The sequence below is a fragment of the Anoplopoma fimbria genome, chromosome 8, assembly GCF_027596085.1.
Source record: "Anoplopoma fimbria isolate UVic2021 breed Golden Eagle Sablefish chromosome 8, Afim_UVic_2022, whole genome shotgun sequence".
NCBI lineage: Eukaryota > Metazoa > Chordata > Actinopteri > Perciformes > Anoplopomatidae > Anoplopoma > Anoplopoma fimbria.
This window is the reverse complement of record NC_072456.1, coordinates 1,581,472-1,706,672: the sequence shown is the minus strand read 5'-3', so window position 1 is coordinate 1,706,672 and position 125,201 is coordinate 1,581,472. Positions and strand designations below refer to the sequence as shown.

Genomic DNA, 125,201 nt, shown 5'->3' with positions numbered 1-125,201 from the left:
CACTGTATTCGTATCAGTTCGCTGCACTTATTGAATTCTCGACAGACCAGCCAGCAAGACAGTGCATAAGAAACAAAATGAAATAACAAGTGACAATCAAATAAACAAACGAACAAACAAAATAAATGAAATAATAATAGGAGCCATAATAACATAACAGCCCATAATAATAAAAAAGGTTATAAGAAGAAGGCTTAAGTTATTCTCCCAACTGTAATTAAATAACATAAGTCATATACGTTTCTTACTTTTTGGTAATTCCTGGCAGTATAGGATACCTGAGTTTTATAGTAAGCATCATAAAGCAAACTGTTTCTGAAGAACAACAACTGCCTGTGTAGGCCCCTTTTCCCAGCAGCCACTGCGACATGTCATTACAGGGTAATCTAATTAATAATTAGCAGTTATTTACGGCCCTCATCCATTAGTGTGAGCCAAGGCCCTGCATGGTCTTGTGCATGCTGGCTCACTGGAATGACCGTTACGCACTAATTAGAATGAACCATAATTAATTTGATCTTTTTTTTTTTTTTTTTTGCTTATGTTTACCCTGCAATGACGTTTCATAACGGCTGCTGTAAAAAAGCCCCATCTTAAATGTGCTTGTGGCCCAGCCTACTGTGGGAATCTGGGTGATTGGCGCAGCAGCACCATCCTTTGACATACTCACATAACCGAAGGTTAGTCAGGAGGTGATAAAAGATTTCATTAGAGAGCAACTGGAACTTGCTGCACGCACATGTTGTGGTGGACTCTCCTATTCACACAGGTATGTAAACCTACTGTCGCACTGTTTGCAATGAGCGCAGCATAAAGTAGATTTTGTGTGTGTGTGTGAGACATGATTTAGCCTTTAAGCTATTGTTTCATATTTCATGTTTTGATTGTTATTCTCCCTTCTGTATCGACAGCTTGATCTGTACGAGGCCGGGTCCGCAATAACACACTGCCTCCTTTGCGTGGTGGGACTGCACTCTCTGGCACTCTGTAATGGTGTGTATAATAAATCCAGACACTGCATGGTATATTAGTGTGGATATTTTGTGTATTGCATGCGTTTTATTGGTGTCAGGCCTGCTATCCCCCTTTTCTGTCTCCCGCAGTCTTCCAGCAGGGCGGTGTGCACAAGCAGACTTGACCTTCTTAACTAGAGGAGAATTAACTTGTATTTTCACCATCCAATCATTACATTGTTTTGCCTACTTACCTCGATGCTGCTGGTATTTTAAATTGCCATTTTATATTTTTATATTTGTAATAAAGCTCAACTTATTTTTATAAATATTCGCCTCGTGCAAATTATTCCTGTTCAGGGGAAGACTTGGTCACATAACACGTTGATATAGATTAAGGGTTCCTCCTGCCCCTTAGCGGGAGGTGGCGTTGTTGGATCTTGAGGGGTGTTTTCTGTACCAGGGGCACCACACTATATATGATTTTACAGCTGTTTTTGAATTGGTGTTTTCCCTCAAACACGAAACTTAGTCCACCTGGTCCTTGTGCTTAATTGTATGTTACAATTTCAATGTTATTGTAATTCCCATATGAAATAAATCTAATAATACTTGTTTAACTCATTTAACCTGATTGTCATGTGTTACTGTATAACAGATAATTTACGCTAATGCCCACTGACATGGTTGCACACAAATGCACATATTTCGATCAGGGAGATCTTTTTTTTTTCCCGGCGGGGGGCAAGTTCAGTTTTGGACCTTGGTAGAGTCAGAATCCTTGAAGGCTGAGGCAAGGCGGAGAGGCAGAACCCCTCTGGAGGGGGCGAACAGGAGGACAACCAAGGCGGACAGGGCCTCTCTTGGGGTCGGCCACGAGGCCGACGGGGCCTCCCTGGGGGTCGGCCACGAAGACGACCAGGCCGACGGGGCCTCCCTGGGGGTCGGCCACGAAGACGACCAGGCCGAAGGGGCCTCCCTGGGGGTCGGCCATGGAGACGACCAGGCCTCTCTGGAGGTCGGGCGAGGGTCTCTCGAGGCGGGCGGATCCTCTCTGGAGGTCGGGCGAGAGGCTCTGGAGACTGGGGCCGTTTCTCAATAAGTGAACTTCTCTGTACTTGTGTCCTCCTGAACTTGTGAAACGTCATCTAGCGGCCCAAGTACTGTTCCAATACACAAGTTCGCATTCAGCCAAGTACGGTCCAAATACCCGGAAGTGTCCTTGCTCCGCCCATTATATCGGGGATGCATCGGAGGAGACTTGTGTGGACTTTGGACAGCCAAGTATCCCAGAATGCATTTCACCAGCAAACAAGAGACGACAGTGTCAGTTATCATTGTCTAAATACTGCTGTTGTTGTGTAACGGAATTTAGTTTTAAGATGTTTTTAAGCGAGAATTTAGTTGTTAAGACTTAAAATATGCGGTCAATTTATCAAGATAGAGCCTGTTTGAAAACAGCGCCGACGTTTGTCGGAGATATGAGAGGACCAGAGAGAGAGATATATATATATAGAGAGAGATATGAGAGGTCCAGAGAGGAGATATATATAGATATAGATAGATATATATATATAGAGATATGAGAGGTCCAGAGAGGAGACCGGGCGGTGATGCTCATATATATATATATATAAACATAACACAAAACATATACATATTAATATTTTAATATTTTCTAAATGAAAACGAAAAAAAGGCAGGGTTGTGTTTTATATCATATTTCGTTTTATTGTCAATATATATGACTGAAGATAACCGGAGTAGGCGGGACCGACGAGCTGAGTTGGTGACGTCGTGACGTTGGTGACGTCATCAAGTTTGCTGCTGTTCCAATTGCAAAATGACGTAATGACGTACTGCGTCCTCCCGAGTCGAACTATCCAAGTCTGAACTTGCAAGTTTGCAAGTCCACACTTGACCATACTTGGTATTGAGAAACGGCCGGGGTCGGGGACAGAAGGCTGAGTCGTTGACCGGGGAACAGGCAAGGCAGGTAAGTCCAGACAGGTAGGCAGGGTCGGCAACGGGAAATCAGTCCGGGGAATAACGCTGGAAGGTCTGACATAAATGCAGAGATCTGGCCCTGAGTGAGTGGATGACCGGGGTTGATATACTGCAGAGTTGATGAGTAGATTGAAGGCAGGTGTGTGGCTTGGAGCAGGTGAGTATGCGTGGCAGTAATCAGGGAGCTGGAGACACAAGGGCAAGGGAAAACACATGAAACACAAGGAATAACCAGAGACATGGCCATGGCCATGACAGTACTCTTGTTTACAAGTATTTTGCAGCTGAGTTCCAATAATTAATTCAGATGCAAGTAGGTCATTTTGCTCTTAATGTAAACTTGCATGTTATGCCAATGATGTAATCTATGATTTTTGCAGTATCTCTATTGTTCACATGTGGGATCAACACTGTCCTCAAGCTGTGTAGCACAGTGTCACAAGCTTGAGGCTCAGGATTGAACCTAACAGGCCATTTGTTGGCATTTCTGAACACTTCCTCCACTCTGCGGCCATATCACCCCTGCCCACCTCTCTTGCTTGGTACTTCTATTCCTCGCCGTGCACGGCTGGATCTGAACTTCAGCCTGTCACACACACAGGATAAGTCAACAAATGCTTATCCTTTGAACCAGCAGGGAGGGGGTGGTTCCTCGAGGTCGCTGACTGGCCAAATTTGCATCTGTAGTGTAGAAGCAGAGTCTATTGTCCTCATTAACTCTCAGTGAAGACAGACATGGAGCTGGGATCAACGGTTGGTGCTGTGAGGAGTAAGAGGGTGCTGCTCGGTGACCAAGTCTGTCCTGCTGTGATCGTGATAAAGGATGGGAAGATCCATCAAATCATTTCCGATAGCGACTATTCTGGAGGTGAGGTAAGCCGGCTCTCATTGGTCTCAGTTTTTAGGATACTTCCCCCTGTACGTTTACAAGGTCATAAGCATTGATTTAACACTCCTAATGGTCTATTTGCACCCAAACAATGTTGTTTGTCCTGTGTGTAACCTAACTGTGATGGCAGGTGTTGGACGTCGGCGACAGCGTGGTGATGCCAGGTATCGTCGATTGCCATGTTCACGTGAACGAACCAGGCCGTGCCTCCTGGGAGGGCTTCTGGACCGCCACCAGGGCCGCCGCAGCTGGAGGGGTGACAACCATTGTGGACATGCCCCTGTAAGCACACTCCCAAAAATCAATCAGAACCTTACTGTCTGACATTACAAGGCCACTAGTGGAGGGTAAACAGATAGCGAGATAACTTCCTCCTCGGACAAGGATTAAACGGGTTGTAGCTCGAGTTATTAGGCCTGGTAATATCAGTGCATGTGAGAGTTACATTTGTGTTTTTTGGTGTAAAAAAATAAGAGATGAAAAAGGTGCCATCCTTCTCACCCACATTACCATTCATTGCCATGTGTCAACAGTTAGATTTGAGGTTGCCTGCTGTGAGTTTTTTCTTTTTTTTGGTTTAAATTACCATAGAAACAGCATCCCTCCAACTACCACGGCTGGAAATTTTCGTGAAAAGCTGCTTGAGGCAACAGGGAAGTGTTTCGTGGACACGGCCTTCTGGGGAGGCGTGATTCCTGGCAATCAGGTATGGTGGAGCAGCTTGGGTACAAATAAAAACGAAGACATACTCAGCCGGAATACGCTGATATTATGACCAAACAGCAAACGACGGGTTTCTCCTTTACAGCTGGAGCTTCGGCCTATGATCCAGGCGGGAGTGGCTGGCTTTAAGTGTTTCCTCATCCACAGCGGGGTGGAGGAGTTCCCCCACGTGACGGACCAGGATCTACACACAGCCATGGAGCAGCTGCAAGGCACAGGAAGTGTCCTGCTGGTAAATTACCACCCGCAGCACCTTCCATAACATGTCCAAATAAAGAACTGTGACGTCACTGAAACACTTTCTGCCTTGTCTCCCTTTAGTTTCATGCTGAGAGGGATGTTCAGCAGACAACACAGGAGAATGGAGGTAACTATAATTTGCTGGCACACAAATAGATCCTTTTATCTGTTGCAGTCGCCTTTAAGGATGTGACACAATGACAAACTTGTCAAGATTGGGATCTTTTTTAAATGCACTCAGCCGAAATAGTCTAACAACATCTGAAAATGCTATCACTTTGTTTTTTGGACCGATAAACAGCAACATTTGAGATCTAAGGTTCCCAGTATTGATATCATATCTAAACTCCATACCCCTGTCTACACCACTAGACCCTTGTCAGTACTCCACCTTTCTGCAGTCCAGACCTGATGTCATGGAGATAGAGGCAATTCGCATCGTCACAGAGCTCTGCCTCCAGTACCAGTAAGAACACCATGGCGGCAGATGATCATTATATCAAAGAGGATCCTTCTGGTTGGCATGTTTTTTTTCTATAATCATAGCATTTATGCCACACTGAGTTGACTCTCTCTGCTCCAGGGTGCGGTGCCATATCGTTCACTTATCCTCTGCTAAGCCACTGGAGCTGATCCAGGAGGCGCGGCAGGCTGGAGCCCCCCTGACGGTGGAGACCACCCACCACTACCTCAGCCTGTGTGCGGAGAACATACCTGCGGGGGCCACGCAATTCAAGTGCTGCCCCCCCATCAGAGGATCTGTTAACCAGGTAAACCACGTTCAGAGTGAGCCTTAATGTAAAACTGGGCTTTATTAATCTTTGATCTTTGATCTGAGGACTTTTTTCTGTCCTGGCCCCTCAGTGGTGGAATGAACTCCCCACTGACGTCAGGACAGCAGAGTCGCTGCCCATCTTTAGGCGCAGGCTGAAAACTCACCTCTTCATGAAGTACTACCCTGAGCCTTCCTCGTAGCACTTATTGCATTCATATTAGTTGTTGCACTTATTGTATTCGTATCAGTTCGCTGCACTTATTGTATTCGTATTCGCTTACTGCACTTATCCTATTCGTATTAGTTTGTAGCACCTATTGTTTTCGTAGTAATTTGCCTCTGCACTATACTTTTGCTCTGGTTTATGCTTTAAGATGCTTGTTTAAGAAAGGAGATGCACTTATGACCTCTGGTGACTAGTAGTTCTCTTGAATACACTTCCTGTAAGTCGCTTTGGATAAAAGCGTCTGCTAAATGACTGTAATGTAATGTAATGTAATGATTACTCGCAGATGATCAATTTTATCCCCACAGGAGCAGTTATGGTCCGCGCTGAAAGCCGGGCAGATCGACATGGTGGTGTCGGATCATTCCCCCTGCACCCCTGACCTGAAGAAGCTGGACAACGGAGACTTCACTGAGGCTTGGGGGGGAATTTCTTCTCTACAATTTGGTACGGACTAGTGACAACGATTACACACATTTATTTATCCCTCGAAACTAGCACGGCTGCTTATGCAAAGCCTCAAAAGTGAATCAATCCCCACATAGACCCCCATTTTAAAATACCCAACTTTACAGCAGAGATAAACATGTCTAAAGCTTGGCAGAAGAAACAGTTTCCATGTAGACCGGGAAATTGGCTTTAGAGACCAAAACTGTGTGTTTGCTATAAAAACATTATAAGACGATAATATGTCAGTGCTGTCTTTACAGCTTGTTTCCCCGCCAAAACTAATACCCTTGGGAGATATTAGTTTTAAGGTGACATCATTATGCTCTGTCTCAAAATTGTGTCAAAGGTCATCAACTCATCAGTGTCAAACACACACCAAATCGTTCATCAGAGAGCTGATTTAATTCACTGGGCAGTGATATGAGAGATGTTGTGTGTTACTTACATTCTCTACCGCTTACTGCACGGATTTCGATTGTTAATTTACATTCAAGTGAGTGTTTTGATATCTGAATACGAGGCTTTGAGCTGTGAATCGGATAACGCACCATGCATAAGTAAAGATTCCCTGTCAGTTCTTCTCACATTATTCCCTGTCTATGGAGCAGCTCCAGGATTTGTCACCACACAACAAATCCTCCCTGCTGTTGAAGCCTGAAAGAGACACTGGCTAAGATTTGCCAATCAAACCTGGCCTGTACAATATTACAGGGAAATAATATGCAAATTTTCCTCTTGAGTGGTTTAGCTGCTCCCTCCCTCAATGTCTCCTCCCACCCATGATCCATCTGACAATCACCCAAATCGGGCGAAGTTCAAAGGGAAGTAAACAAGAGCTGAGTGCTAGAGCAATCATTTACTGTTCATACACAGTGAATGTGGTCAAAGTCTAACACCAGGAAGAGTCCCATCCACAATGATTACTTTGAAATTATTCACAAATGCAACAGAAAAACCCAATAATATAATGGGTTGTCTACACAATTCACCCATGTTTTTAACCATTCTCAGGTTTGCCTCTGTTCTGGAGTTCAGCCAGTAAGAGAGGCTTTCAGCTGTCTGATGTGGTGAGACTCCTCAGCCGGCAAACAGCCCAGCTGAGTAGCCTTGACAACCAGAAGGGCAGCCTGGCCCCCGGCTATGATGCCGACTTGGTCGTATGGGACCCAGAGAGAGAATTTGAGGTCAGTATTAAATCTGCTTACATATTGAGGACGGAGAAGAGCTGTTTAATGAAATTGTATTCATTTTTTATTTTTTTGTCATGCTTCACAGATAAAAGAAGCAAGCATACATCATAAAAACAAGGTAAGCCACATTAATTGAACAAATGATGTAAGGAGCATGTTTTTAATGTGAATAAGCTTATGATTACGTGTGTATGTGTGCCACAGCTAACTCCTTACCTCGGCGTCACACTGCGAGGAGTGGTGTGTGCTACCATAGTCAGGGGGCAGCTGGTGTACAGAGAGGGCTCCTTCTGCCCCGAGCCTCTGGGGAAGCACCTCCTCATCCCTCAGAGGAAAAGTCAAGCCCAACTGTGAAGCACAATAACAACAAGCTGAAATAAACCTCAACATATCAGTAGACATTGTGTTGTCTGGATCTGTAAGAGCACACCATGTTGTTTCGTCATCTCTTTCATAACCTATACTTGCTTTTTGTCCCCCTATCCCTGTCTAAACATTTGGACATCACAATTTGCACAATCTGCATTTGTAATAAATAAAATTTAAAAAAAAAAAAATTAAACGTGCCTTATTTTTTAGGTCTATGAGACAAACTAAGCACACCCAAATTATTAAACAGAATTCCATTGTTTGATTACCCGAATATTCTGGGGATTTGTCACCACATTTTTTGAAACTAAATCTAAATTTTGACATCTTAAATCATCATAGTGTGTACAATACCAAAGAAAATAGGACTCACTCTCTACTTCATCCAAATCACACAGAGAACACAATTTGTTTTCTGAATCTGAATAAAAGCTTTTAGTGGAGTTCACAGTGCAACTCAAAATGTTCGTGCGTGTATACATTACATGCTCTTAATCCCATGGTGATCCATATGACATTCACATTGTCCTTGTACGTACAGTGCATGTGGATCAAACTAAGGCATTATACTGGCACTACTTATTTACTTAAATCCTCTTCTGAATACTTTTGCTTTGAATATTTTGCTGCTCAACTGATGACATTTGCCTTATTTCTTCTCCTTTTTTTCTATTATCAATAAAAGTGAGAATTCTGCCAATATGTTGTATCAAATTAACTATTGCAACTAGAAAAATGCCCTCAGTTCACTCCACAAAGCTTCAGGTTGACTGGTTAACGCTTCATCTGAAAAGAAACCGTCAGTACCGAGTATGTTTGGTTCTGTTAGCCGATAGCGCTGTTAGCTGTATTTGCCCCATTAGCTTTTAGCTCTGTCAGCCAAACACAATCAAGAGAGGAACGATTCCTTACCCGTAGTGAAAAACAAATCCAAAATCAAAGCAGCTGTTGATGACTTGCGGCCTTTATCAGATGGTTATGAATAGTAAGGAGTCTGCAATCAATGACAGTATAAAACAGTCAAAACATAAAAAAAGTGTGCATACAGTCATAAAAGAGCATAAAAAATATTAGGGTGAGGGGTAGTATTTGAGATTAGCTGCGGACAGACACTGAAATACCTACACACGCACACACTCAAGAGTAAATACATAATCTCCTGGTGAAGATGATAAAAATGGAATTCTGTTCATAACCTTAAATCTGTTTACTTTTACTAGACCTCTGCAGACCTTTCAACATTGTTCGAGCTTCAAATATTTATAAGTGAAATTTATGATTCTTACAAACTGTAAAGAACCTAAAATTAACTGATTTAAAATGAAGGCTAACAGGAGCACTTGTAAGTTTGTGGAAAAGAAGTCAGGCACATGCCATCCTGTTTACTAGGGCAAAAGCACTGCAGCGTAATAGTGAAGCCTGATGCTCTGGAGAGTCTGTGGCCAATGATTAACATTTGAGGACATGTTGGGTGACTTCCCTATCTTTAAAGTGTATCCAGCTACCTGAGCTCATTGTGCACAGAAGGCAACAAGTGTTGACAGAAGAAGCCAGAGATAAAAGCAGAGAATGTTCTGACAGACCTGTGACCCGAGGCCTAACTGGTCAGTTAGAGGGGTGTGTGATCAGCTCAGGCTTTACTTTTACCTCCTTCCGCAGCTTTTTGTGGTTTGCACCTGTCAAGCTTGCTGGGAAACATGTCGTCCCTCTCCATACCTCCACCAAAACGCCTGGAGAAACCTTTGGTGGTTCCTTATCGCCACATGTTTGGACCGGGACCTTCCAACGTCCCTCCGCGGATTTTGGAGGCCGGGGCCAATCCTGTCATTGGACACATGCATCCAGAGATATTCGAGGTAACTGGGGGGGTGGGTTTAACGTACATGATGCAGCCTAGAAAAATGTAGCATCTATCATACACTGGTGTGAAGTAACTAAGTGCCTTTTCTCATGGACAGTAGTTAAGTAAAGTCTTAATGTTACTGTACTTTACTTGAGTATTTCCATTTTATGCTTTATGCATTTATACTCTATATCTTTGTACATACAAAACAAATAATCAACCAATGAAATATGAGGCATTTATATATATTTTTTTATAGATTTATAGACTTTTATACTGTAATTACACTTTGCTGACAATACAAATCTTTGCTTAGGCATATTTTTAATGCAGGACTTTTACTTTTAGCAGAGTATTTCTACACTGTGCTATTGCTACTTTTACTCAAGTAAACCATTCAAGTAAGTCTCTCAACAATGGAAATTGTTTTACTGCAGCCAAGCTATCTCATTTTGATTAAAAGTCTTTCTTGAAAAAAAACAGTGCATGTGTGCATGCCATCTTTGTTAGGACCAATTTCAGTTTTACACCATCGTAGTGAGGACATTTGGCTGCTTTTCAAAGGTTAAGACTTTGATGATGATATATATTAGGTTAGGGTTAAGGACAGGGTTGGTGTCAGGCATTTAGTTGTGATAATAAAGGTTAAGGTTAGGTTATGCAAGCGATTGCATTATGTCAATAAGGGTTCCACAAGTATAGACACACGTGTGTGTGCGTGTGTGTGTGTGTGTGTGTGTGTGTGTGTGTGTGTGTGTGTGTGTGTGTGTGTGTGTGTGTGTGTGTGTGTGTGTGTGTGTGTGTGCGTGTGTCTGTGTGTGTGAGAGAGAGAAAGACACAGCTGCAGCTTATATATTTTTTTAATTTGGCAGTTTTCCAGTTTAATCGGTGTGGTCCATAAAAGAAAAAGAATAAGTGAAAAATGCCCACCAGAATGTCCAAAAGCTGGGGTTGACATGTCTAAGTGTTTTGTTTTGTCCCAGCATCAATTCAACACCAATATGTTTTCAGTTTATTATTATTATTACCAAGGAAACCAGCCAATAGTCACACTTGACTTTGTGGCAATTGTCATGCCTCTGTGTTAGGACCTCTCTCAGTCTGCCACTCATTGTAAGCAACAAGAAATAATTAAAGAGAAAATATATTTTCTATTCAAACTACCTTTTTCACCACTGTTTGTCCAATATATGCCACAGATAATGAGTGACATCAAAAGTGGGATCCAGTACTTGTTCCAGACTCAGAACAACATGACTTTAGCTGTGAGCGGCACTGGCCACACTGCTATGGAGTGTGCCATCTTCAACACGGTGGAGCCCGGGGAGAGCGTACTGGCTGCAGTCAACGGGATATGGGGAGAGCGAGCAGCAGACATGGCTGAGAGGATAGGTAAGGCTGCTGGTGATCTATATTTTTCTGTCAAGAAGTTCCATGCAAAAAACTAAAATGACATTGCATTAGCGTGCCTCTCTATATGTTCAGTCTTTCCTGTCCTGTTTTTTGGTTCAATCTGAAGATGTAAATCCTAAAAAACAGATCCCAAATACTTAGTTTAGTTTAAAAAAGGCCCAGCTATTTTCTACTTAAACAGCTGGCCACTGTTGTTTTCAGCAAACAGCACCTGAACAGGAGTAAACAGTGCATTTGTTGGGGACTATTTTCAGCAGTGGATTAATACACATTTAGCATCTAGGATTTACAGCAGGAGTATGATGTACTCTTTGTGGGATTGATAGAAAATAAACTACAGTGCCCATGTTCATCATAATGAAGGAACATGTTACCAAGTGCAATGGTGGAGCTCGTGGAGCTCAAGTGATTCCACCACATAATAACACGTGTGTTAACCCAACAGGTGCCAGAGTAAATACCATTGTGGCTGCCCCTGGTGGTTGCTTCACTAATGCTGAAATTGAGCAGGTATCATAACTTTGATTCTCCAGTTATCACTTTACTCAAATAAATTCAGCCTGTGTGATCATACTGTTATCTCATCACAGGCCTTATCAAAACACAGACCAACGCTGTTCTTCCTCGCACATGGAGAATCTTCTACAGGAGTCTTGCATCCTTTAGATGGCATTGGACAGCTGTGCCATAAGTAAGATGCAGCGCTCACGCCTCTGTCATCTTCACATCTGTAATGATAATGAGGGCAGATTATAGCCATGTTACGATTTGTGCCTACAGGTATAACTGCTTGTTTCTCGTCGACTCTGTGGCGTCAATTGGAGGGGCCCCTCTGCGCATGGACCAGCAAGGTTTAGTATTAAATCATTCTAGATGTTCCCAGTCTATTGGGAGTGGCTGATGAAACCCTTTACTGTGTTATTATCTATTTTAGTGACACGAATATAGATTTTTGTTATGGATGTTTGTATTTTCAGGGATAGACATCCTATACACAGGCTCCCAAAAGGTTTTGAATGCTCCTCCGGGTACAGCGCCCATCTCCTTCAGTGAAAGAGCATGGTGAGAAATGTACAAATGAGTAATAGTTTAAAGTATATGTAACGTGTATTTTAAGGTTTTATCTGTCCACAGCCAGAAGATATTCAACCGCAAGACAAAGCCTGTGTCGTTCTTCTTGGATTTGAGTTGGCTTGCAAACTACTGGGGATGTGATGGCAAGCCGTCAAGGGTGTAAGACGTCTTTTTTTTCCCCTGTTGAAATTGAAAATATTGTTGTCATACGTGCACATGCACAATTTCTGAAAATTGCTCTGTCTTTTCCATTTCCGCTCTATAGATATCACCACACGGGTCCAGTCACGGCTTTTTACTCCCTGAGGGAGAGTCTGGCTGTCCTTGTTGAAGAGGTGGGACATGTTAGAATTAAATATTTGGGTTTTTGTATCCGTCGGATCTTTCACAGTTCTTTACAGATAGCAACTGTGCAGGTTGTACAGTGACACAATTATACCTTTCCACATGTGCCAATTATAAATAGTCAGAACAGCTAGCTAGATGTTGCCTTGAAATGGAGTCTGTAAAAGCATAGCAAGAGCATGCCAAAATAAGGCGGTGAACATGGTAAACATTACATAATGTTAGCACGTTAGCATTAGCATTTAGCTCTAAGCCCTGCTGTGGCTAAGAAGAACAGCCTCGCAGAGATGCTAGCATGGCATTGTCTATTAAACCCTGAACATTAATGTGTATAAAACAAAAAAATATGAGTTATTAAAACGTTAGCTGTTCTATAATATTTTGTCTGTCTGTTTTTATGCCATGTTCTGTTATTCTAAGGGCTTGGAAAATTCATGTGAAAGACATCAAAAAGTGGCAGAGTATTTCCACGCCGGTTTAGAGAGCATGGGACTCAAACTCTTTGTCAAAGAAAAAGTGAGTTTCAAGTTTCAACTTCCATTTCATTTTATTATATAATCTACAAAGAATTATAAAAGGGAAAGAAATGTACTAATTCTGCCTTAAATGGTTGTAACAGAAAGCTAGGCTCCCCACGGTTACCACTATTGTTGCCCCTCATGGTTACGACTGGAAAGAGATCACAGCCTACATCATGAAAACACATAATTTAGAGATTTCCGGAGGGCTCGGACCATCAGTTGGCTTGGTAAGATAAAAATACATAAAAATACTTTTCCTAATGTTTTGTTTGTACTTTACTATGCCTTCCAAGTCACCTAAGCCCTGTGTAGATCAATCCCAGTTGTGTTTTTTTTGTCTTCTTAGGTGCTGCGTGTTGGACTGATGGGATGTAACAGCAGCAAACCCAATGTAGACATGGTGCTGGCAGCACTGAAGGATGCTCTGAAACACTGCCACAAGAGCAAAGTGTAACATGTTACTGTTGGATGCTGTAAAGATGATTAAGGAAGAGACTGTGTAATAAATAAACCATTATCCTCAGTAGTTGTCTTGTGTGGCTCAATCACTACTTGAATGAGAATAGGGGACTTGTCTGCAAAATGCCTTAGTACCTTTTGTTGGCGGCAGTCTGTGATCTCTATTGTTTTTGTCTTTCAGTCTAATACAAACTGGCGGTAACAAATAATTGGACATGATATTATTCAATTACTAAAGTTACATGGATAATAGACAGACCATAGTCTGCCCTCTTTCCTATCTATTTTACATGGGTTTCCTCATTGTGGGCGTCTTTCATCATTCTTACAGAAAACCATCTACATGCAAGTTCTCTGATTGATTCAAATTGTAAAACTTAAAGTGTTCCTATGCTTAGATGAAAACAGCAATGGAACATTTGGTGAGAGCATATTAACGCTCTGAAACTTGGATAAAGCCTGCTTTTGAGGAGCAACTTTTAAAATGACTAAACAGCATGTAACTTTGTTCGCCTTTACTTCTATCAAGTAAAGGCGGTTAATTTACCCTTTTTCAGATTCAGTGTGACAGCTGCTCCCGCTGGTTTCATATCCAGTGCCTACAGATGGACTCAGCCACGTTTGCAAAAGTAAAGAATACTGGATGGATTTGCTGTCTGTGTGAATAAGTATTCCACAAAAAGTATGTGCTATGTTGATATTTTTTTACATTTGTTCCTTTGCTAAACTTCCATCTTTGTCTGTGTGTACAAAGGGTTGGTTCTATTTTTATAGCACCTTAAATGTTCATAAATGTAACTAATTCACTGTTCAAATGTGTAATTTAACTTTCGAAAATCTTTAAACAATAGAAATGTTTGATTTTCAGTAAGTGTGTTCAGAGATGCTTTTTATCTTATTTGAGATAAATATACACACACACACACACACACATATATATATATATATATATATATATATATATATATAGGTGCACTAAAATGTAAGTGTCTGCTGAGTTGACCGCAGTCAATACCGGCTGGTCCTTTTTGTAAATTCAGCACCTTAATGCCTGTGCATTGTGGATTTATTAAATATCATATCAAAATAGTTCAACAATTAAAATGGAATTTGAGAACCAATCTTATAAAAGGTAACAATTTATATAAAAATTAGTGTAATTATTTTTCTTATTAGTAATTTTTTTCATAACATTCCCAACATACGTTCTTACCACAGACTGTATATAACAAGTTCTAACATTATCATTTTAAAGTTTCTATGTGCGTTAGTGTGTCTGTCATTCCTTTTTTCTTTTATTTCAATAAAGTTGTTTAAAAAACAACAAGTAGAACCGGAAGTGCGACGACGCACTTCCGGTTCTACTTCCTGACATTTTTCCTCAGTAAAACGCGGGTAAATGGTGACAAAGAAGATTGCTAAGCTTTTGCCAAGAAGCTCGTTCATCCACTGCAGCACCTCGCTGATAAACAGCCGGCAGTGATGGCCTGTAAGAGGGGAGCTCTCATTGTGCTGGAGGGAGTGGACAAGGCCGGGAAAACGACCCAGTGCAAGAGGCTGGTTCAGGCGCTGCAGCAGAGCGGCCGACCCGCAGAGATGATGAGGTTCCCCGGTGAGGCATGCTATTGTTTTAACGTAGGGCTTAATGTTCGCATCGTTCTGGGTTTCCTTTGCTGTGTGACGTTAATACAACGTGCCGTCGTGTGGGTTCTCGGGGTCAGACAGGACCACGACGATCGGACAGCTGATAAGCGCCTACCTGGAGAAGAAGAGTGATTTGGAGGACCACACGGTGCACCTGCTGTTCTCCGCAAACCGCTGGGAGCTGGTGTGAGTTCACCTTAACTTACCCTTTGATGACATTAATGAGGACTGCGGTCCATTTAGCTGAGGTCATGCGACACTGAAATAGCCAACTGCTGCTTTTACTGCTATGACTAGTCTGAACATGTTGGCTGTAAAAAGGTCTACAAAATATAGATAAAGAATGTGAAGAATGACACTTAGAGCTGTCCGCACAACTTTAAAGGGTCAGTTCACTAAAGTCAGTTTAGTTTTGTTAACTAAAGACTCTGTTTGTACAGGTTAATAGACTTTAGAGTACTAACAAAAGCATTGAAAGTGACCTGTCAAGCCCCTTGTCTTTATAGAAACACTGTCCTGAATGGCGGAATATTTGTAAGACCAACAAGTACTACTCCTTTTTTTCTTTTCTGGACAGACACTCTACAGTTTGTTTTTAGCAATGCCGTGAGCACCTTTACCAAACTCCATTCATGCCATATTGTATTGGGTAAAAAACTATAAACAAATCTACATATGGTGAGGGTTGATGGGTGAACTGACCCTTTTTAAATATTGTAGCCATATGTCACAGAATCATACTACTGCCTACTTTGGTATGAAAATACTAGTAAAAGGGGGGGGGGGGAAGTCTCACAAAATGTAAATACTCTAGTGCTAGTACATTGAATCAAACGTTTTGTTGCAAATAGTCAACAGGGTCGCAAGAAACGTGTCGAGGAAAAAAAGACACAAATTTACTGCCAGAGATTTGAGAAGAATCAAACGTGAAGCTACCAGGAACCCATTATCCTCCAGTGCTGTCATATTCCAGAACTGCAACCTACCTGGAGTGCCCAGAAGTACAAGGTGTTCAGTGCTGGTAAGGAAGGCTGAAACCCGACCACCACTGAACAAGACACATAAGTTGAAACGTCAAGACTGGGCTAAGAAATATCTGAAGACAGATTTTTCAAAGGTTTTATGGACTGATGAGATGAGTGACTCTTGACGGACCAGATGGATGGGCCCGTGGCTGGATCAGTAACGGGCACAGAGCTCCACTTCGACTCAGACGCCAGCAAGGTGGAGGTGGGGTACTGGTATTGGCTGGTATTATAAAAGATGAGCTAGTTGGACCTTTTCGGGTTGAAGTTGGACTCAAAATAAACTCCCAAACCTACTGCCAGTTTTTAGAAGACACTTTCTTCAAGCAGTGGTACAGGAAGAAGTCTGCATCTTTCAAGAAGACCATGATTTTTATGCAGGACAATGCTCCATCGCATGCATTGACGTACTCCACTGCGTGGCTAGCCAGTAAAGGCCTTAAAGATGAAAGAATAATGACATGGCCCCCTTCCTCACCTGACCTAAACCCAATTGAGAACTTGTGGGCCCTTCTTAAATGGGAGATTTACGGTGAAGGAAAACAGTACACCTCTCTGAACAGTGTCTGGGAGGCTGTGGTTGCTTTTAATTTGGTTGCATAATAATTGTGCACACTAATAGTTGCCCAATAATTGTGCACACATAGATATTCTCCTAAGAAAGCCAAAACCTCACTTTTACTTTATTAAATATTCAGGTTTGAGGTTTATTAACATTTTGGATTGACCGAGAGCACTGTAGTTGTTCAATAATAAAATGAGTCCTCAAAAATACAACTTGCCTAATAATTGTGCACACAGTGTATTGAGAGAAAGACTAACATTGTCCATTTCGGTCTTTTCATGAGATTTGTTTTGCGATTACAAAAATACAGCTAGCTTTATCCTTTTAAAAATGCATTGCTAATTCTTTTGTCATTAGTCTTAACAAGTGTCCTCTTGCCCGTGAACATTATAACTCGCATGCAGCACACTAAAACAATTGTGACCGCAGGCCTCAAATGAGGAAGAAGCTGGAGCAGGGCATCACTCTGGTTGTGGATCGGTACGCCTTCTCTGGAGTTGCTTTCACCAGTGCGAAGCAGGTGAGTCTTATCTCAGCCTTTTTTAATCTCGGCACCCATCAGACAGCAGGATTTGTGTGAGCACAGATAGTTTGAACACGTTCCCTCTCCTCCTTCAGGGTTTCTGTCTGGACTGGTGCATGAAACCCGACGTGGGACTGCCAAAGCCGGACCTTGTTATATTCCTGCAGCTCAGTCCGGCTGAGGCTGCTCTCAGGGGACAGTTTGGAGAGGAGAGATACGAGACCAGTGTTTTCCAAAGAGCTGTTCAACAGAGGTTTGAACAGCTGATGAAGGAGCCCTCTGTCAACTGGCAGGTATGAGGCTGATCAGATTACTCATTTAATCTGGGGTGTCGATTTTAAATCAATAGATATAAAGGTCTTGTGATCTAAATTGTTTGCTGCAGGTGATCGACGCCTCTCAGAGCATTGAGGATGTGCACAAGAACATCACCACCCACAGCCTCAACACTGTCAACGCAGCTGAGAACCTGCCACTCGGAGAGCTGTGGAAGCAAACCTGAAACTGCTGGTTTGAGATCAGGAAGGTCTGTTGGCGTATAAACTAAATAGTCACCCCTCTTTTATTTGAAAGCGGAAGAGAAATGCTAATACAACTTCTTTTTCCGTCTGGAAATTGAAGAGAGACGTACCACTTTCAAATACCAGATTCTGCCTTTATTTGTTTTTAATCATCTTACATGTGTATTGTTCTTTCACTTGTCTATATGCTGTGCTGATTAAATAAATAATCGTATGTTTTTTTTTTTTTTTTTTTTTTTTTTAAACTTGGCAAGGATTCTTTGCATGAACAATTAATGCAACTTTTTGCAGATTTGCCGTAATTTGGTTTCATTGCAGGCCGATCCAGACTTTAGTTGTTAGTGACAAAACTGCGTTTAAGCCATTGGGGTTTCTATACAACATAAAACTGTTATGGCAATTTTAACTTCTGGAGTCAGGGAAAGGCACCGTATCACTTCAGAATAAACATTTAAAGTGTTAAGACTCGAATGGAAACGCGCGTGATGTGACGATGTGCATACAGAATTTATCCTGAGCTCCTGCTACGGCTTCCACCAGGGGCGGTCTCCATGTTTGGATACAGAGAGCAGTCAAGAGGCTGTTGAGAAGAACGCTGTGTGACACGCACGCACGCACGCAAACACACACTGACTACGCCATTGGAGCTGGACTGGCTCAAGAGGTCTCCAGTTAATGTTCATCCCTTTCAGGCTTCTGATACAGAGAATCTCTCACTCCGACGGTCCACAATAGCAACTCATTGTTCGTGTGTTCCTCAGAGGGAAAGGATCTCGAACTCTTCGTCTTCTGAATCGAAGAACCGCTCCAGCCTGTCCGAGTCTGAGAAATCTGGGAAGTGAATATCAAAGCATAAAAGAAAAAAAACAAAAAAAAACAGAACATTAAAATCAATTTCCTTTAAAATAATATTTATTTAACAAAAAAGAATTTACCAGGTGTAAGGTTGAGGGCATCCACGCTGACCATGTGAGAGGGCTGACTGTCCACGAGTTCAAACATGGGCAGGCCCCCTCTGTTGCAGGACAGCTGGAAGAGAAGGAGCACCACATTATGACACACGAGTTTCCTCTAACAGTGACAGTATTTAAGCACAGCTGAGGGCTCAACAAGGGGAGCAGTGTTCATGGAAACGTACCCTTCTTATGCGCATACACCAGTCGTCAAACTCGTCCTCTGTTCCGCAGAAGAAACCCTGGTGGACACCAGAAGACAATAAGCTACAGACCACTGAGCTACTGTTATTAAAAAAAAAATGTAACAACGGTCTATAGTTCAAGATACAAAAGGCTCTGTCCTATTAAAAAAAAACCCAACTCCCTAGCATTCCTACCGCTGCGATGGATGGGTCCAGCTCACAGATGTGCATGCGGCAGGGCGGGTGCTGACAGTGGTACGTCTCGTCGGGGACCTGGCCGTCTTCGCATGGCTCCACCGCGGGCTGCGTGGTGTGTGGGTCTAAATAAATGAGTTCCTCTCCTGGGGAGGAAGAAGAAAAAAAGATTCATAATCAGATCGATCCTCTTGGTGTGAGTCAAATTGATATGGTGAGAGTGCGGTGCACAGCTGAGTGTTTATTTCACAAACACAGAGACCAGACATACCGACATAACCAATGAAGTAATGGGCACTGTTGGGTTTTCCCCCAATTACACCCAGGGACTGAGGCAGCATGAAGCATTGCTGTGAAAAGAGACGAGAGGGTTTATCTCACCCCAGCTGTAGCTGGCTTTGCCTCCGTGTAAGTCTTTTAGGTAAATTTAGAGCAAACAACATATAAATGACATTACGACTGTTTTCCAAAGCGTGCCGTTTGTTCAGTTTTTCAGATTATAAGTGGAAATTTAGTGCCAAGATGTGGACAAATCTACAGCAAGCACATCAGAAGGCCTCACACAAGGTCGACGCAGACCAGGTTCTTTTTGTAATACATTGAACAACCCTGAGTTCACTACAGAATCTTTGTTTTTAAAGGCTACACATATCCTCCCAGCATAAACTCCATTAAACCAGAGAATATTTTGAAGCTCCTTTTATCTTTTTCCCCATACATGAAAGGCAGATAAAGCAATATCCTGGGAAAAAGATTACTTGCATATTCACATGCCAACCACAGTTATTGAAGAGGTTGCAAGGAAGCATGCAGGGCCCATTCAAACTTCCTATACGTTGGTGATCCATCACAGCTAACACCTAATTTATTATACATTAAAATAACTTCACTATTGCGAGACTGCAGTTGACAGAAAGGACTGATTTAAAGTAGGAGTAATATATCTTTGACAACAATTAATGATAACACATAACATGTTTAAGGATATCTGACTTATAAAAATCTCAAACAGGAAGTCCAGTTGTCTCATTTTAAAAAGTTTTCAGTGACAACCGCCATTGAAAAAAAAACTTCTGACATGCAACGGGAACAAATACACCGGAGGTGCTTCACCTTGAGGGTTTCGATGTAGGCCTCATTTATGTCGCTCAGGCCCAGCCTGAGGGGGATAAGCAGGACCAGAGGCTTCCAGAGAGCCGTCTCCTCCTCGGCCAGGGCACACGCCCCCTCCAGGCAGCCGTTGAGCACCCCCGCTCCCTCCGGTTCGCAACAGGCCCCTGCCGCGTCCAGCCAAGGCATACAGAGGCGCTCTGTAGCAATAGAATATCACAAAATTACAACATATTTTGCAGAAAAAACAAAATATTGCGTTTGTGGCCTGTGTTAAGAAAAACAAAAGTTAATGTGGTAGATTCTAAGTCAGAAAATGATTTAAACAGACACACATTTGAAGCAAGCTTAATAAAGTCAGGAAAAACTTAAGTTGTATTCAAAGGGGCACACTAGGGCACCTTGTAAGGGAATTAAAAATATGTTTGTTGCAGCTAATGCCAAGACATTCTGAGATATACTGATTTCTAAACTTCCCATAATGCAGCTGGATATTGTTTTTTGTTGTACCTTGACCCTCCCTGCTTGGTAAAGGCTCAAATCTTTCAAATTTCACAATCCCATTTAGTAACCTGGCTTTCTGTTATGAATTCGTAGTCGTCAAGCACAGGCCAGAATAACCCTGAGGACATAACTATATCAGAGGATACATAGATGACAACATACATGATCTAGCAACTATATCACATATATCCATATCTAAACATGCATCTCCATTGTGCAATTAACTGGTAATAAAAGGAAAAGGATTTAAACAGACCTGCTTTACAGTAAAATACTGACCATGACTCAGCTACTTCCTATTTTAGTCAAATTAACAAAGCAATACACCTAACGGAAGCTTCACTTTAGAGGCCTTTTTTAAATTATCTGTCGACTTTGTATATGTGCACATGGAAAAGCACCATAATACTGTTGTTGGATGAACTTGTTTCTATCACTCCAACTCACATGTGTATTTGTTTTCACCCAGAAACGTTATCCTGTAAAATGCCATATTTAGCTGATGTACTACTTCTGTAAACAATCCCAGCAGTTGAACCCGGAGTCATATTTAACCCCCACTCACTTATCTCCTCGATGACCACGGTGTTGTCCATCGCCACGTGTACGACCAGTCTGCTCCACGTATCAAACACCGCCAGCTTCCTGAAAGCAAGACGGCACACTGTGACAGTCACACGTTTGTGTTTTACCAAATCAGGAAGACATTTTTCTTTAAATTGTTTTGAACCTCCTCAGTGTTCCGTATCTTTATTTTTTTTGCTAAACGTTTGACAGCGGGATGGATGATTACATAGTGAGATACTCATGTGATAATGTCAACGCACTGTTCATACTGATATGCTATTTCCAGTTTTCAAGCTATGACAGCAGTTGCAATATTTGAGAGAAAAATTTAACCAAAGGCCTAAAATGACAAAGAAATGCTGAAGTGATTACTCAACACCCTGTGCACCCCGTTTGACCACAAGTAGTGCTATAGAGCAGTAGCACTTAATGTAAACATTCCTTTTTGTTCATTAACAAGAAATATGTACAGAGCACCTTTACTCCTGAAGCTCTGAAGCAAATTACCCAGTTGTTCCAGCCATATTGATCAATTTTATATCCATGCAAGTAAAATATATTGGGGTTTAGATCTTTGAAATGGCAATTTGAAGACGTCACCTTGAGTTGGGGGAACTTTTTTGAAATTAATTGCAAAAATAATACAGAAAATGTTAACAAGAATCACAAGTTGCAGCACCAAAACATAAAATCCGCAAACAGCTGAAACTTAGCCGCTTAGCAACGTGTAGTTTCTCTACAGTACTTACTTTAGAACCTGGGCCACTGTGTTAGGTCCATACCACTGGCCTATAGGCTTCCCCTCTCCAACTCCCATTTGGGCTGCAGCATTTAGGAACAAAAAAAGAGACAAAACAATGTGACGCAAACTGTTTACTGCCTGAGTGAGTCCCTGACCAATTTATAATGGTCTGACACTCACTACTCACCGATTTGATGGATGGAATAATAGCTGTCTTTTTTGTCGATGAAGGCGTTGAGAATACTGATGTACTCTTCTCTTTGTTTCTGGCCTCTGGCCCATCTCCAGTCTGAGAACAACAAGCCAGTTATCAAGCCTGTAGTCTTCTCACTGGAGAAAAGAGCTGCTAGTGCCACACTGTGATAAAAGACGGGTTTCATCTACATGTCTCTGTATCCATCTAAAGTCAAGGGAGGTATCTTTTTTTAGATTTCATAGTTTTTTTTTTAAGTTGTCTTACCTCTGCCTACATGTCTACACACCAAGGCCTCCCCTAGGATCATCTGGCCGCACCGTAACATGCATCCCCATCCGGTATCTGATGTTGGCCCTGTCCCACCTGTCAAACATTCAAGAATCATGGACGAGAGCCCTTTAACATCCAAAGTATACTTTAGGAGGTCAATTAAAACACGTGTGTCATCACTTACCAATTGGTGGGAAGTTTCTTCTGTATGTGAGCCACAGTCGTGAAGTGACGTCTGATAAAATCTCATCTTTCTCTACACGAAGACCAGAAATCATCACATTACATTACAATACAACCTCAGGGGAATAGTGTATGTCTGCTAATATTATTCTTCAAACTTGAACTTAGAATACTTTTTTTCCTCTGTCCTACATACATGTTATATTTGACAGTCTTACCTGTGAGTGCATTGTATTCTTTCCCCAAGATCCACACAGGCTCTGAGGTCTCGGGAAAATCTTCAAACTCTCCAAAGCGAAGTGTGTCGTATGTCAAGGTTGCTGCAGGAGATGAGGTAAAGATGTGGCACCCTTTAGTTGCTTGAGAGATATTCCAGTCCCTCTAGGAAACTTAAGTTGTATTTAAAAAAATAGCAGCTGATGCCAAGATATTCTGAGTTATAATCAATAGTATTGATAAAGCTAAAAATAAAATTCCCATAATGCAGCTGGATATTGGCATTTGTTGTACCTTGACCCTCCCTGCTTGGTAAAGGCTCAAATCGTTCAAATTTCACAATCCCATTTAGTAATCTGGCTTTCTGTTATGAATTCGTAGTCGTCAAGCACAGGCCAGAATAACCCTGATGACATAACTATATCAGAGGATACATAGATGACATATACATATACAACATACATGACACTGAAAACAAATCTAGCCACTATATCACATATATCCATATCCAAACGTGCATCTCCATTGTGCAATAAACTGGTAATGAAAGAAGTGTGTGCTTTTAATAAAGTGTGATGGCAAAAAGCAATCACAGTAAGTAAGCCTGTATTTGCTGACTTTTTACTGCAGTTGAAAATGTTGGGCTCAAAGCCAGGCACATAACACTGGGCAAACAGAAAGGGTATAGCTGTGGCTGTGGCGTAGTGGAGAGCAAGGTAGTTCTCCAATCAGAGGGTCGGTGGTTCGATACCCGGCTTCAGCAGTCGATGTGTCCTTGGGCAAGACACTTAACCCCAAGTTGCTCCTGAAGGCTTGCCATCGGTGTGGACTGGATGATGAATGTTAGTTAGAGTCTGATGGTGGCACCTTGATGGTAGCCTGTCATCAGTGGGTGAATGATATGTAACATACTACTGACTGTAAGTCGCTTTGGAGAAAAGCGTCTGCTAAATGACTGTAATGTAATGTAATGTAAAGTATACATACCTCCAAGTTGTATGAGTATGATGGTTTAAAAAGATTTAAAGGTTGCATATGTTGATGTTTGTTAATGACATTTTAATCATGCTTTTGAGCAACAACATGATCTTGAAGTTTCAGATCTAGATGTATTAAAGTTTGCACTATATAAATATAAATATATATATACACACATGTAATGTAATGTATACTTCCTCCAAAGAGAAACATCTTTGTTTGGCTTGTTTGGTTTAAATGATTTCCAACACATTACGTTATTCACATAACTAACAACAGACCAACAATAGCTCACTGACGGTGTCAGTCCTTTAGGGAGCCTGGAAACAGAAAGCTGAGATTTACAGGTTCGTGTATTTGCAGCCACCAGAGACGGGAATGCAACAAGAAGTCTGCTGGCCTTCCCTGAGGGGTATTAAGTTATTAAACTACTGCATATCATAGAACATAACATCTATCCTAGCTCCTAGCAGCGTTAGCCTAACAACTGATGTGATGGTGAGTGACACTGCATTGATCTTGGGCGTAACATAGCGTTAGCATAAACAGGACGGAAGCTTATTATAAAGAGTCAAACTTAACTGTCATTAACACGGATGACAGGTGAAGCAATAACAAGAAGTTATACGACTGTACGTGGAGCTGTCACCGCGGGGAATCCAGCACGTTTAGCAATACGAGCAGGCTAACGTTGGTTAGCATGTAGCTTTAGTCATCATTTTACAGGCTAACGCCACCGAGGCTACACTAGGCTCTGTGCTGGGCTGGCAGCATGACAAAGCAGGAAATGTGTCACCAAGTATGATATGGTGTTGTTGTGATTCGTTCGTGGCCAAACTGGCTTGCTAAAGGAGAGAAAGAAATGTTATTTTACTATAAAAATCTCGTTTACCTGCATCCATCCCGACGGTCGTCACCCTATCTTGTTTGTTGTTCTCTGTGCTCCGACCCGGCGGACCAATGGGAGTAGTGGAATTCGGAGAGGAGGCGGGACATTTCTTGCGACAGCCAATGAGAAATGGGAGTGGTGTCATGTTGTACAAACCAATCAGCAGTGGCTGACGTAGCAGTCCCGTTGAAAACAGTTTAAGGTGCGTTCACGTTACACAGTTATTATTATGTTCCTTTATTGATCCCCATGGGGACAATAAATACACATACTATACAACTACACAGACAATAAATACACATACTATACAACTACACAGACAATAAATACACATACTATACAACTACACAGACAATAAATACACATACTATACAACTACACAGACAATAAATACACATACTATACAACTACACAGACAATAAATACAACTACACAGACAATAAATACACATACTATACAACTACACAGACAATAAATACACATACTATACAACTACACAGACAATAAATACACATACTATACAACTACACAGACAATAAATACACATACTATACAACTACACAGACAATAAATACACATACTATACAACTACACAGACAATAAATACACATACTATACAACTACACAGACAATAAATACACATACTATACAACTACACAGACAATAAATACACATACTATACAACTACACAGACAATAAATACACATACTATACAACTACACAGACAATAAATACACATACTATACAACTACACAGACAATAAATACACATACTATACAACTACACAGACAATAAATACACATACTATACAACTACACAGACAATAAAATAAATATACATACTATACAACTACACAGACAATAAATACACATACTATACAACTACACAGACACAGACAATAAATGATCAGCATGTTGACAGACTGTGGTCTCCGCTGTTGTTATACAGTCTGATGGCAGTGGGCACAAAGGTTAAGGAGGCACAAAGGTTAAGGAGGCTCGATATCCCTGACGCTCTCTTATCTGAACACGAGAGCAGTTACCACTTGTTTCCCTTCTCTCAGCAAATGACTAGAGCCTTTAGCTAGACAATGAACCAAAGCCTTCTTTGACGCGTCTGGAAACAATTATATGTAATCTTTTAAAGCTCCAGAATTGGGAGAAAAAAACAGGGCACTCCTGAGAAGGAAGTAAAAACGAATCTTTTGTGAATTAAAAAAATAATTAATTCATTATTTTATAGACACAAAAAGCAGGCTAATGTGTTAAGTAAGCGAAATGATTCATTTTCATTATTTGAGACTACAGACAGCTAGAAAACTAACTTTTTAACGTTTGTTGTTTGATTGATGAAGTGAAAAATGGTCTGGACACTTCACACACCAAGCTCACTCCACAAGTTCAATATGAAAATCAGTTCAGCCTAGTATTATACTTACTCATAAGGTGCTTTTAATGTAAGCTTACTAAGCCCTTTATTTCATCTGAAAGACCCCTCCAATGGACAACTTACCTTCTGGGGAAACAGCTGCAAAGCAAAATCTGCTTATAACAATGTATTATCATTTACCGTGCTGACTTGACGAGTTGTTGTAAGAACCATTTTATTATTGTTCATATTTACAGTTGCAGAGAACTCACAAACATTAGTTTTTTTTCTAGGACTCCAAGTGCTACGTGCCATATAAAAGTGAAATTATTCATGGAATAAATTATGCTCACAAAATGTTATCAAAGTGCTCTAGCTCTAGAAAATGTACTGTAACTTGCATTATTGCAATTACAGTACAGCAATGCATACACTGTCTCACAGTGAACAATGAAGAAAGAGAAAAAGTTGCAATAAGTTTACAATGCTGCCTGAAATACACATATGTAGTTATCATAGGCTCAATGCATCAGACTCATTAGGGACTGTACAAAACTTCTTAGGGCTGGGAGGGGGGCTGCATCTTATAGTTTCAAATATTATGAGAGTACTGAGTGGGCCCGACCTGTTTCACTGATAACTTGAGCAGGAAAAGCATATATCATTTAAGATGGTGTTCCACAATATAAACATGTATAAGTTAGTGGTACCTCGTTCAAAACGTTTCATTTCACCAAATTAGTAGAACAAGTTGGCAATGTGTATATATATATATGAACTTAAATTATTTGACAGGCCTTTATGGCACATTTAATTTGTTCTACCTTTGTGTTATGATTCAGAATATCATAAATGAACAACTGTTTGTAGAGATAACATTTACTCACTTTTTTTCCATACAGCCAATCGTAACTATTTGGTCCCTCTCTTTTTCATTATTCTGACAAGAGAGGGCTTAAACACAATATAAATCTTGAGGGAGGAGAAAAACAAAAACCCTCCTATACTCTTCCCCTCTTTTGAAATAATATAAATTAATAATTTTCGTACAGTCCCCAAATTATAGGAAAATATGTTGTATTTTGCTTTTATCTGGCGTGCAACTGGTCTGCTGAGCCATATATGCCACCCAGGTGAGAAGTGGAGGTTTTTGAACAACCAAGTACAGTAGTTACCATTTCATCCACTAGGGGCAGCCAAGCCTCTGCCAAACAGGAAGCTAAATGGGCAGTTCTGCTGATTGTGAAACAAATTCTAAGCTAAAAACATTACTGGTGGGTGATTTTATACATTTGTGTCACAAGTGTGCTAAAACCTCACCGTCTACAAGAAATAGCCAATCTAGCATAGGAAGCAGAGGAAGCACGGAGAGTCTGTTTTCTGTGAATGGATAGGCGTTCGTCCATAAAGGCTCAGTGCAAACGAGTGTAAACATAATCCAAAGCAGTGGAGTGCTGGTGGTGGTGGTGGTGGTGGTGTACGCTAAAAAAAAACAGTGTGTGACTTTGTCTTTCACGTGTCTCTGAGGAGGTACAACACGGTGGCCTTCAGATAGTGTCCGAAGGCACAGACGGCAGACACCAGCCAGTGAGAGCGGAAGCTGGGATCAGTGTTCACCACGCATTTCGTTACATCCACCTGTAACGGCAGAGAGGACACAGAGCTCACCAAATGATTTCAGACTGTGGAATGTAACAATATAAAAAACAAAACAATAAATCCCAACATGTGTTCTTGATTTGTCAATATGCTCAGAATCAGCAACGACATGTGCGATTCGCCCACAAATATGTTCTTTCAGAGCCAAAGCCCACACTGCAATCTCAGCTATGCTTCTTTGAGAAATCTACTTATGTAACTAGAGCCCTCTCATAGACGATGAGATTCCACAGGGAGCACAGTTTAAGTGTCAGTCCTGACACTAAACACTTCTCCCTCCTCAGATCCGTCACATCACAGAATGTTATTTAGGTTTTCCTACGCGCTGATCATCTCCCTGTGGAAATAATACAGTTTGAGCTCAGACTTGGGCAGGTCCATCGTTTGTGCTCACTAGGTCAGTTATACAATGCGTTGCTATTCATTTTGTCACACTCCACTTGTCTTCAAAACCCGACTTGGGTGCTGTGTCTCTGTGCATGGGCGCATTTGTTCACTTGTTGTGCCCTCTCCAGCAGAGCGGCACAGAGGCACATTGCCAGGCCTTGTTCCTTCTGGTGCGCTTTGTTGTCTCTGCAGGATTTTTATCAGACAGGATTTCCCCATAGAAAGGATTCTGCAGAATAGACATCTACTATTCTGTCTGAAGCTGTGGGATGGATGTGGTGTTCTATTCTCAATGCACAGCGTTTTAATCCTGTTATCATTCAGCCATCAACCTTTCTTTGACCATTAATCCTGTCCCAGGTAAATAAATTGTGATGATATTTATCTTTAATCAGTAATGCATTCGCACCTTATGACTTAATCCACATTCATCTTGTATCATATGGTAATGTATTTTCTGCTGTAGCTACTCAACAGGGAGATATTTCTACTCCCATACCAGCTGATGTATCAGTGAAATATTAAAAGGGGCCTGTATGTATCTGTACGTCATATCCAGATAATCTCCAGGTAACCGGGGGAGAGTGGGCCAAATTTTTCTTAGAGCTAAAAGGACCGAGATTTATCGATCAGTCGATTTATCGATCAGTCGATTTATCAATCAGTCGATTGACAGCAAATATTGATAATATATGAATAAAGAAAAAAATGTCCAACATTTCATAGTTTTGGTTTCTCAAATGTTAATATCTGCTGCTCTTCTATGTTTGATATCTTTACAAATTGAATATGTTTTGGGGTGGGACCATACACCGTAAATAAGAAGTCAACAAAGTCACTGTGACTTGGTTTGGGGACTGAAATTTAAAAGGCTTGAGCTCGGCTCAGCTATAGCTTGACGTCATCCAGTATGGCGCAAACGGTAGAAAACACACACACACACACACACACACACACACACACACACACACACACACACACACACACACACACACACACACACACACACACACACACCTTCAGTTTACCACTGTGAAAGTAGAGGCCTTCGAGTTATTTCATCAACAACACTCACACAAACAAGCTATAATGTAAAAATTAAAAATTTGCCCTTACCCAGCCCCCTCTCCTTTTTAACCAGGAGGTCAGGCTCTTCCTGACAAACTCCCCCATGCAGTCGACAATGGTATGGACCATAGCTGGGTGACCATGGCGAACACAGTCCACTGCCAGGGCTCCTGCCACGGCGTACAAAGACACCACCTTCCCCCATGTCACACCTGACAGGAGACACGCCGTTAGAAACAAAGTACACAACATCCGCACACAAGACTTCACGCCATTTATGTCCTGCAATGTGACGTATGAACACATTGGCAAATTTAGCAAACAAAGTATTGTTTGTTGATTTGAGTTTCAAATCAAAGCGGAGTGGCTATTTTTGAGGAGTTTTTAGTGCAGCAAAATTCTGTCAGCAGCTTTTATTCAAAGATGGATGAACAAGCTCTAAAACCTCAGCAGCAGCCAGACAAGAGGCCTACATGCCTGTCTGTCCCGCAGAGAAGAAAACCTTTGCCTGGCTAGATTAGTGAGCAGATCATTTTTCCAACTTAGTTCACTCGCTGAGTGCTGCTTTCTTGCTGTCGCACCATTTACAGTCAAAGCTTCAGTCTCTTTTCTCCGTGTTTACATGGCTAACGGATACAAAATGAGCCCCGACTCCATCCATCTTCTGTATCTGTCGTCCAATTCATTCCTAGGATCTCGTAAACGGAGGTCATGTTTCTCTTTAACTGTGAGATCTGGAATTTACAGAATGATACTCTACATTGTGTGCACTTGCAATGCTGCTGTCCAATTTATAATGAATGCAGGGATTATAAGTAAAGGCTTACCCTTTAAAAAGCTCTGAGAAGTCTGGCAGTTACATGCCAGCTATATCAACCTCTAATGACTCTGGATCCTACACAACATTTCCCCTAATGCAACTCAACTCTTGGGTTTCGGCCCTCCTGGCTGCTCAAAGCCTGCGTCTTTCAAACTCCACAGCCCCAGTTTGAAACACACATTTTCCTTTATAAGAACGGAAATCCCAAAGACCAAGTAGAGATAACCCTGATGACATCATAGAGTGGTAATTTCTCATACTTTTTAAAACTCCTTTTAAGCTATATACATCACACAGTCATTTTCACAAACTGAACAGTACTCTGTACTAGTATACTGGCTTTTGTATGTGAAATGTACAGCATAGTGGCCCTTTCAGTGCGGCCTAACATGGTGTTCCGCCCCAGGATTTAGCTGGCTGGTACTGTATACACAACAACATAATCCACCAGTTGTGCCAGTTAAAGGTTTGGTCGTCAAACTATGGCCACGTTTATTGGCCCGCTGTGAGTCTATGTCTGCCCATAGAAATAAAAAAGGAGTAGAATGGACATTCGTATTAAATTCAACGTACCAGGATGGTCAAATTGAAGCCATTTTTATTTTAACCATTGCCATTGCGACCGCTGTAGTTGGCTAACTTCAGTATAAACTACACCAATTTACAGCAAGTCGCACTTTTGACTAAAACATGAAGTTGAGTTGAGACATTACGTAGCAGAGAGAGCCAGAGTCAATTTTAACAACTTAATGCTTCAGACAGACACTCTTGTCATCATAGCTTATTTTCTGTAACAAGTCTGGCATTTCAGCATGGTGGAATTAACAAATTGGCTAGCTAGCTAGCTAACTAACTAGGGGACAGCTGTCTAGTTAGCTAGCTTGCTATGCTAGTTACAGAACATGAGCCAAATAGCGAGCATTGGCAGCGATTGATCTATCTTTCCCTCCCCTTAACTCCCCATTGCTCTGGAGAAGGACACGCTACCTAGCTAACTAGCCAGCCGTCCCTCTCTGGAGACGCGTCTTCTTGTTTTCCCAGCAACCTGCAACAACACTTTAATAACAGTTTCCATTTTCTTTGGTGCCAGTCAAATGATAACAAAAATGTCTGTTCATCTCCTATTTTATATCTTTGTGTCTGCCATTTGGCAGTAGACAGGAAGTTTACAGGAGGTTTATTAGAGCTTTTTCACTGAAAACTGCTGCCTTCACTTGAAAACAACACCGTTGAAAGTGATGAGACTGAACCAAAACAGTAACGTTGAGGGCCACTAAACCAAAACAGTAAGCTCAAAGACACTAACAGTTCTGTATACATAAGGGGACCAAGCGGTCGGGTGAAAATTCACTGGGGGTTTAAATTAGAAAGTTTCAAAAGTGTGCACTGGTGTAACATGTACGGTATAAGAAGATGTTTCAGCTGTAGATTATCCGTGCCTTGTGTAAAGCATCATGACGTTTGGGACCGATGTCATACACATTTGACACGTTTGTTGTCATTATCTACTGCTGCCCATGACTTCCTCTTCACAGTGACATGTCTAGACTGTCAGTTTTACTGTATTTGTAATCATTTAGGGATACATTTTCAACCCGTATGCTGAAACTAAAGCCTAACAGCAATGTATTTCTTCCCATGTAAATCCCAGAGCATATTTGGATCAAGGTAGATTTTGTTTCATTTTAATATGTCTGAAGTAGTCAGTGATATTTCGAAGTAACTGTGCCCTTTCTAAGGACCACACAAACCTAATTTACTTCAGTGTGCAGTCGATTCCGAATTACTTTTGCAGCAAATTGCTTTGTTACAGTCCTGAAGGTATAAACGAGCTGAGGCTCAACACTGAACTCCGTGGGTGGGGTCCAAACTGTCTGTAACAATCACTCGCTCTAGCAACATGTTAACCTAATATGGACTGAATTTTTTCCCGGCAGTTCCTTTCCTGTAAGGGGATAATGACTACAACGTAATGTCTCGGACTAACTGGAGAATTCTGCCGTCACCCTGCAAAAAGAGGTGTTTACATGAAAGAGTAGGCTGGAATGAGTTGATGTTTGAGGGGGAGTAAATTATGGTTCGCTCTAGTAATTTAATAGGAAAGCATTAATAGGAGCAGTAACATAGTTCTCCAGACTTTTGAATATATTTATTGTATTGGTCTCAAGTTAAGTTCCTCCTTCTCGATGACAACAAAAGAAGAACTTCCCTAAAACAGCAAAAACGCTCTGTAATCTTCCTTTGTTTCAAATGTTTGTGTACCTGATAACAAAAGCACTAGAGTTAGCTCCCATCATGCAGTCCTGCACTCATTGGCTTGATTTACAATACAACCAGGTAATAATGTGGACCCTACCTGTGGAGAAAATGTCTGCGGCCACAGCCAGGAAGGCATCAGACACAATGCTCTCTGACGCCACCGTGATGTTGAGCTGTCGCGCTACGTTGCGGTACACGTTAGGCCGAAGGTACTCCAACTCATCACCTGGCCAAAAACATAAGAGACTAAACTTAGTGAGAAATATTTCTATGGACTGTTTGTAGTGCCTCCGACTTGAAATGAATTTAAATGATATACACACAATTAATCCAAGACTTGAAATATGCAATAACTTCCTCCAACAAATCAAAAGTTAATTTGTAACAAAGTAACTCACCCTTGTTTGCTTCAATACCCTCAGTGGTTTAGCTGCTACAGATTTACTTGGTCTGGTGTGACACGTAGCTTTTAGTGGCTAATACTAGCTAATGTTTGCTTTAGGTGAATACTCTTCTCCACTTGTGCTATTGTAACAATAGCTAAAACAATAGTTCCGAATTTGTAGCCTCAATGGTTGCTCTCAAGCGAAAGCTAAATATTACATCCTGGATTTATCCACCAAAGACCCTTCTGTCGGCTTCTTTCTGAATCGCTTTTTCCCCTAAAATGTGATACCATTTATGCAGCGAGTGCAGTTAGTGACAGTGTGCGCTCCATGGTAACGTAGCTCTGACAGCTTGATGGAGGTGCAGCAGGCGGGTGTAGCTTAGCCCAGAGTCAATTATGAATCTCACCAAAACTATTAAGCCCCTGATGTTAGTCTTGTGCTATGCTAAGATACACATGTATTGTACAAACATGAGCGTGATATCCTAATTAATGCCTAAGTAACTAAGGTAAAGTCTCTGAAATCTGATTTCGCCTGATTTTTTTAACATAGATGCTTTGTGGTAGCCTGGAATGACATCATTTCAAGTAGACTTTAAGGGGACAAAGTCCAAAAGTCTTTAATCTAATCTCTCCAGTAGATTCTGGTCTCTGAGGACTGCCTACTATGTTTTGATCACAGTTTTTGTGGACACTCTCTGCTGGAAAGTGTTCCCAAACATGAAAAATCCCTGCTGTTGTTTTTTTGTTGAATAAACACAGTCTCTGTTGAGTTTCCAGTGGATTGCACAACAAAACTGGAGGTGGGGTGATAACCACAAAAGGATAAAGGGAAACCTCGAAACTCCTATCAGTTTTCATACTAGGCAAACATCACCTAAAATAAACTGTTATTGTAGATTCGTTTTTTATGGGAATCCCTTCAAGGTGTTTCGATGGAAATGAAAGCAATAGTCAAACAGGACCATAGCCAAGTTATTGAGGTCATAGACACACCTGAACATTTAGAAATATGTTCAATTGATTCACTTTTATGTGATTTAGTTAAGAAATTATAAATAAATTAAAAAAAAAAGTTAGGTTCAAGACAGATTTCTTTATGATTTCAATGGGTAATGCAGCAGATATTACTTAACTCTAAAGGTGAACAAGTCTCTATAAAAACTGACTGGTCCAACATATAGTTCATACATATAGTTCATACATATAGTTCATACATATAGTTCATACATATAGTTCATACATATAGTTCATACATATAGTATAGAGAAGATCAGGGCCTTAGACTCCCTCACCGCTTTTAAATCAAATCTTAAAACTCACCTGTTCCTCTCTGCCTTCCCCTAAGGTCTTGATAATTTAGATTGCTTGTGTTTGGGTGGTTGTTCAGTTTTAATAGATATTCTTAGATTTCATTATGATTAAATTAATTAATTAATTAAAATTTTTATTTTATTTTTTGTTTGTTTTTTAGTGTTTTATTATTATATTTGATTATTGTGATTGTTCTACCCTGTGCAGCACCTTGAGATTTCTTTGTATTTTAAAGTGTGCTATATAAATAAAAAAATAAATAAAATAAAATCCATTATTATAGTTCATACATATAGTTCATACATATACTTCATACATATACTTCATACATATACTTCATACATATACTTCATACACATACTTCATACACATACTTCATACATACTTCATACATACTTCATACACATACTTCATACACATACTTCATACACATACTTCATACATACTTCATACATATACTTCATACACTTCATACTTCATACACATACTTCATACACATACTTCATCATACACATACTTCATACATATACTTCATACATATACATACTTCATACACATACTTCATACATATACTTCATACACATACTTCATACACATACTTCATACATATACTTCATACACATACTTCATACATATACTTCATACATATACTTCATACATATACTTCATACACATACTTCATACATATACTTCATACTTCATACACATACTTCATACACATACTTCATACACATACTTCATACACATACTTCATACACATACTTCATACACATACTTCATACATATACTTCATACACATACATATACTTCATACACATACTTCATACATATACTTCATACACATACTTCATACACATACTTCATACATATACTTCATACACATACTTCATACACATACTTCATACTTCATACATATACTTCATACACATACTTCATACATATACTTCATACACATACTTCATACACATACTTCATACACATACTTCATTCACATACTTCATACATATACTTCATACACATACTTCATACACATACACATAGTTCATACATATACTTCATACATATACTTCATACACATACTTCATACACATACTTCATACACATACTTCATACACATACATATACTTCATACACATACTTCATACATATACTTCATACATATACTTCATACACATACTTCATACACATACTTCATACACATACTTCATACACATACATATACTTCATACACATACTTCATACACATACTTCATACACATACTTCATACACATACTTCATACACATACTTCATACACATACTTCATACACATACTTCATACACATACTTCATACACATACTTCATATACTTCATACACATACTTCATACTTCATACATACTTCATACACATACTTCATACATATACTTCATACACATACTTCATACACATACTTCATACACATACACATACTTCATACACATACATATACTTCATACACATACTTCATATACTTCATACTTCATACACATACTTCATACATATACTTCATACACATACTTCATACATATACTTCATACACATACTTCATACACATACATATACTTCATACATACATACTTCATACACATACTTCATACACATACTTCATACACATACTTCATACACATACACATACTTCATACACATACTTCATACACATACATATACTTCATACACATACTTCATACATATACTTCATACATATACATACACATACTTCATACATATACTTCATACACATACTTCATCATACATATACTTCATACATACTTCATACATACTTCATACACATACTTCATACACATACTTCATACACATACTTCATACATATACTTCATACACATACATATACTTCATACACATACACATACTTCATACACATACTTCATACACATACATATACTTCATACACATACTTCATACACATACTTCATACACATACTTCATACACATATACTTCATACACATACTTCATACACATACTTCATACACATACTTCATACACATACACATACTTCATACATATACTTCATACATATACTTCATACACACATACTTCATACACATACTTCATACACATACTTCATACATATACTTCATACACATACTTCATACACATACTTCATACTTCATACACATACTTCATACTTCATACACATACTTCATACACATACTTCATACACATACTTCATACACATACATATACTTCATACACATACATATACTTCATACACATACTTCATCATACACATACTTCATACACATACTTCATACATATACTTCATACACATACTTCATACACATACTTCATACACCATACATACATACATACACATACTTCATACATATACTTCATACACATACTTCATACATATACTTCATACACATACTTCATACTTCATACTTCATACACATACTTCATACACATACTTCATACACATACTTCATACACATACTTCATACACATACTTCATACATATACTTCATACACATACACATACTTCATACACATACTTCATACACATACTTCATACACATACTTCATACACATACTTCATACATATACTTCATACACATACTTCATACATACTTCATACACATACTTCATACACATAGTTCATACACATACTTCATACACATACTTCATACATATACATATACTTCATACACATACTTCATACACATATACTTCATACACATACTTCATACATACTTCATACACATACTTCATACATATACTTCATACACATACTTCATACACATACTCATACATACATATACTTCATACATATACTTCATACATACATACTTCATACACATACTTCATACACATACTCATCATATACATACACATACTTCATACATACATACATACTTCATACACATACATACATACTTCATACACATACTTCATACTTCATACACATACTTCATACACATACATATACTTCATACACATACTTCATACACATACTTCATACACATACTTCATACACATACTTCATACACATACACATACTTCATACACATACTTCATACACATACTTCATTCACATACTTCATACACATACTTCATACATATACTTCATACACATACTTCATACACATACTTCATACACATACATATACTTCATACACATACTTCATACACATACATATACTTCATACACATACACATACTTCATACACATACACATACTTCATACATATACTTCATACATATACTTCATACACATACTTCATACACATACATATACTTCATACACATACATATACTTCATACATATACTTCATACTTCATACATATACTTCATAAACTCACCCAGCCACAGCAGTACCGACGATATCTCCCCCAGCGCCCCGCCCGATGCAGCCCGTCCGTGTTCGGGCTTAGACCAGCCTATCCCGGCCCGGTTGAGCCTGGAGTGGATGTAGTCCCTGCACAGCGCTTTGGCCTGGGACACCAGCTCCTTGTCGTTGGACGAGCGGTCGAACACTTCGGCTGCGAACACAGAAGAGCGGCGCAACATCTCCATCACCCTCCGTCACCTCCGTCACCTCCGTCACTTCTGCCCGGGGACACCTCCTCCTCTCCTCGGTCCCTCTACAGTCTGCACTCGGAAGATTTATTTATGGAGATTATCCTAAATAAGAAAACATGCGGATTAGTTTGTAGGCTGGACATCTTCTGATTGGCTGTAGCTGCAGGTTATGTAAACACACGCACAGGTGAGCAGCACAGGTGAGACATTCCTGCAGAATAGGTGCATATCAATCCACAGTTACTGGCTTATAATGGAGGTCAAGTTAAACAACACTTACCAGTGGACATGTTATCCCGCATCCTAAACTTGTCACAGAGGAAGAAAGTTGTTTTTTTATTAATTTGAGAGATTAGCTGCCACTCAAATCTGCAAAAAACTGTCTCCTGTTGACAGTCTGACAGGCTCTCCTTCTAAGGGCACTTATTGTGAAGTCCAAAGGAGGAGATTACCAAGCCCCGCCCCTCCACCCCCATCCCAACTCATGAAACACACACACACACACACACACACACACACACACACACACACACACACACACACACACACACACACACACACACACACACACACACACACACACACTTTGAAAAAAGACTTAATGGATAATAAAGAGTTTTTGTTTTGGAATACCTCCCCACAATTCAGATAGTTATATCAAAAACAACAAAAAATTGTTTTCAAACAGATAAAATAGAGATTGAGCAGAGTCAACCTTTTTGATTCCCATCTAAGTCAATTAAACTCAATTATTAAGATAGCTTATGGCCATACATAAGTCCATAATTAGGAAAAGTGGCCCACACACACACACACACACAACAGTATACACACACACACACACACACACACACACACACACACACACACACACACACACATGACCCAGCAGTACTAACTGGATCAGTTAAAGTCACTAGGTTTGCAGCATTGCTCTGGCATCTATGTGATTATATTAGTGTGTGTTGTTTCATTATTCATTATTCAGCTGTCCTGTTACAAAACCAATAATAATATAATAATAATGTTGAAAAAATTAGGTACAACACCAAATCTCACATTAAACTAATTGAGATCTTCTCATTAACAGGACACCTACAAGAGGCTTGTCAAAATAAAACATTTATTTTTGTCTATAAAATCTTATAAAGTTGGGGGACTGTGAGAGCAAAATAAATAAAAATAAGAAAGGCCAAAATGAAAGTAGCAGAGGTAATCTAATACTGACTTTAAGTCCCAATTTATATTAAATCCTACGTTTCCCATAATGCAACCAATGACATATTTTCATTAGTGTCTTGTTGCCAGGGTAAGCGTACACCTCTTTTAAACTCCACATATTTAGTTTGCAACGCATTCTTCTCCGTTATGAATTTTAAAACCAAGCTAAAGTGACCCTGATGACATCACTATGACATCATCAGGGTTCTTCTCTCAGACTTTAAAAAGCTTCCTCCAGATCAACAAAACAACTTTACTCAACTTTTTACATTCTTATTGATTTGATCCATGCCACTCTTGTGTCTGTCCGTTAAATATGAAGATACCGCTGGCAGCTGTTAGCTTAGCATAAAGACTGGAGACTGGAGGGCAAACAGCTAGTCTGGATTAAACACACAAGTTATTATGTTTTCCCTCCAAGACACACTGATGGTGATAAGAGTTAACCCATAATAACAATTTGAAACTGATACAATGTGTTCTCTCAATTCTGTCACATGGAATGCCACATATTTTAGATCATGAGAATATTGGTCATCCTTTTTGACTACACCATGACGGTGCCAGGAAGCCGTAATGTCTTGAAAGCCAGACACTATGACAGAGGACACACCTTCTCCACTCCCTAACAGAAAATGGTTTGACTAGATTTCCTTGGCAGAGGAGCGATATTGTCATCTCTGGCCCGGGGGAAGCCACCCCACCCTCCGTTCCCTCTGTCTGGGCATGCCCGAGGAATGCCCTGCTTTGTTTATGATGGCTCGGCAGATTAGCAGAGGCTCGTTAAATAACAGTGGCAGGGAGGCAAACTCCTCAAACTATCACTGTCAGCAAAGTTTGCAAAATACTTTAGCCAAGTGTTAAAACGCATGTTCAGTCCTAAGAATACTTATCAGCACAGGTTTTAATGCTCATTACTAAGTGTGCATATCATTGCAGCATGTGTTGCAAGTATTTCTCCTTATTCAAAAACATTTCACAGGTCGGCAACAGTGCGACAAAACTGCTAGCTGCCAGTAGTCCATTGACATTAATTGTTTTGGGTTTTTTTAAGCAAAAAAAAAGCCAAATATGTCATGGTTCCTGCTTTTAAGATGTGAGGATTTGTCGCTTGTACTTTGAAAAATGATTTGGTTTGAAATAAACACTATGCATCACTTTGGGCTAATAATGATGGACACTTTCAGAATCAATCGATTAAAGGAGAAAGTAATCGGCAGATGAATTCACAATGAAAACAATCATTAGTTGCAGCCAAAATGAAACCTCTTTTATATCAATGCATGAGTAATAATGTCATGATATACTATACAATAGGACAACTGTCAAAGTGGACATCTTTCTGCATTGGGTACTTTTTCTTTTAATACTTTCTTTTCTGTAATAAAGCATTTTACTGTGTGGTATTAGTACTTTTATTTTTAAGTAGAGAATGTACATACTTCCTTTAACAAGGCTCGTCAGTCCCCACATTGATTCAAAAAGAATTAACCAATGTGTGAACCAGGACGGCCCCTCAGGTCCTCAGGCTCTAGTCCTTTGGTTGTTACAGAGTGAAGGACAATGACTTTGTTTTTATGTTTGCTTGTGGACCTGAGAGCAGCTGAAAGTTTTGATATCTTAATCTTCAGCTTTTAATTGTTATGTTTTACAGCCATTATTCATTTTATATAATAATTTATTTAATTAAATGAATGCCTTTTATTTGTCCATTTTTATTTTATTACATTTTGGGCCTAATTCACATTCAAAGTTTTCATGTTAATTAGGCACAAAATTGTTCTACCGTTTACATTCAGAACATCTTGTGAGTCATCTGTAAATCCCTTTGACTTGCACTAACCTGTGCTAAAGTTGCTTTGCAAATAATGTTTCATTTTCGATCATAATTAAATGGAGGTTGGCCCTTTTAAGAGAAGGTGCAAACTGGCAGCTTCAAATGATCTGAACATAATGTAACAACTGAAGCCTCTTACGACATAAAACACCTACGATTGAAAAGTCCATCAGTAGACATTTGGTAGATATCTACCAGCCAGATGTTCTCCGACAAAAATCTCCAAAACACAGATTGTGAAACGACTGATAATGATCAGCACAAAGCCACAGAGAGTGATTGCAACGATCTTTTATTCGTTAGGTTTTTTTCAATGGAATAACATGAAGACTACATGGGGGGGGCATGCGGGGGCATGCAGGAGCAAGGGCCCTGATGATGACGCACTAAACAATAAATAGGAGTAACATAAACCGTTTGTTAACCTGTGCAACAGTCAGTCTCACACACACATGCGCACACATGCACTCACACACGGGGAGGGGGGAGATTCCAGTCTTCTTACAAAAAAACATACCGATTAGTATCATGTGTGCATGTAACGCACCAAATAACTGACAATAAGCGTTGTTTGTGTCTCCCATAAGTCAGACAAGCAGCCCGACATTATCACAGAGTACAATTACTTCATAATATGTTCTTCTGGTTCCTCTAGAGGGGAAAACCTATGACTTATGCACACTAGTGTCACCACCTCATATTTTCCTCAAGTTGTTATCCCTATGCCAAAGACAAAAAACACGATGCATTGATTACATTTGATATTAAGGAGAGAAATGTAGCACCGAACTGGCCTTAACACTGCCCTTCTACAGATTAAAGCAGCTCCCTTTTAAAACATATGAAATATCCTCCCATTAACAGGAAAGCCTCGGGAATAAACGCTGCTCATACTAATACTTCATACAGCTTTGTCCTTAAAAAAATCTCACAAACGCTGCCAAATGTTTGCAACCGAAAATCACACAGATTTTCTCAAAACGTCCCGTGCTTCTCCAGACACGTAATGTCCTTCCTTCAACATCCTGTGAAACTTTCTGCTCGCCTCCGTCTCTCTCTTGCGCGCACACACAAACAAACACACATCTTCATTGTAGAGAGCACATACTTTCGTGCACCTTCATTTTTTCCCCCACATACTTTGTATCATCTGTGTCCCAACAAAAGCTTCAGTCACCTTGTGCTAAAGAGTAACAGTCTCCTTTGTGTTGGAGTTGGTCCCATATAACAGTATTTCCCATAAGTCCATCTATGTGACAGCCCAAGGGGGTGCAACACATGCTCTACAAAAAAAAAAAAGATCAAAATGTCTCCCTTTCATTATATCCTGTATACTGAAATAAACATCAGCATTTAATCAAGACAAACCGTTTTAAACCTGAAAAATGTTTTAAAAAAACACTTTTAACTGGCTGTATCTTTCAGTCTTCATCTGTTATTTTCCGAATCTTAGCTCCGCAAAAAACATTTAAAAGAAAAGATTGGATCGTCTGTCTGATGCCCCAGGAGGCCCAGCCTCCAGGTGCAGCGTCGCCGACGGCGGCGTCCTGTTCAGTTTCCGTTCATCTCCACGGGACCTCCTTTGGGTATGAGCAGGCTCATCCGGCCCGTGGTGCTGGCTGCGCTCTTGATCACCTCCATCCATCTGTGGAGATAAGCACACAGGGTTTTAAAACAAGTTACTGCCCGGCTGTGAGGGCCGACCCCAGTGGTGTGCGCCGAAACGAGTCGTATACCTCTCGAAGGTGTACTCGCTCTCCGCCCGGAAGAAGTAAACGTGGGACTTGAACTGCAGCTTGAAGACGTACTCCTTGTGGATGCCGTCAGACTCCTCGGGGGTGCTGACAGTGTAGCCGAGAAGAGGCAGGCTGGCCAGCGGGAAGTCGTCCTGCAAGAGAGAGACAGGGAAACGCTTTCTGATTACAGACCAAATGTCTAACGCTCTATCAGAAATAATGAATCTCAGGTTACATCTCGCTAACCTGGTGGGTCTTGTAGAAGAACAAGCAGAAGTTGGTGAACACCACCCAGAGTTTCTGCCAGCCGTTGCTGTTCTTGAACTTCCTCAGGAGGTAACCCGACAGCTGGTTCTACGCAGAAAACATGAAAAAGGATAGACGTATGATTGCAGCTGATGATTCGCCCTAAAAGTCTAAAAAAAGGACGGTGGATTGTGCTTGTGTGTGAGCACGTGGTTGTGACATGTTGCACTGATTACACAGAAACTGTTAGCCTGTAGAGGTCTTTATTTATTTGAATTATTATGAAATAATGTGGAGATGATAGGATGAGTTGCTATTGCGTATTCACATTCATCTCATTTTTTCAATACATTAAAAGGAAAATTACAGTTTTTCTCTTTTTCTCCTTCATCTCTGGCTATTGGTTGGTCATAGTAACTACAAATAATTTAATGGTCTCTTTTTTATATTTATCATATTTCAGTTATAAAGACTTGTAGATTTATCCAATTGTGAGGAGACAGACTGCTCCCCTGTGTTACATTAGCTGTCTCTCTATACCATTGTCCTCCTTTTGTTAGTTTAACCCTAACCCTATTTTTCAATAGCTTTTCTTTTTTCTGTCTTAAACCTGAGAGCTGGGGCTGCCTTGTATGTGTGTTCTTGTATTTTTCCTTTCTATTGTTGTTTGTAATCATCTTGTATTTGTTTTGTTGGGAAGGTTTGAGATGGATGTTTTCATTTGTGAGAGTGCTGCAATCTATTTTATGCTGTATGATCTTGTAGAAATTCAACATGAGAATAAAAACTTAACTAGCAGTTTTCACTTGGCTGTGCTTTCTACCGAGACTACAGGAGGAAGCTACTCTCGTGGGCCGTGTGGCTCCGGTACCTGGTTCATGCGAAGGTAATCAGTGAGAGAGAGGTTCTGGTTGCGGTACCAGCAAACGTGTGTGATGGTATTTGGTCTTTGGCCCTGACCGAGGAGATAGCGAGGAGGAAGCTCTGGTGAGACGGCCGGAGAGCCGTAGACTGAGAGGGTGTGGAGACAAAAAGGTGGAGAAAAAGGTGCAGATAACAGGGTTAGCATGTTAGCTTAGAGAGGAAGAAAAAAGGGGGAAAGTCCTCCAAGTCTGTGAAATAAGAAGGTTGGAAGAGAAATCATTCATTGCATGCACATTATTAATATCCTCACGATTGCAAAGAACCTTCGGGGACATGCTTCAGTCAAACGTTGAGACACAGGATATTAACAGACACCAGGAGGGAATGAAAAGAGGGAAACTGTTAGAGAGAGGAGCTGAAACGTGAAGATGACGGCAGCCGCTTTCCTCAAATCCGCGAGTTGAACTACTTGTTGTCTGTGTTTTTGTTCAGATGTGTAATCGTGTGTGTGTGTGTGTGTGTGTGTGTGTGTGTGTGTGTGTGTGTGTGTGTGTGTGTGTGTGTGTGTGTGTGTTAAACGCGGGCGGAGGAGGAGTACCTCCACAGCCTGGCTGTGATCGGACATAGACACGCTGGTGTTGCGGTGCCAGCACACGTGCATGGTGGTGTTGGAGCGGTGGTGCGTCTGCTTGTCCAGAGACGTGCGGGACGAGTTCATCTCGTCCTCCGACTCCTGCTCCAGAGAGACCTCATCGGACGATCCTGAGGGGGAGGAAGGGGGGGAAGGAGGAGGCGGGACAGGAAGTCGTTTGGAAGGGGAAGGAAGGGATTAACTGTACATTTGAACTCATTTCTGTATCCCAAGGGAAAAAAATATATTTTCTTATTCACTTGAGGAAAAGTATGAAAAAAAAAAAAAAAAAAAAAAAGAGAGAGCCTCCACTCAGTCAGAACAGCAGTCAGTGTACGTCTTCAGGAAACACTGAGGGAATAGAAGCTCTTACGGTTGGAGTGATCGCTGAGGCCAGTGTCAAGGAAGATGCTGGACTTCTCTTGGGACTTCTTGGCCAGGTCAATGGCCATGTTCAGATCCTCAATCCACTTCCCCATCTCCACTTTAGAGCTGGAACCACAGACAAAACAGACGGACTGGTCAAAAGTGCACCGCATTACACGATGTTAAATGTTGTCGCTATTTACAGCATAATAAGCATAGTACAAGATTATCTGAATACTATTAATCTAAAAAACACTACAGTGTAACTTGTGGTCCAATAATAAAACCTTGTTCTCTCTGGTTTCTCACCTGGCAGCCACGACAACGGTCCTCTGAGCAGAGTAGATGGTGAAGCAGTGAGGGACCGACCACTCGTTTTCACTCTCCTCCACCTAGGAACAAAAGAGAAACCCAGACAACGTCGGACCGACGCGGGAAGCATTCCATCAAAAAAAACACATTCGTTAACAATGAATGAGTTGAGCTTAGGGAGTAAAAAGGGGGAAAACACAGGCGGGCAGTCTGACTGGAGTCACAAACAGACCTCCAAAGGGCTTCTACCGGAGCATCTACACATGTCTGTGTGGAGGTTAACCGTGAGTTCATATGAGCCGCGTTTGGACTGCAGGAACTTTCCCCAGGGATTAGGAAGCTGTTTGGACTGCTGGTACCAGGGTCTACATTAAGCTTTTTACCCCCCCTAAAAAGGCCCTGGTCGGGGGGGGTTGTACTTTCTGAAAATACAGGAACTTTCCAGGTGTGGTCTACAAGGTTGACCGTCGTCGATTGGTGAAACACACCGTACAGGATTCATTCATTAATTGAAAAAGTTAGCACTCTATAATAGATTTACAACGATGGGAGAGTGTTTCTCTTTTGTTTGACTGCATCAAAACTAAAGTTCGGCTTGGCTGTCGTTTCCTGGCTAATTTTTTTAAAAGACAGAGAGAATAATAGATAGAGATCATGTGAGTAAGAGAAAGAGAAAGATTTTTTTTGATTGTTTAACGGCGATTTCAGAAACTCATCGGAAGAATAACTCTGCTGTTCATTTCCCCCCTCTGTATTTCATCGATTACAAGATGCATCAGTAAATACCGTGAAAACGCAGTCAAGAACGGGCTGCAGGAACCTTTTAGTTCCTTGAAAAGTAGTCCCTGGACTAAAATGACCAGGAACTCCTTGGATGGAAAAAGCTGCTTTCCTTTCCTATCGGTACCCACCCCAAGTCCAAAACACACTTAACCATTGTGGCAAAAAAGGAACATCTCTTATGTCCTTGCTTGTATTTCATCATTTGAGACTTCCCCGGGTTGATTGTGGCTCAACATACAGCCACAGACTATTGCACGGACTGACTAGATTCTGCATCTTGAGCGATATTTTGGTGATCCGTCTACCAGAGCGCGGGAGAAGAAGGGTAGGGCCGGCGGGGCTCAGAGGACTTACCGGTGTATCCAGCACTATGAGCTGCAGCCAGGAGTAAAAGCAGAGACATGCACAGTTAGGACACCCGGGGGCCCTTCCCTTCTCAACACACTGATCACATCATACACATCTCACCATCGGGCTTTGCTACTCTTCTCCTAGTGTACCTGGAGCTATGGGGGGAGGAAGGTTAACGGGGGGGGGGGGACGACAAAAGTTAGAAAAGGGTGAACTGGAGCGTAAACACTCACGATCATGCCGTGAAGGGGCAGCTGGCCGTGCACTTTGAACTGATTGGTCGCCGTGACTCCTTTGCTTGTGTAGAGGAGCATGTCTGAGAACTGAGAAGAAGCATTTAGAGTTACATTTTTAAGAGCATTGATTTGTTGAAATGAAAGTTTAAGTAAGTAGTGGTGGTGTACTGACCAGGAAAAACATCCTTTGCTGCAGTCCTTTCTTGGTGAGCTTGTACAGACACCCCTCTCGTATGAACTCCTATTAAAATAAATAAATAAATAAAGGTAAGGTTTGTCAGACGGTTTTCCCAGCACCCCCTAGCCTCCGCTCGCCGTCACTGCACTCACCCTGCCTGGCCCCGTCAGGTTCTCTATGCCGATCAGGTCTCTCTGCAGCTCCGTCAGCTTCTGGAAGTTCTCCAGCCGGATGAGGCTGCTCTGGAGCTGGGTGGCGATCTCGGCCACTTCCTTCAGAGCCTCTGCAAAGGGAACAAAAATAATGGGAATACAAAAAAAAGCAACTTCTAACCATCCCAACAGAGATAAGAGAACAGAGGTTTACTCAGTCAATTTTGAGAAACATAAATATGTTTCATCTTCCATTTGTAGATATTTTGTATTAAAAACATGTGTATCTCTAAGAATGGTAATTTGAGGTAAAACCTGAGTATAAGTTCTATAAAGGGGTGACCCATATTAATAGACGATTCAAAACGATTGCAGAAGTTGTGGATGGAATAGAACCACTTTGTTCTTGGTACCACTTAAAACCAGGCGATTTGGCCCAAATCTTCATTCTTGATATTGGTCATTTCATATCTCCAGGCAATATATTTCATGATATAGCATGTTTTTTTGGTCATTCAATCAGTAAATGTGAAATAACCACACGGTTAAAGCCTGAATTTGTATTTTACTGTGTGAATTTAAAACCTGACATACGAAAAGGAATTAGAATTTTCTCTTTAAATAAGAACAAAAATGTGTAAAATTAACATGAGCTTGTTTATTATCAAGATTATGTAAATGTGTATCACGATATCTCCCACATGTGATGCATAACGATGATTCCATTGAAAGATGATAAATTATTATATTGGATTATAGCCCAGCTCTATAGCTCAGCGTTGGTCGGGGTTTCAGGAGAGGTGAGCAAATACTGGAAGGCGGAGTTAAAACACTGTCGACCACTGATTGGTCAGAGAGAAAAAATACCATGTAGTCCGATCATGGCGTTATTAAACCAGTTGGTTACTTTTAGCTTGCTCTCTTTTAAAAATGTTTTCCTTATGATTATATATAAAGCACTTGGAGCTGAATTTTGTGTGTGAACAATGTTATGCAAAATAAGCTACTTATTTAGTTTGTATTATATTAACACCTATACTAAATGATGATGTACAGGCGTTATTATAATAAAGGTTGATGTACAGATGTTTTATCCTCAAAGTTGTCTCCATCATCTACCATCATCTTAACATTGTGCCTCTGTTCATCATGATACTGTTATATGTTATAAATAGTAAAAGTCATATTATTAATAATATACAAAAAGCAAGACTCACCCTTGCAGTCGTCGTGGTCCCGGTGGGCGGGAGAATAATGCTTGCACAGCCTCTCCAGGATGAGCTTGTAGTGCATGAGGCGCTGGATGGGCTTGAGCAGGAACGTGTTGAGGGGCAGGTAGCAGACCTTCTGCAGCTCGAACTCCTTGTAGACCGTCTCCAGCTTCTTCAGCCTCTTGCTGGCTTTCTCCAGCTCCGTCAGCACCTCGTCGTGTTTCCGCAGGAAGCCCGTGAACTCCTTCAGGGCGCACATGTTCTTCAGCATCACGTCGCCGATCCTCTGGTAGTCCCCCTTGGCGTGGGCGTTTGAGCGTCCCTCCCTGTGGATTTTTTTCGGTCTTTATTAGCATCTCATTGGACACATGCATTTTATATTTATATTTTATATATATATATATATATATATATAGCCCAGAGAAACACCTACCAGAGAGCCAGCCTCTGGTCCAGCTCCTTGAGGAAGCCCCGATGGAACTCGTAGATGGGGTCGATATTGGAGAAGAGGAGGGTCATCAGGCCTTCAGGCATGGCGTTTTCTTTGATCACAGCGCTGCGGAACCACTGGGGGCAGGAGAGGGACAACAGACTTTTGATGCATATTTACTTACCTCCTAAATAGACTGGTATGTATAATCAATCATGTATGAAGGTTAAGTTTATGTGTTAGGTTCCCTTTTTCTCTGTAAAGAGTTTTCAAAACCTAACATGCTCAACATTTGTAGTCATTTTTATACAGGCAAATGTTTCAAAGAGAAATGGAAAGTTACCAAAGTTTACCGGAGGAAGAGTTAATGGGATTTGATATGTGAAGGCTTCATGTTCAGATTTATTGAGCGAGTTTTCTCTGGTTGAAAATAACTCATTACACAAAATTAAGAGCCTGTAGGCCACACAAAGCAAATCCTCATCGTTATTATTAGGTCCTTTCTGGCTAGAAGTTCATGAAGATTTGTTAAAAAAAACATTCAAATTCAAAGATATCTAGGTAACCTGTAGGGCTGCCCCCTTAAACTTTGATAATTCAGAGTTGAATCTAATTTTGTCGTTAGATGAGATTAGTGTGGGGCAGCTGCTCTGCAGGTGTGCAGTCTGTACTTTAACTGGGCTGAGGAGTGAATTATAGACAGTATTTCTATGTAGAATATTCTAAAAACATGTGATTCAGAGTGGACTTGGAAAATTGTGATTCGGGTGCAGCCCTGGTGCTCTGCATTTAAAAACTCAAACACCGGTTTCTGATTTGAAGTCCTGCAAGCCTAGAAATACGTTCAACTGATGTTTTGATCAATTGTATTAATAATATCTGTGTGATGGAAGGAATTGTTATGATGCGAGGGTGAATTTACATTGATCATATGTTTATTGTTAAATGTTCTTTGTAGTGACTTGAATATTATTAAAGGTACACAGATAGGGCCGGGTTCCCTTTAACAGCTTTTTCACTATGTTAACCGTTATACCTGTCTGTTATTATTTCCTTTCTATATACTTGTTTTTTGGTTATTTAATTTGGTCAATCTTATGGTTTTTTGATACATATTATTAAAAAAATAAAATAAAATAAAAAACACAAATATATAGTCCAAGCTACTACAATTGTTGTTAAATAACGCTATTTCTACCTTGGCTTGGTAAATCCCGCCCCCCAAAAAAAACAAAAAACTCACCACAGTGATGACCTCGAGGTCTTTCAGGTACGTTCGCTCCGTGGTAAGAATCTCTTTGGCAATGAAGTAGGCCTTGTCGGTGGGATATCGCTGGGAGAGAAGAGGGACGTGCGTTTTAAAACTGCGCGATGGACAACATTCCAAACGATGACAGAATTCAAACTCCTTTATAAAAAACAAACGGTTTTGAAAATCCCCTCCCATCATATACGACTAGTGTACCCTGGTTTCTACTCTTAAAAAAGGGGAGGGGGGCCGTGAGGCGTGGGGGTGGCATGTAAGCAGTGTACCTTCCTCCTGCCCTCCTCCTCCTCCTCTAGCCTGGCATTGCTGCCCACCTCGCTCAGGATGGGGCTCTGCAGTGGCGACGGCGTCTGGCCCGGCAGGCTGAGGGTGGACATCTGGAAGGAGGGGGACATGCAGAGGGGACCCTTGGAGCTGAAGGGAGACACCTGGGGGCTGTCCACGGCTGAATCTGTGGGGGGAAAACAGAAATGGAATAAAATTTAGATTGTTAAATCATTCAAGTCTTATAAATATCCTTATTAGACTAAAGTGCGAGGAGGATAGGGAAGTAAAATACAAGCTTTTGAAATAATTGAATAGAGTTTAAGTCAACAATCATAACTTGCATACAGTCAAATTCATAACTTCACATTCACCTAACATGGTTTCCTCTAAGCAAATATAAAAAAAACGAAAAACACGGCTCATCACACGCATTGGCCCGCAAATGAAAAGGGGAGACGGTGGAGCAGATCAAAGCAAGTAATGGTTCCCAGATTTTCTCTCCCCCGCCCCCCTGCCATTGTTTTTAGAGCCCTCAACAACAAAATGATTAATTGCAAACTTATACGAGCTCCGTCTCAAAAGAACCGGCGCTTTTTGTTTCTGCCTCAAATCAGGAGAAGAGAGGAGCAGATGAAACGCTGGGCAACACGGGTCACCACAGCTGTTCCTCCACTTCTAATAGAGAGAGAAAGAGAGAAAAAAAAGTGAGCGGAGGAAGGCCTAAAAAGGAAGAAAAAAAAAAAAAAAAAAAACACTACTCGACCCGGAAATAATTGCTCACGCAAAGACTTATCAGGAATGTGGCTTTGTCTGTAGGGCAAACGGTCGTTTATGGTTTATCTGACAGGGAACGACACGAGAGGGGAAGAGGAGGAACGTCGGACTCCACAGCGGGATGACGAGGGTTTGCTGTGGAATGACTTGGCACAAAGCCTGTCCAAACATGGAACACACACACACACACAAACACACACTCAGCTGGAATTAGGTTGAGGAATCTTTGTGTATGAGTGCAACCCAACCCCCGACAGCACACAAATGTTTAGAAAGCGGCGTGTGTTTACTTGTCGCACGTAGGCGTCTTCTTCTAACGTAACAATGAAAAGTGTTCCATATTAATTGGAGGAGAATTTAAAAAAAAAAAAGGACTGACTGAAGTGATGAGTCAACAGAAGTTACTGTAAAAAAAAAAAAAAAAAGAAAAAAAAAGAAGGCTTTTAAACTTGATCCTGCAGAGGTTCATTTCGTTTTTTATAGTTATTCAGAAAATAATGAGGCTAAAACAGTACACATTTTCACAATTTCTCAAGGCTGGTGTTTTAGTATAGACCCCCCCAAAATTCTTTCTACTGTCACATATCTACAGCTGCTTTCAGATTTTAGGTTCAGGAGACAGAGGGCTAGATAAACTTTTCCCGTCCTGATCTGACCCTCTAACACCACTGGGATTTCTGTTAAAGCAGCTAAAAGAAAGACATCACCATTATGTTTTGTTTTTTTTAAATGTCGGTCTGCGTCTGAAAAAAACAAAAATAATTTTAGTCTGACATTCATGGTACCCAAAAGTGATGACTTTATTCTTGAGAGTAAAAACATACACACATTTAAGTACAGGTTGTTTATAATAAGTCAATATACATGTTTCAGGATTAAGTGTTGATTACTAGGTGCCTAAGTGCAGTTAAGCTTAGCTGGTTATGGTCATTGATTCAATCTTTAGTCGAGATGTGGGGGAAAAAAAAAAAAATAAAAAAATCACATGGCTGAATAAGGACCAAGGCAAAAATAAGAAAGAAAAGCCACCAGGACAAACCCCTCGATCAGACCGACCAAACCCACAAGCTCCAATGGGTTAAATGATGGCACATGAAACCAGAATGGGCTGCTTGCCATCCTTCAAAATGACAATGAGAACTTGTGAATGTTTAACTATTGCCTTAAAGAGGAAAACTAAGTTTTCCACACGGATGTTCACTGGAAATATCCCGACGCTATTGGAGAGTAAAACCAGAACGCACACCTGAGATCCGCGTAAAAAGCATGTTGCGTGAAAAATATAAAAAGCAAGTGCTTAAAGGCACGGTGGTGCAAGACACACACAAAAAAAACATGTATAGAAAAATGCAAACTCTGCAGAAGCTAAGTGGAGTCTGTCTTTGCAGATTCACGCGAGCTCAGATGATAGGAAATTTAAAAAAATTGCACTTGGCATGTCAAGACTTTCAGGAGGAGAAAATGACATCACTGAATGAACAAAAAGCTACAGATTAGTTAGATATCGACACAGTATTCGCTTTAAGTGATTACTTTAAGATTGACTCGTCGAGACCAGACAGAACACACCTATCTGAGACCTGGAGGTCGGACACTTGCTCTGCTCATGCTAGTGTGTTAGCGACGTACCACGTGACAGCTAACAACTGCTCCTATAGCAATACTTAAACATGAAAATAAAATCCAGCCGTTGTAAAAGCACTGAGAAATTCGTGGCCAATGTGCAAAAAAGATCCACTATGATTCCTTCCAATAAACAAAAAAAAACAAACAAACAGCTTGTTGGTACCCTGAAGACAGCTAAAGTCAAAAGATGCTGAAGGACCACGTGCCATAAAAGAGACAAACATCAACCTAGTCGTGCACTGACACTTTCCTACTTCACCCAAAGGGTTTCCTTGAAGTTAAGATCGTTCCTAATGTTGATGAGACATTCTAAGCTTTAATAAGTAGGAAGTATCAGACACTATAATCCATGGTTTACTAAAGTTAAATCTAAAGTGTGCTACAGAAGCACAATAAACATTCATATTGCAGAAAGTGGCGTCAACAGTGTAGTTTACTGGCTCAATAGTACACTGCTTACATTCTTTAACTAAGCTCAGCACCAAGCCAAAACGTTAGTGGGTGTCTATTCTGGTGAATCTTTTTTAATGGTTCCTATTTTTATCCTTCAGATGTCGTGGACCTACATGATACCTACTACATTCATGCTGTGGACTAGTCTGATGGGAAGACTGCTGGTGACTACTTCAGCCAGCAGATGTCAGTGAGGTGCACAAGCACTAATGGTTTACATACAGTGTGAGGTTCACTGAACTCTGTTTTGATTTTTACCCTGAGATTCGAGACACATTATTGATTTCCTTTAACAAGATTTTTAAAAGCCAGATAATGGTGATAATTACTAATAGCAGTGTGTGTGTGTGTGTGTATATATATATATATACACACACACACACACACACACATTTGTTAAATACAGGGTTAGAAATCATCCTAAAAGTTACTAAAATACAAGACACTATATCTGTTTCATTAAATTTAAACTATAAAGGTGGATCGGGAATATTTTTCTGACATCCTTTCAGCAAATGGGGAGGGAAAACTAACAAAACATTCCTATACTCATGGGTACTTTTGTGTTTAAAAAAATAAAATAAAAATCTGCAATAAAAAGATACAAAGCTTCCAAAGTAAAAGCACAAAAATGTTTTGCATTTCCTCAAATGCAAAACATTTTGTATTTCCTGGAATGCTCGATGGGATTCACTCAAAATGCATGATCGACATCTGCTCTCAACGGGCTGAATGTTGCAGGTAAAAAAAAAAAAAAAAAAAAAGTGTGTGCCAATGGAAAAGAAAAAAAAGAGCACCAAAAACTGACCGGGGTAGGGATACGCAGGGTCAAATCACTGATAAAAATGTAAAATGAATAAGTGCTGCGGCAAACCAACATATGGAAGAGTAGATGTTTCCCACCACTCATCAGCACAGAGAGCTATAGTTGAGTCAGAGGGCGGTTGAAATCACTCCACGTATAAACAAAGACAGCCGGACACTATCACATGGTGCAACCATCTTTGTCATCTGCCTTACGATTACTAAAAGCTTTCTGAATGTCAAAAGTGTTGCTGGGACCGCATTATGAAAGAGTGCTTAAAATTATTAATCATTAAGTGCTGAAACGATACGCGATTTTACATTTGAATATGGGGGGATCCGGAGGGGTCTGCGATTGCCAGCGCCTGCAGGTTGTGGTACTGACGGAGGAAATCCTCTATCCCGCCGCTCCCCAACAGCAGATTACTGTTAAACAGCTTCTGCTCGGGGGGGAGGGCACTGTCGGGGCCCCAGTCGGAGTCAGAGTCTGAGCTGCCGTTCCCGGAGCCCTCGGTGGCCGTGGGCGGGTAGCTGAGCTGCTCAAACTGCTCCACCAGGTCACTGAACTGCATGGCGGAGCTGCTCTCCGAACGCACAGAGCACGCCGGGAAGTTGACCATGGAGCTGGCCTCCGACTGGATGTCGGAGCCCGGCAGGCGGAGCGAGGACGAGTCGCCGCCACCTCCGTAGCCTTCTGACATGGTCTCGCCAGCCGACATGAGCCCCAGGTTGTCCAGGTGGCTGCACTCGGAGCGGCTGTTGACCAAAGAGCTGGTCTCGGAGCGGCCGTCGCAGATGTCGGGGTAGAGATGCCTGTTCTTGAACAGGTCCTCAAGGCCCACGCTTAACAGAGCGTTACCGCCCGGGTACGCCTCCCCAGCGCAATCATACTGCTCTTCCTCGAGCCCAAAGGAGAAGGCCTCGGCCCCGCCGCCGTAAAAGGAGATTTCAGTAGGATCGTCATCTATGAACTCCTCGGTTACGTGCAGCGGCGAGTTGGACATTGAGAGCGTGTGATTCTGTGTGGCGCGCAAAAGCTTCGCCTCGAACGCCTCGGGTGTAAGGACCCCCTTCCTCTTACCACCGCTGCTCCCTCCCACCTCCCACCCCGTAGCCCTCCGCCCGTTGCGCTCGTTATCCTCATTGCCATTTTTGGAGGGCAGTGATTGGGAAGTGCCACCCTCTACACACACAAACAAGGGGCTGCAGTGTCCTGCTGCCGGATTTCTAGGGGCACCTTGAAAAGCGAAGTGAGACGGAGACGCGGCCTTGACAGGTTCTTCCTTCGGAGGGCTGGGGGGTCTGGTGGCCTGCAGAGGGGACTGAAGCTGCTGCTGCTGCTGCTGCTGGGGAGGTGCTGGAGACCGGCTCGGTGTCTGCAAAGTCCTTGGCTGAAGTTGGAGCTCTGCTCGCGGGAGGACACTGGAGATAGCCGGGTGGAAGGTCACGGTGGCGGAGGATGGGGAGCCTGCGGCCCTGAGACTGTCGTTGAATGACAAGCTCTGAACGAAAGGATGAGGAAAAAACAGAGTGGGGCGAAAAAAAAGAAGAAATTAATAAAAGGAGAATTGTATTAGTTTACTCATTAAGAGCACAATATGTGGAAAGTTTTTGCTCCATTCGTAGTGCCACTGACCTGTTTTGGCACATCTGTGGCGAGGGAGCGAGCAGACATTCGTATTTTACTGTTCCTCCTGAGAGGGAAACAATTAAATTACAGAATTATTCAAATGGCCGCAGTGTGGAAAACATTTCTCGGTCGATACTTAAGAATTAGGAAGAAAAACAGCGTGTCTTTCCGATAAACAGCGTGTAGTCTCAGTATAGCAATACTCACCTCTGGTATGGAGTTCTCTTAACACCGTTTTCTCTGACGTAGTCCACAAGTTGCTTCTGGGTCCGTCCACTGACAGAGAGAGAGAGAGTTTAGAATTAGAAAAAACTGACACCTTGTGTGGCCTTGGTTTATTTATTTATTTATTTACTGTCTGTATGTGATACCTGTATCTGAAGGAAGAGCCTCTGGTGAAGAGGATGGCTTTGGATTTGGGCTCGGGTTGGTCGAACAAGCGGAAAAATGAGTGGTATTCAACGCAGATCTTCCAGAAGATCTTACATTGGTCTCGACTGGCCATCAGGAACTCCAGTGTGTCCTGATGGGGCCCCTGAACACACACAAAGAAAGACAATGAAACAACACAGTTATTTGGTCCCTTTCACAGTGGATGTGGAGGTAGGTAAAATGCATTTCTTTTTTTTAATAAAGACATCACTACGTACGTGAACTTCTGGGTGGAGCTTGATCAGGAACCTCTTTCTCTTGAAGCTCAGTTTGCGAATCTTGGACCAATTGAAGGTGTTTATTTTGGTGTTGCCCTGGGAGAGTTGTTAAAAGGAGAGAAAATAACCTTTAGCGACATCGTTAGGGTCACGTCCACGAAACACAGTCGGCGTGAGAGCGGCGGTCACCTGAAAAACCTGAAGGCCCAGGTGAGCGACGGCCAGGTTGATCTTGGAGCCTTCCCGGTCGGCCGCCGGGTGGAAGCGGACGCCGTACATCTCCAGTTTACGGGCAATCTCCAGGATCTGGAAATCTGATTCAGCTGGAGTGTGGCCCCTGGAGTGGAAAAAAAAAATAAAAAAATGTAAAAAAGATAAATAAACACTTGCGTTGCAGGTAAAAAGGTCCTCCTTAGGCCTCTTTTAAATGAACCTCTAAGATCTATTAGACTAAATTATATAGAACAATTACATTAACCATTGTGATTTTGCAGGAAACCCCCATTTAACTAAATAACTACACTGACACAGAATTTCTCAGTAAGTGCAATGAACAAATTGATGATTGGCCTTCAGCTAAAAAAAGATGTTAAAGCAAAAAGGAGCTCTGTGCACAACTAAGTGTAATATCTGGTCAATCAAGGCTAAACCAAATCTGTTTTTAAAGTCTTGTGCTTCCATCTCTAACACATCTGATTTGTTTCGTGATGTAACTCTCTTTGAGTTTAAAATGTGCTGCATGAATAAACCTTGATGCTCCTAAATACTGCTGGATGAAACATATCTCACCACATTTATTCCGGGAAAAATAAATCGGCCTTCTATCAAACGACTGTTCTATCAATACTGACAGAAACCGTATGATCAGGAAAAGTCATTTAAAGAGATTTTCTTTGTAATAACTAATTGTTATTGCCATGAATCATTTCTCCATAAACAGTATGAGCACATTTTCCAGGAGCACATTTCGATGAAGCATTTTGATGAAGATAACGACAATACTGAAAGATTTTGTTTCATTCTCCCATGTATAAACCATGCCAAAAGTTCAGTATAACTGTACTGAGTTAATTATCGCAATCAATCCATGCTGCGATCCATCTTCTGGATTTCAAACAATAAAAGTTGCATTGCGACTCGTTTGCAGCGCGGTGTGTCCTGAAATCCCTCACAACTTCCAGGATTTATATAAAACCATAGGATTACAACCAAACAGGGTGCTAGGGAGACCTATCCATCCAATCATCACCACATTCTAATTTTGTTCATCCGTTAAGCGCTGAAAATCTCCTTAGGGCCCTCCCCTGCCCCACTGGCCTCATGGCTAATAGAGCAGGCCCGAGCAGGGGATTAGGCCAGGGGAACTCGCCGCTTGTGCTTCCAGGGAAGAGATTAGCAGAAGGTCTTTATAGGCTGGCTGAAAGGAACCCCTATTGACCATAGGGTAGCACTGAGCTAACGAGGAGGCTGACGGTGGGAAAAGTGCAGCGGGCAGGTTTTGTGAGACTCTGGACTCTTTGAGATGGGGCAAACCCTCTCATTAGGGTTGTTTAGCAAGAACATGGTTTCTCAGCTCAGTTACCTCATCGAAGTTTGTGTTGTGAAGCCACATGAAAAAAAAGACAACGTGCCACTGTTAACACAATCCAAATCATTGTTATTCCTTTGATAAACCCTGCGGGATACGAATTGGAGATGGTTCAAAACGGCTTTGTGCGGCGACAGGCGTTTATGACTCAAAATTTCAGTTTATTCAACATTTAGCTGAAAATGCTAAGGGAAAAAAAAAGCATCAAAAAACATCTTTGTAGCACACCATGTGTTCTGGTGTGCTACAAAGATGTTTTTTTAATTATTTTTTACTTCAACTGCATTATCAGGGAAAGAAGCCACGATGCTATGGAGACCCAAACAGCAACAGTCCCGACAAATCACACTAACGCTTGTTACTATAAAGAGATTGAATAAAACAGAAAACGTATAATGTACAGTATTTTTTATTTTAAGTTTTTACTTTTATTTTAGAGACTAAAAAAGGAAAAATAGGATGAACTGTACACATGAGAGTTGAGCAGAAGCGCCCCCTCATCAGCTGTGACTCAACAATCGAATGGCACTCAGCTGGTCTATTCTGTGGTCGTGATCAGACACTGCAGATATTAATGTGTGCTCTTAGCTATATCAACATAACTGCTGAAGCAGCTGTAAGGGGTTCACAAACTCAAGTAAACTGGTTACTTCCCAATTTGTTAGATTCCAATACAAAGAGTGTTAGTGGAAAAAAATGTTCAGCCAAGATCAGACGGGACAAAGGCGAGCCGATAAAGGCAGCTTCCATCATGCAGCTTTAGCTCAAGATGAAATAAGGGCCGCTGTCTTTTATTTAATATTTTTTTTGCTTATGAAGTAAGTAAGTAAGTAATGCCCATGAAGTATCTTAATGGCAGCAATGATGAGAGCTGGTAGAATTCTCTAAATGCTAAGGAAAGGTGCTTCACTAATTCCTTTCTTATCTCCTTTAGCATAGGGTTCACCGGACCATCCTATACGAAAGGATAGGCGATAATGCCCACAATTTCCTACGGCAGCACGATTTTAATTGATGCAATATTCGGCGATCAGCAACGTCCGACGGTGCGGTTTAAATTGTGCACTATGGATTCATTGGAAACATCCTTGTTAGGAAGTGCTATTCTGTTTTGGACAGGAATCATTGAGTTTGTCACTGTGCATATTTTCTATTTGTTATAAATAAAGTCGCCTAGTGCAAGTGGAGTTTGATTCTCTGAGCAAAAATCCTCATAAAATAAAAAGTGGTGAGGAAAAGACGTGGGACCCGCAGGACAGATCGGAGGGAGCAACTTACAGGTGCCTGCGGTGGAGCTCCATGATCCTCTCCTGCACCTTCTCTTGGTACGGCAACAGCTTGGTCGTCTTCAGGAAGTCCACGTCGGCTGCGTCGTCGTAGTCGCCGATCTCCGCTGTGGTTTGTGGAAGAGCAACACGTCAGCTTTTCCAAACATGTCACGCTAAACATATACCATTAAGCGACTGACACATTAGTTTTATATACAAAGACATTTTTCAATGAACAAATGCAATTAAATTAGAAAGACGTGCCTCGAGACTTTCTCTTAACGTGTGATCACACCTGATGTTAGTGGTTTGTGAATCCCACTATATTAGGTACACCTAGCTAACACTAACAGTCTAATATAACAGCCCTGCCATCATGAAGGTAACAATGTTCCCTTTTAGAGGGGTTGACTCAGCTGTATGACGATTTTTGGAGGCTTTTGGAGTTATTGTTGCTGCTGTATTATTTTGTGTGATACTGATAGGTGTTTCTATTATTTTGTCCACCCCGTTAATATCAACAAATACAGTTTAACAGCAGCATAAATTACATCCTCAAAATAGATAGATAGATAGATAGATAGATAGATAGATAGATAGATAGATAGATAGATAGATAGATAGATAGATAGATAGATAAAAAACAGCAGCTTAAAACATACACTGGACGAGGTGAGAGGCCAGCAGGGCTCCGGTATTTTCTGTGCAGATCAACCTGGACTCCATCAAATCTCTTTTCATCTGCAGCGAGAATAAGTACCTGTAAAAGAATTTAAAATAAAAAAAGGTTAAGTGTCTATCTAGTATTTGTTCATGGGAAGTAAATAATATATTGCAAGCAGGCCTTCACAAAATATCTCCTCAAATAAACACACGCAGCAAAGCGTTCAAAAGAATTTCATTAACATTTTCAGGAGGACAAATACTATAATGCCCTTAAAACCAGAAACGCATGCTTCTGAAAAGAAAAGAAAAAAAAAAATTCACTGTATTTTCTCAAGCCCTTGACACAGGCATGAGGTAAAGGTAATATCCAGAAGGAAATTACAGTCACTGACCTCGTGTACTCCTCCTGCAGCTGACCAGGGTCTGGAGGGAAGAATTTCACCGACAGTCTAAAAAGTGTATTTTCTGGTCCTGCAAAACAAGAGACCAGATCATCAGCGCACAGATACACTTTCATTAGCCACTTTCAATATTAAATTAATATCTAAGCTCACTTACTCCTGACTTGTCTAATAATGGGTTTCGTTGGTTCCAGCCAAACCTGAGGAGAAAGAAATAGTGTCATCTTCACCATATTATGAGAAATGTTTTCTACATTTTTTTTATTTTTTATTTTTTTTTAACAGATGGTACCAGCTGTACCAAAAAATGACTCCGGTACTGCAAAGCGATTATGTCAGATTCTAGATGATAGAATGTGGCAAAAAAAGAAAAAGAAAAATGGCTTCACTGCCTCACTGTAAAAGCCTCCATCTGGGCCTGATTGAGAGAGGAATGTGCTCGATGCGGACAGATATGTTGAGTAATAGAGTGCTGCAGGGATGACGTGTTTTTGTAGGCCCAACCCGGAAGTTAGCGTCACACTGGCTCCCTCCACAAAAAAAGACAGCTTTTAATTTGTTTTCTTAACACTGGATTTTGAATTATTGCGGAAAATAAGCTCTGTGGCAAAGACAAGATAAACTTCACAAACTTTGAAGCATTAAATGCAATCGCCACAAGGGAAAAGCTAAAGTTAGGCTATGAACAAACTGCATCACTGTTGCATGAGCAAGAGTATAAACACTATGAGGTTGCGAAGGAGGACTAGTGAGTAGATGGGTTTCTGAGTTTGGCATGGTGACATTCCGTAGTGTCATTTAAAGACACCTGAAATATATATATATTTTTAAACGAATTTCATATAGTAGTACATAATGTTAGCTTCAGCTTGTGTTAACCACAGTCCTTATTTGGGCGTCTAACCAAAACAGTATTCAAAAAGCACATTGACTGTGAGATGAGGGAACCTGAAGTGCATCTCTTGGTTTTAGGACTCATTGCTGGCATCAGCTGACATTTGCCTGAATCTTTTCCCCAGTTTTTAAATTCCAAAAGTGTTGAAACTCAATGTTATCGTTTAAGCTTGAGACATTATTAGCTTCATGCAACTTAGCACAAGCCGCCACACCCGACGACGGTTTAAAGAAAAACAGAGCTGCCAAAGTAAGATGTATTTGAACTTTGACCTCGACTGTCATTGCCCTTTTTGGTTAGAGGCACTTAGTTATTTATATTTGGAGTTGCTGGGCTTTAAACACTGTGCTGGACTTGGCGTGTTAAAGCATATTTGAAACAAATGTATTATTTATTATATATATATATATATATATATATATATATATATATATCTTCTCTGTTGCTTTACAAAAAAAGAAACCCAGTGGTGGTCTTGAATTCCACTTATGTTTCTGGAGGGATTAAACACTGGAAAGTCTGACATTTGTATATAGGGTGCTCCTGCCAGACGGGTTAAAAATATTCCTAGATTATATACCGTTCGAGTCCAGTAAAAACAATACTACATCAGCGTTTGCACTGCTGTGGAAAGCTACAAGAACAGCAACTGAGAGATGACTGAAGAAGTTGTTCCCAATGAGCTGTGACCTTTGACCTTTAAAATAAACCATTGGCTGCCTTTGCTGATCAACAATTACTGACATGACTGTTCCTGGACGGTCAATGTGTCAGTTAGCAAACATTGGACATGGCGGTACGTACCCAGTTCATCTGCATGTTCTGAAACTCCAGGCCAAAGTAATCCCTCTCTATGAGGTTGCCTCTCAAGAAAACCTCAGTGAGGAGATACTGTCCAATAGATTTTGTCTGAAAGAAAGGAAAAGGAATTCATATTATTTTCAGTACCGTGCCAACAGAAAGATCTTAAAAGCCCACCGATGAGACATCTTACAACCTCAATAAACAGAGAAAGTTTTTGACCCACAAAAAAAGAAAAAAGAAAAAAAGGCTGAAGAACAATACAGAAGAACAACAACATTGGTGGTTTACAGACATCAATATGAAGAATGACTTTTTTGTGTGTGCTTGGGCCGAGGTGAGGAAGGCCATGCTAGTTGGAGGGCAGCATAAACAGGCCGTCTGTCTGTGTGGTGCAGAAAATATTTGGCATCTGTAAATGATCGACTTCACGTGTGCTTTATGGCTGCCTATGTTCCATCTGTCAGTCCAAATAGCTTCACGATGAGCAAGTCAACTGCTAAAACACATTCTAAATTTACATTTTTTTAATAAAGTTTTCTGGCGGGTTGCCTCAAAATATGCGAGCCGGAAATCGGCCCCTGAAGTTTACCTTCCCATACGCTCTGGGGTTTGTTTTCACTAAACGAAAAGCTAATTACTACGTACTAAGAACACACTGCACTTGAGGTTTTGGAATCCTCTCCTGTGACTTTTTTTAGGGGGGGTAAATTACAGCCTGAAACATCTGGTTGTAATGTAAAATAGTATTTTTAAAAGCTGTATAAAAAGAAGAAAAATTGGCCGAAGTAAAACATTACATGTTAAAGAGCAGCGGGAGATTTACTGTAGTTAAGTATTTTCATTGCTTTGATAAAATCGTGTGTTCCGCATTCACAAAGAAAAACATATATAACATATAAATTGCAGGTGAAACCTTCTGGCACGACATCCATAAATGTAGGAATCTGTTGTAAAACAGCCCTCTTGTGTATTTACAGTGTCTGATTACAGCCCGATCTCAACCAGAGTGTGTGTTAAAATACTTTGAGTGCAGGCCAGACGTTCAATCCAGACAGCATCAGCAAACGGATCAGCGGTCCAATGTGAGGAACTTTTAAAAAAGGGCCTCCGCCTCAGTTTGGACTGATTCAGAGGAGTTCAAGAAAGGGTCGATGTCGTCTCGCACTGAGCAGACGGGGGTCAACGTCTGAAGTGTTTTTCTAAACCACATCTTCCCTGCGGATTAAGACATCTCCAACCAATAATCTCTACTTTCCCTTTTAATGCTCACAATGTTCACCTCTTTCAGTTTGAAATTACAGGTGAATTGAGGGTAACCAGCATTTTGACAGCAGATTCACAGCATGTTAAAGAGGCATAATGAGCCCAATCAACTTGGTCATGGATTTTATTTGAATCCACCTCTTCAAATGTTTTTTTACAAACTTGTAAAAATAAAAAACAGTGATTGGTTTGACAACAAAACCAGAACAAAGAGAACAGTTAACATATTTTTCCCCCTCAGAGTAGCAGTTGTAAGTGAAACTTCTCTGTGTGGACTGCTGTGCTTTGGGAAGCCCCTCCTTTGTGTAACTCATTAACCCTCTGCAGGAATGTGAAACTGTATTAGCAGCACTCTTCAGTTTTCTTGAGGGGAAGAGTAAAATCCTCAGCTTTATCTTCCACGATCTGAGAGCAACGGATGACAGCTGACAAAAAGGAACACGGTACGGTACTGTCATAAAAAAAGAAAAATCACCCTCACATCACCTCCAGCCTGAACATACAGAAAGTTGGAATTACACACTGGATCTACTTGGCTCCATCTCCAGAGGAGTTTCTACATGACATCATCTCACAACCCGCATACATTTGCAGATAATTTCCACCTCAAATCACGCTGCCCACGTTGGCTTATCTGTGTGTTCAATCGGTCGCTTTGTTCACTGCGGGCACCAAGTTGTTATACCGGCCTGTAAATATGCTCGGCATTCCTGCATTCAAGAACAGTGATGAACAGTGAGGAGAGGGGGAAAATGCCATGTTACAAAGGCAGCGAGCCAAACCTGAATTTAAAAGCACATGTAAACATCATATAAATGTCCAATTTATACGATCTGCACAGCGAGTGGGCTGATGATTTGCTGCTTTTCCTCTGTTTTATATTATAGCCAAATTAAAATATTTGGGGTTTTGGACTGTTTAGGCAGGCAAAACAAGCAGTTTTTAAGAAGGTACCTTGGGCTTTGGGCGATAATGGTGAGCATTTTCCACAATTTATTTTCACATTTTGATATTTTACAGTGTAAAAGATTTAAATTATTAAATCCGCTGATGAATTGATAATTGCAGCAGCCCCCCATTACAGAAAAGTATATTGAGAATCCTTCTAGTTTAATTATCACAACTATCATGAGTAATGATGATTTCAATATTGGGGTGTAAACATCATCTGAAAGCACAAATAAAAAGCCAATGAAACATTTTGGTTGACATTCACAGACAGCGTCTTAAACCACGTTTTATCTAAAACCATTCTGCCGTGAAATCCAGTTGGCTGCTACCTCAAAGTCCATCTGGCGTTTTTCAGTTCAGGCGCATCTGTGACGCAACAGCGAGTTTCCACGCAGTTTGTTCACACCCAACTAGAGACCTCAGTCTCATCCCTGAGCTCCAACGTTAAGGCCAGTCAGTGGGTCACCCAATCAAGCTCAGAGAGCAGCGGGGATTATCACTAACAGATGTTTCTCTGGGAGACAAATCTTCCCCTGTGGGGTGTGAGGGGAGGAGGGAGGGTGCAGGGTTTGAAAGAAGCTATTATGGACAGGACGGACTGCCCTTCTCATGCACAGAGAACGAAAGAGTGAAAAAAAAAAAACACAGAAGTGCAGGTGACCCAGACTTCACCCAGCCCAATTTCAAATCAAGGGCTTGGGTGTAGCTCGCAGGACAGGTTGAGCGTGGTGGATACCGGCAACCGGTGAACGGTTGTGGAGCTCTGGCAGGACCTCCTGCTGACGCTATGGGGGTGTGTTGGCGCTTGCATTCGGCACAGCAGGACGCACACACACTGTTAAGGCCTCGCCACCGGGGGGGATTTCCTGCCTAGAACACGCATTTAAAAAAAAAATAAAAAAGCTCTGCACACCGGTGGCCTCTTTCTCAAGTCTTCGAGGAGACATCTCACACATCAACAGGTCCTTTGATGCTTTTCTCAACTTGTCAACTTCTTTTCAGAACACACCTGAGCAGGAGCGTTTGTTTTGGCAGAGGAAAGTGACACGGTGGTAATAGGGATCAGGTGGGTTTTTTTTTTTGTAGTGTGCCTTCTGTTCAGGTCACCTGTGTAACCCAGATACTTTGAACGCTAATCTTGGCATCCAAAACGCAGAAAAAAAAAAAAAAAAAGAGATTACGGGTGGGAGTGGCAGCCAACTGCTCCCAGCAGCAAAATACAATATGCACACAAGTGTTTGGCTACTTCAGCACACAGCGGGATAGTGGGAGCGCTTGGTAGAGATGAGAGATCAGAGTGCTCAGCTGTAGTGCCGGCAGTGAGGAGCGAGAGCGCTCCTTTTTTGACACGAAACAGATGCCAGACTCCACTTATTACAACCAACACTTCTAGTCTGATATTACTTTATCTTTGACTTATTGCAGGATGCTTAAAAACACATATATTTAAAACTAGACGCAACAACATCCAGACCAAAAGTCCATCTTAGAACGATCAGCATAAAAGTTTTGTAAAAAAAAAATAACAAGTTTTAAAAAAAAAAAAGATTCAGCTGCAGGCCAGTGGTTAGAATTCCAAACTTTTAGCAGGGCTCCAGTGTGTGTGTGTGTGTGTGTGTGTGTGTGTGTGTGTGTGTGTGTGTGTGTGTGTGTGTGTGTGTGTGTGTGTGTCCCCTCCCCCACCACCCGGACTCAAACTTTGTACTGGCCATGACTGCTCCCTCTGAAGAGCTGCTCTTTTAACACCAGAGGCCGTCCAACCCCCCCCCACCACCACCACCACCACCACTAACCCACTTTGTTGTCAACCCCGCTATTTATGTGCTTGTTTGCTAACACTAAAGCAAAAGCCTACCCCCCCCACACCCCCGACTGTACTGCACTTCCACACGGCCGGGGTTCCACGTCCCAACCATGTGCCCTTTTTTTATTTGCGTGTTTTGAGCTGGAAGTTAAGGGCCCCGGCAGAAGAAGAAGGGGGCTGGCTGCTGCTGGATAAAAGGAGCCTGTGTTTCCCTCTGCCCCTGTGCCTGGGCCCGGCCTCCCCTGTCCAGAAACCACAAGGCTGAGCTTTCTCCTGTGCTGCTGGCAGCGGGGAGGGGCCCTGCGAACAAGAGCCACGCGAGAGCAAATGTCTGCTGGATGATGACGACCATGCCCGGTACCTGCAGCAGACAGAGGCCCGCGGATCAAAGCAGCTCTGATCTGATTTGTCCGCCGCGGCTCTAAAAATGAATATTTGCACAAATGAACAAGGCAGCTGAGCAATCAAAACGCCCCGATGAGGGCAGGCAGTTGCATGACGGCCGCAACCATTTAAAGCATTCAACTCTGCAATTTTGTATCTATTTTTGCATACAGCATGCATGAGGAAAAACTACAGCTCCAATTCATTTTTCTCTAAAAGGGATTGTGGTCCAACAGACGTAAAAACTACTGACGATATAGCGCACAGGCCTCCTGATAATGAGTCATGGTCGAGGATGTACAGCTCTGTAGCCACTCTGTGCACAGACACAAATACCATTCTCCCACCAGCCCAGGACCCTTTCTGTATGAATGAACAGCGACATCAAGCAAATGTTGGCCAGTGGTGGCAAACAACAGAGCCTCTCAGAGGCCATCTTGTCCCTGGGAAAAACTGCAGTCTGCTTGACAACAGGATTGCGGTCATTCCCTTTTTGCAGAGGCATGTATTTCTGTCTGCCACCTCCTATCAACACCAATGTCCAAAGCTTATACTTTGAACTCTCCACCCAAGTTCAGTAGGCTGAATACGCTCCTAAAACTGACACCCCCCCCCCCCCCAACAACTTCTCTAAAGTTTGTTTTCATCTGAGCAGCGTAGGGGTCCACTTCCATACAAATTAAAACATGTGCCTATCACATTCTATTAGCGTAAGACTTTGAGACAACATATGGTGTATAAGATTATGAAATGTCTGTCTCAGCAGTGCCCCCAAACTACATCTGCCAGAACAGTTAGTGTTGTGGCTACCCGAGGATTTAGGACAGAGTGGTTGCACTAGTTAAATACACCATAGTCTAGTAGAATTAGTGGCCCATAAGTATAGATATATTATGCTGCAAAACACACACACACAACACACACACACACACACAACACACACACACACACACAAAAAAAAGACAGGAAACTTGCTCTGATAGTGTGGCTTCCTTATTGCTTCCTATTTGCCTTCTGAATGACTCCAGCTGCGGCTTGGCAAGTAAACATCGGAAAGCACTTGAACAGTGTGGATCTAAAAGGTTTGCCCAAACAGATTTTTACCAACAAAAACAAAAAAGGGATTAACCTCTCTGTGAAGTAATTCCCCCCAAAAAAGTAAACTCATGTCAATGGTAGCCAATGCCTTGCACTGTATTGCTTTGAAATTAATATTTATTTTAAAATAATTTAGTTGCAGTGATGATGGCAGACCCAAGGAAACCAACATTTTGGAGACACCGTCCTGTCTGCCAATTTAATCACCATTCAAGTCAAAAAAGAAAGCCAAATAACACCAGACTAAAAACAGGATAGAAAATATTACTTGGAAGTTATTCCAGCAGCCTCAAAACACAGGAAAACACAAGCTGGTGATACACAAATGAACCGTTTGTTTCCACAGAGTAGAACAGATTGAATTAAAATGGTAAATGTAAGCAAGCTCGAGGCCTGGATAACCATGTTATTTGCCTCCTTGTTTGCCAAGGCTTAGTAACAGAAAGTACTTAACTACTGTGGAATGAACTCCCCACCGACGTCAGGACAGCAGAGTCGCTGCCCATCTTTAGGCGCAGGCTGAAAACTCACCTCTTCAAGAAGTACTACCCTGAGCCTTCCTCGTAGCACTTATTGCATTCGTATTAGTTGTTGCACTTACTGTATTCGTATCAGTTCGCTGCACTTATTGAATTCGTATTTGTTTACTGCACTTATCCTATTCGTAGTAGTTTGTAGCACTTATTATATTCGTATTAGTCTGTTGCAATTATTGTTTTCGTAGTAATTTGCCTCTGCACTATACTTTTGCTCTGGTTTATGCTTTAAGATGCTTGTTTAAGAAAGGAGATGCACTTATGACTTCTGGTGACTAGTAGTTCTCTTGAATACCTATGTTGAATACACTTCCTGTAAGTCGCTTTGGATAAAAGCGTCTGCTAAATGACTGTAATGTAATGTAATGTACTAGTTGAGTTAAGGTGACAGCCAATAAACTTTTATAAAAAAATGAAATAAAAAAAATAAAAAAGCACCCCTGTGAGCTACACTAAGTTAAAGAAGCATTAAGGAGGGAAGGGATTTCTGCACCAAAGCCATGCGGCAGCTGTCACCGACCAGAGGGACTGTAAGGTCAGCTGTAAGGTCAGCTGTAAGGTCAGCTGTAAGGTCAGCAACCTTATCAACAGTGTGAATAAAAGAGGCCTGAAGATACTTAATGACTGAGAAACTTACGTCGACATCAAAGAACTCCTGGGAGTCGTCCAGCCCCTGCACTCGGATCTGGAGCCCTCGTCCGTGGTGGCTCTTGCTCCCACCGACCATGTTGCCGCTGAGGCTCTGGCCCGGCTCCAAGGTGCTGATACCGGGGTTGAACTGGGCTCCCAGCCGGACACCAGGGGTCTGCAGGACCCGGTACGAACCCTGGAGCTCCCCCATGTTTCTGCTCAGACCAGCACTCCTGCAAACACGGGGAGGACAGAAATCATTTTAACTTATTTAATAACTTCTGTTTTATTTTGTGGAGAAAAAAAAGATTTTGTTTTGGGAGCCTGTTTCCCCTTTTTTTGTTTGTAGCAGATTATTTAAAAAAGGACATGTCTCTGTTTTAAGTATAATGAACTTAATTTATGCAATTTCAATTGCTTCAGACTTTTACATTATTTATATAAAGAGACAAATATGCAAAACACGTGTTTGGGGTGCAGTAGGATCACTTTCTGTTACATTCAACATATATATATTATTCATTCATAATACGTGTAACACAGAGAGTTGACATTAAAGACTTTCTGTAGCATTCAACAGGACTGGAGGTCGAAACCTTCCAGAAAAGACGACCTTAAAAGTAGAAGAAGAACCGACGGAGGACCCGTAAGACTTCACGTCCATTAGCCTGCGTTGCGTGTCGGGGCCTAAGTGGGTCAACAAGACGTGAATGTTTGTTTAAAGCGAGAAAGAAGAAAAACCGACGTGAAGAAAACGACACATAACTCTAGTTTTTCTTTCCTCCTTTTGCTGAGAAATGGAGCCTTAGTGGATAACGTTGTTAGTTTATCGACAAAGTATTGATACAAACTGGGAAATAAAGCCGTCACACTAAGATAACTACAGCGTTAATGTTGTCCATAAAGTAGCTTTTAACTTACCGTTTTTGTCCCGTTTCGAAACTAAATGCTAAAAGTTTGTTACACCGAAAAGGACACTACTCCACTCCATGACCGTCGTCGTCCGCAGTGCTGCTCAGACTCGGCTGTGATTGGCTGAAGCGGCGCTAGTCGAGCTGCTATTGGTCCACATGCGGCCGGGGAGTGAAGATGTCCTTTACTTTAAATAGCCTCGATGGATGTGGCTTCTAGGCTGGGGAGTGAAGATTTCCTTTACTCTAAATAGCCTCGATGGATGGAGCAGTATACTCGGCTGACCGCCTGAAAAATTATATGTTGTGGATTATTATTTTTTTATAATTAGTTTAAAAAGTGTTGCGGTTTCCTTTTGTACGTGTGTTTAAAGCCACAGGCCCAAGTGGTTGTCAACCAGAAGGGGAAAAAAAAAAGAGTGTTTTATCTGATTAGTTTTATCTGATTTGACTCACAAAGCAAAACAGCCTTTATTTAAGTTTTGGCTAAAGTTTCACCTGTAGATAAAACTAAGTAGATGTGGGTTTCTCTCGGTAACCTTCCAAAACCACAATAGAAAGTACACATTGCTTGTTTATACTTCTTCTAAGTCTAAACGCTTCAGAGCTTGATTTAATCAATCAAGGGGTATTTTGATGCATATATTTGCACCTCGGTCCGTTGTTTTGTAGGACAAGAGTCAGATTTAACTATCTCATCTGACCCTGTGATGGAGCTCCCCCTGCTGTCTTCACTGATAAAGAACAACGTTGCATTACACTTCAAATGCGTAGTAAAATAGACCCCTTATATAATAAGATTAATTATTAATTATATTCCTTTATTGATCCCCATGGGGGAAATTCAAGTGTTGCAGCAGCTCAACTACACAGACACAGACAATAAATACACATACTATACAACTACACAGACAATAAATACACATACTATACAACTACACAGACAATAAATACACATACTATACAACTACACAGACAATAAATACACATACTATACAACTACACAGACAATAAATACACATACTATACAACTACACAGACAATAAATACATACATACAACTATACAGACACAGACAATAAATACACATACTATACAACTACACAGACAATAAGACACAGACAATAAATACACATACTATACAACTACACAGACACAGACACATACTATACAACTACACAGACAATAAATACACATACTATACAACTACACAGACACAGACAATAAATAAATACACATACTATACAGCTACAACTACACAGACAATAAATACACATACTATACAACTACACAGACACAGACAATAAATACACATACTATACAACTACACAGACAATAAATACACATACTATACAACAAAATAAAGATAGATAAGATAAGATAATCCTTTATTAGTCCCGCAGCGGGGAAATTTGCAGGCTTACAACAGCGTAGAGTAAAGTGCACACAAGAGACATAGTAGAAGAAGACAAGCTAAAAATAAAAAATAAAAATAAAATAAAACAAGTATTATAAATAAGCAATAAAAAAACAGTAGAAAAAACAACAATAACTGAAATATTATATTTACAGACAGAGAAAAAAACAACAACTATTTTAACTATTTTTAACTTTTTAACTATTATTGCACAGTGTAATGTGTAATGTATTGATATATTCGATATTGCACTATATATGTTTGTATTTTTAAGTTTTTTTATTTTTGTTCTAACAAGTAGCAGACATTTTGTTTTGTATATGTATCTTAATAGTTCTAAAGGCATTCTTGTATTTCTAATATATGGGGATATGATGAAAAGCATCTTACAGTGTAAAAACAATTATATATGAGGGTAAAATGAGAAAGAAGTGCGCAATTTTTTTTTACTGTCCTCTCTAAGGGAATCTCATAATGGATGCACGCTTTAATGAAATTACTTCCATTTATGTTGATTTATTTTTTGGGGCGGGATGACTATGAAAAACTTGAGTTATGCTTCAGGAAAGAAACCTTTTTTGTAGCAGAATTTATTTGCCAGGCCTGGGAGAATATTTTTTGTTTACGACAGAGTGGAGAATTAACCTTTCATTTTGTAATTGAATGAAACTCAATGAAAGGTGTCTCCACTGTAGTTGTATTTTTGGTGTCTTATAAACCGATCAGGGGTTGGGCAGGTTATGCGCATGACGCCAAAAAGTAAACAATCAATCAATCAAAAAAAATAGTTTTATGCTAAGAAAAACAAGTTATTTTTTGTCATTCTTACTATAAATATAATTTTAGAATTAATTTGGCCTATACTATAAACTAAATTGTTTCTGGATTGCAGTTTAAAATGTGACATATTCAGATAACATGGAGAAATATTATTTGCAACAATGCAATGTGACACAGCAGAATATATGTTAAAGGATATTCAATGTAATCTGTAGGAGAGGGGTGTTATTGTCCGTTGATGCATCATATTATCTCATAATTCATTGTCTTCAACTACTAATATGTTTTCAGGGCCAAAGAGTAGAGCCTATCCCAGCATACAGTGGGATGAAGGCAGGGCATCAGCAAGGTCATTGTTCCATCACGGGGCTCCTTATCTGCTTAATTTCTAAAAACAAAGCGCTCATCCTTCTCGGCCATGTTGATGGATGATCACATGATGCAATAATCAAAACTTACAAACGTGTCATGGTCCTTTTGTCTTCACCTGATTTGCAGATACAAATGCATCACGGTTGCTGTTCTTTCTGCATGTCGTTGCTTCTATTTGCTTCTGTTCTCCTCTTTGCATTTAGCTGCTGTTGATCATTCAGGAGAAAGATACAGATGGTATCTAATCATGGAGTCTGGACTGATTTGATCTGTGGGCATTATCTTCACAGTGCCCTGGTGTGATGAAATTAGTCTGGTGGATATGTGTTGCAATCATGATATCAATGCTTGTTGTAGGGTGGACGCAGTAACAGCAACACATGTGTACTGTAATTCGCGGCAGTACAATAGTCTTGTTATAAACACTATAAACACCATATTCACTTCAGAGACGTGAATATGGAGAATGTTGAGGCTGTAGACTCGGGTGCTACTATATTCATTATGTAATAATGACCACTGAGCCAAAACAAAGTTGCTTTCCTCTCTAAAACTGTTTTACCTCAAAGTGATCATGATAAGCTTGACAAAGATAGATATTTTGAAAATTATTATTGTGGGTTTTGTATCCCCTCTGTGTATCCCCTGTCAGGTTTAACTGCACTAATACCACCATAAATAAAATGATTAACAATAACACTAAATTGATTCTTTCCAATATGTTAGTCATCATTGCAGAAGTGGCGGACTTAGAGAAAGTCTAGGGTAGGTTATTAGCCAGAGGTGATCAATCAACATTTATTAATAAAATGTTGTTTGCGTGAGTTACTTGAAAAAGAGTTAAATAAAATCTATTTAACTTCACTTAAACTGATTTGGAAATTTTAAATACTATTTTGAATTTGTACTAGCCTAAAGAATGTTGGTGTATGAATGTCTCCATTTAATTAATAAGTGATGTGAAGTTACAGTCACATGTTATGTTACACATATTACTGCATAACAATCTCTTATTATTGTTTGGTAATCCATCTTTATATTTGCACCCTGGTTAAAGAATTTATGAAGGATTTCCTTCTGCACAAGGACAACAAATGGATTTTTTCCCCCCAAAATTGACAGTTTGTTATTCAGCACGATGAAGATAGTTTCCTGGGTAGAGATTTCTGACCAGAATGCACTGACTTTAATCATGTATGGTTTTAGAGACAAAGGGCCCCTGTGCACCGACACGCAACACCTCTCCTACATAGGAGCAGGACACACAGACGTCATATTTGTTCTTTTTTTTATTGTTTTGTGTCTCTTTATAGTTGATTTGTGTCTTGTTGTGGTCATTTTGAGTCTCTTTTTAGTTGTTTTGTGTCTCTTTGTGGACATTTTGTGTATCTTGTATTTGTTTTGCATTACTTTGCAATTATTTTGTATCTGTTTATAGTTGTTTTGTACCTTTTTGCAGTTTTTTTGGGTCACTTTGTAGATGTTTTGTGTCACTTTGTAGTTGTGTTGGGTCATTTTTTAGTGGTTTTGTGTCTCTTTGTAGTTGTTTTGTGTCACTTTGTAGTGGTTTTGTATCTCTTTGTAGTTGTTTTTTGTCACTTTGTAATTTTTTGTGTCTCTTTGTAGTGGTTTTCTATCACTTTGTAGTGGTTTTGTGTCACTTTGTAGTTGTTTTGTTTATCTTTATAGTTGTTTTGTGTCTCTTTGTGGTGGTTTTGTGCCTTGCTGAATTATTTTGTTTCTTTGCAGTCGTTCTGTGTCTCTTTGTGGTCAATTGAGTCTCTATCTGGTTGGTACGTGTCTCTCTGAATAACATTTTGAAGGTGAAGGCCAAGGGGGCCTCTGACACGTTGGGCCCTTGAGCCTTTGCCCCTAGGCCCGATCAGTAAACCATCCATAACATTTATCCCTTTTAGTATGTTTTGAGCTCAATTTAAAAGATGCATTTATTCGCATTTGTGTGTTTAGCAGTCCACTGGCAGTAAACTGTGGACTCTGTTACTTTGTGCGGCAGTATATCCATAAACAACTAGCTGAGGAATGACTAGGAACTGTGAGAATGTAGCCTCTCTGAACTTGTATTAGGGGAAGAGTTTATGCACATGCCTATGTTGTCCTCGAAAGGACAACTGCAGGATTGCTTGGCATGTGCATATTGCTCTCTCACAATTCACAGCGACAACATTGTGAGGCTGCCTTCATAACATTAAAAATGGAAAGCAGTGGAGGAGGATCGGAATGGGCTCATCCTTTATCTGAATCTCACTAAAGTCTGAAAATACATTGAGGAATTATCCCATATTTAAATGTGTGATTAATAATAAATAAAGACTGAATTAGCCACCTCATCTGGTCTTTTTTTGTGCAGGAATACTGTCCTCTAGATGTGATTCTAACCCACCTTTGAGTTTAACAAGGGAATACAACGCTAACCACATAGTGCTGGAGTTATACACGAGTCTGTAACTCTTGGATATGAAAATAAAGGATTTGTAATCGGACTCTTTGACGTGACGTTGGAGGATATGATTGGTGGGCGGCTCTGGTATATATCCGTCAGCCTTCAATCCCACCTTCTCGCCAGTGGAATTTCATCTCAGCTCCTGCACCTTCAGGGCAGACGAGAACATAAAATAAGTAAGTACTCCACAGTTTCCTCCTGAATTGGTATTCAGCCTTTACAAATGCCCTCTTGCTTTAACACACATGTCGGAGGGGTACTTGCTGTGAGGACCAGTGTTGGAGAACCATGATCGTTGCAGTGTGTTCTGGCCTGACTCCGTGTCATGTCTCAGCTGTATGCCTACGTGGACTTAGCGAGCTAGTAGAACCAACTGTAGGCTAGCATTAGCTCGCTAGCTAATGCTACACTTGTACTTTTTTACCACCGTGTTAGCGTTGGCTAGTTCATATAAAAAAGTGTGACGGCTATTCTAAGGCTTATATTTATCAATCCACAGATAGCTTAATGCCATTAGCTGGCTGAAACACAGCCTGAAGTTGTGTGTAGGCTGGTGGAGTGAGCCGGGCTACATGTAGCCGAGGAGCTACGTGTCACACCACAGTCAAAGTTTTTAGCAAGTTTGCTAGCTAGCGTTAGCTTCGGGTTTGGAGCTAGCAATCCACGCTGCAGTGGTTTCGCTACTTCCACTAAAAGGCCCACACATTGGCTAAAACATCCCACATCCTCGTCCCGTCCCTGGCTGTCGGCTTCACGTTAGTTTGTCTCTTTCGTGACATTGTAATGGTCGCTCCACGTTAGCCAACATGACGGTAGCTAGCTAGCTAGCATGGGCTGTGCATGTAATGTGCCAGCTAGTTAACTTGTGTTAGCTATAGCACTCACACTAACCAGCTACTTAAAGCTTTAATCTGGGATTTGTGTGTAACATTAAATCGTCTCGAAGGTTGCAATGCTGCAGATAACGTTAATGCAAATGTGACTAGCTAGCCAGACCAGCTCGTCAGCGTTAAGTTGAGCAGCACTTAGTGACCTCGTAGGTTAGGTAATGTGCAGATGTATGTTCTGCTAAGCTAGGTAGGTGGCCAGGCTTTAATCAGCATTAGGGCTCCTGAGTAATGTTACTAGTCCCCTGTCTAAACGCTAAAGGTAAGACACAAAAAACCTGGAATCACTGCTGTAAGACACAAAAAACCTGCTGTAATTCACATGTGTCCCTTCAAGCAATGGAGTTACTGTCTTTATTTACTGCCTGCTGCTGGTGTATACATGTGTAACAACATTATTAGTTGCTTGACTGATGTTAAAGGGAACAGGCCATGTTGTGTTGCCTGTGCTAACACGACTAGGCCATACTAGCCAGAGTTACTTAGTTATGTCTTCATTGTGCCTACTTTATAAGCACCAAGTATGCTTACAAAATGCAGGGCATCCCTTCATACATGGCAGCTTGTGCACACTTCGGCTAGAGGAAAGTTAGTGTCGAGAATAGATTATATATATTTGTAATGACTCTCAACAAATTGTCTGGCCATGTCAAAACTACACAGCCTTTTAATGATCACACCCTTTCAAAAACCAAAAAATATTGTGTGTGTGGTTTTTTTTAACACAAGAGACCAATGGCCTACTTACCTGGTTCACCCACAGCAGCTTCATTAATTACCAGGTCTGTCCCTCTGTCCGACAGGACAGTGTCCAATTATAGAACCCAGATGCTTGTCAGGAGAGTGAACTTCAACGGCAACGATACTCTACTGGAGTTCAGTAATGTCCTTCTTGGCATCAACTTTATCTGAATACTTGTTAAATTCTGGTTTCAGTTGTCTGAGGTGGCAGTATTTTGGCAGTTTCATTTTTTTTGCTGGTGTTGCTAGAAGCCCTCCTTTAAAAATATACAAGTTACTTTAACACTCTGAGTGATGCTGACTTTGTATGTGGTGCCTGATGTTTCTATTTCATGAGTTTTAGATGTGTTACTGTACGATAACTTGTTTATAGAAAAAAACATCAGCTATTTGTATTTCATTAACCATTTTAGTTAATGGATAATGATACACAAATAAGCAATACTTAAAATCGATCATACATATATTTTGGAGAATACAATACTTTATATATTAATATATATATATATATATATTTATTTTTATTTTTTTTGTGCACTCATAATGATCCTGTAGTAGCCAGTCTGTGCAAAGGTTTTCAAAAGAGACATTGATTTCTTTATATTACTTTGCAACTATGATGCCATCCTAATTATTTCAATACAGCTGATCCCTTTTTTCTTTGTGCACTTTAGGCAAAAGCTGGCAGGCTGACGGGAAATTGCATCTTTACAGGACGGATTATCTGGTAACTGACCATTTAGCTGGTAAGTTGTTAAAAATATTGGCATTGTATATTGCTGTCATTTATACCATCTTCAGCAATCCGCAGCATACCGTTTTGTTTACACTAAATGGGATTCTGCCCGACCCAACCACCGCTTGAAAATTGGCCCTGTAGTAATGAAGTATAATTAGGATTGTGGAGTAGAAAGCTTCAGCTCTTCTGCTGTACAGCGTTTTCTCACTGACATTTAGTACAAGAGTATCCTGTATACATGGAAATTTAGAGTAGGCTGCCATGCATTGTACTTCGCTTGTTAGGAATTAAAATTTTATCCTACAGAGCTGGATCTCCAAATCAAGCTGAGAAAGGTAGCCATGATGTTAAAAAGACAAAACCTTATTAAGTCCCACAGTCCTTTAGTATCTATCAAACTTTGTAATTCATTAAATAAATCGCTGTTTATCTTGAAATAAGATGGACGTTCTGGAGACTTCCTCCCTTCCACTTTGTGAGGGCATTTATTAAATTTAAAGCTGGCCGCAGAGGACATTGTTTTATATTCAGTCTCTCAATACAATAATACCTAAACTTGAAGTGTGTTGCACACTTATTATTTTTTACTATGGTTGATACTAAGACATTGAATTTAACTATGCAATTTAACCTGTTTAAGTAATTGGCAATACGTAAACAAGTCCGTTTAGCGTTGGCGTGGCTTTTGTTTTCCCCTGTCATGGATGACGTTGACGTGCTTTGCACTTTCTCTAGCCACAAAAATGCCAACAAGGCGAGGACGGCCTACCTCCAAAATCCAATTACAGTTGCTTCAAAGTTGTGCTCGCCCCATATTGAAATCCATACTAAAGGTTTGATTTAATGTTTAAATGAAGGATATTCGCGCACTTGACTTGGCAACAGGGTCTGCAAACAGTAATGAGTGCTGGGCAGAGAGCAGCCTTAAATTTATGAAGCCTGACAAGGAAGGGGCCACTGAAAGGGAGGTCTGAAATGTGTATGGGGAGAAACTGGCGGCTAAACTGATGACTACCGTGTTGAGGCTCCAAGTGAATTTCCTTTAATTACCTGGTCTATGGAAAAAACACAACCTTAATATCAACAAGTTATCTGTGACATCTGGGAGTCTCCATGATTTCTTTCGTGCTTGGGGACAAAAAAAAAAATCCACCATTAAAAACAATTCACATTCCTTTGCTTTTGGTTGGCCAGGATTTAACTTTCTCTGCCAGCCAGAAAAACAGAGCAGTGAGTCCCGGTGATATATTCAGTTTCATCGTTGACAGTGAAGTGGAATCAAGCTGTAGCCGGAGCACTTATTTGTTTATTTCCAGCAAAAATAATTGTCGATGGAACTCAATCAACACTTCTAACTTTATACAAGTCAGAAATCATAAAAGCTTTAGGTCTCTTTTAAAAAAAGAAAATATGTCATAGGCGATACGATTGGCTTTGTGCTTGCTTTCTCTCCTGGAAAGAGTTCTGTTCAAAGACCCTAGACAGGACATCAGAGTTTCCTGTTGATGGACTTTTGCTTTAATCCTATCCAACATGGACATACACAGGGGTCAGTTGGGGGAAAAAAATCCTCTTAACCCCAGAGCCTACTCACTAGGTTACACTTCTTAGAATAGCACTGGACAAAGACGGTCGCGTCAGAAGACAAACTGGTTTCTTGCTGAGAGACAAAATGTTCTGTCGTTGTGGCCCTGCCCACACCAGTGTGTATTTCTTCCTTTGTGGTGCTAAGGTATTATCTATTTACACACTAATCAATCTCGGTATACTTTTAACACAGTGCCGACATGCTAATGTGACGGGAAGAAGTGTGGTTATTCTGTGAGAGACACATTTTTCTTTTGATGAAGGTAGATTAGATAATGGGGGAAATCCCAAAGTCCGCCTCTGATAAGCTTATGAAACATGCTAAACCTGTGCATGTAACGGGGGCCCTGTTATCTAGTTTCTATGACACGAGTGTATGCAAAACAAGGATATAATCATACTTTTATGGCACTGTAATTGCTGATGTGTAAAACCTTTTATAAACCGATCACAACATGTTAGTATGGCCCAGATTGAAGCATTCTGCTTTGTAGGTTAGACTGACGCCAAACATCCATAACCCTGTGAAATTTCTGTTTTATTTTTATACAGCAAGCTTTTACTAAGAGGGTTGAAAAACAACATACTGTACGTTGGCAATAATGAAGGTCTTAACATCTTGCTAAAGCTCTTGAAAACATGGTTTCCAATCTTGAGTATTTCTCTGTGACATTGAATATTGATTATTTCGTTGAAAATATGCAGAGTCAAAGTTCAGAAAAACCTCCTTGGGTATTGTTTAACACATGTTTATAACTCATCCGCCCCGTCGATCATAGTGAGAGGATGATTAAGAAAATAGGTGTTTAAATATTATGCACTTCCTGTTGCCAAACCCTTTAATAATAATGCTTCCTTTCCTTCCAGTGGCACACTCGGACTCTCTGTAAACGTGGGATTTTGACCATGAGCTCAGTCGCTGTACTTACGCAGGAAAGCTTCAATGAGCACCGCAGCGGGCTCCTGCCAGAGCAGAGTGGTGGTGAGTGTTTGGATTTTAAAGGTCAGGTTTGAAAAAAAAAAATAAAAATGCAAACCAAGAGCCTTAAGTGGAGTCATGATTTTTTTTTTTAAATCTTTTTTTTTTTTTTTTGTCTGTGTTCAGCTGCTGGGGCAGGACCCAGTGCTGTAGAGGAAGAGGATGCTCTTCCTACCTACAAGGATGCCTTCCCGCCTCTGCCCGAGAAGGCAGCCTCACCTGAGGGGACCCAGGAAACTACCAACGCCTGGACATCCAAGATCCGCCCTCTCAAGTCTTCTGTTATCACCCAGGTAGAACATGTTCATATTACCAACACATGAACTGAAAGGTTTGCTACTACTTGTATGAATATGTTTTGTAATATACTGATTGAGTGTTACTTGTATTCTTGGAGAGGGTGGGTTGTTCTTCCACATCCACCTTCCTCTCTTTCCTCAGTTGGTGGTCTCCTACGTTTCCCAGAATGCATTTCACTTTCTCCCAGACAACATACCGCAACATGTTGCATTAAATACACAAACTTTCACAGAGGGACTAAGAACATTTTGGGGAACTGATTTGACTGCAGGGACCAGGGTCTAAGTTAAGTTCTGGGGAGATTTTACCCCCAATAAAGGCCCTGGTCGGTGGGTAGTACTTTCTGAAAGTGGAGGAACTTTCGGATGACTATCGTTAATTTGTCAAACACTAACACAACGTTGCTGCTTAAACTTGTGTTCCGAATTCATTCATAAAAGAATGAAGTACCCTTGTATCAACTTAGGACGAGAGGAGAGCATTTGAATTTGTTTCACAACATCAAAAGTAGAGTTTTGTTAAAGTTTTCACACGCGTTCTAAACTTTAAAAAAAAAAGATGGAGAGAAAAAGACAGAGTGACAGGGTTTTGGTGCTGTGAATGAGAGAAAAAGTTACATTCTGATTGTTGTGTCACTGCGGTTACATTTTAAAGCACAAATAACCATCAAACACTCGGCATATGATTTACTGTGAAAACAAACGCTCTTAGTTCATCCATTACAACATGCATTAGCAAATGCTATGCAGCCGTAAATGTTGCAGTGAGACAACCTAAGCTTTATTTATTCAACGTGGTTTTTTTTTTTTATACATAACCGGTGGGCACACTGACCTGCAGGCTGCAGTGTGTGTACCCTGCGACCACCATCAGCCCTCGGCACATGTCATGTTAACCCGTCAGCGGACTAATCTTTACAGGACTTTAGACCGCTGTGGAAACGCAGACAAGAACAGGCTAAAGGAACCGTTCAGTTCCTTTTTTTAAAAGTAGTTCTGGACTAAAAACAAAACACGGTTTTAATACTTGCGTACCCACACAGGTGTTTTTAGTTACTCTGGCTGATTAGACCTCTGCTCAGGCTGAAGGTGGGCAGAGGTATTCAGGGAAATTATGAGCTCACCAAAATCAAGATTTATCCAAAAAGAAGGGGGAAAATGTGTAGGTTGAACTGCCTGAACAGGGGCAGTGAGCACAGTCTGTATATGCCCCTCATAGTTCTTAGAAAAGTGTTAATCCGGCAGCCATGATCAAAGCCACCTGTGTTGGTGTACCACAGTGTTTTTAATAGAATCTGTGATTTTACAAGCTATTTTAAGGAATCCTAATTGTGAAAACAGATTATTTTTTCCCCCAATTTTTTGGCGTGGTAAACCTTATCCCCTGCAGACTTATCGACTTGACATAGCAGGAAAAACACAGGTTCAACTAATAACAGTAACTACAGATACAAGCAGTATACCATGACAGTGAGCCAGCCCGCACAACACCGGGGCCCTGCAACGGAATGCCAAGCAGTGTTAGTTAACGTTGTAAATCACTGCCATGTCAAAATATCTGCTGCCAAAAGGCCTCTTAACTAAACATTAGATAAAGGAATGTATAGCATACAGTACGATAAGGTGTTACTGTTGCCTCTAGCATACTCCAGTGGTTCCTAGGCCGGATGATAAAAGGTCTCATCTCAGATTCAACTTTTTAAATCTTGAATACTTTTTCATGGAACCCATTTACAATTAATGTGCAAGATGAAGCCCTTCCTTTAGTAGTTCAGGGGTGGCTGGAATCCACAGTTTCAAACTGTTTTTGTTTTCAGCGCCAGTGGGTCCCCATTTATTTTGAGTCATATCGAAGCAATTTATTCCAGTGTAACATTTGTTCATCACATCAAATAGCCGTTTTTCATTTTTCCACAACCAGGTTTTCCATGTGCCGCTAGAGGAGCGCAAGTACAAGGACCTCAACCAGTTTGGGGAAGGAGACCAAGCGAAGGTCTGCGTGGACATCATGCACAAGACCGGAGCCCATCTGGAACTCTCCTTGGCAAAAGATCAGGGTCTCTCCATCATGGTTTCTGGAAAGCTGGATGCCGTGATGAAGGCCCGCAAGGAGATTGTGTCCCGACTGCAGACTCAGGTCAGGAGTCCGCCCTTTGTCTGTGATAACTGTATGCGGTTTTAAAGGTAGAATACAGTGGCGTCAACTGTCCCATTTTAACCCCGACAGGCCTCAGCTACTGTCGCCATCCCCAAGGAGCACCATCGCTTTGTCATCGGCAAGAACGGGGAGAAGCTTCAGGAGCTGGAGCTCAAGACTGCCACCAAAATCCAAATCCCACGACCCGACGACCCCAGTAACCAGATCAAGATCTCTGGTACCAAGGAGGGCCTGGAGAAGGCCAAGCATGAGATCCTGTTGATCTCAGCTGAGCAGGTGACTTGCCTCCTGAGACGGTCAACTAATTCACATTTGTCCCTCATATTGCAGCTTTAGGATATATTTACATGTTTCGTCCCCCTCGTGGTCTTGTAGGACAAGCGTGCTGTGGAGAGGGTGAACATTGACAAGGTGTACCACCCATTCATCACCGGTGCCTACAACAAGCTGGTAGGAGAGATGATGCAGGAGACCGGTGCCCGCGTCAATGTCCCCCTCCGAGTGTGAACAAGACCGAGATTGTCATCACTGGGGAGAAGGAGCAGGTGGCCCTTGCTGTGACACTGATCAAGAAGGTTTATGAAGAGAAGGTAATGTTGGAATCCTAACGATTGCAAGGAAAGCGAGCATTGACACAGATCACATCAATTCCCTGCTCAACTAACCTTTTTTGCATTGCAGAAGAAGAACACGACCACCATTGCAGTGGAGGTGAAGAAGTCTCAGCACAAGTATGTGATCGGTCCCAAGGGAAACACCCTGCAGGAGATCCTGGAGAAAACTGGCGTCTCAGTCGAGATCCCACCGTCTGACAGCAGCTCAGAAACTGTCATCCTTCGCGGGGAGCCGGACCGTCTGGGTCAGGCCCTCACTGAAGTTTATGCCAAGGTGTGGAACTATTGAAAATACTCTTAGCTACGACCTTTGACGTGGGTTATTGTTTAAGAAAAAAGTAACTTAAAGTGCATGTTTCCTTTCGCAGGCAAACAGCTACACTGTTTCCTCGGTCACAGCTCCCTCTTGGCTTCATCGTTTCATCATTGGCAAGAAGGGGCAGAACTTGGCCAAGATCACCCAACAAATGCCCAAGGTCTGTTTTATTATATTGTTTTTTTCATATTTTTTACTTTTCCATTTAAAAACTCCTTTTTGTTTATCAAATTTTCCGACTTATTTTTTCACGTATTTTGCATTCAGGTGCACATTGAGTTCACCGAGGGAGAAGATAAGATCACCCTGGAGGGGCCCACCAAAGACGTGCAGATGGTGCAGGGCCAGATTGAAATCATTGTTACAGATTTGGTGAGTATGGAGTTGACTATAGAACGATATCTAGACACAAAGCCTGACCGACAATCAAAAGGCTTCTTTTAATGTCAAGGTCATGTACAACGAAGTACATTGTGTAAAAGGAGGACCTTTTTTAAAGAGAGTAGCATTGTATAGAGTAAAGCACCTTTGACAACACATACATTGATTTTCATGTTCTTGTCTACTTTCACCTTAAAGGTAAACCGTATGGACTACACCGAGATCAGCGTGGATCCCAAATTCCACAGACACCTGATAGGAAAAGGAGGTGTTAACAGTAAGTACTGTGTTTCTGTCAAAAGGCTGGTGTATTGGATTGCAATAGAGCATCTAGGGGTTGTAGATATATGCACTCTATGTATTGTGGCTGGTTCAATGTAGGAAGTAGTGAATGACTAATATGGCCAACATAGAGTACACATTGTCACGTCTTTATTTTATTTTGTGGCACATGTTTATACTTGCATGCTTAAACAGTAAGGGCGCGTAAGAAGTGACTTCAAAATAAAAGCATACTTCTGGTTAATATGTTCGGCAATTTTCCATTCATTCAATAAGTCAGTCATGCCTCTCAATAAATAAAATAAAAAAACGAATGCATATCAAATAGTACATAAACAAGTGATTATTTAGAGAAAAAAACTCCCTGCAAACTGTATTTAAAAAAATAAAAAGGTTTTGTTAATGTGCAAATAAATAGTCAAACGTAATAATAAAGAACCTTTTTCCAAAGACCAGTACACCACCCTAGTGTTCAGTTTAGTTTGCTGTTATCTTGATACGCATCATCATTTTGCAATTGCAAAAAAAACTGGGTCAGCGTCCTTCTAAAGCCGTATATTTATTTTTATTATTATTATTTTTTTTATAGTCAACCGCATCAAAGAGCTGCACAAGGTGACTGTCCGTATCCCCCCTGACAACGAGAAGAGCAACGTGATCCGTATTGAGGGGGATCCCCAGGGTGTACAAGAGGCCAAGAAGGAGCTGCTGGAGCTTACGACACGCATGGTGAGTACGAACTTAACGAGCAAGATGCTTCTAATTGGATCCCGATGTCCCGTCGCTAAACACACCGTCTCTCTCTCGCTCGCAGGAGAACGAGCGTACAAAGGACCTGATCATTGAACAGCGTTTTCATAGAGCCATCATTGGCCAAAAAGGGGAGAAGATAAAAGAAGTGCGGGACAAATTCCCAGAGGTGAGTTTGTAACTGTGGTGGCGATGGTTTGTCTGTACTGAACCTGTTAAATATACCTCAATAACTCCATGATCACATTTCTTCCAGGTCATCATCAATTTCCCCGACCCAGCACAGAAAAGTGACATCGTTCAACTTAGAGGCCCGCGGAATGAGGTTGAAAAATGTGCAAAATTCATGCAGAAGATAGTGGCTGAAATGGTAAGTCTTTTCTCTTACATGTGTCATCTGGTAAAGACAGGCATTTTAAAAGATTGTTTATTTTGGCCTCCATGAAAGTTAACTCTCAGGGATTCCTTTTGTCAGGTGGAGAACAGCTTTTCTCTCTCAGTCCCCATCTTCAAGCAGTTCCACAGAAACATAATTGGAAAAGGAGGATCAAATATCAAGAAGGTATATTTAAAAGGGGATTTCATGTATTTCAACGAGTACTTGGGGGTGTCCGTGTTTGACTTGAACGATATGTTTCCTTTCGTTTTCTAGATTCGGGAGGAAACCAGCACAAAAATTGACCTGCCTGCTGAGAACAGCAACTCCGAGATGATTGTCATCACAGGCAAGAAGGCAAACTGCGAGGTCGCACGAACTCGCATCCTGGCCATTCAGAAGGAGCTGGTAAGTGCACGTATATCAGTCTCTCCAAAGCTTTGGCAGATGGGTCTAAATAGGGACTTCAATATGATTCCACAGTTAAACTTAAAAACATTAGGAAAAGTAATGTAACAAAAGATGACACAGCATGGAACTTAGAATATCTTTTTTTTATTGATTAGAAAAATGTAGACGATTACTAATTATAAAACGCCTGATATGCAGTAATCTGATGTCTCCTATACTTGAGTTTATGTGATTTCTTTGATAATTAACGTTATATTTGCAACTAGATATCAAATAAATAAAACCGCATTTAGGAAGACTTTATTTAGGACAAAGCGTCAGTAGCACTTCAGGCAGACAGTGGTACTTCAGCACGGGAGACAGCAAGAGGTTTCCAAAACAAAAACACATGAAATTCTCTTCATTTCTGAAGACGGTCTGTGCGAAGTTGACGAGGGAAAAGCTGCAGAAATCAGGAAAGACACCACAATAACTGTAGAAGGCGCTGTGGTTTTTGTGAAGCGGACTGCTTTTCCTTTAGCGTCGTTTCACAGTACAGAGAAACACGGTACAATAATACTTAAGCAGATACTCTTTGCTGGAGTACAGGAGAAGCCTGAACAGATTCCGATAAGATGGTGAATCAAATTTTATTGGTACATTTGGTCGTAAATAGAGCTGCTTTTTTTTTAATTTATTTTTTTAAAGGAATTCTGCTGGTCATAACATTTGTTGACTCCCTCCCACTGGTTAGCGCTAGCTAAACCCCGGGACCCTCATTCTATTTTTTTGACTGATGCGAAGTTAAAACCGCCCGTTCCACAGGAACCAAATCCAGTCCTTATGCAGAACCCTGAACACACACTGCCCCCCTGTCATACATCGACTCAATTCCTAGAAAATAGCCTACTGCTCTTAATAAACACGGTCATTCTTAAAGTACCAGTGCTATTTAAATTTAATTTCTTTCTATTCTAAACAGCAGGGTGTTGTGATACTTTTCTTAGTATCTGTACACAGCTCAACACTCAAACAACTAATTAACGTCTTCCTGTGTTTAGGCTAACATCACGGAGATAGAGGTGTCCATTCCATCCAAGCTGCACAACTCCCTGATCGGGTCGAAGGGCCGCTTTGTGCGCTCCATCATGGAGGAGTGTGGCGGCGTGCACATCCACTTCCCCACCGAGGGCTCCGGGATCGATAAGGTCACCATCCGAGGCCCTGCGGAGGAGGTGGAGAAGGCCAAGCAGCAACTGCTCGCCTTGGCAGAGGAGAAGGTTTGTAGAAATGTCAAGAGTTGAACTTCAGTTGACCTCGCTAAACTGGCAGCCTTCAGACAGGGGCGTAGAGGGAGGGCCTCTGTGCCTTTTATTGATCATACATTACAACATGCTGAGAGCTTCTGTCAGTGGCCTTTCAGCTGTCAGAATTAAAACAGGGAGCTTGTTTATAGCTAGTAGTAGAAATTAAGATTTGCTTTGCCTGCTGCACTTTTCTTCATCAAGATTAAAACATGTTCAGCCCATAAAAGTTCAAATCAGGGGCTCTTGAGTTAAACATGACAGAATTTTCCATCTGTTATGGAAGTTAATAATAGCATCTTTTGTGCCGACCTTTTTATAATTGGAATTGACTTGTGTTAGATTTCTTGCTCTAGAAATCATTTTGGTAATGTTTTATTTTTTTTACTACAGCAAACAAAGAGCCACACAGCCGAGCTGCGCGCGAAGCCGGAATACCACAAGTTCCTCATCGGGAAAGGCGGTGGAAACATCCGCAAGGTTCGCGACAGCACCGGGGCCAGGATCATTTTCCCCACCGCGGAGGACAAAGACCAGGAGCTCATCACCGTGGTGGGCACTGAAGAAGCCGTGCGGGACGCCCAGAAGGAGCTGGAGGAACTCATCAAGAGTTTGGTAAGGCTCCAAATGAGTTTTGAACATAGCAGGATGAGTTTTCTCATGACGCCTGGGTTTTTAAATGTATTCACTTTTTGGTTGCAGGACAACGTCGTCGAGGACAATATGATCGTTGATCCCAAGCACCACCGCTACTTTGTGGCTCGCCGCGGCCAAGTCCTCAGGGACCTTGCCGACGAGTATGGTGGCGTGATGGTGAGCTTCCCTCGCACGGGAACTCAGAGCGATAAGGTCACCCTGAAAGGAGCCAAAGAATGTGTGGAAGCAGCCAAAAAGCGCATGCTGGAGATCGTTGAGGACTTGGTTAGTAGTTGCAGTCTGATGGTCTTTATTTTTTGTTTTTTTGTTTTTCTCCTGAAATGTAATCAAATTCTTTTTTTCCCTCCTCATTTGATCGTCCTATTTTCCAGGACGCTCAAGTGACCATTGAGTGTGTGATCACTCAGAAGTTCCACCGTTCTATCATGGGTCCCAAGGGCTCACGGATCCAGCAGATCACTAGAGATCACAATGTACAGATCAAGTTCCCAGAGCGCGAGGACCCGCAAGGTGAACACATGATCCGCGTGAAGACTTTGAAACAGAGTCCCCAAATTACAAATGTTCTCAACAAAACTTTGTCCGGTTCACCCTTCTTTTTTTTAGCAGCAGCAGCAGCAGCAGCCGCAGCACCTCCTGCACCTCCTGCACCTCCTGCAGAGGCCCCCATTCAGGAGAACGGTGAGGCCGACGGAGAAGTGAAGGAGCCCGTCGATCCAAACGCGCCTAAAAAGTGTGACGTCATCGTGATTTCTGGCCGCAAAGAGCGGTGCGAGGCTGCCGTGGAAGCACTGAAGGTCGGTGTTTAACGAAGCTTAGTGTTAATTGTCCAACTAGTTCCTTGTTTCCTAACTGTCTCCTTTCCTTAGGCCTTGGTTCCTGTCACTATTGAGGTGGAAGTGCCTTTTGAGCTTCATCGCTACATCATCGGACAGAAAGGAAGTGGAATTCGCAAGATGATGGATGAATTTGAGGTGCTTGTTAAAGACTTTGGGTTGATGTTTTTATATTTGATTGTTATTTTGCTTCAAACTCAGAGTAACCTTGCTTTCGTCCTCCAGGTTAATATTCAAGTGCCTGCTCCTGAGCAGCAGTCTGATAAAATCTCCATCACCGGCTTGGCCAATCACCTCGACCGCGCCAAAGAGGGCCTCTTGGAGCGCGTCAAAGAGCTGCAGGCCGAGCAGGAGGATCGGGTTAGTATTGTGTGGAGAGCATGGATGTATTCACAGTGTGAGATTTTAACTATTTTTAATAGGCGGTGTTTCAGAACTTACAAGTATGCAGAGATGGAGAAGGAACAATAAACTCAGACACTTATTATATTGTAATTCATTCCCATCAGGCAAAGTCCTGCTACAATCGGAGCGAACAGCTAATGCTAACCGCGGTTATAATGATGCGTTCTAGTTCTATCCAGTAAAATTGAGTATTGTCTTGAAGATAAATTATAACTATCATGATGTGTTAAAATATAATCTTGTAAAACATAGTTTTGGGGCGAGAAACTTGAATAAGTACAGTTGTTCACAGCAGTATAAAGAAGATATCCGCGAGGGAAGTTTGACCTGTTTAACTTACTAACATTAGCTCTAATCATCTTATAATCTTATATCATTTAAACTACAAATGCCCCCAAAAAATGTTTAAGAAAAGCAAATACTTAAATAAAAATACAGTCAATAATTTCTTTATCATTTTCATCTGATTCATTTTGGGGGTTTTATGCAAATAACATCCACAGATGACAATAACAAAGTAAAAGGATAACAATGTTAATTTTTCGCAGTTTACAGTGATTTTTTTTGGGGGGGGGGGGGGCGTTGATATTAGTCTTGAACGGTGACAATACATTATTTCGACCGGAATCGGCTGCAATCGGTGCATCTCTACTGATCCGTACTGAGGGGGAGGCTCACTTCTGCTGAATGTTCCTTGTGGAAGTTACCTTCAGCATGGATCATTCACATACATGGAGCACTTAAGTTATCTTTGAGATAACCTTGAAGCCAAACAGAGGAAAGAGCTTGATGATTAACCTTCTTAGTCATTGTTGGATGACCACCAGAAGTAGAAATGAGTCACATGTCCAACTCACTGCAGTCCTAACCCCAGAGTATTGTTTACACCAACCTCTCCACAGGCACTCAGGAGCTTCAAGCTGACCATCACTGTGGACCCCAAATATCACCCCAAAATCATCGGCCGCAAGGGCGCCATCATAACGACCATCCGCACTGAGCACGACGTGAACATCCAATTCCCAGAGAAGAACGATGAAAACCAGGTACGTTTTTTTTAGCTCCTTTTTTTTTTTTTTAACTGCAAATCAAAAAAAAAATGGAGGTGAAAGGTGAATGTACTCCATCAGCACAGCAGGTGGTGCTATTTTACCAGTTCATATCATTGCTACGTGAGAATGCTCGTCACCCATAACTACAGTAGTTACAAACCTAGAATTAACGTTGGCAGAATAAATCATGGTTAATTTGATGGCTTTTTTCCTCCACAGGATCAGATTACTATTACAGGGTATGAGCACAAAGCCATAGCAGCACGAGATGCCATCCAGGCCCTAGTGGATGACCTCGAGGAGATGATCTCCGAGGACATCACCCTGGACAGCAGGGTCCATGCCCGCATCATTGGAGCCCGCGGCAAGGGCATCCGCAAGATCATGGATGAGTTTAAGGTGAGGCTGCTGAGAGAGGACAGTGGAATACAACAACACAAAAGCCAGAAAGTAGTACATGGACACAATTCCCATCATCTCCATTACTCTTCCTGTTTGGAGAGAAGTTGACCTCATAATTAAAGGGACGGTTCATCCAAATCACAATATCTGCATGGCCATATGCCTAAAGTAGAAAAATACATTATCAGGTTGTTGTTTTTCTTTAAGGTTTTGCCATATTGATAATTTTGCTACTGTAAACAATCAGTTTTCTGCAGTAAGTCCTACAAAGCAAAGATGATACATTTACCACATTTTTATCTAAGCCCATCAGTGCTCACTCTCACATATGATAGTTGATTTATTGATGATGATGATGGTGGTGCCATCATCATGGCTCTGCCTTTTGGCCTGAACCAGGCCTCAGTGTAGGTTTGACTTTGATGGATTGGAACTCTTGTAATCCCTACTCTTAATAGCTAAACGTGAACCTTCTTAGCAACGACACAGCTCTGCGTGGCGATGGTACCCTAGGTGGGGGATACCTGAGAGAGAAACATGGATATCATTTATATTTCTAGAAAAGTAAAACCCCAGGCAGGGATACTGTGTCCTGGGCTGCCTCTTGGGGCTCGGCTTGGTCTTATCCTTCAGTCACCACATATTTGTGTTCTATTTCTTTTCATGTGTTATTGGTTGTTTTTATCACCTCTAAGCATCCAGTCTTTGACGTGGCTCGGTGTCCATCTATTTTCAGGTTGATCTCAGGTTTCCCCAGAGTGGAGCTGCAGACCCGAACCTTGTGACCGTCACAGGTCGCCCCGAGCTTGTGGATGAAGCCATCGACCACCTCCTGAACCTGGAAGAGGAATACGTAAGCTTTTATTTAATGCATGATAACTGTTTTTATTTTATTTTTTTTTTTTTTTTTTTTTTTTTTTTTTTTTTTTTTTTTTTACAGTAGATGGTATTAGAAATTACTGCAATGTCTGCCGTGTCTCACTTTAGCATTGATACATTTCTTTGTTGTGACGTTTTGCCAGATGGCAGATGCTGTGGAGAACGAGTCCAAGATGGCTTACATGAGGCCTCACGGGGGAGCGCTTCCGCCATGGATGAACAACGTGGCCCCTCCAAAGGCTTCGTGGTGAGGGAGGCTCCCTGGACCACTGGCAACGAGAAGGTGAGCTTTTATTTTTTATTATTGCTCCACACTGTTAGAGATTCGAATCGGTCACACATTCCTCTTTTAATCCCTGTTTTTTTCCCCTTTTTATTTATTTTTTTAAACTTTTAGGCCCCTGACATGAGCAGCTCTGAAGATTTCCCCAGCTTTGGGGCCCCAGTGGCAGCCAAGGCCTCTCCCTGGGGACCCAAGCGCTTCTAAGCCATGCTGCTACAGATGGGCCTGATCTAAACCGGACACAATCTTCCCCTCGATCGTCCTCCTGCCCCCCACCCCCACCCCCTATTGACCCGGACTGACCGCTGACCCTACGAGTCTTCAGTTCTGAGAATGTCATCCTTCTCTGTGTACTTATCCCGCTCGGCCCTCGCAGATTCATCAGTCTAAAAGTGCTTTCAGATACTGTAATTGACTTGTGAGCTTTTGTATCTGCATTTAAATAATGCTCTATTATCACTGAAAAAAAAAAAGAGAAAAAAGGTTAAGTCTACACAGTCTGTACAAGACTGACATGTAAGTGTTGATTAGACCTGACATTTCATCGTGGTTTGAACTGTTCTACCAAATTCAGCGGTGGCCAGACATGAATCTTATTTAGTTCTTTTTTTTTTTTTTAGCTGCCCTTCTCTTAGTTGCCTTAGCAGGTTGGGGTAAAGGGATCGAATTACAGCTGTGTCCTGACATGACGCCTGACCAAGGAGGGGCCAGCTGTTTCAGTAACCCCCCCTCTCTTCTTCTCCCCCCCCACCGCCTGTTTTACTCATGTAGCTGTGTCAGTCGTTATCTCTAAAGCACACTGTGGTGGTCGTCCTCTTTGTCTCATCTTTCCATTTGCTTGTTAACTGTGCTTCTGTGAGTAGTGGCTCGTACCTTGTAGCCTTACGAATTGGTAACCTTTACAGGGAGGAGGGGGAGATGGGGGAGGGGAGGGATCAGTCGCCGTCGCCGCTGCAGAACGGCGCCCATTCAAACTGCCAGATGTTCGGAGATCATGCCCCGAAACTAAACTTCTTACAACACTATGGCCTAGAGCTCCAACGTATCAAACCTCACACTAACTGTTGAATGAAACTTTTTTTTTTTTTTTTTTTGACATTCAAAAGTAAATCACTATACAAAAAAAAAAAAAAAAAATCTAATATGACCGTGTTTGTGAGCTAAAACAGCAGACCATCTCGTGCCAACTATCTGTCTAGTGGTGTCCTGTGTTACTCATCCTCTGTAGTGGGTCAGTGTCCAGTCCCTTTGTCTTCCAGTTGCTATGCAGATTGTTCTGTTCTATATAGCAACGGCCCTTTTTTTTATCAGCCTTACAGTTAGAAAGATACAAACCAGGTAGCGGTGACGTCAAGGTGCATTTTTAATGGCCAACTGGGAAAGGTGTGGTTATTGTTCATGTGAAAGCTCTTGGAACAATCCCCCCCCGTCCCAGTTATAGTAATGAGTTTAATTTTGCCTGAGGCGTGCAGATTTAGCTTGCTAGCTGCTAATTGGACACCTTGCATCAGCCTACCTTGGTTTGTATCCTTCTAGCATTGAATGAAAGATTATGCAAATACCATTGAAGTGAACGGTTAAGGATGACACTGGAAAAGAAATTGTCCAAAAAGTCAATAAAAATTGAAAACCTCTGTTGGCGCGTCCTTCTGATTTATTTTGTGAAGAGCAACATTATTAATTCAATCGTGGAATAAAACCACATGAACAGAATATTCATTCTGGCACTTTGCAGAGCCGATGTAATGATACTGTTGACATGGATACTGAGCAGTGGGTATCAGTTTGAAGGCTTGCTTTCTTCCTTTTTGGCCTGAAGGTGGTGCTAGAGGAGAGGTCATTATTATAATCCACTCATGAGATGTTGGGTTGTCTAGGATTTAGACAAATGTCCAATCTTAGTGGCAAATATGAAGAATTAATACAAATTAAAATTGGCCATGAACTCAATTTATAGTAAATAAAGTGTTTCTAGGTAGTAGAGCTCCAGGTTGCAAAACATAAGAATGAAGCTCTATGAGGAAGAACATTTTTTTGTATAAGTAAAGCAAATAGGAATCTTTTCCATGTTATAATTGCACACTAATATCACTTGAATCCACCAACTTCATAGAATATATTAGATTAGAAATGATGAAGTTGTTTATGCTCTAGCATTACCTTTTACTAGACATGTTTCTATGTTGGGGGGAAAATTTGAGTACTACAAGTCTCTGTATCTGAAGTAGTTAAAATTAGCTCCACATATTAAAAAATCTCTTTTACTTGCTCTCGTTCCCACAATTTTCACTCTTGATGCATAATTTCAAAAGAAAAAGTATTGTGGTAGCCCTGGGCCGTATTTGATCACATGTTTTGGCTGGCCCCGTTTACCCTCTCTCCTTCTGATTGCCTGGTTCCTCCCTCATTGAGAGATTGGCTTCACCTGTTGGGAGCCTTTATGAGCTGGGGGATTGCAAAACGTCCCTTTTTAAGGGTTAGCACTACAGTTTCAAGTTACACAACACCCACACACCACTACTGACTTTACACACTAGTTTGCTTCAGTTGAGTAATCTTTAATGAATGTTCTTGTTAACATTAACTGCCCTCATTGATTAAAAGCCCCTGAACGAGCTGGTTCATGACATGGGGTAGTTTTTGCTCTTTCGTTCAATGTAGCTGTGGAAGTAAACAGACTGAAAGGAGCTTGAAAGTGAGTGGATCTCCAGCCAACTGCTGTGTAGGCCCTCAAGTTAACTGTTCCAAAAAAACAGCAAAACCTGACAGTTTTCTAACCTTCTCAAACGCTCACATTTTTGCAAGCCAGTCTGCTTTTCTGGCTGTTCTGACCCACAATCCTTTGTGCAGCAGACAAATAAGCGAGAGGGTCACAGTTCAAGGTGCCATGTTATGAGGAAGAAGTATCTACTGCATGCAACAGTATGTACTGAAAGTAAAATGAGTTTGTATCGGTAGCTATTTTTCTGTTCTGCCTCATTGACTTGTTTGATGTTTTTTATCTTTTAAAGATATGATATGCTATTTGACTTGTGTGCGTGTGTGTGTTTTAATCTGTGTGTTTGTCATCTTTCTGTATTATTTACACCGTCAGTATCATCAATGTTGTTTCTTTATGCGGGTTGTGTAGTTGTGATCTCATCTTATCAGAGAAACTCACTTAAACTATTTCGTCCTCCAGATGGCCTCACAAAACACCTTTTTTGGACACAACTCAAGAATTCAGATGCCATGTGATTTCACACACATGTCTAACAGGATTAAAAGATGGAGTCGTGATATTTTGGGAAGATATGGATGCAAACTGCAACGTGAGGCATAAATTGTAGTTACATGTAAACTGGTGTATATAAAGAAGCAAAAAGCATTCAAAGCCATCCCATGTGTTCTAACAGAAGTTGACTAACAATCACTTCCTCTGAGCTAAAAGACAACGATGAGTTAAAGGTGAAGTCCACCAAGACATTTTTCATAGATGAAAATAGCTATTTTTGATCTACATTATTTGCCTGGACACGCGGTATGCAGAGGTTTCTAAGAAGCTTCATGTTAACCCGACATCAGTGAGGGTGAAGGATCTCACAGAACTCTGGATCATGTTACATTTAGTCCACTTTATTGAACTCAACACCAAAACAAACTGTGTAGGAAGGTGGTGCAGAGGACGCACACAGTGACGGCTTCATCTGCACAGGTGAGTTTGGGCCGCTCCTCGTCCTCTCGACTGGGGCCGTCGTCTTCTTCTGAGTGTTGACGCACTGGTTTGGGGTCTGGAAGCAGGTTTGGTGCAGAAGTGCGTTCAGCGGACTGCTGTGGTGCTGCAGCTTCCTGAGATGTTTGGCTGGTTGACATCGACCGTCAGGTGTCTCAGGGAAAGACACAGGAAGAGTCCTGTCCTGAAAACAAGGAATATTTATGATGAATATGATTAAATACTGTAGCTAATAACATGTTGATGATGTGTTGATGATAATAAATACCATCTGATGTACAGGATGTCATGTTAACTTTAGCTCATCACCACTTGATGACAGTGTTTGTAGTTTAAATAAGAGTCTTTCTTTCTCTGCTGGTGAGCTCGTCCTCCTCGTCCTCTTGACTGCTGGGGGAGGTAAGGTGTTGGTGGGGCTGGAGGTTTAGGGATCCAACCCTTCTGATGGGGTCTGGAAGAAAGGTTGGTGCTCAAAGGTGTATTATGGTGGTGCTGCAGCTTCCTGTTGATGATCGGTTGGTTGACATCCACTCTCAGGAGACACAGGAGACACAGGAATCCTGTCCTGACGTCAGAAACAAGTCTCAGATCAGTTATATAATATGATAATATACAGTATGTGATGTTAAATGCAGCTTAATGAAGGGCTCACTCCCTTTGTTGACGGAAACACCACACGCTCTCCATCTTGTCCTGTCTTCATTCGTCCTTCTGGTCTGGTCTTGAGTGAGCGTTTCTTCTTCGTCGTCATGGAAACTCTGGAGGTCCTGCTGGAACGTTGAGTCTCTGTCTTCCACGTTGTCTTCTCTCCGTCTGCACCGGAGAGAAACATATAACGAATAATAAATAAATGACTAAAATGAGACTTTTAAGACTCTTTTGATGATGTTATTAATGATTTCCTTACCTGTATCTCAAGTCATAGTCAACTCAGTAAAAAAAATCAAGGAAAGTACAAATTTCTTTAAAAATTTCAAAGTACTTTATATCCAAATCAGAATGTTGTACTTACCCTTTTTCCATAATGATGTGGGGTCAGCATGAAGATTAGACCTGCCTCTTTGACAATCAGCGACCAATCAATAGTATACAGTAACTACCATGTGACGTGACATTAAATATTGTTTTAAAATAATAAATAAACATCTTAATTTAATTTAATTTAATTTAATTTAATTTAATTTAATTTAATTTAATTTAATTTAATTTAAGGTGTTGGACGCCAAGACTATCTGGGGTTTACCAGCTCTTTAAAACTAATATATCAGCCCCCAGACAACACAGAGAGAATGCAGCCACCAGATATAGATCAGCTCTGGTGCTAGTTGCTACCTCGGGCATCTCCAGCGCTGCCAGACTCAAACCAGTCGGCCCTCAAGTTTAAAAAGTCCTGCCAGACACCTGCCAGACACCTCTTAACAGTACAAAACTAAAACCAAGCTACCGGACAGAGACAGGTCTTGGTGCTAGACTCTCTCGAGGGAGCTGCCAGTCCAGTCTTCAGATGCGACTCTTTCCAGAAGGATTGTCAGTCCTGCTTCATACAGGGCTGAAATCCTAATCTGAGTCACTGTCAGTAAACCATCCGTTTTTTCCATTTCCAGTAGTCCTACCTGCTCCTCTTTGTGGAAGAACTGGGGCCAGACGTTGAGGAAGTCACCTCTTCAAAGGTCTCCTCTTCTCTGTGGCTTTCTTCATTACTCCTTCTGGGCCTTTTAGCAGGACTTCCTGGTCCTCAGAGTTCTCCTACATGCCCTTTTTTGTGGAGGAGCTAGAGTAAGAAGTTGTGGGAGTCGACTCTTTAGAGTTGTCCTCCTCTATTAGTCTCTTCTGAAAACTCCAGGACTCTTGTCTGAGTCTGAGCTCCATCCTGCTGGATGCTCTTGTTCCAGACACCTCTTATAGGCACAAAACTAAACCAGGTCCTGGTGCAAGACACTCTCTAGGGTGCTAACAGCTGTGCCAGACTCAAAGTCCATTCCACACTGCTACAAAGAAAAGTTTAGTCTCCAGATGCGACTGTTTCCAGAAGGATTGTCAGTCCTGCTTCATACAGGGCTGAAATCCTAATCTGAGTCGCTATCATCGTCCCACCTCGACCTCTTGGGGATGACCTCCCAGAATCTCTCCCCGCTCCTCTTTAGGGAGGATCCGAGGCCAGACGTTGACGAAGTGGGCTCTTCAGAACAACTCCTCTTGTTCGTCTGAACAGGATCCGTCTCCTCGTCGACCTCCTCCCTGCTCCTCTTTCTGGAGGAGCTAGGGCCGGAAGTGGAGGGAGTCGGCTCTTCAGGGCTGTCCTCTTCCTCGATGCCTCCTTGAGGCTGAGGAAGGTGATGATGATGAGGTGGGTGCTGATGATGATGAGGGTGATGATGAGGAGGTTCCTGCTGAGGTCCGTCCCATCCCCGCCAAAGCTCTGGTGGTGGAACGTCTTCCTGGTAAGCACGTCTGAAGTCTTCACCGTCATTTTCAAACTGAAACTCCTCCTCTTCATCATCCTCCTGATGACCTTCTTCATCCTCTTCCTCAGACGACATGCTCTCGTAACCAGAATCCTCGCTGCTCCAGTCGTCGCTGTCATCTGTGACTTCATCATCACCATCATCGCCAACCTGGTCATCTGAGAAGAGAGCAGGGTTATCCACACCTTCAGCCTCTTCTTCCTCATCTTCATCGCCGGAGGAGAGAGTGGGGATGACCACAGCGTCTTCATCTTCTGCAGGGTCGTCCACTTCTGCCTCTTCAGGGTCCTCACCTACAGGAAGAACAACAAGCTCCTCTTCCTCACCATAAGAGGAGTTATTAATCGGGAGAGTGTTACCTTCGTCATCATCGTCGCTGATCCTGAGCACCTCAGGGACCCCTTCAGCTGCAGGACTGTCAACCATGTAGAAGACACCTGAGGAAAAAAGTTTAAGACCAGGAAAAACGTAAGTACTCCTCATTACTTTCATTATTAAGGACTAAATAAATAATAATCAAAGAAAATGTTTTTTTAGATGTAAAGTTATGAAAAGCTTAAAAATGATAGATTAAAGTGACAATATAAAACCTTAAATTCTTCCTCATCGGGCTCATGTGTGTGTGTGTGTGTGTGTGTGTGTGTGTGTGTGTGTGTGTGTGTGTGTGTGTGTGTGTGTGTGTGTGTGTGTGTGTGTGTGTGTGTGTGTGATTTGATCACATTTGATATACAGTGATATACACTGATTCTTATGTTGGTAAATAGCAGAAACAGCAGATGTTGTTGTTTTCCAACACATCCACTGCAAAATGGTCACAAGACAAACTACACATACAAATAAATATAGTTTTTAATAACCAGTAACCTCCTCATGACAGATAACAGTGTTTATGTCAGACCCACATCACTCACACAAGACAGTGATGAAGAACACACATTAAAGCGGACACACACTGATTCAGATCCCAACACACGAGCACATACACGGAGCATGCACCGTCACTACTTTGTAAGAACATGCTGATTTTCACAAGTTCTTACCTTAACCTTACCTTATAAAAAAAGGGTGCCTTGCCCAGTCCCCCTATAAGCACAAACATGACGGATGAATCACGAACAAATCACGTTTATTTTAAGGGACAAAAAGATGACATCACACAGGATGTCAGCTTTTTTTTTAGCAAGAAATGTTTAAAAAAACAGACAATTATTCACAGGGACCAAACAGAGGCGTTACAAGAAATAGAACCGGACCAAGTTCAACAACATTTATCAGTCACACACGCATGTTACATGTTTACACTAGGAACGGAAATGCATTTTAGTGTTAATTAACAACATGTCCAGTGCAAGAGTCCTAAATGTTATAAAGTCATAATTAACTCAATAATTATCGTTCTTTGTCCAACAACAGACGGACACGTGCAGTTCAATGTAGCTATTTTATCATAGAACATGCATTTGATGATGCGTTCAATTGACAACCAGAAATGTGTTCATTAATGTATTAAACTTAGAAGGAGACGATAATCAGCTCTGAACACATGTTCAAACACTAAACTCAGCGGCTGTGGTTTGTTTACACCTGCACGTTTTGACGTGATGACGTAATGCCCCTATAGTTCCATCATCTCCATGGTTACATAAAGTCCAGCTGAAATGCATTTTATGAAAATCGGCCCAATCGCCATTTTGTTTTCAACAATTTCGAGTTAAATTCGACGAAATTGAAGCCTTCATACCAAAATAACAGTGTTTTCAAATCCCTACGGCATTGTAAATATATTCTACACAGTTCCCACGACTTTTAACCCATTCATAGCTATTAAAAACTATTTTACACTGAGAAAACCTTGAGTACCACCAAATCTGTGTTTTTCAAAGAGGCCATCAAATATGTTGTCACTTGTTCATCTTAAAATACAACATTTTATGCTAATTTGTGTACTGGGGAAGCTTTAAAAGCTTTAGAGAGGTTAAATAAGTTATAAAATGAATTTAGTTTGACTTAATGCTAGCTACCATGCTGCTGTTCTTCTTTGACTGGTGACATTTCTCCAGTAGTTTAGTTTATTCTTCTCCTTCTTTCTTAGTGTTTGATTCTCCAACAAGTTCTGGTTTTTTTAGATGCTTTCACGCCTCAGATCTCCAAAGAGTTCAGCTTTCCAGCGATCAGGTATTTTTGCAGGTCAACTCGTGTGCAAAGTGAGAAAGAGCGAAGGTCTGCTGACCTTAAGTGACCTCGGTCAGGACTCACCGCTCTGTTTCCATGGCTACTACTGACGCACGCGCAGGTGTCTGTACCCTTTATATATATATTTTTTAATAAACAGCCAGATAAATGATACAAGTTGTTCCTTTTTTGTTTCTACAGGTGTTTTTTCATGAAGCTTATCATTTCCCATTACTCCAAGTTGTCAGAAATGAACAGAGAAGAAGATATTGTATCTTCTGCTGACAATATGTTAACTTATGTTCACAATATATTTATCTATCTCACACAGGATGACTGTAAAATCAAAATAATCAAAAAATATAATCATCTTTCAGGGCGTGTAGCACCTGATGCGTCCATACTGAGCCTGAACACATCATGTTGAGAAGAGACAACTCAAAGTGAACCATGTGAACACAGTGTGACTGCAGAATTAAAAAAGAATAACCAATAGAAATGTCTGCAGTCAGTAAATGGTAGATCACAGTGAGCTCTTATGGAGTTTGAAGTTCAGACAATCTGCTGCCCTTCATGAGTTGTTCCTAGAGGCAGCTATTTTACTGTTTGTTGATATTTTTTATCTGTTTAATAGTGTTTATTCTAGTATATATTAGTATATTAAATCGTCAATTTACATTCAGAAATGACATTGTAACACTTTGTCAAGTTCCCGAAAAGTTATCTTTTTTTCTTGTCTTTCATTTATATCTTTTTGGGGTTTCCTGTTTTATTTGGTCAAATCAGTTTGCTGCTTTGACACTGACCTCTGAGGTTGCACGCAGATATAATATTTAAAAGTTAAATCTCCCTTTATTCTCTTTCAAAGTCTTTTTTGTTTTTTGTCTTTTTTTATTGATTCATTTTGCCAATCAAAGTTAGCAGCCTCTTTTACTGTGTTTCCTTGCTTGCTCTCTTTGCTGGGATTGTTGTACCTGTTCTTCTGTATTTTCTGAAAAGCCTTCTGAAATAATGGAGGAACAAATTTGAGGAAATCAAAAAGTTAAATTCCAATAGTTCCTGAAAAAACCCCTGAAGTGTAAAAGCAGGCCATGTGAGGGTGGATTTTTCCTTCTATACCAATAAATGTATTCAGACTGTGGTCAAAGGGAGAGAGTCCTATTGTGGTTGAAGCAGCTATTGATTTGATGTTAGTATTTAGTTATTTTGTTGACAAGTGTTATTGTTTAATTATTCTAGGTTTGCTTATTTATATTAGATTCTTTGATAGATTTCTATCCATTTTTCTTTTGTTATTTATTTAAACAGTTTAATCATTTATGTTGCTTAGTATACTTGTGTGGATTGGAACGAGGAGCTGATGGATGATGAAGATGATGGTTTTAAATGTTGTTTGTTTCCTGATTAATTTATTATTATTATATCTGTTTACATTTCTGTCTCGTCCATATTTAACTAAATGTTTTTATCATCTTTTCAATCCTTTGCACAAGTAATTTCTCTTTTTCTTTAACAATGTGGTTTTTCATACGTGAATACTTGTGTTTTTAGTTGTATTATAACTCTTACTCTGCACCATATGTTATCATAGTAATTGTAATATACACGATATATGTGTGTATAGTGATAAATGCCATGCGTCAGCTGGTATTTAGTTTAACACAACATCCAGCAGGTGGTGGTATACACTCAAATGGAAATGAAGGAGCTTTTAATGCATCATTTGGAGTTGTTGAAGCATGACATCTTATTGTGAAGGACAGAAGTTCTGTCCCGGATGTGTTGACAGCACTAGAACAAGTTAATGGCAAAGAAGACCAGGGAAGTTAGACAGGTATGATATATGATAATGACAAAAATAATATATTTATAGGGGCTGTACATTTCCAGCTTTAATTGAAGTTTTCCAATTAAGCTTTGAACATCTGTGGTCATATTCTATGTTCTGAAACTAGAAAAATGTTCTGAAACTAGAAAAATATATATATCTTTTTTGCTGTGTGATATTTCTTCCAATTAAGCTGCTTGTTACATAAATTTGTATTCCAAGACATTCAGATTAGTCAATATTGAGTTATCCCAGATAAAGTATAACAAAAACTTGATTGTGGTACCTTCAGAAGCTTTTTTTATATTTTCGTGTAACTTCTTTTTGGTAAATATTAATTTGTTATCAAAATGTAAGTGACCCGTTATGAATAAGATACAGTACCAGTCAAAAGTTTGGATACACCTTCTCATTCAATGGTTTTCTTTATTTTTATTTTTTTCTACATTGTAGATTAATATTGAAGACATCCAAACTATGAAGGAACACATATGGAATGATGTGGTAAACAAACAAATGCTCAACAAACCAGAATATGTTTTATATTTTAGATTCTTCAAAGTAGTTGAATGAGGAAAGGTGTGTCCAGACTTTTGACTGGTGATGTATATGTTATAATATTACTTCAATTAGAAATATTTTTAGCACATAAAATATGAGCTTTAGCATGCTAGCAAACAGACCATTGCCTCTATACAGTTGCTGGATGGTATCGTTCATTGAAATGGCATAAAGCATTATAAGCATGGACAGTTGTGATTTTGATTTAATTTGGTTTAATTTTAGTTTTGAATGAGGCTTTGAAATATTCAAACTATTCGGTACAGCCCTTAATAATAATAATAATAATAATAATAATAATAATAATAATAATAATAATAATAATAATTTGGATGATAATCTCGATCATACCAATAAATACATATCATGGTGTGGGGAATACCCAATTATAAAAAAACATGTAAAGCACTGATTAAAGTACTGATATTTAATAAAGTAAAAGGTAAATAAGCTTTTTATTTGATGTCTATAAATTGTTGCCATATAACAAAAGCCATGTAATTATCCTAGGTCTTCAAGCACATTGCAGACCTACACACAGAGTTTGATGACGACGCTGTACATTGGTGATGATACAGGAGGAGAACCTCCCAGACCATCTTCCCGGACTCCCAAGTTTTGAAATCCAGTTCTGCCTGGCAAGAGTGGATGATCTACACAGGTTGGCCCCCCTCACGGCCATGGGGCTCAATGATACGTTGGGTACAGGGAGTTCTACAGCAGCGTAATTGACAGTCCCCTAACCCAGATTGACAACCGCTTTAGTGACCACAAAAAGCTGGCGTTCCTAGCCCTATTGGACAGTTTGAGCTGTGGTGCATATTTCAACCGACCCAAACTCTACTCTGAACTCACCTGTTATACGACATATCTGACTTTATGGGTATCAATTTCCTCTTAAAAAAGAACAAAGCATGGAACAAGTGTTCATTCTCACATGTCTCACCCTGACAATTCCTGTGTCCGCTGCATCCGTGGAGATGTCATTCTCTGCCCTGACGCACATAAAAACCTTCTTGAAGAACACATCTGAGAAGTCCTGAAGGTCAGACTTGGCCATAATTACTACAGAGGACCAATTGCTAGTGGATTTAAAAGCAAAAGGATCAGTTGCATGTCCCCGCCATCAACCACTTCATCCAAAAGGACAGGTGAATGGACTTCTTCAAGTAATGCGACCATCAAAGGGTTAGTTATATAAAATCGAATAGGCCGCTGTGCCAGCTGGTTTTATTCTGGCTGCCGCTAACACTGTTTCTGTATGTTAAGGTTTGTTTGGGAAATCTAAAAGTACCAACAATATGCACATTTACCGTAAGTACAGATGAGGTCCTATTTCCAAATAAACCATGACATACATGTTTTATAGGGGCACTGTGCCAATCTAGTATAAGTTAACAATATTACTGGTTTATGGTGGTGGTTTCCAAAATCCAATTTTTATCACAGTTTAGCTACCGCCATGGTTCTAAATTGTCTGTCGCAATGTTGCTGCTATTCACTGTTCTCAAGTGTCTGTCGCAGTGTCGCTGTTATCCACTGGCTATGGTTCTGAAGTAACTGTCGCAGTGTCGCTGTTATCCACTGGCTATGGTTCTGAAGTAACTGTCGCAGTGTCGCTGCTGTTCACTGTTTTAAAGCGTCTATTGCAGTGTCGCTGTTACTCACTGTCCACGTTTATGAAGTGTCTGTCACATGTGCTACTTTTCACTGTCCATGGTCCGGAACCAAAAGAGACACCTTCAAATCACTCATTGTGTCTGACCAACAGTTCAAAACTCAGATATATTCACTTTACAATGATGTAAAGCAGAGAAAAGCATTTGACATTTTTCCTTTATAAATGATAAAGAAATTGATACTTTTTCTGTTGATTAACTAACAATTAATCTGTCTCAATTTGTAAGATTTGTTTTTGCATTGTACCTTATTTCTTTAGATGACTGAATTGGCTTCTGATCACAGTTAAAATAACTGTTTATGTTAAGGTTAAATTTAAATGGAACCTTTAAAACAATAGCCGACCCCAGCCCCAAGTGGTTTAAGTGTACTGACGATATATATTACTAACTCTGTAACATAATTTACATATTATATCCAACCTGAAGTGTTATTTACCCATTCTCAGATAGCAACAAGCTATAAATGCAATCCAAACTAAGTACTTAACTACCTTTCATACCCCTTAAATCCTCGAGGGCAATTTGCAATCAACGTTGGTCATTTTTTTCCTTTGGTACCTCTTTCGGTTTCAAGAATTTCCGAGATCTCCTCCCTTTTGTGGCTTACACGTGCGCCCGTTTGTGAAATACTTGAACAGAATCAGAAAAGAGTGGAGATGAATTTATTTCCCTCTCATCCTCTCTCCTCTTGAAAGCCAATGGTGCACTCTCTCAACACTTGTGAAGCGCTCCTGTGTATCTGAAAAGGAAGGAGCAACGTAAAGCTCTCACCACAGCTTTGAGGCATAATCATGACACAATTAAGATAATTTCCCAACCACTGCTGGTGGCGAGAAAAGCAATTTTTACGCCTTGTAATCGAGTCTGGCTGTCAGATTAAGATAGCAGGTGATTTGAGGGAAATTGTCTTGGCTAACTCTTTGGAGTGGGATCCAGGTGGCCTCAGGTATCTCTGTGCCCGTTGAGGTTGCCCGTAAGGTAATACGGTTTTGATTTTGAAAAATGAAAGAAACATTTGGAGTGGTAGGATTTGTGTCTCTGGGCGTTTTGTCGTCTTATTACCTGCCTCTGCTGCCATCTGCTTCTGCATCTTGTGACTTAAAAGAGCCAAGTGGCCCGTTATCTTTGTCTCACTTTCTTTCTCCGTCTCCCCTTTTTTTTTTTCTGTCTTTCACTTGCCATCCAATGACAAACTCAAAATTCAACACACACTTTATGAGATCACCGCGTGCGGAGGTGAAAATCTGTACAGGATGTTAGCTGCTCAAGGCTGATAAATTCATAAAGATTTCAGTAATAAGAAATTAGAACCTCCGAAATGAAATGCTTGGTGTTAGTTCAAGGCAAGACTAGTACAAAGCTTTGCCGTAAATGAATAAACCTGCCACGTCTTTCCTCGACCCTACTTGCTTTTAAAAGACTGTAACATAAAATTGGACGTTAAGATAAGCTAAAATGGAATAAAACAGATTAAAGGGGAGAAAAACAATTTCAGTGCAGGTACAGTACAGTGAGAGATATGAATGTTTTTTAAGCCTTTATTTTAAAGAACAGCAAGTTTGTCAGATCTCTATAGATATATTTTCTATGTTTTTTTATTTTATTTGTCTTGGTGGAAAACATTATTGCATTACATACTGTGTTGATAAAACATGCAATGCCAATTTTTGCCAATGTTTTTTTGTATTATCAAGTAAGTTCATACAAGATAAACTCACATTTACATTGTACATTTTTGAATACAACTGTAAAAAAAAAAGTTTATATTGTCAGTGTTTACAGTGGCTTCTGGAAAGTAGCCAGGGCCCCTTCACATTTTACACACTAAATAGTGTTATAATCTTAATTTAAATGGATTAAATGTACTTTTTGGCCAATAAAATGTAAACACTATAACCTACAATGACCGAGGAAAAACATGTTTCTAGATTTTTTTGCAAATTCATTACAAATAATAGTCGTTGTCGCTTTGTTATGGCACTTCAAGTAAAACTCTGGTGCATCCTGTTTGCTTTCATAATCCTTGAGATATGTAACTCGATTGCACTCCCCTCTCGATTCTTTTGGAAATTATTTGTAAAAGGCGCACACCTTTTGTTTATAAATTCCCACAATCCACTGTGTTTGTCCGGGCCAAAAACTAAGCCATCCTCGGCATTCAAGAGCCTTTGTCTCAGCAGACTTTACAAATTGTCATTGCAGAAAAAAGCATGTGTGTTACTAATAACATTAATGATACTCTACTTCGTAAGCTGTGACGTTGTGACAGGGAGCCAGCATGAGCAATACCAGCACCCTAAACTGAAGCAGCTAAATGGAATTTAGCCATCAGTAAATTGATTATGTACACCTGTTCTTGTTCTATTTTGACGTGCCTATTATGTTGAGGCATGAATCTGGCCAAAACAATCAAAAACAGACATCTGAAACCCCCAGGACCGGATTGCACCAGCTATTCATAAATCCATTGCACAGTTTATAAGTCTTTCCTAAGTTCTTAGAAGCTAGTTTCAAACTGGTTGTTTAGTAACTCAATTTGCACTGTCAATACTTGAGAAATGTCTTAGCAAGTAAAAGCTTTAGTCAAGCATAGATATGTTGACCAGATTTCATCACGTCCTTTACTCTTCAGTCTGAGCAGGTCTTATGTTAGCAAGTTACACCTTGTGATCGCTGGGTGGAAGAACTAGTCTGTGTGGTTTAAACTTACCAATGCGGGAATCTACATTTAGTAAACACTTGACGGTGATAAAACAAAAACAGGTCTAGAGCCTTGTATACCAGCTGCTATAACAAAAGAAAACAACAACAGAAAGGACCCGCGTCGACCCATGTGGCTCGACAAAACAATGTGATCGGGGTACCTTTTAAAAGTTAAACTTGATCCCTTTTTTCCACTGATCTGACCCATGACTCAAAACTGTGACACAAGCCGTGAGTCACAACCTAGACCGGACCAGTAAATGTGGAACATCCATTATATAGGCAATTCTCAAATTGATCGGAAAGATCCACATTCCCATAAATTCACCCACAAAAAAAACAAAGATCCCTCTTCATTCTACTCTTTTATTACCATGTTTATTTACGGTATTAAGATTAAGATAAAATGGCTTGATAATAATGATCAAAAGGCATTGCAGAAGTGAGTTTCTCCATTGTTATTTTCCAGCAATCGCAGTAATGATGTTAACAGATAAGTGAGACAATGCACGGGCATTTAAGCGATATCCCCTCAGTTGTGGTCTTGACAGGTCTTAATATAAAATCCAGAGACAAAACTAAAATGAAACTTTTAAATTAATCTGCAACTTTTTTGCTAATCAAGTCATTTTTACAGAAAAAAGTCAGAATTCTCTGATTCCAGCTTCTTCAATTTGGACCTTTTTTTTTTTTCCTTTACTCCTTTTGTGGCATAAAACTGAATATCTGTGAGTTGTGAACAAAACAAGACATTTTACGACATCATCTTGGGCATAAACACTGAACGACACGACCAATATTTTTACATTTAATAGAATTGGTTTTGAAACCAATCTTGAGTACCACAACACCGCATAATGGGTTATTGTGTATTAAATAAAATGCTTGAAAAAGTACATTTATTCTATTTTGAATTGAATCTTTAACATAAGAATATATGCAAAAAAAGTAACTTTTTCCACCTTTTTTTTTTAAGTATTCCACAAATTTTAGCACAAGAAATGACTGTCATTAATGTAATAGTGTATGTTGTACAGCATCAGTTCAGAGTGAGCATCCCTCTCTCCACTAGATGGCATTGCTAGACTTGAATTTGATATTCTCTCAGCCGTCACACCAAACATCAGCTCGCCCAATGTGTATAAATCCCTCATCTTTTTACTGCCATTTACTATTCATTTGGCCATTTTTTAGCTGCTGAAAGGAAGAGCTAGATTATTTGATGCATTCACTGAACATTACCTTCTTTTTTTTTTTTAAACATTCGAGATCAAGTAACATTATGATGATTATTTTGTGCAAATATTTCAAGTCCAGTTTCCTCTCCCCCTCTGACTGCTTGTCTCGTGGTGAATCTTTGCTGTATTTGAACGATTACTCTCCTTGTGGCGTTAAACAGAAATGTACAGGAATATATATTTCTGTCCGTACACCTTGTAATTTTAAAAGACAATTTATTACTAAATGGAGAAAGTCCTATAGAGATACACAGATGGCTCTACAGCTGTTTTTGCTGAAGGGATATATTTTACATTCTATTTTCCCATTTCAACACAGATTTATCAAACAAATTAGTCGCATTACAGTGTCACGCAGGCATAATGAGGCCGATCGCTTACATCTCGTGTGTTTGAATATAACCACGAGGAGGTGAATATTATGGCTGTGGCATTCATCTTAAACTTTCTGCAGTTGTGACACAGAAAAAAAGAAGGGAAAAAAAAGAAAAGTGTCCTCTGGTTTCTAATTTTCACATTTTATTTGCTTAAAAAAAGAACTGCACTTGTGTGTCTGTCTGGGTCAATTTGGATTTTAGGCCCGTGGCGGTAAATGGCACAGGCGGACTGTGGAATCCCCTGCTATCGAGACTGGCAGGGTTCAATCAGATGATGGGAGGCGACGCATTCACATGCTAGTGAGTACAATGTCCCCCCCGACTCCACCCACCCATCAGTAAAAGGCTTGGCCCATGTCAAATTTTAACTGAACTTAAAGACTTCCATGAAAAATAAAAAAAATGAAAGAAACCATCCAATTTGCCTCCTGATTTGTCCTGTGTCGGGTTTGGCTCGGTCAAGTTAAAAAATCAGCGGCTCAGAGTGTTCTCGAAATCCGTCGATGGGACACGAGCGCAGAATCATAACATTTTTAGCCCACACACCTTTAGCATTTATTGGACTGTGTCAGCACTTCTTCAGTTAAAATGAGGAGGGGGAAAAAGCTACAGAAGGAGAGATGTGGTTACATGTGGCCCGGGACATCAACCGCTCATCTAAAGGGCACTGTTCCTAAATTCAGATGTTAGCAGGAAGGTAGGCCACCACTGAAATCTGCTATGATTCATCACAGACATCTGTAATCTACTTAACAGTGTCATTTATTTAACCACTTCTGTTTCTATCTACTGTACACACTGACAGGTATCTTAATAAGCAGACTAACACCAGACAACAATCTATTATATATATATATATATATTAAACACATTCTAAAATATTTGTTTAATATATTTATTTCCACAAAAAAAGGTTCAATAAACTGCTTATGGATTCTTAAAAGTACTCCTTCTACCTGTCTATAAATATGCAAATGTTACATTTAACTGCTCGGAAGGTCCATTCTTATGTGTTCACCGAAGGCTTTAAGTTGCGTACTGGAGCACGGACCATTTGTGATGTCACAAAATCAGGCTCGTAGGTACTCCAAACTGATTTAGTGCAAATTAACTTTCAACCCCCAGCGGACAAATTTGAAAACGGCCTCCTGGTGTCAAAGTGTGCTTGAGCATCAAGTGAAGGAACAATAAGCAAAACACTTTTTTGGGGGGGAGAGAGGCTTTAATATTTTTGATGCTGTTAAAGGTTTGTTAACATAAGTATTATAAGTGTAATCAGTTAATAAACCCACAAAAATCCTCCTTTATTTCCATCTAATCCTTTAATGATACTTTTAACTCCATGCAAAGCTTTGGAGCATTCCCATTAGAAATACATTTTTCAACTGAACTGAAGTGCTGCTTTACAGCTGCCTGTTTGAAATAAATAGAACAGGATATCGTAAGTGAGTCAGTGCAAGGGAAGTAAAAATATAAGACTGCTGTAGGTTATTATGGTTTTCAGTATTAATCATTTCAAACAATATTTTATTAAATACTCAATGCATCGCTAACATTTATTGTCACCTATCAAAAGTCGAGTTTGTTTAAGGGATAGTTGTGATGTTTTCTGGTGGGGTTGTATGAGGCACTCATCCATAGTCAGTAATGGCGGCCTGCACACGTCCAGTTTGGAGAAACAGAAAGGAGAACCAGGAGGAGAGCAAAGAAATGCAATGTGTATTTCAAACACCTAAAAAAATGTAATATTTGGAATATTGGAATATTTATTACTTTGCTGTCAGACTGCCCTCTCCGATGGTTAACCAAAGCCGCTAGACTTCTTTGACAAAAACAATAATTCTATCACGCAGAACCCGGGAGTTGCAGGAGTTGTTTGTGTTATTGTGTGACTTTGGTGAATTTAACAACCCCCTTTAAAACATCAAAGTAACCCAATAACAGAAACTAACCGATCGAGGCAGCGGGCGTTCTACAAGGTAAAATTACTGTTTTTTATTAAGGAGTCTGGTGGCTTTGAAGAGTACATGGTTGGATATAGGTTGCACACTGGCTATATGGATAAGAACCTCACACATCCCCACATCAAAACATACCAGCTATCTCTTTAATGCCTATTTTCTCTTTGCATCTTTTCTGTTTACAGAATATCGTCGAAAAATACATGACATTTTATAACAATTCGGTCGTGCCTTTTGTAGCTGAACACATCCATGTGCTAGTCACTTGTTAGGATTTATGTTTTTACTTCTAAAACAAAGTGTGGAGAGACACTTAAAAACAACCTCCAGGTGAGTTCCTACCTGAAGAGGTGTTAGGTAGCACAAAAAGCCTCATGTTCCTGCACGCACCAACCCGCAGCTGCTGCTACAGCTCATTGCTCAGCCTTGTTTTTAAGGCAACCTTGCCACAACAAACTGATGTACAGATAAGATGGCACAGTACGTTGCTGTTTGTTGTTGAATCCCTAGCTCATCATTTATAAGGTCCCTATGTCTCATAATTACATTAAAGACAATGTAATTGACAATGTCATTATTTAGATTTGAACAAAAAAAAGGTATGTGTGTAGCAATGTTTCCATATTAAGTTCTAAATTACTATTAACAGATGTTTTTCGTTTTGTATGAAAATGTATGTTAATGTAAATTCATCACAATGGACATCGGGTCAGCTTTAATTGTTGTGTGGGAATCCAGTTTAGTTGAAAAAGCCTTCTATACTTTCTTACCTCACATCAATAAAATTGTTGAGTTACAGGTAATATAAACAAAACTATTTGTTTTAGGGTTGTGTTCCGATATCAATACTATTATTAGAAATGCCTCAGGTACAGCAAGTCTATACAGATCTGTACATCCTGCCCAATGCATACTGCACATGAGAAAACTAGCACTACACATGTGTAGTTAAATACTCAAACAAATCCCTGTTGAAAAAGGCAGGAGGAGTTTGCGTTAGCACTTAGCAAACTGCGGGCGACACAGATCCGCTATGCTAAATTACAGAGCTAATGGCTAACGTTGACAGAGGTCGCTTTGAGTTATGATGCGTTCAAGCTCTGTTCAGTAAAAATTAGTATGAAGGTGTATGAAGTGACGGTTAATCATAAAGTTATCACGATGTGTCAAATGTAATCTTGTTTTTCACGAAAAACCAGAATAAATAAAGTCGTTTGAAGATGTTTCAACAGCAATTTAAAATAGATATTAGAGCAGGAGTTATGTTTAACTTTTTTTTATCAGCCCAAACCCATTTTCAGGTTTCGGAATATGTTTCAGGAAGGAAAGAAAAGGTATCTTTACGTCTCAAGTTTTTTTAACAATAAAACTTCACAGGACATCTTTAAATTCCTGGGATATAAAACCACATCAGATCACCTTCGCGCTCCGATGTGTATCACAGCCATCCACACCATTGCAACTAAAGCCATTCTGGGATAACGTGTGTGTGCCTCCACCTCCCCTGTCCTGCGAGAAGGTTCACGGTGGATGGCGATGAAAAAATGACTGCGGGGAAGGGGATTTGGGCGAGGCGCTCCGGCACAATGACATTGTCTGAACCACAGCCCACTCGGCATGCCGCGCCTCAGCGACAGCCCTCTTAGTACTTCCTGTCAAACAGAACATTGTTGCTTTTAGTTCACCTTAAGAGTCTAGACAGTGGTTTCCCTGCTCCGTTGGTTCTCTTGGATTGAGGCCAAATCTTCACTCTTGGAGGTGATAAGAGTCTTATCTTGCTGTTAGAGGGGCTAGAGACTGGAGCAGAGCTCAAGTGAGTGTCACTCAGGTGGGAGTGTGGGCACCGTTAGGAGCAGCGGGGAGAGTCAGCCGGCTTACAGCACCGACAATGAAACTCCACCACGCCACACCTGCATATATTCACTTTGCCTCATTCCTCTTTTCAAGATTGATTTGAAATTGGAGTGGCAAAACTTTTGCGACCTGAATGGGATGGAAAAAAACAAACAAACATTTTGAGTGTAATTTCTCTCCACACAGAGAGTGCAGGGATTATTTATTCCTTGCTCATCACTGTTTTTTTGATCACTCCGCATTAGAAACCATCACTCAACAAGCAAAGGGCACGCGAAGGCGACAAGTACACAAAAATAGGCGAAAACCTCCAAACCGCACCGAATGGCTTGTGAAGAATGACCGAACAAGCGTCTCCAAAGGGAGCTCTTTAGTGTCGCGAGTCACAATGATAAATTATGAGATTGAGGTCACCCATTGACGCACAATGAGCAGCCTACATTCTCCCCGACAAAGGGCAAGAGGGTAACACAACGGCCATTCAAACGCTTCCCTTTATGCTTGTCTTTGCTGGAAAATGTTTGTTGTGAAAAGTCCAAGGTCCCTCAAGTAAAAAAAAAAAAATCAATCCGCGGATTGTGCGCCGATCCTTGCTGGAAGTCCATTGTGGCTGTATTCCCCCAGCCAGGTAACACAAGAATGCCGCTTTTATCCTGAGCACAGTTGATCCACAATATTGGCAAATGGTCCTTAATTCCCCTCTATGCAAGGTAACTCTCCAGCTTGAAGTAATTCAGACTCTTTTCTTTTCACTTTGAATGGGGGGCCTGTGTTGCGAAATGAAAAGGAGTCAATAGAAGTGGATGATTTATTCAAGAGAAAGAAAAAGCATTTAGACTTTGGAATGAGAAGCATGACTGTATTCTTTTTGCGAAGGACACGTTATTTTCCACAACACAAGGCAAAAATCGGCGGCTGCTCAATTCATTCTGCCCCCACAAAGGAAATTGAATTGATAAGAGGGAGAGGGAGGATAGAAAAAAAAAAGTTTGTCTGAATTCATAGATAGGTCCCAATGTTTGACTGGTTACCGCGGTGCAGAGCAGATAGCCATTTGGTCCATTGTGGGCCTTTTAGGATCTAACCTTCCATTTTGACGATTTTACAAGAGCGGCATGTTTTATGTAAAATCTCTGAATACGGAATGATAATTAATGTGTGTGGGACTATTGATGCATATTCATCTCCGTTTCACAACGTTCATTTCAATGTTTCACCAGGAAGTGCCAGCAGTATAATCAAATGTTACTTGAGAGGAGAGTTCATTTAGGTTGCACCCCGTGAATTCTATTTTTCAGTTTGTTTTTGCTCCTTTTTTTTTTTTCCGGCTGTATGTGTTGTATATAATCACGCTGTTTTGATGCTTCAGTCACTCTGACATTTGATGGCGCTGGCTGTCAGGGCCTTGTCTTGGATTAAAGGCTGCATCAGGCAGACATGTGTCCTTTCTGCTTTTGTATTGGTTGCTTTTTTATATATATATCTGGGCGAAAATATAATTTTTATCTCACTTCATTCAGAATGACAGTTCCTCAAAATCGCTCCACACCAAGGGATATTCATTACTTTTTGTAGACCTGCCTGGGTAACCCGTCAACTTTTCATCTCCCTTCATCTCTCATCTATTTCACTCTCTCAGAAAGCCTGTTTTTTTTTTCTTTTCCTGGCAATTTTCCTGCTTTACTTTGCTATGACCTTCCTCCCTAAATTGCTTGGCTTGTGTTATTCACAGTCTGAGATTTATCGAGAATAATATCTCACCGCAGGATTTCCCACACTCTTAGGTGCCCAATAACTTGTGACAGAATTTCTGTGACCTGGTTGTCTGTATTTTCTCAGCTTAGGGTCGGGGTGATGGGTGGGGGTGGGGTGGACGGGTGCTGTAGTTCTCATCTGACTCCGCCGCTGAACAAAATGCTCAACCTGTCACGCCCTGTCGAAAAGCGGTACACGTGGTTCACAGGAGCCGACTCATTCAGGAAAGTGTGATTAAAAAACAGAACTAATGAAAGCGTATTTTGTTTGCGGCTTTTGGAAGTAAACCAGGCACGGCAACAACAAGTGAATAAGCAGGCCTCGTGCATGTTTTGTGTCGGTGCCACATGTTGCAGGGGAAAAGAGGCATGAGGGGGTCAGGAGGACCAGCCCGGGTGGAGCTGCTGCACTTGCAAAGGTGGAGTATAATCACAGCCAAAATGGTTGGTGTAAAAGCCTCTTTTTTTTTTGCTTTTTCCTTTTTTTTCTTAATTTTAAGACAGTGAGCGCTTATCTCTTGTCACACAAAATGTATTAAAGGAGATGTGCACAAGTAGACCTTACTGAAGTTTCCTTCCCTCTAGCTTGCAAAGAGGCTCTCACGTTGTCACTCTCATTTGTGGCACATAATAGTGTCTGGAACTCTCTGTGGTCCATTGTCAACTCCAGGACTGGTTGTCCATTTGGAGCATCTAAAATACTGGGAGGGCTTTAATCTTTCTTCATTATTTTCCAATTTTGGATAAATGTGCTCATAATACCTCCCTCCTCTTATAAATGAAACTCTTTTGACTCTCTCCCCATCCCTCTTTTCTTTTTTTTTGCCCTCCCTCGCCACACTTTTTTCGCTCGCTTTCATCTTTTCGCACAGGACAAATAAGTAGTCCAAGTGTACGGTCCAAATGTGGAGATAGAAGGATAATTGAGTCGATAAACACCAGGGTCAGGGTGAGATCATTGTTCGGGGCTTCTTCAGGAGGCGCTTGGTCCAATATCAATACACATATTACCATATTTTTGTTATTCGCCACAACAGTAAGAATTGACCCAGGAACGGCCACACTTTGCAAAAAAACTGTGATTGTGTGGATAGTTAACAGGACATTTAGGGTCACCCAGCGACAGTCTGCCTTCTACAGCGTTTTTTCCACATAGAGCTGCGTCCCATAATACAACTTGCAAACCATGGCGCAATTTATTTTGATATCTGAGATGAAAAATTAAAGAAGTATGACCGCTCTAATTCTGCACCAGACTACATTTATGATGGGGAAATTTGTATAATTTGTGACATGCTCGGCAGAAATGGGCCATGTGAAATATCAATGTGCCTTGATCTGACCCCGGACAATCACATCTGACTGTGACGGATGTGATTGGCTGCGAATATGCACATCAGCCCGAATGGTTGGAGCTGCTGGTCACCAGCACTTAGAGGCTGGCTAGAACAGCAAAGATATGAAGCACCGAGCAACACCGCGGACACGGCCATTGTTCCTTTCACATAGTTAAAGTTCAGGGTTTATCAGCAAACAAGAATATTGAAGGAACTCTTGATGATGTATTTATACATGCTTCAATATATAAATGCAAGAATGACTGGGTGCAGTGATGAGTTATTTCAATCTAAATGAAAAAAGGAACTGCTACAAGCAACTGCTGTTACACTTCCTGAAATTATGTTTTTGGAAATAGCCTGCAAAACCACCAGACGCCCATTCGATGGGTATGTCAGCCATTGCGTAAATAATAACTGTGTGGAAATGGTTATCATGAGTTTCACTGTGACAGGCACACATGTAAAATGATCACATCAATTGTACATAATGAAAGATATTTTTCCAACAACACCAAACATGCTTTCACTCAGAATGATGAGAAATATCTATTAGAAAGTTGGAAATGTTTTTAAAGTGAAGCAAAACCTACAAGTTGGAGGTGCAATATCCAGAGCATTAATACAGAAGCAAACATCTATTTTGTAAAGATATAGTGGAACAATGTTTAATTGAGCAGAGTATAAAGTCACTTTCACTCTGCTTTGTGCTCTTAGTGCATATGAGCGCGCCACACTGGTCAGCTCACAGTCACCGCTCTGTACTGCTATCAAACGGCGGTTACAGCTGGTAGCTCCGCCCACGATCGACAGGGTTGTAGCTGAAGCGTAGCGCCCAAGCTCAGGTTCACCCTCAGGTCAACACTGTCAGCACTGTTGCATGAATTGCACTGTTAGCTTCCAGCCGCCTGCTCAGCCATTGCCATGTTGAAAGCCGGTGAAAGGCCATAGAAATGCTCCCAATCTCATCTTGAGTTCATTTTAAAACAGAAAACCAAAGACTAGACAAAATAAGACAGTCTTCATCTGGCAAACAAAAAATGTAATTCATGAGCAATGAAATGAACCCTTACTCAATTGGATAATTAATATGAGTCTGGTATGACCAGTTACATACGTAAGCTAATGTTAGGAAACTTTAGTTCAATGCTGCTGTTTAACTGATATCCATTTGCCAGCTGTATGACGTTCATCTTGTTGTACTGTTACACTACGCTTTACTCTCAACTATTGTCTCAATTCTTCTCAGTGAAAGTTTAACCGTCTCACTTTTAATGCTCACAGCAACATTTCATCTTCTGTCAGAGCTCATTTCTCAGCCAGGAGAGTCATGCGATTGCTCGAGGGCTTACGTCCGTTTGTGACTCTGTGAGTAAATGAGTGAGTGACGGTAAACAGGTTGTCCATTTTTATTGTTTTGAATAGTTTGTTTGGCTAAAAGCTAACAGCTAACTGCCAAATAAGTAGTTATTCCTATTTATTGGGCATCAACCTCTCGTTTATACACGTATTGTCAGAAAAATAAACTGGAAGCCTAAATAAAAGCTTCAGGTCACGGTTAGGCCGGTGAGATGGAGCTGAGTCGCGTGCCTGCACAGAGCCAGTGCAGAACTCTGCATAGATTAAGATGAGAAGGTATTTGTTGTGTGAGACATTCTAGTGAAGAACAAGTGTCTTCCACCCCTGCGGTCTAAACGGGTTCATTCAATCAAACATTACAGAAGTATTCGTTGCAGACACACTAGGGGGATATCTACACTCTACTGAGAGCACCTTTAGCGTTGAGTGAGATTTTCAAGTTCAGAAAAGGACTTTCTTCTACATTGTCTATCTCTAAGCGGTACTGAGTACAGTGTAGTACTAGCTACTTTGTCTTTCACACAGTAAAGAGAAAAGAGCGGCCACGATTTGTGCTCTCCTGAATTCCTTTAATTGTTCCAGGAACTCTGCTTCTCAGCTGAACGACTGCTGAGTGACCTTGATGCTAGAAACCAGTTTCTGTCTTTCTCTGTTAAATATAATATGCATAGTAAGTAAGTCAAAAACCCTTTTGTTTACCCTCTTGATTGAGATCTCACCACACTGTCTGTCGCTTCGTTAACACTTCCAACAGATAATTGTTCTGATCTGAGTCTTTTCTCTTCGGCTGCCGATGAGCAGAGCATTTTCGTAAAGCAGTTTGGAGATGTATAATTTAACCATTTATTTTCTAGGTTTATATTTGTCTATAATAGTCTTAAAAACTCTACATTTATATAAAAAACTTAATATGTAGTCTATAGTTTGAGATAGCGTAGTAAATCATTTCTATACACCATAATAATTAATTCTACATTCAATTCAACGTTTCACTGAATGTTTTGCTGACGAGTAAGACATAATTGTAGGCTCAATCTACAGATGCAATCAAAAACAGAAAAACAACACATACACATTGCCATTTGTCATTTAAACACACTCATGCAAACAAAACAAAAATTAAGTTGAAAATCTACAGTGTAGTCTTTTAGAGTATTCTTGGCCATTTAAACAAAGCAAAATATTTTTAAGATTATTTGTTTTGGCATTTGTTTGCCTTCATTTGACAGAGGACATTGTGAAAAAGAGTCTGACCTGCAACAAAGATCCAAAGGCCAAATTACAATACTATTTTCAGGGATAATGTTACACTTCCACTAACTCATTTTCTATTCAGAAGAAAAAACACGCTAAAGTCTATATTGCACCTATTTTATGGGTCAGACATCAATTTTTGCCCCACACAGGGCAGCTCTGCGCTGCTATCCTCACCGGCTGGCATGCATCACTCTCGGCTTTGAGGCCACTTCCTCCTCCACACTGTATTCTTTGTATTTGTTGGTCCCTTTACCTTTAAAAACTGTTTACTCTCCCGCATGCATGGCAGTCTAGCAACAATCTTACAGCACCATAAATCACATTTATATAACATCTTTAACTAGACTATACGCTACTTAATACTTATACTTCATAAAGTGTCGAAAGCAATCTCATCTATTTGACCATTATAGCTATATATATATTATATATTACGCAATCTACATCCATTTTACTACAGAATGAGTCTTTCCACTTTGTTAAAGTTAAGTTGAAGTACATTTTGCTGATACTTCTGTACATTTACTTTAGTATCTATTTGAATACAGGACTTGAATTTCTTTTTACTATGGTATTGCTACTTTGACTCCAGAAAATCATCTGAATGCCTCTTCCACTACAAAATAAATTATTTATTTTACAGTAACAATCAGTTGGAAAGATACAATTTAAATTGGTTTGTTTAACCACACATACTTTTCTTAATGTTTGGATATGATTTACTTTTACACCTGTGTGCGTATGAACTAAACAAATAATTCATGAATCTGCAGTAGAGAAATATAAGAAACATCAAGTGAAGTGATAATAAACATATCAGTGTGTATATTTTTTCTAATGTTTGTATCATTAAGCAGTGTAAAATTCAAACAAAATAGGTTGGTGATTTATTTGCTGTATTGGCTGGAAATAGAGTTTGGAAAACCACAAATCTCTTGCTTTTTGCTAAGCAGTCATCAGGTCATTGGTATTGATCAATAATCCTACCAATACATCACCAATATAGGCTTGAGCTCTGGGGCAGTAAATCTGAGTCATTGCCCCTTAAAGCCCTACAAAGGGATAGTGTATGACAAATAAATGTATTTTACACAAATAATTTCTGTTTAAAATTATTTTCATAGTATATTTTAGGATTTCACAAATAACAGCTGTAGTATAAATACTATAATCGCTACCTGATGTGGACAGCCTCGTTAAACCACCTAAACTAAATAAGTAATGTTAGATAAACGGTTACGTGTTCCATTCCCCTGCCCTAATTTTCCCCTGGATTTGTGCTGACAAGTGCTGTAATCAAAAACCCGAAGCAAGCCAAATATTACAATAAAATATAGAGAGTTAAACCCTGGTCCCCCCTAATTAGATGTGTCAGTGTTCATAGGATCTGAGCCTGATGCACCTCAAAGGATCATCTTTCCTCTGTTCGCTGAGCTCGGGTCAAAAGAAAGAATTAATACAGTTATACAGATCAGTGTTAAATTTGTAATATGTTGCATCTCTTAACGAAGCAGGAGAAAGAGTGCACAGACTCATATTTTCACACTGGCGCACGTGGTGGCGTCTGTCAAGAACATTCGTACCTAAAAATGTCTGCATGACACAGGAGCGCGTAAAGCCACCGCGAGACACGAGAGACAAGGTAGAAATGATCAATATAATATGAAGGTAACAGACGGATGAAACAGAATGAAAGCTGGTGTGAGGCAAGCAGAAGGAAAGAGGGAGAAAGAAGAAAAAAAACTGTTTGGAATTAAGCATTCATTGAAAAAAGAAAAAAGGGAAAATCTGAATTCCTGGGTCCTAATCTTTTCGCTCCGAGCGCTGCACTGCTAAGCTCTGGTTCGGGATGACAGGTCCCCCACCTGGACAAGCTTGGACAATGTCTCAGCTATGTCTCATTTCTGTGGGAACAGTGCCGCACAGACGGCTAATCACGTCCGGAACCAAAGGCACCTGCCCTATCTGCCTCTACATTTGGTCGGGAATCTTTAAAGAGGCTAAACCTCACTTTCATGCTTGTCTTTTATTCACGGTAAGTGCTTATCGAAACCGAGCTGTTGCCACTGCCCCATCTTCCCTCCCACAAGCTCTGAGAATGCTTGACGTAAGTACAGCCAATCTGGGTAAATACGAATCTCTCCTTACTGTCACTGCTGGCATATTATGCCCCTGAGGGAACATTCTTTTCATAATATCATAAGCTGCTTAGCGGTGTGCTTCTATTTAAGGCATACATATTAATAGCTATAAGGAAATCATATTTGAACTGTTCCCTGCAATCAATGTCTTTGGGTTTGCTGTTATACTTTGTATAAGAAGGTGCTAATAACTTGAAGGCACTTACACTGGGCAATCTAATCCCTTTGTATGATAAAGACTCGTCTTGGCAGGAGAGTGTGCCAGATCATAGGACAAGGTGCTGCAGAGGTTTAGTCCCTCAAATCACACAACCCCACTCTCTCTCTCTCTCCCTCTCGTTGCCTCGTCTCTCTTCAGTGGGGAAACACCCGCAATGTGAGACCTCGGCAGACAGAAGTTATTGCGCTAATGCAAAAAGTTGTGTGAAGCGCTAGACATCGGCTGGTTTAACCCGTTCCAGTCGCATTCAGGCTGCGTTTTTGCACAGAAAAATATTCCAGCGACGCCGCCTCGTTGTGGCATCTGAAATGATTGTTAATTTGCGTGGGAGCATTTGGGAGTTACATATTCTATTAAATCAGTGTGGGTTTAAAATATGGATGCAACTAAAAGAAAAAATCATTATCAAGTGATCTGGCGATTGTTTTCCTCGATTGTTTAGTGAATAAAATGTAAAAAAACGGTATTTCAGAGTCCATGTGACGTCCTCAACTTTCTTGTTTTGTCCAACCAATAGTCAAAAACCCAAATATATATTCAGTTTACAATGATATGAGACAGAGACAAGCAGAAGAGTTTTTGCTTTAAAAGTGACGAATCGAATACCAAAGTAGTTGCGTAATAATTTCCAAAATAACTTGGTCTTTTAGTGTCATGCTATAAAAATATTGTTTGTTTTAGTAACAAATCTTAAACCGAGAAGAGTTGGCTTGAAATTTGATGAAGAATTTGTCCCTTTTAGAGATAAAAACAACCACATGAAACTCTATTTCTCTATTTAATAGAGAATAAAGAATATTCTCCAATATCTGAAGTACCTCAATACTGCATGTACCAAATAATACTAGCCTTTGTACAGACTTTTTTTTTCACGTGACAAAAGTAATCTTTTCTAGTGGCACATTATACTCATGTTATTTTACAACCTCACAATGAGTATGCAGTGAGGATGAAGACCGACTTATCAGCAATTAAGTCCTCACAGCAGTCACTCTGAGAAGTTATCACTCTGGGATTTAAGAGAGAGCATTGTAACATTGTTTCCTTTATAAAAATATAAAATATAATGTTCAGTTTTTCATGCTCGCGGGATCAACAGGGTTCTCAGTAGAGCTTCATATGCTGCAGGAATAAAAAGACTCCAGGTGGAATCTGAAAAACTTCCTGGGGTCTTAAACTCAAATAATATCTGTTGCTGAGATTCTGAGAATAGTCTTCTTTGGTATCTATATTTACTCTAAGAACAAAGGAGGAATGATTAATGAAGACACATCTAAGTATTTATGAAAAATAAAAATACAATTAAAAGAATAGAGCTCTAATGCTGTTATTAAGTGACTTTTGATATCACGTTATTCATCCTATGTCATGCAATAGCACGGACACCATTGAGGATACATTCAAAAACGAGGTGGAAGAAGATGGAGGTTCAATGGAGGCTCGTGTGACCCTGCTGTGGAATCGGAGAGGATCGATTCTGCTTTATTTTGACACAAAATAGTTCCAGTAAAGACACACGGCTGGAGTTTCTTTTTAAACAAAGAGGTGCATACCAGGCCAAAAAACTAAATCTAGAAGTGAAACACATTCACCGACACAAAGAAACCCCCACCCCAAGGTTTTTAAAATTTCAGCGGTCAAAAGTTGACTTGAAATGACACTTTTTTATTGCCACCCTTTTAAAATCATGCTGTTAGAAATGCAAAGGTAACCACGCGGATGCAAACCTCTGACTCCTGCTGATGAGGACCCGGTGGCGGAGCACCCTCTGCCCAGCAGGGGGTGCTGGCTCACAGGGCTTCGAGTCGGCTGAGCAGGAGGGAGAGTTTTTGGCGGCGGCAGGCTGCTGGGGCACAGCTCTCTGAGCCCAGATGAGTGCTTCAATTGTGGGGATATTTTCCTCTAAGCCTGTGGTTGACAGCAACACAGTGCACTTATTTAAAGCAATTTCAAACATGTCTTGTCTGACAAGTTTTAAATCCTACTTAACACCCCGTAACAGCCACGAGTTTACTGTCAGAATTAAAGAAGAGAATTCTCAAAGGGAGAGAAATTATCACTTTCATTTTGTTCGCCGCCGTTGTTTATAAAGGACATGGCAGGGATGTTTACCTAGGGATGAATATATTATTACCGTTTTGCAGCACAGTGTTTTTCACGCCGGAGAAAAGGGGCTGTTTAAAAGTTCACCTTATATTTTTTAATTGCTGCCATTACAGCTGAAGGAATAAAAGAAAGCCTGAGCCTCAGTAGCTTTCAGACTAAAAGCTCACAGAACATTTATATGGAAATAAAAAAAACCTTTTTATGCTTTATATTAAATAGCTTGTGTTAGAAGTAAAGACACATTTGATACTTATTTCACCACTTTGTCACGGATCTCCACGAGATGTTTTTATCCCCTCCCCTTTAAAAGCAGAATAAGCACCATACTAGCAGACGGATCATTTCAAACGGCATTTCTATTCCGTCTCGTTTTTGACACGCCTTTGTGCTCCTTGGTTGCACCTCTGTGTTTACTTCAGTTGCCACCCCAACAAAAGCATTTTATTTACATTAAGACATAGGGGAGCAAATCAAGGCCCGCCTCGGCAGCCGGCTCATGTCGTGCCTGCAGAGATGGGCTTTTCCTGCTCAGATTCCACATTCTTTATCAGTCACCCAAAAGCAAAAAAAAAAACAAATCACCAAATGTAACAATCTTCCCCCTGTCCTCCTTGTGATTGCATGTTAGGCAGCGAGGTGATAAGCACACTGGTACGTGTTGTTGCTGTGTGAAAGACACCCTTTATCGGCTCATACCTCTGACTTGTGCTTAGTCTAGTCAGCCGGAGAAATACGACGGAAATCTGATAGGGGAATGGTCCCATCTCGACATCAGCGCAAGTGCACGCCTTGCAAGCCAATGTTTATGCTTCCCGGGGCCTTGTGTTCTCCGGGGGGTGGAGGAAAAAAAAAATGTCAATGGAGTGTCACTGGGAGCATCTCGCACATGAGAGGGTGTCTCCTGACCCCCCAAAACGGCAAATATATCAGAGTGTGTAGCATCATAAAAGCCTTTCTCAGACATAAGGACATAGACAAACTGTGCATGTTTTAAATATTTGATTCTGATATTTTATTATGTGATCATGAAGGCAAAGGACAGATCATTTGTGGCGTGTAAGGATTCTTCTGCCTCGCCAGTTGTGTCACACGGCGGAACGGTAAGCTGCAGGACGGTGTGTCTCTAATTGCCGCGGCGACAGAGGTCACCCGTGAGAGCCTCCCACCTTCACTGCTCTCCCACAGAAACCACTCTATGATGAAGTGGGCCGTCAGAATATTTTATAAAAGGTTTTGTAATATTTTATAATTTGGAACTAATAGAAATGTGTCTGATTCTCACATGAATCTGCACACTTTTAAAAAAAAGATTGCCCCTGGATATTTCTATTGTCTTTTCCTTCGGCGATAACTTCTCCAAAGACCGCCTCACTTATCTCGCCACCTCACCGGTCGGTGGTCTTTTGCACATCTTCCCACCTGACTGCGAATCCCTTTTACTCTTTCCAGGTTTTGATAAAAAAAATAAAATAAAAACAACTTGGGGGGGGGGGGGGGTCTCGGAGAAAGAGCGAACAAAGACATTTGTTTCCCAGCTATATTGCCACCATCGATGGCAACATCTTGCTTGTTAGCTGTGCACAGCGAATGGGGATGTGGATAGGGGTATTTGGAGGTGGAAGAAAGGAGATGCTATCCCTGCCAAATGAGGGAAGATTCACACAGTATAATGAAGGCTGGACCCATGGCTTCACGGCTGATGTGTATCTAAAAAGGCCTGGTAAATACTGTTTCGGAACAGAAGGCTTTATCTGCAGATATACATATCCCCTGCAACCACTGGCCCCCACATGAGGGCAAGAGCTATCTCCTGGATCACTTTTATTCTTGTTTTTTTTATTTTTTATCTGAAAGAGTGGAAGAAAATGTTAGACTTCATCAGTTTAACTCTTTGAGAGTTTGTGTGAAATCCTTGTAGATAGAGAACGATTCAAGAAACTGGAAATCTAAAGGAAATCCTTTCAAGATTTGAGTCAAAATATAAACATAGGAACTGAAAAGTATAGAGTCGGCTTTATACATTTCAGTTCCTTCACTCATGATCTACTGTTCTTTATGGCAGTGTCTTTGTCGTCTCTCTGCTTTATGAAATAATCGCGGTGCAACGGATCATGAAACTCACGGTTTGGATCGTAGCACGGTTTTGATTCACGGATCGTATTAGCACAAAAAAGGGGAGCAAATATAACTTCTATAGATTCCTGATTACGTTTTTTCACCGAGGATACCAATTGCCTGTAATTGTTTATCCAAATTGGTATGTTTAGATTGTTTTTATTTTGTTATAGCAGCTGATATTCAAAGCTCTAGCTTATAGTGTTTACCAACCGTCACTTCAACTGCTCTGAAGTCAGTGTAAACCATTAAAAATTCTAAATGTTGTCTTTTTACTTTCTTATAGTCATCTATAGTGGTTATTTGCATAAAAACACAATTTGTATGAATAGGAAATAAAAGATTGTATCTTTACTGATTTAAAAGAAAAGTTACACCACTTTAATATATAAAGGCTTGTAAATATTGTACGGTTGCTTTAGAAATCACACATGGGTGAACCAGGCAATCCTCCGTGTTAATGCTGACATAGTGCGGGGTTAAGTGTTGTAAATTGTAGAAACGAAGGTTCCAGGCTTTTAATCTTACATATAATTTACCCTACAGGGTTTATAAAATCATACAGCTCCCCCCAAATTCAGCATTGGTGATGTAGTGGGTGTACGTGCTGACCTGCAAAATGGAACGAGAACTGCTTTGGTATGTATTTAAGGTATTGGGGTCCAAAATCTGACATTTTCAGTGTTATTGATGACCAGTTAAAACCATTTCTGCCATCAGATAAACCACCTACATCCCTGTTTTCCTCAACTTACCCAATTAAACAAGTAATAAATACAGTATTTGAATTGAATGTTTTCAGCACAATCTCGTCTTTAGAATGAACAAAAAGAGAATTTGCTTTGAATGACTCCCTCTCATATAGATAGTTCACCTGAGTAAAGATTCTTTACTCTGGTAAAATTATTAAATTAACAAGATTAAAGAATTTTATTCAGCGGAATGACTCACATTTCTAAGTTGTCAGTTGGTCTGGGTCAGTTCTGCATCAAGTGAAAATGATTTTCTTTTTAATGTTGGCCTTGTAATGTTGCTTTAAAACAACTTCAGCTTTATTAACCTGTAGAATTATACCTCATTTTTTATTGTGTTTACAGTTTACTGGTCTGGATGAATAAAAGCTGTTTAACGTTTTTCAACTTCTTCAGTGTGACTAGCAAACTTCACCTCTTGGCTTTAGGACAGACCCCCCCGGTCACGGAGAGATTACCAGCATTTGCACCCAGCACCTCTGAGAGGACGCACCAAATTAATTTCAAACTGAATATTCTGTAGCTGTCATGGCCTCCCTGTGCAGTTCAATGTCATGTGAAAAGCAGAGGCTGGTGACTCTGTGTATAAAGTAGGAATAACAGGGTCTGTCCATTTTTCCCTGAATCTGTACTCTACAGTAGACATACAACACATACGCTAGACAACGATAAATAAGGCCCTACTTTACTTACATGTAATATTTAGAAACTACTTTGGTACTTTAAGGAAAATACCAGTATCTGAGGTAATTTTGAGGTCATGTGAGTTTTCTAGTTGTTGATGCACTGATTTAAAAAGCTTTCCTTTATAATGACCACTATCACTGCAGTAACATTTCAACTATTCTTGCACGGGGAATTTTGACACTAAAGCACTTTGTATTCTGTTTTAAACTTGCTTGCAGATAAAATTTATAATAGAAGACATGCAGTAAACCAGTGTACGTTAGCACATTTTTGAATATTGTAACTCGAGACAGTCTGGCTGGTGAGTTAGGACTCCTTTATGCTGGAAAATTAAAGGTAAGTTATGTTTATATTCAGTGTTTCTCATAAAAATGCATTGTATGCATCCTTGATGCACACAGTATGTCAAGTACTTTACTGGATCATTGCTTTTGTTTTTCTGGCTTAATAAAGCTTCTACTTCTCAGTCTGTCGAATGCTGTGAAACCATTGGCAGGAGTGTCTCACACTGCTATGGGTTCAAGAGTGTTTGTCAGCAAAAGAGGGGCCTGCACATAAAAATAATACTCTATAGATCTTAGTGATCTAAATGTCGTATTGTACCTGTAACGGTATGGCTAGTAGGTTGTATCCAAAGCCCTATTTGCGCGGTCTACTACTACCTGGGGACCTCTAGTAATTTGTATTAATTGCGGCGGTTGTCTGAGATCTTAATCTGCCATGTCCATAATTTGTCATGTAAAAATTCTACTAGTATACTAGGCTGTCCCGAATTAAATTTTT

The 125,201-nt window shown here is 40.6% G+C and overlaps 7 protein-coding genes across 8 annotated transcripts; 4 read left to right on the top strand and 3 right to left on the bottom strand.

Moving 5' to 3' along the window:
* The first annotated feature begins 3,557 nt into the window (after positions 1–3,557).
* On the top strand, positions 3,558–7,989 carry zgc:103559 (Allantoinase, mitochondrial). 2 transcript variants are annotated; one of them, XM_054602672.1, is made up of 11 exons: positions 3,558–3,833; positions 3,980–4,131; positions 4,441–4,555; positions 4,658–4,804; positions 4,894–4,939; positions 5,185–5,278; positions 5,396–5,582; positions 6,122–6,260; positions 7,275–7,447; positions 7,539–7,571; positions 7,658–7,989. In XM_054602672.1, exons 1-11 carry the CDS (start codon positions 3,696–3,698, stop codon positions 7,805–7,807), a joined length of 1,374 nt encoding a protein of 457 aa, XP_054458647.1. In that variant the 5' UTR covers positions 3,558–3,695; the 3' UTR covers positions 7,808–7,989. The 2 variants fall into 2 exon arrangements, with proteins under 2 accessions (XP_054458647.1, XP_054458648.1); XM_054602673.1 differs by having other exon boundaries at positions 3,691–3,828.
* A 1,340-nt stretch (positions 7,990–9,329) lies between these two features.
* agxta (alanine--glyoxylate and serine--pyruvate aminotransferase a) lies at positions 9,330–14,243 on the top strand. The gene is made up of 11 exons (XM_054602319.1): positions 9,330–9,678; positions 10,865–11,057; positions 11,524–11,588; positions 11,669–11,769; positions 11,859–11,929; positions 12,056–12,140; positions 12,213–12,311; positions 12,418–12,487; positions 12,918–13,013; positions 13,117–13,245; positions 13,365–14,243. The coding sequence occupies exons 1-11, from the start codon at positions 9,520–9,522 to the stop codon at positions 13,470–13,472; spliced, it is 1,176 nt and encodes a 391-aa protein (XP_054458294.1). The 5' UTR covers positions 9,330–9,519; the 3' UTR covers positions 13,473–14,243.
* Positions 14,244–14,825: 582 nt separating this feature from the next.
* dtymk (deoxythymidylate kinase (thymidylate kinase)) lies at positions 14,826–17,738 on the top strand. Its single transcript, XM_054602276.1, has 5 exons — positions 14,826–15,089; positions 15,199–15,307; positions 17,141–17,231; positions 17,330–17,527; positions 17,620–17,738. Exons 1-5 carry the CDS (start codon positions 14,960–14,962, stop codon positions 17,734–17,736), a joined length of 645 nt encoding a protein of 214 aa, XP_054458251.1. The 5' UTR covers positions 14,826–14,959; the 3' UTR covers positions 17,737–17,738.
* Positions 17,739–18,495: 757 nt separating this feature from the next.
* On the bottom strand, positions 18,496–24,803 carry atg4b (autophagy related 4B, cysteine peptidase). Its single transcript, XM_054602275.1, has 13 exons — positions 24,747–24,803; positions 22,879–22,980; positions 22,662–22,733; positions 22,472–22,570; positions 22,199–22,300; positions 22,019–22,091; positions 21,268–21,347; positions 20,202–20,398; positions 19,360–19,438; positions 19,089–19,234; positions 18,894–18,950; positions 18,691–18,784; positions 18,496–18,586 (listed from the first exon to the last, which is right to left on the bottom strand). The coding sequence occupies exons 1-13, from the start codon at positions 24,754–24,756 to the stop codon at positions 18,513–18,515; spliced, it is 1,185 nt and encodes a 394-aa protein (XP_054458250.1). The 5' UTR covers positions 24,757–24,803; the 3' UTR covers positions 18,496–18,512.
* Positions 24,804–26,335: 1,532 nt separating this feature from the next.
* boka (BCL2 family apoptosis regulator BOK a) lies at positions 26,336–37,957 on the bottom strand. The gene is made up of 5 exons (XM_054602277.1): positions 37,848–37,957; positions 37,348–37,669; positions 32,402–32,530; positions 29,274–29,437; positions 26,336–27,749 (listed from the first exon to the last, which is right to left on the bottom strand). The coding sequence occupies exons 2-5, from the start codon at positions 37,559–37,561 to the stop codon at positions 27,624–27,626; spliced, it is 633 nt and encodes a 210-aa protein (XP_054458252.1). The 5' UTR covers positions 37,562–37,669; positions 37,848–37,957; the 3' UTR covers positions 26,336–27,623.
* Positions 37,958–40,901: 2,944 nt separating this feature from the next.
* farp2 (FERM, RhoGEF and pleckstrin domain protein 2) lies at positions 40,902–69,005 on the bottom strand. The gene is made up of 26 exons (XM_054602243.1): positions 68,802–69,005; positions 67,888–68,113; positions 61,215–61,319; positions 59,673–59,715; positions 59,507–59,585; positions 59,111–59,208; positions 58,459–58,573; positions 55,782–55,929; positions 55,593–55,688; positions 55,314–55,477; positions 55,150–55,218; positions 54,949–55,006; positions 54,550–54,814; positions 49,655–49,839; positions 49,365–49,454; positions 48,125–48,258; positions 47,698–48,017; positions 46,481–46,611; positions 46,323–46,391; positions 46,148–46,237; positions 44,778–44,860; positions 44,476–44,594; positions 44,070–44,233; positions 42,608–42,715; positions 42,362–42,513; positions 40,902–42,270 (listed from the first exon to the last, which is right to left on the bottom strand). Exons 2-26 carry the CDS (start codon positions 68,089–68,091, stop codon positions 42,177–42,179), a joined length of 3,183 nt encoding a protein of 1,060 aa, XP_054458218.1. The 5' UTR covers positions 68,092–68,113; positions 68,802–69,005; the 3' UTR covers positions 40,902–42,176.
* Positions 69,006–73,901: 4,896 nt separating this feature from the next.
* hdlbpa (high density lipoprotein binding protein a) lies at positions 73,902–91,771 on the top strand. Its single transcript, XM_054602678.1, is given in 30 exon segments — positions 73,902–73,996; positions 76,123–76,194; positions 78,642–78,756; positions 78,880–79,046; positions 80,974–81,189; positions 81,280–81,486; positions 81,586–81,697; positions 81,700–81,800; positions 81,892–82,098; positions 82,193–82,300; positions 82,408–82,512; positions 82,720–82,798; positions 83,393–83,532; positions 83,618–83,722; positions 83,810–83,923; positions 84,029–84,115; positions 84,206–84,337; positions 85,381–85,599; positions 86,017–86,238; positions 86,326–86,544; positions 86,652–86,790; positions 86,887–87,077; positions 87,150–87,254; positions 87,342–87,476; positions 88,424–88,567; positions 88,793–88,972; positions 89,712–89,828; positions 89,998–90,049; positions 90,052–90,137; positions 90,252–91,771. Coding segments are annotated over 28 exon segments (3,855 nt in total). The 5' UTR covers positions 73,902–73,996; positions 76,123–76,194; positions 78,642–78,680; the 3' UTR covers positions 90,342–91,771.
* The last annotated feature ends 33,430 nt before the right edge of the window (positions 91,772–125,201 follow it).

Excerpts from the sequence above, each read along its gene's own strand:
- boka (XM_054602277.1), bottom strand. The coding sequence starts at position 37,561 with ATGGAGATGTTGCGCCGCTCTTCTGTGTTCGCAGCCGAAGTGTTCGAC. Across the intron at positions 32,531-37,347 it reads GTCGGTACTGCTGTGGCTGG|GTGATGAGTTGGAGTACCTT; the intron begins GTGAGTTTATGA and ends GTTTTTGGCCAG. Across the intron at positions 27,750-29,273 it reads TAAAAAGGAGAGGGGGCTGG|GTGGATGTAACGAAATGCGT; the intron begins GTAAGGGCAAAT and ends CTGCCGTTACAG.
- farp2 (XM_054602243.1), bottom strand. The coding sequence starts at position 68,091 with ATGGGGGAGCTCCAGGGTTCGTACCGGGTCCTGCAGACCCCTGGTGTC. Across the intron at positions 48,259-49,364 it reads ACCTCGAGGTCATCACTGTG|TGGTTCCGCAGCGCTGTGAT; the intron begins GTGAGTTTTTTG and ends TCCTGCCCCCAG. Across the intron at positions 48,018-48,124 it reads GACCAGAGGCTGGCTCTCTG|GGAGGGACGCTCAAACGCCC; the intron begins GTAGGTGTTTCT and ends AAAAATCCACAG.
- zgc:103559 (XM_054602672.1), top strand. The coding sequence starts at position 3,696 with ATGGAGCTGGGATCAACGGTTGGTGCTGTGAGGAGTAAGAGGGTGCTG. Across the intron at positions 4,940-5,184 it reads GACAACACAGGAGAATGGAG|ACCCTTGTCAGTACTCCACC; the intron begins GTAACTATAATT and ends CTACACCACTAG. Across the intron at positions 6,261-7,274 it reads AATTTCTTCTCTACAATTTG|GTTTGCCTCTGTTCTGGAGT; the intron begins GTACGGACTAGT and ends AACCATTCTCAG.
- agxta (XM_054602319.1), top strand. The coding sequence starts at position 9,520 with ATGTCGTCCCTCTCCATACCTCCACCAAAACGCCTGGAGAAACCTTTG. Across the intron at positions 11,058-11,523 it reads AGACATGGCTGAGAGGATAG|GTGCCAGAGTAAATACCATT; the intron begins GTAAGGCTGCTG and ends TTAACCCAACAG. Across the intron at positions 11,930-12,055 it reads TCTGCGCATGGACCAGCAAG|GGATAGACATCCTATACACA; the intron begins GTTTAGTATTAA and ends TTGTATTTTCAG.
- dtymk (XM_054602276.1), top strand. The coding sequence starts at position 14,960 with ATGGCCTGTAAGAGGGGAGCTCTCATTGTGCTGGAGGGAGTGGACAAG. Across the intron at positions 15,090-15,198 it reads AGAGATGATGAGGTTCCCCG|ACAGGACCACGACGATCGGA; the intron begins GTGAGGCATGCT and ends TCTCGGGGTCAG. Across the intron at positions 17,528-17,619 it reads AGCCCTCTGTCAACTGGCAG|GTGATCGACGCCTCTCAGAG; the intron begins GTATGAGGCTGA and ends TGTTTGCTGCAG.
- atg4b (XM_054602275.1), bottom strand. Across the intron at positions 22,571-22,661 it reads AAGAAACTTCCCACCAATTG|GTGGGACAGGGCCAACATCA; the intron begins GTAAGTGATGAC and ends AATGTTTGACAG. Across the intron at positions 19,235-19,359 it reads TTACTTCATTGGTTATGTCG|GAGAGGAACTCATTTATTTA; the intron begins GTATGTCTGGTC and ends CTTCCTCCCCAG.